Here is a 144,179-nt window from a genome sequence, read left to right on the forward strand (position 1 = left end):
AACAAAATACACAGAAACTCTAAGGGACTAAAAACAACTGTGTGCATGTGCGGTTGAGGCACATTATGGACAACAAGATACAAAAAGACCAAAAAAAAAAAAAAAATCAACTGCCACTTCTGAAGAGCCAGGAACAAAAGTAGGACACTGCGCATGCCCCCTGCACACAGCACCACCAAAGAAGTGGGTAAAACATCTAAGCCACTCCTCTGGCCAGACCCCTGGACACAGCCCTACCCTCGCCCCATAGAAGGAAGCAGCTCAGCCCCTGCCTCGGGGCTCAAGCCAGCGAAACTGTGGCTTGTTCTCGCTCCCCGCTGCTGCAGCAGGAACCCCAGTAAAACTTTGCCTGAATTTCTTGTCTGGCCTCTTATCAATTTCTACTGATTAAGGAGGCTGAGAATCCTGGTCGGTAACAGCAGCAAAAGGACTTAAACCACAAAAATGGACAAATTCTACAAATCAGGGCTTTATGTATTTATTTTTCTAAGAGCTGGTTGTTAAACGGTTTACCAGCAACCCCTGCAGCACTGTTGGAATTGGTTTGTCAACTATATAAATATTAGCTATTATTGTTTAAGATTTCCTGACCAAGAGGACAAAATGGAGAATGTTTAGGGGTGAAAACAGCTCCCACAAGAACACGGTTCTCCATCTCACAGAACACCTGTGCAGCACACACAGGTAAGGCCTTCCTCTGTGCCCAAGCCGGGATGGTGGGGTGCCAGGGAAACAGCAGTTTTTAGACAGCTGGTCCAGCACAAAGGGGCCGAGTTCCACGGCTTTATTACTGAGTGAGCAGGTGGTATCTTCACGTGTTACTTTCTAATCTGACCAGCATTGTGCTTTTCCTGAAACCCCAGTAAGTACCGGGAACCCTGTATTTGGTTGCCTGTGCCACTTCCTAACTGGGTGAGGGAGAATGCCCCTTCTTCTAATGGTTCACTGCACAGAACTCCCATCTCACTGAAGGTTTAGAACAATTAATTCAAGATTTTAAAATATGAAAGTATATATATTAAAATACACCAGACAATATGTGAAAGGCAATGAGGAAAATCTAGATGTATAATGATTCCTGTGATTTTTTTTCTCTAAACTGTGCAAGAATGTGGCTATCCTGAGAATTGCCTTGTGATAATTCTTATATTAGTAAAATATTAACTTGCTCAGAAAGTGAGATATCCTCAGCATAACAAACACCTGAATGTATTTTCCTAAGAATTTCAGTAGCTTCTCCCTTAGACATGTTTACAAGCCAGAGTTATTTGTACCAAACACAAATAACTGCGTTTCTCAGCATGTTCGAAATGAGAGGAAATAAGAATTGTAATGAAGTCAACACAGGCCACCTCAGCAAACACTACAATAAAAACACTTCCCTCACTATTCTGATCACCACGGGTTGAGATGATGGCTAATTAGAAAATCCTGAGTCAGAACATAAGCTCTTCAAATTCGAGGAAGAGAGTTGCCAGCATCATTTTCAGATTTACCTCCAAGTGTCCAGTTGCTAAGAGACATATGGACAAAATGTACTATAACGTGCAAATGGTTGTTCCTCCCAAAGAGCCAAGCTTACACAAAGCCTGTGTGGTTTGTATTTGCCTCCACGGCTACAGTGATGATTTGCATTATTGAATGTGTTTGCCATTGTACCAGAATTAAAGATGTCTCATCATGGCCCTATTTGTCATTAGCTGCCTGCCTCTCAGACCCGTCCCTTCCAGAATGTTCTCCCCACGCTATCACCAGAGTTCTCTTCCTAGAATGTTAGTCATTCATTTATCAACTTCACAGCTGCCTTCTGCACTTTTAGTTTACACTCTTAATTTAAATTGATTTGTACCCAAGCTTATTCTTGCCTTAAGCACTCCATATGATTTGCTGTCACACAATGGAAGAAAATATTCGTGAAACATCTGAAAAAGGACTTGTATCTAGATGTACAAAGAATGCTTCCAATTTAATAACAATAAGAAAAACAATCCAATTAAAAATGGGCAAGGGCTTCCCTGGTGGCGTAGTGGTTGAGAATCTGCCTGCCGATGCAAGGGACATGGGTTCGAGCCCTGGTCTGGGAAGATCTCACATGCCGCGGAGCAACTAGGCCTGTGAGCCACAACTACTGAGCCTGCGCGTCTGGAGCCTGTGCTCTGCAACAGGAGAGGCCACGATAGCAAGAGGCCCACACACCGCGATGAAGAGTGGCCCCCGCTTGCCCCAACTGGAGAAAGCCCTCGCACAGAAACGAAGACCCAACACAGTCAAAAATAAATAAATAAACAAACCAATGAACCAACATTAAAAAAAAAAGGCAAAAGATTAAAACCCTACAAAAGACAATATACCAGTGGCCAATAAGCATATGATAACAAGTTCAACGCCAACAGACATCAGACAAATGCAAATTAAAATCACAAGATACCACTACACACTAACTTTTAAAAGATTAATACTTCAAGGTTGTTGAGGATGTGGAAGGATTGAAATTCTGATACAGTGCTTGCTGGCAGGAGTGTAAAACGGTACAACCAATTTGGCAAAAAAAACAACCTGGCATTTTCTTAAAAGTTTGAAACTGTACATTCAAAAGCATGATTATCTAACTAGTATATGTCTCAGCACTAGATCTAGAAATATACACAGAATAAAATAGGTTTAAAAAAAAGTTAAATGTACAGTTACCACATGACTCAGCAATTTCATTTGCAGGTATCTATCCAAGAGAAATGAAAAAATACGTCCACAGAAAGACCTGGGCATGAATGTTCTGGGGACAATAGAAGCTTCTCTCGGGGTGACACCCTTCCTAAGAGCTAAGCACTTGCTGGAGGGCCGGGGGCGGTGGCCTGAAGTCCCCTCGGCTTGCTCTCCGGGTGTGGAACCCGTGCCGCATTACCAGGGCCCCGAGCTCAGTGTGCTGCCCCCCAGGATGGAGCCTCCATTCCATGAGTGCGGACCCGGCAGCAGAAGAGCACTTTAACCAGGAGAGAAAACATGTTTTTTGTATTTCAGATAGGTGACTCTGGCATTCTGGCAGACAGAGAGAACAGACTTGGGATTGCCAAGGGGGAGGGAGGGTGTGGGAGGGAAGGATAAACAACTGTAGAGCACAGGGAACTATATTCAATATCCTGTGATAAACCATAATGGAAAAGAATATGAAAAGGAATGTATATATAACTGAATCACTCTGCTGGACAGCAGAAATTAACACAACACTGTAAATCAACTATACTTCAATTAAAAACACACAAAAAACCCCCAAAAAACCAAAGCAGAAAGACACCAAGAGACTGGGGCTGGCTGAGGTTTCACTTTTCCTTTTTAACCAATTAGCCGCCATTCTAAATATCGTAGACCAAACAGAGACTGGGTCATCTGCCCAAAGGTGGGAGTCTGCAGCTATCAACAGACACAGCCCCAAGCTAGTTTAGGACAAGTTTATGTGGCAGAGAAGGTAGACCACAGAGGAAGCTGGAGTCAAGCCTTCACCAGGCGTGGAAAGCATCTCTCACTCCTCCATCACATTAAGGTGAAAATTGAGGGCCCATAGCGAGCTCTAGACAAAATACAATTATCTTACCTTGGACAAGTTTCTCTGTCCTCTTCAGACTGTGGTAGGCAGAACGGTCCCCCAGAGACGTCGACACCCTAACGCCTGAAGACTTTGAATATGCTCTATTAAATGGCAAAAGGGACTCTGCAGCTGTAACACTACAGGTTTTAAGATCAGGAGATTATCCAGGTAGTCCTGGGCGGGCCCCGTCTAATTGCATGAGCCCCTACAAGCAGTGAACTTTCTCCAGCAGGGGGAAGAAAGACTGTAGCAGAAGGGAAATACAGAGAGATCTAAAGCATGAGACGCGCTGGACCTACCAGTGCTGGGGAGAGCCACACAGACAGCATGAGAAGGGACGTGGGCAGCTATACAAGCAAAGACTGGCCCCCAGCTGACTGCTAGCAAGGAAATGGGGAACTCCAACCTCAAGGAACTGAATTCTACGAACAACCTGAAGGAGCCTGGAAGCTAAACATTCTCCAGCACCTCCTGAGAAGAGTCCAGCCCAGCTGACAACCCGATTTCAGCCTTAGGAGGTCTTCAGCAGAGGACCCAGCTGAGCCCTATTGGGCCCAGACCTCTGAGCCATGGAATACATGTGTGTTGTTTTAAGCCTCAAAGTTCACAGTCATTTGTCCTTGCAGAACTATAAAACTGATACAAAACTGACATAAACACATTTTTAAAAAGGAAGTAAGCAAGCAGAATTCTCAAGGAAAAGTGACTTTGAGTATAATTCCAATTTTCTTATTGCAAATACAGGACGTAGGAGCCTTGGAGCGCTTCGCTCAAGAATAATAGTTACAATCCATACTCCCTTCTGCGCTCCTCAGTATACGGCTGTATTAAATGGGAGACTGAGGCTCTATTTAGGGGAGTTTCTAAGGCCCTCTAGCAACACTGGAATAGAGAATGGATTTCAGTGAGGTCAAGACTGCAATAGGAATAAAAAAAAAAAACTTGCAATAGGAAGACCAGTTGTCGGGCTATTGTACTGAGGTGATTGAGGGACCACAGGGCAGGGCTAGCTGGTATGGAGGAATCAGATTGGAGAGGGAGACACTGATCCCGAATAGTTCTAGAAGGGCTGGCTAGGTGGAAGGTAGCACCAGTAAATCAGAGAATTCAAGAGGAGGAACAGACCTGGGACAGAGTGAAACCATGGGTTTGCTTAAATCCACTTCAGCTGCCTTCACTGATCAAGGTGGTTTTGCATGTCCTCCAAGCGGCATGTAGCCTGAACAATAAGGTATGTATCTGCCCGAGTTATTTTCCAGGAACTTGGAGTCAGCTGTGTCTAGTTGGAGCTCAGCTGGTTAACACTGGAGAGGACCACTGACCCTCCAAATGGGCACACATGAGTGGCCACGCAGGGACCTTCTGACGCCAGAGGGTCGAAAACTCCACCTCAGCTCGTGCTAAGCGCCTCCACTCTTGAACGTGCAGAAGCCTGTAGCCTCGTTACGCCTGCACAGAACAACAATCACCCCCACCTTTTCCCGGTCACCTTTCCCCACGCTCCCCACGCCTCAGACGGCCCTGCTTCTTCGTTCATTATCCCGTAATTCCCCTGAGCCCTTTGGCGGATCTGAGACTTGTTTTCCCTTCTTCTCACCCGGCTGCCTTTTAAATAAACCCTCTCTTTGCTGCAATCCTTGGCGTCTCAGCGTTTCGGCTTGCTGGACGTCAGCCAAACATTAACCTGGTTTGGTTACAAGATGGTCACGGCAAAAGCTTAGTTTGGCATCTATTGAATTTGAGGGGCTTGTGGAACACCCAGGTGGTAACTGGATATTGAAAACTGAAGCTCAGCTGATTCTCAAAGATGCCAATTTGGGAATTATTAACATACACGTTCAGAAGATGCTCATGGGTTTTCCTTTGCTTTAAAATACAGTAAGAAGACTGAGGAAGAGAGACAAACAGGGAGTAACCTGGAGGTAATTAGAAATGGGTTTGGAGGAGAGAGGAAAAAGGAGGGTAGAAAAGATGAGAGAGCTGGCTAAGGTAGAATTAACAGATATATTACTAATAAACTACAAAAAAAGGTGTGCCTGGAAAGTTCATGATCTTAGGGGAGAAAAAAAGAGGTGGTAGGAAGGCAGAGGTAGAAAATGTTCCTGTTAGCCACAGGGAGCTTTGCCACCTCCGGCCTGAGTGAATGACTATGCATGGAGGAGGGAGACGCAGGGAAAGAAGAAAGTGTTGATCCAGCCACTTGCACCTGGGGAGCTTCCTGGGCTGGGGGTTTGTAATTTGAGGAATGTTAATATTGTGTTCCTCCTGAGTACACCATTCATTCAGTGAAGACTTAGCTATTTACCAAATCGTTTACAGGGGAGTTGGAGACTCCCCACACCCCGATTTCTGTAAAAGCAAAAGCAATGCTGCCATCCTGAATACGGCTAAATCTTAAGTACGGCTAAATCTAAGTTGGCTTACACATAGCCACCTATGCATCCAACACAGTTTCCTCATGAAAAGCTCACAATGGCTTTTCTTTTTTTTTTTAACATCTTTATTGGAGTATAATTGCTTTACAATGGTGTGTCAGTTTCTGCTTTATAACAACGTGAATCAGTTATACATATACATATGTCCCCATATCTCTTCCCTCCTGCGTCTCCCTGCCTCCCACCCTCCCTATCCCACCCCTCTAGGTGGTCACAAAGCACTGAGCTGATCTCCCTGTGCCATGCGGCTGCTTCCCACTAGCTGTCTGTTTTACACTTGGTAGTATACACAATGGCTTTTCTTGATACCCTTTGCAGAATCCCAATCTGTGAAAGCCTTTGAAGGCTGCACACAGCAGCAGGGAGAGAGAATAAGATGCCCACACAGCAGAGCTTAGGAGGGCTCCCTGCTGAACCGCCAGCTGTGGGGCAAGCAGCCAGCCAGGGAAGGTACCATTTAGGATGGAGTGTCCCTCATTTGCCCAGCTGGTCTAGATGGGCTCAAAAAGAATTTAAATTTAACATATTCCAAAGCACCAAGTGATTATTTTAGACCATGAGACCAGATGCTATGCTTTCATTATCTTTCCTGATGCCTCTAGTTTTGGCTAAGAATCAGAATAGTTGTCAAGGTTGTCTTAAACTTTCTAAACACATATACTCCAAAGCTGCGTGTGTCAAGTGTCTCCAGAATCTTTTACTGCTGCTTTTAAAATTCCCCGCAGACACTCACCCACACTGTTGCACTCGAACACATTTCTACCACAAAGATTAAGAAGTACTTCAGAATGTTTTTTATTCTACTCTGTATCAAGGCCACAGACACACAAAATGTTTGGATCACTTAAGTTATAACATTCCATGTTTTCATAGTAAGAACAAGGACATAAATGATCATTTCCTGAGTTTACAGTGCAATGTAAAATTTAATCTGTATTGCTAATCAGACATCTTACAGCATAGAAATGTGATCAAAATGATCATTTGCTTTATCATGTCATAAAACACAAGAGCTTATTGTAGAACAGTGATACAGTTTAAATGGTAAGGAACTTTGTGATTCGTAACAAAGAATCCTCTATATACTTGTTGCCACGATTGACCTTCCAGGACAAATATCAGTAGTAAAATAAGTTATGGTACAAAATAAAGTCAACAAGGTATCTATAGTGAAGAAACATTTGATTTAATTTAAGAAACTAAAACCTGGATTCTAGTTAACCTATATACAAAAATGTTCTTTTAAAAAACCCTAAGTAATCACAAATTTAGCTAAAACAGTTGAACGACGGCGCTTCATTATGCTGTAAAACTATGGATCTCATCTTTGGAAAAGTTCAAATCATGCAGCAACCTGAAAAACAAATAAAAAGCACATGTTTCTTAGGGAAGATGTTTAAAAATAAACAAGATCAGAGTTTACCATCGTAACCATAGTATTTTTTCATTTTCCCCATTTAGCACGTGTTTTCTAAAAAACACAATTATCAATTCTAAAAAATTAACAATAATTCCTTAATATCATCTAGTATCTAGTAAGTGTTCACATTTTCAATTGTCTCATAAATGCCATAATTTTTTAAAGTTTGTTTGAATCAAGATCCAATTAAAGTCTACTCACTGTGATTGGTTTATATGTCTTTTGGGGTTTTTTTTGTTTTTTGTTTTTTGTTTTTTGCGGTACGCGAGCCTCTCACTGTTGTGGCCTCTCCCGTTGCGGAGCACAGGCTCCGGACGCGCAGGCTCAGCGGCCATGGCTCACAGGCCCAGTCGCTCCGCGGCATCTGGGACCTTCCCGGACCGGGGCACGAACCCGTGTCCCCTGCAACGGCAGGCGGACTCTCTACCACTGTGCCACCAGGGAAGCCCCTCTTTTTGGTATTTTTTGATCTATAACATCCCCTCCATCTCTCTCTCTCTCTCTCTGTCCTTCAATTTATTTGTTGACAAAATGAGATTTTTAAGTGTTGAGTCTCCCACAGTTCTCATTTTGCTGCATCCCTGTGGTTTACTTTAATAATGTTCCTTTTTCCTTTTATCTCCCAAAATTTAATAATTGGATCGAGAGGCTTAATCAGATACAGGTTCAATTCTTTTTGACAAGACTACTTCATAGTGCTCTTTCATCAGGAGGCACATAATACCGGGTTGCCTCTCTTTTTGGATGCTAACCACCACTGGTGATCTATGTGCATATCTACTAGTTTCATTAGGGACCGAAGTTGGTGATATTCTACTCCTATCATTCTTTATTCGTTTATCAGCCGAGGAATTCTATAAAGAATAACTTCTGCTCATCTAGTATGTGGTTATCCAGTAGTATAACTCATACAGAAAAGGCAGAATAAATGCTGGTTTTCTTCCTCTTTATTCACCAGTTTTTGAAGTAAGGACTTGATCCCCTAGCATTCTATCTTAATTTTCCCCCACTGAACAGCAGAAACAGAAATACTGCTTAAGTATAATTCAACTTGGAGAATACTGTAAATGGAGACTGAAATCTTAAAAGTAGCTCTGTTTAAAATAGTGCTGAAGGGGACTTCCCTGGCGGTCCAGTGGTTAGGACTCCACGTTTCCACTGCAGGGAGCATGGGTTCGACCCCTGGTTGGGGAACTAAGATCTCGCAAGCCATGTGGCATGGCCAAAAAAAGAAAAAAAAGGAGGTGAAAAAAAAATAAATAAAATGCTGCTGAAAATAATAAACATTTCCTTCGTACTCACTCTTTGTAGTCACTGTGCTAAGCATTTCACATGCATCAATATTATCCTTTATTCCCTCGGATAGGTGAGTGCACGAAAGCTGAGATGGTTTTGGCCCTAGGACACTTAGCTGATGATTGTAGCATGAGCCTAAGTGGTGGAGCTGGGATACCAACCCAAAGTGGCAGCTTCCAGAGCTGACACGCACATTCAGACAAAACGACAGGACGGCACAGGAGTTACGAGGGCCAACGTGGTGCGGCAGGCAAGCCTCTCACTATCTGAACCCAACCTACCTTTCCGGACATACCGCCTGTCTTTTTCATAATTAAAATTAAAAATAAAATAGCAAGAGAGAAAATTACCTAGCAAATGTTAGGTTCAGTCATATACCAAACAAGGAAATGCAGGGCATTTAAGGCCGTCATGTTTTAAAGTCATCTAGAAGCCCAGTAGTGGCTATATGTAACCAAATATTTTAAAGTGTCATTTTAGAGTTAAATAAGATCAAGGCGATTTTTAAATAAGATGGTCACTACCACTGGTTGTTCTCTGTGCGGAGTTCAACTCTTGGTCTTGGCTTATTTATGTTCTAGTCTCTGGTTTTTGTCTTGCTGTTTGGCTTTCTCTCACTGTGTTATCGATTAATGCTCACCCAGTTGCAGAGAATGATGGAAGATCAAAAGCTACAATGAGATGAACACTGCTTATTATGATATATTTTTAAAAAATTATTATATATTATGAAGCTTTGGTGGAAGAGGAGGTTGAATCTAGTGTCCCCAAAACTATCTGGCACCAATCTTGTGAAAGCGTCCACACTACCAGCCACTACCAGAGGCCATCAAGAGCTGGCTGTGTCTGACTTTTGTGTTCACGTCTAACTCTGTGCATAATCCGGGCCTCCGACGCTTCACCTGCATGCAGATTAAACACTTTGTTATTATTTTCTTATGCTGTGACAGACTACTGAAGTACGTGTTCATATGAATAGGAAGAAATGAGAGCCATGTCAACTGCTGTTCATAGGAGGTCGTCATTTCACGGTGCTGGGATTCTCTCTCCTACCACGTTGCTACTCACTTCATTCCTTGTTCTGTAAATGGCATTGGTCCACAAATGCAGATGAGGACTTTGGACGTGTCTAAACTTCTTTTCAAAAATTCAGAAAGCAGAGCTGGTGAAATGTATCCCCGTTTGCCATTCCATTCAGAAGTAGGTACTGAGAGAACAAATTCAAGGTCAAATCTGGAGAAAAGAAACATTTTTTTAAAGTCTATTACATTAAATACATTATGAACATGTTTCCAGTTCACTAACGCATCTTTTTCTCCCCTGGAGAACAAATGAATATATGAAGGTTGACACGCTTGCTAGCAAAGCACTAGAACAGAATGTAAACATTTTGCAAATACAGGTAAATCCACATTTACTAAAGATAAACTTTTGCTACAGATAAGAGAATAATTTGAAATTTTCTATTGAACTCATTAGAAAGAGAGCTCTGAAGGATCTCAGAGAACTCCACATTTTTATTAATAATTCACTTGTATAAAGCACAGTAAAGAGCAACGACCAGTGACATGTGCATTTTCATCTGACTCAAACCCCTCCAATGAGTCCTTGACCCCGATAACCAACGGCCTATCTGACTTCTTACTGTTACTGTCTTCGTGGCTTCAACCTTGACTTACAGTATCCCTGTGCCACACCCGATGTCACTGCTGTGAATGGCACCACAGTCCGTTTGGTTGCACAAACCAGAAACCCAGGACTGATCTGCCTCACCCTCCACGTCCAAATTCTCCCCAATCCTAGCTCCTAACTCTGTGCTCTGCTTCTCTCAGCCTTCACTGCCACACCCTGCCTGTTCTCTTTCTCCTTCTGTAATGTTTCTACCACACCCCACTGTTCAGTTTCTTAGCTCAAGCATCATTTCCAGGGAAGCACTGCAGCCCCACCAGTCTGGAGTCCTTTCGTAATTACATGTGTTGTAGAAATGTTTCCCTTTTCCTCTTCTTTATAGCCTTTCTATCAGGCTGTAAATATGTGGCCACCAAGGTGATTTTTCTAGTAATGTCTCCCTTCCCCATTAGACCAGAAACTCCGTGAGAGCAGGGACCATGTTTGCTTGGGTTATCACTGCACCCCTAGTGGCCATCACACAGGAGGCACTCAAACACTATGGAGTGAAACATTTCAAAGAAAAGAAAGGGTACAGAATTACGATCAGAAAGAAACACATCAAACCAAGCCTCACAAGGGAACAACAGACCACTTCTTCCCACAGCTCTGCAATCTGTTAAGTGAACTGCTGATGAACAGCCATAGCATATTCAAAATTCTAAGCTCTACCTGCTCCCTTTGCTCCATTTCTGCAAACACAGTTAGTTCTTATCATTTTCAGTAGCATCAGATCGAATGTGTTTCTACATTTTCCACTTGAGTAATATGTTAATCTCAATCTTAAGAAAACGCTGAAGCGAATAATTTCTCTCGTGAGGTGGCCCTGGGAGCCAAACATCAGAACAGAAGCAAGACATGGCTGGAGCTGTGGTCCTCGCCTGGCTGGGGTGCAGCTGGGTGAATGCTCCCAAGAGCGGACGGGCCAGCACAAGCATACAGACCAGCTCAGGGCGCCAGCCGGGGCTACAGAACCCGTCCCAGCTCTCACCAGACCCAGCCTCTAGGGCTTATAGGTCCATCTGTGGAACAAGGTGGGAAAACTATATGCTCTCTTACAATTCTAATATTCTGATTTTATATTTAAAATCCCAACAGAGACGTGTTTTATTTCTTGCCTTCAAGGTTCCCATTTCACTTTAGCAGCAATAGGAATCCACCCTATACAAAACAGTACCCCAAATACTCTCTTTTACTAGCATGTTTTCCTTCCCAGCACTTATCATTAAGATAGCGTTACGTAATTCTGGAACGTGATGTTTGTTTGCTGCTCCATGAGGCCAGAGTCCTGGCCTGTCTTGTTCATACTGTATCCAGACCTGGCTTGAGGCAAGTGTGCAAAAAATACTTGATGAATGAAAAAAGGAATTTATTTAACAAGAAGCCATACTGGTTAAAAATAAACACTATACTCAGAAGAACAAAGCCACATGCTGGCATCTATGAAATTACATATAAAAATGTACGTGAATTTGTAAGGGCATTTTTCTGGGAAGAAGGTCTATAACCTTTCATCAGATTATCAGAGGGGACCCAAAAGCAGCTGTGGAACCACTATCTTAAGACATTTCTAATTATACATAGACAACGCAATAAAATATAGCAACTGCCTTGTTAAATTACAAATAAAAGATAGTCTCCTCTGCCTCTATTTCCAATCAGCCTGTCACTGGAATAAAACTGCTAAGATATATAAATCAATACTGGCGTCCTTTGTCATCTGAATAAAAATCTTAATTTTCCTTTAGTGAGATGCTTTAAAAAGAAAAAAAAAAGCGTAATCAGTGGCATGCTTTCTGCAGGCATCTACTAAAGGGTGAAAAATAACTGTGATCCTTACATAAATGGTATAAATTCCTCATGTATTTTGTATTTATTCACATATTGGTCCCCCGGGTATACCTTTGGGTCTCTCAGTGGAAAACGTGACCAGGTGGCATGGATGCAATTTTCAGGGGATTGTAAGGAGGATGCTCTCCTGTTTCTCTTCTCCTTCACAGCCCTGGAAAAGAGCTTTCACTGGAGCGGGAGCAATCCCAAGGTAAGACTCAAGAATACATGAATGAAGGGCTTTTTATACCATATCAGGATACAGATGGTTACTGTGGATGGTTGCTTCTGAATTTTTCTGAAGGGCAACTTACTGTCTGAAGCATTTATAGCCTTGAGGCATGAGGGGACGCACTGGCAAATGTCCTGAAACTCCTTTCTGCCCTATGATTTCAGAAGTGCCAGAAAGGACTGGGACTCTTGAAAAGGTTACTTGAAAGTAAATTTCGAGAATCCATAAAGTGCAAAGCAACATGAGAGAGAGAGAGAGAGAGAGAGAGAGAGAGACCTGCTTCTGATGAATGCCTGTGAGGTCTAAATGTCAATGGAAGTAAACAAGCTTGTCCAAAACAAATTACTTTAAAGTAGGCTGATAAATGACCTGAGATTAAAAAATCTTGAAATATAAACGTATGCATTCAGTCTAAACCATATGCAGAGCCTGAAGTCATTCAACAGCGTACTCCCTCCTCCTCCAGGCAATCAGCTTCCCAGACCCACTCCTTCCTATTTCTTAAACAAACATACATAGCCCTGCCTTCCCAATTTTACTGCCACAACTCCAGGTCCGGCCCTTCTATCTCTTGTCTAAGATGCTGCTCTAATAAGCTTACCCTCATCTCTCTGGCATATCCTTGTTATACTAGTTCTCCTAAAAGCCCAGATCCAATCTCACAACTTCTTTGCTAAAGCTTCAGTGGCTTGTCACTGCCCACAAAGTAGTACTTCAGAGTATTTGGGGCCCCAGCTTTTCCTGGTTTCTCTAGCTAAAGAAAAATACTAGAATCTGCAGAAAAACTTGCTATTTGCTCATGGGAAAAACAGCCCACAAAATAAACAGCTAGGGGTTAAAAATATTTCTCAAAACGAATCTGATTAAACACGTGTGCTCCTCCAAATGTTAGTGGTTGTCCATGAAAACAAAAGGCTAACCTGGCAAATAAGTTTGGGACTACTGGGTTAAGAGAAGTTAAACAGATTTGTTTAGAATTTCTCAAAGCCTTGAATATGCTAAGTTCATATTAAACTTCAAGAAGATAACATAGTATACATTATTTCTCAAACTTATTTAATCATAGAGCCCTTTAGGGGGAACACATATATATTTCAAGGAACACATTCCAAGAAACACACCCCTGGGACTTCCCTGGTGGCACAGTGGTTAAGAATCCGCCTGCCAATGCAGGGGACATGGGTTCAATCCCTGGTCCGGGAAGATCCCACGTGCCGCGGAGCAACTAAGCCCGTGTGACACAACTACTGGGCCTGCGCTCTAGAGCCCGCGAGCCACAAGTGCTGAAGCCCACGTGCCCTAGGGCCTGTGTGCCGCAACTACTGAGCCTGCGTGCTACAACTACCGAAGCCCACGCGCCTACAGCCCATGTTCTGCAACAAGAGAAGCCACCGCAACGAGAAGCCCACGCACCACAATGAAGAGTAGCCTCTGCTCGCCGCAACTAGAGAAAGGTCACACGCAGCAACGAAGACCCAATGCAGCCAAAACATAAATAAATTTAAAAAAAAAACAAAAATCATTGGGAACTGTATTCAATACCTTGTAATAACCTATAATGGAAAATAATCTGAAAAATATATATCTCAATCAATTTGCTGTTCATCTGAAACACAATATTGTAAATCAACTATACTTCAGTAAAAAAGAAAATCCAAAAAAACACCACCCCTGGAGGAACATCTGGGAGGAACAGAGAGTGGTATAGGGTCCAGATTAGGGGCCCACATATCTGAGTTGCCTCACAGGCTGGGGAAAAAGAAAGGCATTCAAGCACCTTGTTTAACTTACTTGTGCTTCTGGAATCACTGGATTTTGCCGTCTTAAATGGGACTTACACATTGCTGGTCCCCAAACTGACACCAGAATATAGAAAAACCTTTACCTTCGAGAGGCTACTGTCAAAGTGGATCAATAGGCCTTGGTACACTTTGACTTAGTGATTCTTCTGGTGAACCTTTATCCTGCATAGCTAGAGAGGTACAGAAAAATTTGTACTCACTATGTCCAACAGTAGAGGGTTGGTTAAACAAATTATGGTATGAACTCAATGACCAAATACAATGCAGCTATTAAAAATCATGGTGTAGTGTGAGTTTTCCCAACTAGCGCTACTGGCAGTTTGGGCAGGATAATTCTTTGCTGTCCTGTGCTGTCTTGTGCACTGGAGGCTCTTAACAGCATTCTTGTAGGCTCTTAGCAGTCTCTACCCACTAGGTGCCAGGGGAACCCCTTCCATCAGTTGTTACGATCAAAAACGTTTCAAGACATAAATGTCCCCCTAGGGTGTCAGGGTGTCAGGCGGGGAGAAACAGAATCACTCCAGGTCGAGAGCCACAGGTTGAAAGTGTTCTATACATAGAATACACACAATTCACTAAAAATGTAGTTATAAAAAGTATAGTCAGTATGGCTACATTATTTAAAAATACAAAAAAATAATGTGCGCATTTAAGTGTATAAGTGCGTGCATGTGTGTATGTATGTGTGTGTCTGTGAGAGAGAGAGGGAGAGAAAGAGAGAGAAGGAGAATGGAAAGATACAAACCATAATGTTGTTCCTTGGGTGGTAAGATTATGGGTGATCTTTTCCCTTATATATTTTTCTATACAAATATGTATTAATTTTATAAACGGGAAAATCAGCAAATCATCAAATTCTACTATTTATAGAAAAGAATATGCTACTAACTTTACTAAAATAAGGTTATTATCTTCAAACATGACTGCTTTGAAAGGGAAGGAAAATACTTATTCTATTTATATATTACAAAATGCCATCCAGAAGTCAATCTCACTGTCAAACTGTCCTGCACCTCAAAAAGAATTCTGCAAAAGCAGAGAACTCAGAGCGGGCGCATTCTACTGGGGGAGGGGGGAGTACCAGCGTGTAAGACTGAGTCAACCAGGCCTCATAACACTGCTCAGTAGTCGAGACAGAGATAGTGAAATTTAATTTGGAGTTCCGTTTACATAGTAATTACCTACACCTGCTGCTGTACATATTCACCTTCTACTGGAGTTAACAGTCAAGTGTAATAAAATATTTGGATAAAATTCAGGCAAGCTAACTTTTTTTTTTCCCATTGAAATTTTATGCTTAATGACATGAAAACTGAATTGAAACAGAAACATCCTGAAAGAGTACAAATCGTCTACCTATTTTCGGCAATTCTAAGATTAAGTTTAGCAACATGGGAAAATGAAGAGATCCATTCCCCGGATTGCATGAGAAGATAAGCCAACACAATATCCTGTTCCCCGTTATACCCCCATACAGGCACCTGGGAGACGCTCACAGGAAATTGATGAGTAAATGAATGTTACAAATATGCTAATTCTGGGCGAGGCACCCACATCTGCTATCTCATGGCCCCCACTCCCAAACAACCCTATGATGGAAATATCGATGTCCCTGTTCTACAGATGGAAAAACTGAAGCTCCCTCAGATCAAGTGACTTGCCTGAGGTCATAGGTTAACAAGTTTCCATCATACAACAATATTTCGAAGAATTTCCTTTGCTAACTATATTATTTGGATAAACTCTGAGGACAAGCACAGCATGCTTGCTGAAAATGAAAATATTAGACAATACACCAGTCTCAGTATACATTTTTCCTATCCCTCCTTGTTCCCCAAAGGACTGAATGGAAAGCTGTGTCCTAATCCTACAGAGAGTAAGGTATTTCATTTGTTTTAACTATAGAACTTATTTTTTTAATAGTCACAATCCAATAATAATTTAACCAAGGAGATGTGTTCAAGTTTCACATTCTGCCATCAGAAAGTTTATTACTAAAACGAGCAGTGACATTGGAGAGTCAAGATGTAGGAAAGGGTGGTTTAACAGATTAAAAAAATTAAGCCTTAAATGTTAATTAAATGACAGATGTGACAAATTAAAACTACTTTATATTAATTTGAACTTTCACTTTCCTTCTGTGTATGGGACTCAACAATTATGCTCTGAATGAACAGTACTACCGAGAGCCATCAGTAAACCTTTAAGGCTAGGTTTCTCCTCTATCTGCATAAAACCTGAGAATATGGAAGGTTCCTGACAAATGTTCCAAAGCCACGTACATACACAAGGCCTCTGTGTTTCCCACTGAGGGTCTGACCCCAAGGCCTTTGTGTTTTCCAGTGAGGGTCTGACCCCAAGTCTCCAGGGGGGCACAGATCATTCGAGGCTGGAAGTCAGTGCCAGTAGAGGGCCCCCAGCAAGGAGAGTGTACCCCCAGAAAGTGGAAGGAAAGGGAGGGAGCAGAGAGCGCACAGTAGCGGGAGCAGGCAGGTGAGAGCAGGGAGAGCGCGAGCGAGCAGAAGAGAGAGGATGAAGGCAGGCCAGAGGCAAAACACTCACTCCTCCCAGCACACTGGAGCGTCTCACTCACTTAGAGCCAGTTATCCAGAAGTGAAAAAAAGGGGCCTTTCCTCATCCTCAGTCCTGCAGCCTACGCAATTCCACCAACCCAAATTATGTGGACCAAGCAAGACAAAACAAAACACACAGGGGACGTTGTTAAAGGGCACTTCATGTTCAGAAGCTGTAACACATGCCTTTCTACCAATTCTTTCTTTTTTTTTTTTGATTTTTTTAAACTTTTTATTTTATATTGGAGTGTAGTTGATTAACAACGTTGTATTAGTTTCAGGTGTAAAACAAAGTGATTCAGTTATACGTATACACGTTACTTCTTACGTCGAGTTTAACATCAATGGATAGACTAAGAGTACAATGTCTGCTGAAATAATAGTAAATGAATTCTTCTTGTACAAGCAAACTATCTTGAAGAATACCATGTCCCAAAACTGCCAGAAATAATTTTTTAAAAAAATCTAGCTAAAAAAGTGTAGCTACGTCTGCTTAAAGTCTTTTAAATGCTTGTTTAGGAAACAGGAGCTCAAACAGTCAATACAAGAACACATGTATACAGAGGTCCTTCATAACAGCAACCCAAATATCTGAGGCAGGGCTTCACAATTTCTAAGCATTTGCACTATCTTCTCTAGTCCTCACAACAGGCTTATGAAGTAAATAGGAAAGATGTCATTATTCTATTTTGAAAATAAAGGGACAGGCCCACAGAGCTACGTAATTTTTGAATACAGTTTCAAGCTAGTAAAGGGTAGACTGAAAACCAGAATTTAGGTCTTTAGGCTTTTTGATAAATGCTGCTTCCGATATTCCACTTTGAAAATTAGTGAAAAAGACACTTGAAAAACGCAGGACTTTCTATTTCTTTAAATTATGCTCTAAATTGCTGTGCAACTACTTAAGTATAGTACATATTCTTAGGTTTATGTTTTAAGTATGTGAGAAAACACTTCGGTGATTAAATTCAGGTCGTCCTTCATTTGTGCAAATTATTTACTAAAAGAGAAAGAGGGGGAGGATGGGAGACAACAGAGAGGAAAAGACTAGAAGGAACCACGGCATCACCTTAGTGAGGATATTCAGAAAATATTCAGAAGAACCTGGAGCCCCAGGGACAGCTGGATTTCTGAGGTCTTTAACTTTTAAAATGTCAAGAACTTTACCTCCACCATACTGTCATAAACATAAATACTTACGTCAGATATTTTGTATGACTTACGAAGTTCTGCAATTCTTAGAAATAGTTTTTAATGATTACAAAAATGCTTCAGAAATATGACAGCTTGTCCAATTCATTCTTCTTCTGAAAATTTTGTTTTGAATTTCCAACTGCTTTCATACCTCTTTAGGGGAGATGGGGCGTATGCGTGGTTAAATTATCTCACTTCCTTGGACTGTGCTAGGGCTCTTTTTTCAATGAAACAAATTGCCACCTTGCTGTCCTTGCTGCCTCATTTTACCACTGAATTCAGCCTGACTCAAGACTTTTTTCTATTACCTATACCAGCATTTCCCAAAGTGTGTACTGAGGACCAGTAATGATATTTAATACGCGTTAATGTGAACGAAAAAGAATGAAGAGAATCTTGCTAAACAATGCAGAAGGAATCCCCTTCTTGGAAAGTCACAATGGACGTTGGCATAGTAAACGCTCTAAGAAATCCTGTAGTAAAAAAACATGTTTATTTTTGCTTAACCTACCTCACAAGATTTATCTGATCTGTCCCCCTTATAACAAGAAAATCTTGAATTACCAAATTGGCTACACTGGATCATTTTCAATGAAACCTAACTCAGTATACACAACATAACATAAACATAAAGCCCAGTATATATTTTAGTGATACATCTCTGATGTCACATTGACTTTATCAAACTATTTCTTTGGGAGAGGTGTACTAACATTATTTACATTTAGTTTTTTGTTTTTTGTTTTTTTTTTAAGAGAATTAGTGATTATTTTTGTTTGAAGGAGTTTCCTGGTCAGTTAAAAACTCCAACCAAAGGAGGCAGGGTATCAACTGACTAAACCTGAATGAATATTTAAAAACAGAGCTAATACCACTTTTGTACCTTTTATCCTTAAATGCTAATTTCTCCAATTGGCTTCTCCAAATTATGTCATCCTCTGTTTTATTGAAGAACATCAGCTTCACTTTCCTTAAAAGAAAAAACAACAACAACTCAAAAGGTACCATTTCGATTATAGAATTAAAAAATATGCATGAATGGAAAGTCTAAAAGTGAACTAGCATGAATGTTTTTTTAGTGCCAATTAGGTAACCAAAAATATCAAAAATAAAGGAATCAAGTAAATAAAACAGCTTGGAGTGGAGGAAGAAGAGTGAGAAATGACGACTGAGGGATAACATGTCTGTTGAGGTCCACTAAGTATTTAATCGATTTAGAATACCTTCTACTAATCTAGCAGTCTTACAAGGGGTAGTAATTAAAGACAAAATGACATACCTGAGACTGGGTATATTAGTCAAAGCATAACTCAGTACTTTAACCATTGGTGTGAAGCCTGTTCCCGCTGCCAATAAAAAGAGATCTTCCAAGTCTTGGAACTGGGATATTTTAAAATTGCCCTCGGGATTGCTTACAGAAACATAATCTCCTAAACAATAAAATATACATAAAATCAGGAAAAAAAAATGAGACTGTTAACCTAGCTGAATTAAGAACACGAGGAGAAACAGGTTGCATAATTATCAGACTACATCTCAGTTTTTAAGGAATGTAAGGGGTTTTGAGAATACTCATTAGGCTCCCAAGTATGTCATTATACTCAAATTATCATTATAATCAAATTAATAATGAGATTTCATTATACTCATTTCCCAATATTATTTTCCCAAATCAACTGGAGTCTCTAACATACAAACTACTGCCAAATATTTAACTATAAATTATCAATAAAGGCTTGATTGCTAAACTAAAACTAGGCACTTCAAAAGCAGAGTCCGAGTATACCTGTCTTGCACAGTATAGGGCGGAAAATACACATTCACTACTTACATACTGATTTCTTAACCACAGTAATAAGCGTAGTAGGAGAGAGAATTGAAACGGAAATGTATTCTAATATCTTATGTTGTTAGTAAAAGTGCTAACTTTGCCTCCATCAAATCTCTGAAAATACCTATCAATTAAAACAAGAGCTGTTCTGCATTTAATTCCCATAAAGACAAAGCACGATCAGAAACCGTACTTGGGGCATGCTACTTCCAAATTTTCAATCAAAACAGTTGAATAAACCCTTTTCTGCTATGCAGTTGATATAATCGCTATGTACCACTCATATAAGAGAACTGTCTTTAGGACATTTCAGAAATTTTCAATGTAACTTTAAAAATACAAAATAAAGCTGACCATATTTTAAAAACAATTTCAAATGCTCTGGTTTATTTTTAAATGTTTGGATGCTCATAATTTTTCCCTTTTTTGTCCATGGCAGGAGAGTAAGAATGTTGTAGTAATTGATGAGTTAAACATTAGAAAGTAACAGAAGCTCCTTGTTATAGTTTGAAAGGGACCATAAGATCAGACATCCTCAGGAAAAAGTCAGCTGGTTGTTTACTAAAGCAGCCTCACAGAATGATATTAACTTGATAACTTCTGTCCACAGTCCAGTCCTTCCAATGTCATAAAATTGATTAGACTCAGGCAAGGACTCGATGCTAATGAAGTTCACAAGAGATTAAAGCACACATGCCAGAATGGCAATGGATTTTCAGCCTGACTACCTGCATCTAGTGACCTGAGCATTACATGCCCCATCCAGGGCATCTCATTCCCAGTTTTGGAAGACCAAACATTTGGAACATTTGGAAGGGCAAAATAATCGTTTAAAAGTTGCTTGATGAACATGGAATTGAAACAAAGAAGTGGATAATTTTATAGGGTAGCTCACATAGGCCATATTGAGACTTCATGAGTTACCACTGCCATGCCAGCGTACAACCCTCTAAGTGGCACCACTATCTGTGTCATGACTAGTTCCCCTAGATGAAGTTGAAAAAACACTGATCTTGCTATTTTGGCTTTCCTTTCCCATGCTCTATGCTGACTCTCCACCCTGCTCTCTGCTACACAATCTCTATGGATAGGTTATAATACCATCAGTTAAGTGTCCAGCTGCTATATTACAATCATGTCGTCAGTCCTTCGCAAGGTGATATCACCTTCACTAGATATGTAGGTATTCCAAAACTCGTTAGGTTCACATTTATGTCCAATATTTTGATTTATGTAACCAAAGATGACTCATCACATCTATTATATGTAGACTGCTGAGCTTAACTTTCAGAGAGCAGCAAATTTTCTCTATTTCCAAATTTTAGTGATCTACTTCACTCGATATTACTGCTAATACTGTCTTAAAAGGGGAAGAGCTCTTTTATTGTTACACAAAAGGCAGTCAAAAGTTGAAGACACAGAAAAAGGAGTAGAAACAGGAAGGGGGGCAGTCTCTAAATATTAGTAGATTTCCTTATAGTCCCTTTATTAATTCTCTCATAGTACTTTTATTGAGAGCCTGTTATGCGCTAACTGCCCTGCTGGGTATGGAAAATACAAAGATAAGACATATCTATCCTTAAACTCAAAATCCTGTAAAGAAGGAATGTTATTTATTCTTATCCTAGATCAATGAACAAAGTGTTAGTTACCGAGGGGTTCAGAAGAGGAGGGAGGCTTCATAAAGTAAGTGATATTTTTAAAAAATATTTTTAAAAAGGTACTTGACAGGTAGAGAGAGGCATTCTAAAAAACTCAAGCACCTAAGAATGAGGATGACAAACCTCTGGACTAACTGATTAAGTCCTCTTCGTGACCTGCAAAGACTTGGATGCTTTTTCCAGCTTCACCTCTCACCATACAAAATACTTGTGCTACTCAGGTTATGGAGACCCATCCAAGGCGTCAAAGCTGCAGAGCAACATGATTAAATCTATCATCAAGGCAGTATGGAAAAAGAACTGGAAAATGCAGATTAATAGAAAGATACCAGTTAGAGGCAACTGAGAGAGACCAATTACAGATTAAGAGAGAAATGATGAAGGCTTGATCTAAGAAGGTGGCAGAAGGGATAGAAAAGAAAGATTAAAAAGTCACTGAGAGGTAGACTCAATAAAACTTAGTGACTGACTGGATTAGGAGGGAGAAAATGGGAAGACGCAGCAATGACTCGAGTCTCCAGATTGGGTCGAGGATGAACAGTGATGCTGCAAATAACAGATGAGGAATATGGAAGCAAGGATAGGTTGGTGGGACTAAGAGAACACGACTTTGGCTGCAGACATGATGAGTTTAAGATATCTGACAGACTCCCACAGGGAAATAACTAAAAGAAACTGTAACATGTGATCCAATCCAGAATACAATCTAGGTTAAAAAATATATATACTAACCAATCTGAAGATGATCAAGCTCTGGTGTGAAGAGTCCAGCAGGGTAGATTTTGATCAAAAAGTAGATGTATTTATTGTTGGGAAGAATTGGTTCCTTGAACTCTGAGAATAAGGAATCAGATACGGGTGTATATGGCTTCACAATTTCAGTACCTGGAAAAAGTCACAACAAAGAAATTCAAATCTAAAAATCTAAATGAAGATGAAGCATACAAATTTTATGATGCTATCAGTATATATTTAAAACTGTACACTTAATGTGAACTGAATTCTATGTTCTATATGTATATAGTACATGTATATATACCCTAAACCTATGTGTGCTGAGATAATGTTAACAAATCAGTAATCTACCCATAATATAAATAATCTGTTTTTATTAAGCGTGGCATAAGGTGATGGGGGTTTTATGTTAATAAACCTAGACAACCATCTACACCATCAACATGTAAGCTTTGTAATAGGCTACAACAAAAATGGCATTAAAAGTTTACACAGAGATGCGAGAAGGTACTTACATAATAATTTTAATTATACACCAAATTTTTTAAAGATTTTATTTTATTTTATTTTATTTATTTATTTTTGGCCTCACCACACGGCATGTGGGATCTTAGTTCTCCGATCAGGGATCAAACCCATGCCCCCTGAAGTGGAAGCATGCAGTCTTAACCACTGGACCACCAGGGAAGTCCCCATATACCAAATTTTTAACAATGGATACCAATGGCCAGTGGGATCATTTGCGTTCCAGGAAGGGAAGAATTTCACTTTTTACTTTATATATTTCGAATTGTTTTAACAATTTAATATTTTATATATTACTTTGGTAACTGAGAGGAATGTTAATCCAACTACTTCTAAGAATATAATAATAAAAAACAGGGTAAAATTAATAAGAAGTCATACTTTAGCCAGCCAAATTCCAAAGAAAGAGGAGTCACCACATATTTGAAAGACCAAAATTTTATACATGGTTCCATCACATATACAAAAATTAATCTACATGTAAATCATAGTACATTGACAATAACCACACTGGGGAAGATACCAGCTATTGAATGATAACTTGGCATTAGTGATGATGAAGAGAAAAACTGAACAGTGCCATCATAATAAACCAGTCACCAAATCCTGGCTGGTAGTCCATGAGGCTGATTGTTGGAAAGGCTAGGAGTGTTATCTTCTGCAGTTTCAAAAGACTAAGAAGATGTCAGACATCGCTAAGAAAGGTATTTAAAACAAGTGAATGAGGTAATTTCAGGACGAAAATGAGGGAAAAAGAATTTACACAGTAAGGAGTATGTTTACAGAGCTTCTAATACTAGTGGCACATGTAAGGAAATCATTTATAATCATCCACTCGTTTTCAGTTTTATAAATTCAACTTCATAAATGACAGACCCGTAAGTAGTTAAATAAGAGACGTTAGTGTGTGTTCCTGGCAGTTGTCTTCACGGAAGACCATTTGTGTGCTCCCTCACCTCTTTCCTTTAAGGCTTTGTTAGTAATAAATTACAATGCTGGTGGCACTACCTCTGTGACTAGTGATAATTTCTTTGTTCATACAGTGATGCAGCACAGCTATAGTTCCCACATGTAGGATCACTGCATCCACAAACCTAGAATCTGGCTATCACTAAGTCTAGCTGCCCAGAAACATTTTATTTATAACCTAAATGGGCGCTTCCTTGAGAGATTAGTACTGATTCCGAACTGCTTATAAAAGAAGAAAATGTTTCCGCAAAGCCTCTGCTTGCCTTACCTGTGATAGTTAGCTTGAAGTAAACATGTAGCCCAGTTGGCACCTGAAGATGTGTGCTTGGTGGCAGCATCAAGCAGAAAAGCTTCGTATCATGAGTCACATCTTCCTTGGAAATTAACTGGCACTTTCTGTAGTACAAACCTAGAAAGTGATTCATTTTCTCTTAGTGAGGAATAAATTAAATAAGCAGTACTCTCAGACCTACCACGCAAAAACACAGGCTCAGCTTTTGCTCTTTAGTGAGCTTGAGTTTCACTAACAGGACTGTGACATTTAAAAAATTCGTCAGTATTTTGAAAATCTTATAGTGTTAGTTTTCTCCATTTTATTTCCTGTGATATCCATTTTCTAAAACCTGTAAGTACTTCTGTAATTTGAAAAATAAGCTCTATAAAATGAGTGTTATTTCCTCATGTCTGTTGTTATAGCATGTTAAAACCATTATAGCCTAAGAAATTAAAGTCTAGTTTATTTCTTCTTAAATTTACTTTTTAAAGTAATTCCATCCTCTAAGCCTATAACAGCTATATAATTAAACTGTAGATGTGAACGATATTTGATAATCAACAAAGCTCATTCTAAATTCTTTTCTTACAGAATGGAAAAGTCCTGAAACTCAAATATTTAAGGTTTAACAATACCAGCACTATTCAATAACTTAGAAATATTTCTTTGATAAAGGCAGGAAAAATACATTCTTGTGTCTCTGTATATGTGTATTATATATACACAAACAAAATTCATATGTATATGAATTATAGAACATTTCAATGGTCAAAAAATGATTAAAACAAACAATAAACTTAGGTTTAAGGGTGTAAGTTCTGATTATCTGGAAAATTAATTTAAGTGAAAAACTGAAGATGCCAAGTTTGTGGTACTAAAATACAAATAAACGAAAGGAATCAAGTATTTCTATAAATACGGGAAATATTTGAAATTAATACCCTAAGCTCAGGAAATATTATTTGTATACAGAGCAAAATAATACCACTTGGATTGGAAGATCTTGTTACAGAAGTTCTGAAAGCATGAATATTTTCACTTGTAAATTTTCTTTCGGATGTAAACAGCATGCCAGAGTAGACTTTGTTTCATAATTTCCTCTCTTTTATAAAATAGCATTTACAGAGATGTCAGGAATTAATCCTAATAAAGCATCTTATTATCCTAATTATGCTCTTTTTTTTTTTTTTTTGCCGTACACGGGCCTCTCACTGTTGTGGCCTCTCCCATTGCGGAGCACAGGCTCCAGATGCGCAGGCTCAGCGGCCATGGCTCACGGGCCCAGCCGCTCCGTGGCATGTGGGATCTTCCCGGACCAGGGCACAAACCCGTGTCCCCTGCATTGGCAGGCGGACTCTCAACCACTGCGCCACCAGGGAAGCCCCTATGCTCTTTTTTTTAACCTAAAAATATTTAAGTAGGTGCAGAAAGATTTACTCCAGACCTTAGGATGTGAAGGTCCTACATCAAATAATGAATGGTTAGTGGAAAACTAAAATTCACATAGAATCCTAAGAAATCATTTTGGCCACAGTTTCATCCAATTCTTTTCTTCCCTTGTCCCTTTTGCTCCCAAAGAACCTGGTCACTAAATCTTTCCATCTGTCACCATGGTAGCTCGGTATGCACATAAACTTTAGAGTGCATCGTTGCCAGGGCAAAGCTTAGACCAGATTACAGCTAAGGGTACCGTCCCAGAGTTATCCCGGAAGGCCTAATCCAGTACTGGACCGACGAAGGATCAGAGGACCTAGGCTCACCCCCAAGAAGAAATGAAGGTTCAAACGATCTCCTTAACCCTTCCTCTAGACCTTCCTGGGACCCGGAGTGGTAATACAATATGAGACCCCCATCTATATGTCTAAATATGTGAAAGTTATAAATCAGACAAATAACTGCTAAATAAAATATGTTCTACGCTACACCTTGAAATATACTTTCATAATGACCTAGAAGGCTAGGTTCGAATTCAGGATTCTTCAGCTCCTCAGAGTTCCACACAGGAAGATGGCGGAGGGGTGACAGCAGCACCCCCTTGACTGCCTATGGCCTGACGCCCCTCTTCTCAGCCCCACTGTCTGACCCTGAGTGGAGCCTTGTGCAGGTGTAGGTGCACCAGCCCATATGTTAAGGCTCATCTACTTGCTCTCTGCATAAACAGCCTTGGCCACTTCCTGGATAGAAGCGGATTTGGGGCCATTTGGGCAGGGAATTCTGGGGTTCCAGATACCTGGAGGGCAGTGGTGAAGGAAAGCGCCTGAACTCCAGGTGGATAATTCTTCACCTTGCACACTCCTCATCCTGTGGGAGCCATGCGGCTGGAAGAGAGGCTTGTGTTTTCCTCTAAGCACGGAGTCCAGGGCAGGTGCCCCTCCTGACAATTTCACCTCTAGCCTTCACCAGAAAGGATTTGCTAGAGTAAGTATGCACTTAAAACACAAGGAAACTCTGGGTTCCAGTGACTGACTGGCTTTCCTTGTTAGAGAATTAACACAGTATTCCTGCTATTTAACACCACTGAGATAATTTCAACATCTTACCGATAAAATAATAAAACTGCCATAATTTCACAAGGACGTGCTAACAATAGGTTCTAAAAGTCTTACGGAAAACTTAAGAATGTTTTCGTCTTTCAGTTGCACTGAGAAGTATCACAGGCATGGACCTGAAAAATGGGGGAAAAGGAGTATAAAGCAGATGCACTGATGACTTCAGTCTGGATAATGCCTGTATTGAAGTGTCAGGTTTTTGGTTTTATAAGCATAATTATACAAGAAAATGAGAAACTGAAAATAAATATGAGATGGTGAAACAAAAACATAAGACAGAAAACTGTCTGCCCAGAAACCTCACTTCTTTTTTTTTAATCTTTATTTTTTTATTGAAGTATAGTTGATCTTCAATGTTTCAGGTGTACAGCAAAGTGATTCAGTTATATATATATAGATATAGATATATATATATCTATATCTATAGATATAGATATAGATATAGATATAGATATACACACACACACACACACACACTCAAACACACATTCTTTTTCAGGTTCTTTTCCATTATAGATTATTACACGATATTGAATATATTTCCCTATGCTATGTAGTAGAGGTCCTTGATGTTTACCTATTTTATATACAGTGGTGTGTATCTGTTAATCCCACATTAACTTCTTTTAATAACATACATATAATATTGAGACATTCAGCATAACACTGAAATGCTGAGGATAATATGATAATTTGGGTATCCTTTTTTCTTCTTGTTGAAAAGAAACTATAGCTTTCCTTCTAAAGAGTAGACTTTCACAGGCTAAAATAAAGACAAAGCTCAGTGGGAGAGAGACGTGGAAGAGAGCACTGGACTCGGAGTCCATACTGCCTTCAACCTGTCCTTCAGCTCCTTCCTGCTCCTAGTACACTTTCTGTTTTTCTGGCCATGCTACACGGCATGCGGGACCTCGGTTCCCACACCAGGGATGGAATCTGTGCCCGCTGCAGTGGAAGTGCAGAGTCCTAACCACCGGAATTCCCCCTAGTACACTTTTAAAGCACCTATCCACTCTCATTTTCCCTGCTGGAAGCAGGGGCTTACAGAAGTTAAACGGCTTGCCCAAGATCACAGAGTCGCTTGAGAAGATGTGGATGGGGCAACAAGTTATGAGAGTTTCTCACCCCAACTCATAGGCCTTGTTCAAAGAGTTTGAGAATCATTGTTCTAGAATAGTACATCGTTCTTTAGCATCTTCCTCCTTATTTCGACTACATCGGTTCAAGCATAAATGTTTATAGATTATCCCTCCACCCTTTACAACTCCCTACTAACTATTTAATGTCCAAATTAGGGAACCAGTTCAGCAAGTCACCATCCATCCCAGGTACATCTCTTCTTCAACATCCCCAATTCCTACCGTTCTGATCAACCACAGGTTTTCTTAGCACTCTTTACTACTTTCAATTACCTAAATACAGGTCCCCCGCTTTTCGAAATTTCCCTTTACGCCACTTATCTTTTATGAAAAATCTACATTAGTACCTGTTTTTCCTAACTGAAAGAAATCCAAAGAGGATTTTCACTTTTATGAAAAACGGTGAAAAGGGAAAATAGCATTCAGCGTTTGTTTTGCAGTGAGCTGTTACGGAGGCAGCGTGCACCCCGAGCAGAGAGAGTAGCACCCCAAGCTCCTTCCCCGGGAACTACACTCAGCATCTCGGCATCAAGCCGCCATGACTTTGAACTGTGCCTGTGAGCATCTGCACTTTGTCTCAGTTTACCTTGTGCATCCGTGAGCTAGATGTGTCCTAGGGTAACTGCTTCTTCCCTTTACACCATTTCCACTTACAAAAGATTCCACAGGAAGGCTCTACTTTTGGATAGTGGGGAAACCTGTATGATTTATTCACCTCCTAATTTGCAATCTACCTTTACTCATGTCTTCCTCTAAGATCTTCCTGAACCAACATAGGGCAACCAGTTAGTGGAACTACACACTTAAAAAATGCTCCAATGGAAAATAAATAACCCCAAACATCAATACTAACATCTACAATATTTAAAAATATATTGATATACATACCTAGATATGTCCACGCAGAAAAACCTACAACCTACAGCCATTCAATTCAATAGACATTCCATTTAGAAACTGGGTTATGTAAGGAGGGAAATCCAATATTACATTAACACCTTGGAAGAGGCTCAGAGCAAGACATGGTATTGTCTCTTAACTCAATTTTATCAGATGCCTGAAAGGGTGAAGCCATATGTTGCTGAGACCACTCTGGTTTCTGGAACCTATTAAGGTTGAATAGAAAGTCTGCACACTTGAGGGGTCTTGCCCTGGGAGACATTTTTCATATGATGTGGTGATGGACTGGAGAGCTATTAATGACTGAATGAGATTCTAGTAAAGCGCCGGTTTCTTCTTAGCTGTGTATCATTTGATATAAATGGTTCACGGCGAGAGACCAGGGGCTGGGCTGTGAGATAAGAGAAAATCCATATATTGGCCTCTGCCCCCGGTTCCTGGCACAGAGTTCCTAAAACTCTTATAATATCCTAAGTGATAAGAACAGTAGGAGCATCTCTTGTCCTTTACACCGTAGTTCCCCCTTATCCATGGGGGATACATCCCAAGGCCCCCAGTGGACGCCTGAAACTTCTGGGTTTTTCCCATATATATGTACATATTATACAGTTGTAATTTATAAATTAGGCACAGTAAGAGATTAACAACAATAACTGATAATAAAATAGAACAATTATAACAATATGCCATAATAAAAGTTATGTGAATGTGGTCTGTCTCCCTCAAAATATCTTACTCTACAAACTTAATGCCGTTTTCACCTTAACTAAGTACTTATCATGAACTGTGGCAGTAACTTTTGCAGTTTAAAGTACAACAGCAAAACTAGCATGGATTCCTATTTCCTTCTTCACAATTTCACAGAGATTTGTTCTCATGGTAGAACATGATGTAGAACAACCTCATAATCTGATTTTTTTTTTTCCTTTCCTTGTTAAGACAAGAACTTTCACTTAAAGGAAGCACTTTACGGCTTCTCTTTGGCATACTGGAATTGCCAGCATCACCTCCCTTGCGCTTTGGGGCCATAACTAAGTAAAATAAGGGTGACCTGAACACAAGCACTGTGATCCTGCGAGAGCTGATCTGATAACCTGGAAGGCTACCAAGTGACTAATGGGTGGGATGTGCTGGACAAAGGGATGATTCACGTCCCCAGCGGGACGCCTTGAGATTTCATCACACTACTCAGAACGGTGCACAATTTAAAATTTATGAATTGTTTATTTCTGGTATTTTTCATTTAATATTTCTGGACCACGATTGACTGCGGTAAGTGAAACCTCAGAAAGCAACACCACAAATAAAGGGGGAACCACTGTATTTGTCTTTGACCCTCATCTCTAACACGGGATTCCTAATACCCTTGTAAATTCCTATGTAATAAGAGAACCAGGAACATTTTTGTTCTCATGAGGTGACTCTGGGTGGGCTCCTGGATGAGCGTCGGTCACCAGAAAGACGCAGCTATGATAGAAGTTTGGAATTTCCAGCCCCACGTCCCACCCTCTGGAGAGGGGAGAGGGGCTGGAACTGAAGTTAATAACTGATCATGCCTACGTGAGGAACCTCCATAAAATCCCAATAGCAGGGGATTTAAAGAGCTTCCAGGTGGGCAAACACATCAACACTGGGAGGGTGACAGACCTCAACTCCCCACGGACAGACGTTCCTGTGCTCAGGACCCTCCCAGACCTTCTCTCACCTTCTGCATGTCTTCCATCTGGATATTCATCTGTATCCTTTATCATATGTGATCTACTCTAGCAAATTGATCAAGCCCAGGGAAGGGGTCTTTGGAACCTCCCATCTATAGCCAGTTGGTCAGAAGGACAGGTGGTAACCTGGGCTTGCCACTGGCATCTGAAGTGTGTGTGTGTTGGGGGACGGGGGGAGGGATCACATGGGACTGAGCCCTTAACCTGTGGGATCCGATGGTGTCTCCAGGTAGACAGTGTCAGAACTGAGTTAACTTGTAAGACACCAGCTGGTACTGCAAAGAACTGCTTGCTGTGGAGGAAAATCTCCATGTATTTGGGACCAGAAGTGTCAGAAGTGAAGCGTTCTGTGTGAACAGTAAAGGAGACACATAGGAGAGAAAGACAATAGGGAGGGAGGGAGTTTTCTTCCTACACAGGAAAGAAAAATCTGAGTTTTTCCTTTACAGAATCTGTCACAGTTCATACAGCAGGGGTCAGCCTGATTTAGCCTTGCTGGCTGTCTGTTTCTGCCAAGACAGTGACCTTGATGAGCAATGAACTTGTGTGCAGGGATGATGTTCAGAACCCCTGAGAACAAGCGGAGACTTCCATAGCTCAGCTGGTAGAGCAGAGGTCTGCAGAACACTTGAGAACAAACTATTTTCAAGAACTGTACAAATATCTAACATTTCTGACTATGGATAAAATAACTCAAACCCATGAAGTCACTAGAATACCTTCCTATGCTGAAGAAACAACAAAGTTTTAGTTATTATATACTTTTAAAAGTATTATATAATTGCATTTATTTTACTGTTTTTAAAAATTATTCAGCCTTTTCACTAACTCTGGTAAGACTTCCACTTAACCTCTAGTAGTATAGTTTTATCATCCTCACCCAAACCACTCTTGAATATATGAATAAGAATATGTTCATAACACAGCTTCAAACACTAGGATGATAAACGTGTATGGGCACACATTTTTCCATATACTGGGATAAAACCTAATGAAGCAGTATTAGTAAATTGACAATAAAGCATAGATTCCTTTCTGTTTTAACTATTACTGTTAAAAATATACCTAAAGTGGGCTTCCCTGGTGGCACGGTGGTTAGTAATCTGCCTGCCAATGCAGGGGACACGGGTTTGAGCCCTGGTCCGGGAAGGTCCCACATGCCATGGAGCAGCTAAGCCCGTGTGCCACAACTACTGAGCCTGCACTCTAGAGCCCACGAGCCACAACTACTGAGCCCGTGTGCCACAACTACCGAAGCCTGCATGCCTAGAGCCCATGCACCGCAACAAGAGAAGCCACCGCAATGAGAAGCCTGTGCACCTCGACGAACAGTGGCCCCCACTCGCCGCAACTAGAGAAAGCCCACACGCAGCAACAAAGACCCAATGCAGCCAAAAATAAATAAATAAAATAATAAATTTATTTAAAAAGACATAAAAAATTATTTAAAAAAACATATATACCTAAAGTGTATTCAGGTCTTTTACTACCTCACCTAGACTGATGTGAGTTGAATCCTTCTTTCAAAGTGAGGATTTCATAGACTTAAATATTAGCATTAAGTTAGGAGAAAGGAAGCTCTTTCTCCAAGACTAGATTCAATGGGGCCCTTAGACAATGAGGTCCACATCATAGCAAGGTTGTCACTAGATTTGAACATTTCTGTGCTTATCACTTTTCCTCAGTTCCATAACTAATAATTCAGCCAACATTATACACTGAAGTGCCTGAACTGCCCGAATTCTAAGTTTTTAAACTTCTTCTAGTCTACCTTTTAATATAGTAAATAATTTCTTACTCATTTACAGCCTGCCCCATCTATTCTGTGTTTCTTCATATTCAGGCCATTCCGCTAGAAATAAGAAGACAGCAAAATGCCAAAGCATCTTATAGTTACTGTGCAAGCAACAACTTTACACCTGCTGGGCTGAGCAGACAATTTAAGAGAACAAAGCACAATGAAGTTTCTCTTTGCTATCTACAATATTTTCTTCTTTTCCAGTAATTCTGAATGCTTGTTTTAGGCAGCAAAGAAACACGGATGCGCAGGCAAGGAAGGGGAGGGGAGGGGTGAGGGCGGTTCTTTCTACCCCTGCAACAAGAGCTGTGGTTCACTGTGGCGGCGAACAGCTTGCCTGCAGAATCACAGGCTCCACAGAAAGCCTCCATTAAGTGACTGCTCACAGAGTGCTGACAAGCACGTTTACACCTACAGACAGTACTTCAGTGTGTGTGCACGCGCGCGTGTGTGGTGTGAGCAGTTAGGAAGCCCTGAGGAAAGTATAGTTCAAATAATGAGAAACTGCCATTTTTTTAGGTTAAAAGATAAATATCAGTGATTTCATACAGTTCAACTTGAATTGTAAAGACAGTTATAGATTCTATATATATTTAACCTAAAGGTTTATAAACAGCTGCTGACATACCACAATTATGACACAATTTTTCTAAATCTTGTTTATAATTTTGTATCCCAATATTCATTTACTGAGTTGTTTGTTGGCAAATCTGTATAACTGCCTTTGTCTGGTGATCTAAGTTCCCATATTAAAGGCAATCACAATTAAAATAAACTTTAGGTTGGATACAGAAATAGCAATCCAATTATCTATTGTTTTTGACTCTTAATAGACACAAGTTTGTTAGTCATCACACACACAGACACACACACACACAACTACTCACTCATAATCTTCATCTATTCATCTTTGGGAAGAAGAAAATAATTGGAAGCGCCCAAGTTACAAATGGTAGTTTGGTTCTAGTCATATAATTTAATTTACTAACTATTACAGCTGGATTAAATGTAAAAACGAAGTAGTTTCTCTTCTCTGATTATGTTCTTTGTTATATTTGAATCTTTTGTGTAAGTAAATTCTAGATGTGACATGAGAAGGTAGTGCACTAAGTCTTCAACTTACATGCTTATTTCTTAAACTACGAAATTTCAGTAAGAGGAAGCCAGCATGAAAACCTCCTTGAAAACCAAGGAGCCATGTGATAGACTGAACATTTGAAGCTACTGACAGCAAGTTAATCATAATACTCTGATCATGTAAGTATTCAGCTTTGCTAGTGTGGAAAATAACCTATAGTTTTTGTCATGATTTAAGGAAGAGAAAGGACGAAGAAGAAATTATCTATGCTAATTCTGTCAAACAAATTAAAAAAAAAAAATCCCCTGAACTCTGAGTCATTTTCCAAAGTGGAAAATCTAATTCACTGAAAAATACATGCATGGCTCTAATTTCAGACAAGAAAGCTAAAGCGAACTATGATGGTTCATGATTCAAGCCAAAATTTATGGCAGGGATGAAAGAGTTCATGGAAAACCTCAAATTATAGAAGAGAATACTTGAGCAATGTTCATTCTATTTCCAAATGGAGGTCAGCCTGCGTTCTCAGTCTCATTTATTTCTAGGACTTAGCTTTTACTTGGTTTGCTGTGATTTTCCAATCACTAGAGAGTCAGATAATTTCAGCGCAACAGATTTCACTTTAATGATATCTCTTTTCATTTTCACTGTCTTTTACCTATTCTCTTCTGATCTGCTACATCACTCAGTTATTCCTCTATGTTCTCTCTCCCTACCTTATACCACACAATTGAGACCTCCTGCTCTGGGAAAATGGCTCTATTTGAATTTTCCCACATATGGCTTACATTTCCTTTCTCTACCACCTGCAAAAGGTCTGGCACAGTAAGTACCCAGTAATGATACCTGGAAAGCCCTTCATAGTTTTTTGGGGATTTTTAAAGCCACTTTCAAAACATTGCTTGATATTCACCTCCTTCATTCATGGAGAGTCATTTAAGGTCAAATTCATCTGCATCTGTTAGTTCACTTAAGGTAAACTTACAATACATTCAAGTCTGCACTATGTAACTTGCTCTTACTGGCCTATTTCTTGGTACAAGTATTCTTCAGTCTCATGTTTGTGTATGTTCTTTCTTCCACCTGGGAAAATAATTTCTGATGCCTTTTATTTGTTTCGTACCATAATACCTAAAATAGCCTTCTACACACAGTATGTACTCAAAATATAGCTACGTGATACTTTTCTGAAAATTAAAATACTATCCACAAATATATTTTTATAATTTTAAATATTTAAAGATGCTAAACTGAATATATACAGTTAGTTTCTTCTAACCCCTCCCTAAAATAACAACAAAGATGGTTTTTTTTCTCTGTGTGTGTGTTTTGTTTTTTAAGGCCTAGCCTGCAAGGACAATAAGAACAGAAATAAAAAAGCAACAGAAGTTTGGGAGCTGACAAAGCAAAGAAACGACTGGTAACTGACTCAGTAGACTCCGTAAAGCTAAATCCTAAGCTAGACAAACAAAAAGCCAAGAATCAACCCATCTGTAACGTGAGCCTTTGAGGCTCAGAAATTGGCAGGACCAAGTATCTAGAATCAGAGTGAAGGCAGAGCTAAAACCACTTTCTGGAAGAAAGTTCATTGAAGAAGCCTAGATGCTGCCTCCCCTGCTTTCTGAAGTCCTCCCCTACTTCACACGGCCACATGACTGATTCTCTCCTATTCTAGCAAAATATCAGGATTTTGCTCTCTCCGTAGAGGGCAAAACAAAGGGTCTCTAGATTGGGTATATGTTATAGGCTGAACTGTGTCCCCCTCAATTTTCAACGTTAAAGTCATAACCCCCAGTACCCCAGAAAGTGACTATATTTGGCGACAGCGTATTTCAAAAAGTAAAATGAGGTCATTAGGGTGGTCCCTAATCCGATGTGACTGACGTCCTTATAAGAAGAGGCAATAGGGACACAGATGGAAGACCATGTGAACACAACCATCTGTAAGCCAAGGAGGGGCCTCAGGAGAAGTCAACCCTGGCAGCACCTTAGTCTCAGACTTTTGGCCTTCAGACTGTGAGAAAATAACTTTCTGTTGTTAGGCCACCAAGTCTGTGGTACTGTTTCACAGCAGCCTTAGTAGACTAATATAGTATACTAGGCAAAAAAAAAAAAAAGGAAATTAAGTTTACAGATATCCCAGCCTTCTTTTCCCACATAACTTCTGAAATGCTGGATGCGAGGTAGAAGACTGTTTACCCTAGAGACTCTGACAAAATACTGGCATCAGACTTTTCCCGAAGAAACCATCCAGCCACATAGTAAATATTACTGTCAACAAGCCACACCCACAGGCACAGAGTTTCCAATCAGCTTTTAGAGTTCCACTCTGAAGTATGAGCAGATGGTCAAGGATCAGCAGACATTCAAAGAAAGCATCTAATATGAAAGACGGACCAAAATAAACAAACTGTAGGAATAGAGGCTACACAGGGAGACAAAAACTCTCAAACACTATAATTCTTAAAAACAGAAGATAGAAAACAGGATGCTAAAACAAAGGAACAAAAATCTAAAGAGTTCTCCAAAGTTAAAAATATGAGAGTAGAAATGAGTAACACAACAGCAGAGCTAGAAGACACAGCTGAAGAAATCTCCCAAAAAGTAGAAGAAAAGGACAAAATTGAAAATGAGAGAGAAAAGACAAGATAATCAGAGAACTGGTTAAGAAGGCTTAAAGCAAGACTATTTCTAGAAAGTAAGCACAGACCATGGAGGGAAGAAATATCAGTATTCCCCAGGCCCGAGGGTCGTAAGTTTCTGTAATGGAAATATTAGCAAAGAGGATGAATATTCGGCACAGAAGTTGAAAGCAGACCCCCCATTAAGGTATATCAAACCGTGAAATTTCAAAACACTTGGAAGAGGCAAATCCCATCAGTTTTCAAAGAGAAAATATGGAGTGCATTCACTTTGTGAAAATTCATCAAGTAGAACACTTGTAATATGCACCTTTGCCTATAAATGTTATAGTTACATACAAAGCTTTAAAAAATAAAGAAAGGAAGGAAATGAATGGTGTCACCCTTTAGGAATAAACTCAGAAACTGGTTTAGGTAAGCAGAGAGACAGTAAATGAGCCTTCTCTAACAGAAAAAAACTAGATGTGCCTACAAGGCATAAACTTAACTTGTTTCTGTACCTTTTATAAAAAAAAAAAACCTCAAGGAGTGAATGGTTGGACAAGAGTTTGAGTGGGTTTCTACATTTAGGTATCATTACCTAATGACCTTTGTTATGTCTAAACATTAGATAGCAGAGTCATAAATTTAATTTCTGCTTTAAAAAAAAAAGAAGGATAACAGACACAATGTCCCTTTCAACTCCACAGAGAGAGATACAAGGACCCTTTGGCTCACTGCAAGTGGCCTTCCAAACTCAGATACAACGGAGCCACTGACACAACATTTTCATTAACCCAGGACTCAAAATAATAGCACAGCCTACCTGTATCTTTCTTTGGAATAAGTGAATTATGATTCTCCAGGGGATGACCAAGGCATTTCCAAGAAGTAATCTCTTTTTTCTTCAGGACAATCTCTATTTTTCCCACATTCTCAACAACTCGCACTGAAAAGAAGATAAATTGCATTTGTATTCATTGATACTAAATATAAGGTTTTACTTTTAAACCAATCTTTCTCAAACAACCCAAATGTCCCAATCAGATATGAATGACACTGAGCATTTGTGAGATAAATAAAATTTTGTGTACATGTTCATCAAAATTGTTTATGCCTTATATGGTGTTAAATCCAGTTTATGTTAGATTCAGATTAACTTCTTTCAAATTAATTTATCAAGGGCCAAACTAATACATAATGCTAGTTTTCATACAAGCTCAAATAGAGCCATGGCAACTAATTAACACATAGCTTAAAAAAAAAAACTTAAATATACAAATTAGCCATTGAATGGATCCACAAAAGCAAATTTAATTTATACTCTTTTAACATTTCTTGGGATCTGAGGGGTTCTTATGAGTGAATTCAGTAAACCAATATTGAGCCCAATAAACATAGAAAAAGCTTCAGGAGAATGAATCCCAACAAAGTGCATGTCAATCTTTGACAATTAAAAATCTTTTAGATTCTCTTTTTATTTTTGAATGTTTAAAATAGTTTAGAATACATGAGTACAATAATAAAATAAACTTTTAAAATTGATTAAATTTTATGAATTGAATGTGCTTTTAAAGATCTAAAGTATATTTCTTTTCATCTTTAGAAACAATCTGTCCTTCCTCACTGTAAACACATAATTCAGTAGCAATTTAACAACTTTTAAACACAGATTATTCAAATAAATTCAATTCAGTAAGCACTGATTTGAAGTTTAACAAACATAAGAAGTCCTTGACTTTAAAGAGCTTAATTTATACAATTTACAGAACTTACTATGGTATAAAGAAAAGGGAAGGTATAGAACCGGTGTAAGGTACTCTGACAGTACTTTAAAACAAGAAACCACATGTATATATGAATACAGAATGGAATATTATTCAGCCTTAAAAAATGAAGGAAATCCTACCACTTGCGACAACGTATGATAAATCTAGAGGGCATTATATTAAGTGAAATAAATAAGACAGAGAAGACAAATAGTGCATGGTATCACTTATATGTGGAATTAAAAAAAAATTCACACTCATAGAAACAGAGAGTAGCAAAATAGTGCCAGGAGTTGGGGCAGGGGGAGGGAGGAATAGAGAGAGCTTGATAAAAGGGTACCAACTTTTAGCTACAACATGAATAAGGTCTGAGGATCTAATGTATAACATGGTGACAACAGTTGATGACACTGTCTTGTATACCTGAAATTTGCTAAGACAACAGAACTTGTGTTCATATGCATAGACACACACACACAAAGGTAAATATGTGAGGTGATGGATGTGTTAATTAATTTGATTCTGTGAATCTTTTCACAGCATATACCTTTATCAAATCATAACATTGTACACTTTAAATCTTTAAATATATTCTAATTTTGTCAATTATATTTCAATAAAGCTAAAGAAAAACATGAAAAACAAGAAACCACCATTCTTTGATGAGTCTTCTATTGCTAAACAGCTGTGTAAAATCCACGTTGTGTATTTACATGCAGAAATAGTCATAATTAATGTGCTCTGTCAATATTAAATATTTGAATATATACACCTAAGAAAAATTTGTCTGGTGTGGTTAAGTATATTTCTACAAGCTGCATGTCAGGAGTAGGGCCGGAAGGAAGAATGGGGACAGGAATTTTTTTTCTAAGGAGAGGAAAAGGAAAGGGAAAAGAGATGAAAAAGGGGAAAGAAAAAAGGCGTGGGGGGAACTGAAACCAGAGGGAAAAGAGTACGTTTAAAAATTAATGTACTTGCTTATATAGAAAACATCATGTCCTTGTCTGCAACATGAAAATATACAAATGAATAATAAGACAAATGCTGTCCACGCCCCCGTGTGTGTGTATATGTACATAGATAAATTATTTTTGGTAGCTTACCAGAAAAATCTTCCTGAATCTCATGACTTAGGGCTGGAGAAAAAAAAATTTCAGTTAAGATCCAACTTCAGTTCCTATGGTCTACAAACACCATATAAGATCATTAAAATGGTTCTTTCATGCACCATTCCACATCTCTCAAACATATCCTGAGAAATCAAAAGAAAGAAACTGAACACAACCAAATTACTGTATACAATGTTTTGAGACAAATTACTTAAATATGTGTCTTCAATTTTTCCATTTCTCTCCCTATTAATTAAGGAGTAAATACTCAATTGCCCACAGGTGGATAACCCACACTGGTGCAAGGACAGTCCCAGATTGACAATGCTACAAACCAAGACAGGAGCAAGGCAGGGAGAGATAGCAAGTGAAACACACATACTCCAGGGTGTGCACGTGCGTGTGTTGAATACAGGCCGGGACTGGGTCTAGCTCAGCGTTTCCTTTCTTACTGTTCTCTAAGTTGAATATTCATTCAGTTATTGAAAAAGAAAATTATTGGGCATCTATGCGTGTTATGCACTTTCCAGGTGTTACAGTTATCACAGTTAGTAAAAGAGAAAAATCCCTGCTCTTATGGAACTTACATTCCAGGAGGGGGTGATGCAAGAAGTATTTTTACAAACAACTGCTCTAAAGTTCACTGTGTTAATAGTTATGTGGAACTTAAGACTCTGCATTATTTTAGTCCTTCTGATCTAATATTAGCAACCAGGAGTTTCACATTTTTGACTGTGGAATTTTTGTTTGTTGTTTATATGTGTGCAAGATACAGTTAGCTACAGTGTGAACAGAACTAGCCATAAAGTATTTGAAACATAGTAAATGCTGACACAGAGGTCTTCCTTAAAGAAAAATCATGATAGAGCTAATGAATAATGTATACTTTTCTAGACATCTGAGTTTTTGATTAAAACTCTCCCTAAGAGGCAATATATATTTGATCTTATGCTAGCAAAAAATAGGGTAGCATGTATTTCTAGAAGAAATGTTTAATATTTGAGGTTGATTAATGAGTGGGGGGAAAATAAGAAAGAAAAAACATTTATCAACTCCAATCAAATTCAGGACTAAAGGTCCTTCATTAATATGGTAAAGCCATGAGCTGAATCGCGAGTCATCTGAGGCCTGGAGAATTTCGGTCTCTGTTTTGCAAAAGTGAATGAAACGTTCTTTACATAAGAATGTGTGCTTAAAATACAGTTTTCTTCTTGCTGTTTTGGTTTGTTTCATTTCTAACTAGAATAACATTACCTTCTTTAAAGGAGAAAATGATGAACTCCTAGAGTCATTATGGGTGAGAAATGGATTAAGAATCTGCTACCTTGATTCTAGATTTTAGTCCTGATTTCTTTCCCCTGATAGATCTGTAACCTCTCAAAACAGAGAGAAGTGAACTGTATGGTAGGTCTTTGCCCACGAAGGGACAGGCAGCTGAAGGGTACAGTATAACCTTGCGGCTGGCAAGAGACAGGCCGATAGAACAGTGCCTGGTGATGTCTACTCAGCGGAAGCACATGACAGGCAGGCCTCCGGAGATTTATTTGTAGGTAAAGTTACAGAGTCTTACAAAGCTGGGCCAACAAGTATTTCATATGATTATTGATTTTGATCGCACCTAATTGTTGAAACTTGGGAAAAGTGAGGTTGTACTGCCATTTGCTAGCACTTTCCTTAGCATAAAGAAATAACAGAAAAAAAAGATCAAAAATGACAAACCAAAATGACAATGGCACATAAAATATTATAGGTACCGAGACTCTACACCAGTAACTACTACACCTAAAGGAAACAAAAGTTGTTTCCATTAATACAGAATAAGGTACTTACCAATATGTATAAGATATGAATAATCCTTGATAACTGTTTCTGCTCTAAAGGAATCATCCCGGTGATCAGCTATTACTGAGTCTAAATTGATATCCTTAAATGGAAATCAAAAAGAGAAAGATTAAAAAGTAAACTTTTCACCAAACTCCTATTACTATACTTTTAAGCTGATCGGTGAAAGTTCATAGGGTACTTATTTACAGAACCCACAAGCTAAATACACATTATTCCGGTTTTTTTCTCTCTCATACAACCCAGTTCTTCTCCTTCAAAGTATATATCACAGTTTTAACTATGCATTTGTCTATGCTTAATGTCTACCTTACACACTCGTCTTTAAGCTCTAAGTGTAAGGGGCAGAATACTGTCTTCAGAATATTGCTCAGCACCAAGTAGGTGCTCAAATATTTGTTGAATAAATAATTTGGAAAAAAGATTAGAATCAGACAAGAAGCCAAGATATCTGTGTTCATTTTTATCTTTCCACTATTATGTGACACTGTGCAAATAACACAACCTCTTAGGCTCAGCGTATCAAAAATAATAATAATAATAAATTCACTAACAAATTTTTAGATGTCTCTAATTTCTACATAGCTTTGGTGCAAGTTATTTTGGTGCCTATCGTTTACACCATACACTGAATACATTATTCCACGTAGAAACCTTCCCCCTTCCCTTAATCATCCATCCTCTGCGCTTCACTGATATCACCAATGAAAGCACACAGACCCCAACCTTGCCAGGCCCTGTCCTCTTGGTTCAGGACTGCTTGGTTAGGAGACAATACCAAGAGGGAGTGGAAGGCGGGACAAGCAGTGCCTCTCTGGGCCTCTTGGCTCTTTCAGGCAGAGGCTGGTCACTCCTGCGGAGCCATCAGATCCTGCTGCAGGAGTAGGAGGCACTCACCAGCTCAGATGTGGTTCTGCTACTACAGAAGTAGCATGAGTTCTCAGAAATTCCTAGCTGCCAGAACTTGTCTTTAAATCTCCACAGTTCCTCAAGTGTGGGAACCTTGCCAGTTGCTGGAGGATGTGTCTGGAGATGTTGTAAGTTGCCTGCTTATTTATCTGATTTCCCAGCTGGACTGTAAGCCTGGTGAGAGTTCAGTCTCTATGAAACTGGCCCATCATTAGATTCCTGAATTCTACGATGGTGTTGAAAATGAAGCAGGGATTCAATAAACACTTAGTGAATGAATTAACTCCTTAATTTTAGTTTTCAGAGGGCATTAACTGAACCCCGTTAGTGGCTTAAGCATACTAAGCTCCAGCAGTACAGCCTCTCCTGGCTCTTGAATTCCAATTTAAGTGCAGGAAATTAGTTCGTATGGTGAAGTTAAACGGGGACTCTCACTGCTGTTATCCATGCTTAAACACAAAAAAAATCACAGAAGAGCACATGAAATATGCTTCTTCCTCGTCTATTTTTTCCCTAAGGTGCTATGGCATGGTTGTTAAGGGCACATACTATGGAGCCAGCCTGCCTGGGTTCAAAGGGCTAGATCTGCCGCTTACCGTGTGACTTTGGGTAAACTACTTAATTTCTGTTTCCTCATCTGTAAGATAGGGGTAACGAAAGGATCTACCTCACAGAGTTGCTGTCAGTTAATACAAGAAGAGCTCTTAGAAAAGTACACCTGCGCATAGCTCACATTTATTATTTACTTTTTTGTTTTTTTCTGATCTTAAAAATGTGTTTACCTTCTGTTTAGTATATATGACAATGGTGACTAAAGCGTCTGTTTGGAACCAGTCGTAGCTGTAAAATATTTTAAAAAGAATAAATAATCATGTGCAGTAACATATATTAAATCATTAAATACATAATTTTAAAATATATACAATTAAAATATGACACAATAAATACATGATTTAAAACATAGTTCAAAATCTACAGTGAGAAATATATTTCTCTAGGTAAAGGTTTTTTTCTAAATAATCAGTGGTGTTACCATGAAATAAATAATAAAGCAATTATTTCTCAATTTCAAATACTTACACATCCATGTATTCTAACTTGGATAAAAACAAACAAGATCCTTGAGAAGGCACTTTTTATAAAGGTTACACATCTAAAATTCCTTTTATCAGAGCAGTAGCACAACATGTTTTCTGAAGGAGCATGACAAAATCTACATGCTTATTACCTTCACTCCTCCCTGTCACAAATATGTTATTACGCCTCAAGAAATTAACTCACCAAGGATGCTTAATGGTCAACAGTAAAAACTTAAGGAAAAACTAAGTCTTCGGTTTTGTAATAGCTATTGATCAAATTGATTCTGTTTTTGTACTTACTACCTGTATACAGGCCCCCAATGTGAATGCTAGGAGGTATCCTCAGGCCCTTAACTTAAAATTGAATATGAAATAATTTAACAGGTATAGCAAGTAGAGCCAGAAGCTGCTGTTATAGACTCATGATAGGGGGAAAGGGGGTAAGAGAAAGACTACAAGTAACACACATAACACTAAGGGCATCTGAAATATCATTAACAAAAATATACATGGATTGCTTAATTTACTAAGACAGGGTACAATACATTCTGAAGGATTTCCATTAAAAACTGATAAAGCAAACTAGACACACAAAAAATAGAATAGTTGAATAAATTATGGATATTATATGATCAATTTCCATCACATGATAGAATACAGACAAAAAATGCTTTTGAAGAATCTTTCATGACATAGGAAATTGATCATAGAATATACTGTAATACTGTATTATCAAAATAGAATAGTATGGAAATAGGTATCACATGAATAAACTGTGTGGAATAAACCAAATATTAAGAGTCTATATCCAGGGTTGGTGGGATTACAACTGATTCTATCACTTTCTTTTGTATTTCTATTTTCCAAGTTTTCTACCATGAATGTGTATTTTATAATCACAAAAAATAGTTCTTTTTTAAAGTTGTGGTGTTTAAAATGGGTTAAACTTCAGTTATGTTAAAAATTCATATTTACGGAACAGCTCATTCTCCAACAATGCCTGATAAATGAGGCACTACAGTTGTTGTGTCAAAGAAGCATAATTAATAAAATAAGCAATAAATCAAACTTAGAGCCATTTTTTTAACGTGTATATTTTGGTGTAGAACTGATTACGCTTTAAAAAAGTAAAACAAGGATGCATACCTTGGAGAACTAGGTCCTTCTTTGGCAAGTGGATCTGTCACTTGGCTCTTGGGAAGCATGCCTTCACAAAGAAAAACAAGCAAAATAGCTACAGTTCATCCATGTATAATTTTTCTTTTTTTTTTTCCCCATCTTTTCAGTAAACTTCTTATTGAAATATTATAAAAGGACACAAGTCATAAATGTACTACTCAATGGATTTTCATAAGTAAAACAAACTCTTGTAGCCAGCACCTCCCTGTGCCCCCTTCCACTCAGCACCCCTCCCCCAAGGGTAACCACTATTCTTTTAACATCATGATTAGTTTTTGCCTGCATTTGGCCTTTATAAAAAATGGAATAATAAAATATGTTCTCTTTTGGTCTGGCTTTTTTGGTCCAGCTCTATAGACATTTCAGTTAATGTCAAATCAGCATGATTAATAGTAAACAATAAATCAGGTCTGGAGCTTTCTGAGATTTTATCCAGGATGCTGAATACATCAGTAGTTTGTTCCTTTTTATTACTGAGTATTACTATACTGTATGAACATACCATATACCGGAACCTATTCATTCTCCTGTTGATGGACATTTGGGCAGTTTTTAGCTGTTACGTATAGTGCTGTTATAAATGTTCTTGTACATGTACATATACATTCTTAAAGAACATCCATCTACATTTCTGGTAGGTATATAGGACATGTATATGTTTAGCTTTAGTAAATACTGCTAAACAGTTTTCCAAAGTGGTAATACCAATTTACACTTTCTACCAGAAGTGTATGGGAGCCCTGTTGCTCCACCACCTTGTTGACACGTGGTATTCTGTCTTTTTTCATTTTAGACATTCTTGTGGATGTGCCCCAGCATCAAATTTTATTTTTTATTTTTATTTTTTTAAAGATTTAATTTTTAATTTATTTTTGGCTGCATCGGGTCTTCATTGCTACACGCGGGCTTTCTCTAGTTGTGGCGAGCTGGGGTTACTCTTCGTCGTTGTGGTGCATGGGCTTCTCATTGGGGTGGCTTCTCTTGTTGCGGAGCACGGGCTCTAGGCACACAGGCTTCAGTAGCTGTGGCTCATGAGTTCTAGAGCACAGGCTCAGTAGTTGTGGCTCACGGGCTTAGTTGCTCCGCGGCATGTGGGATCTTCCCGGACCAGGGCTCGAACCACTGTCCCCTGCATTGGCAGGCGGATTCTTAATCACTGAGCCACCAGGGAAGTCCTCAACATCACATTTTCAAGGCTCTGGTTTTCTCACTGTTTTTGAAAACTCTGAGAACACGCAAGAGCTCCAAAGATACTATCAGTGATACTGTCAGACAAACAACTTCAGGTGTTACATCACAAATTGCATAAAGTAGTCTACAATAAGACAATCTTTTCTAGTTAAAAAAGAAAAGGTAATTCATCTGGCAATCCAGCTTATTAGCTGAATTTCTATAACTTTCTTATGCAAATAGGGAGGGAAAAAAACCCAATTTTTAAACATACATTAGTAATACGGTTCAGTCAGAGTAGCCCCGTGCATTTCATAAGTGTCATACCAAACTTTTTGGGGGGGTTAGTGGCAGTGCCAGTCATAATTCCAAGTCATACTGAATGGCTGAGGAAGCCAGAACTGCCGAGCCCAGAGGAGGGGAGACTAATAGGCTGGCTGCTCAGCATCTGTGTAGACACTGGAAGAGCACCCCGTGCCTGAGGGAGGCACACATTCAGCCTGGCCTCTGAGGGTGGAACTCCTAGTCACCATGAGTATTCAAGCTAAGGGCAGATGAACACATGTTCAGGGATGTTATAGAAGGGATTATGGTAAGAGTCAGAGCTGTTCGATGCTTTGTGACCCCCTAGAGAGGTGGGAAAGGGAGGGTGGGAGGGAGGCTCAAGAGGGAGGGCATATGGGGAGATATATGTATGCATATGGCTGATTCACTTTGTTGTACAGCGGAAACTAACAACATTGTAAAGCAATTATACTCTGATAAAGATATGTATATGTAAAAGAATGTAAACAGTAATTACACTCCTGAAAAAAATCTATCCTATAAAATAAAAACATCAATATATAAAGATAAAAAAAAAAGGAGGGCTGCAATAAGGGATCTACAAAGTTCTCTGCCAAATCCTCTAAGCTTAGGCGAGTAAACACATCCTTTGTATAAAAAATATCTAAATACCCCAAATAATTCTGTGAGGCAATACTGTACACAGTCATGTGAATATGATTCATTTTTTACTATAAATGTATATGGCTTACCGTTTAAGAGTCTCTTTTCCTCATGATAGTCTGTACAGTGGTTTAGAAAAAAAGTTAGGTAAGAATATTGTAACATCAGAGAGAAGATCGGTTAATATTATTGAGTTAGAGGTAACAGCCCTCTTCTTGAAGGGCTTTCTTCCGAGGCCTGAGGAGAGAAATAAGGCTGATAAACAGATGGCCTACGCTTTACGTAAGAAATTTCATCTCTGGAGACAGCAGGCCATTTCTGCAGGCATTTGTCTCTAATTTCACTGGGCTTTTTCCTCCTTCTTTGGACATTTTTGCTCTAATACCTTGATTAATTTCTTTAGAAAGCACATAAAGACCCAAGTTTTGTCCTGGTCATCATATTCTAAATTAGTCAAAACTATCCAAAGTTTATTCGATTACACTTTATATATGAAACGTACATATTAACCCAAAGAAAGACACCTTATTATCTTTCCTATCTAAGTGAGCAGTTAAAATGATTATTATTACTCCAAATTTAAATGGCCAAAATGCTGAAAATATGTTAAGACTTTCACTTGCATATCAGTGCAATCAATCATTAGGGGTGCGAGCCAGAAAAAAATTTAATGGGTGTTTCCTTTCAGGATGGCAGCCAGCTCACAAATCTATATTATATTTTGATCACCACAAGTTTTATAACCATATGTCAAAATAAAACCCTCAGCAAGTTGCCAGAGTTTTAAAAAAAAAAAGAATGCCAAGCTAACACAAAATATTCAAGTAGTAAACTAAATTGACAGACATTACTTGTTAAGGTGACATCACCTTGTTTTGTAGAAAAATAAACCAAAGTACGTATATCAAAGCTTTCAAATTTTTTTATGTTCTGATTTTCAATCAGCCAGAGATCCCATAATTACTACCACTTCACTCACATGCCATAAAATACCCATGATTAAGGAGGTCAGATAACCATTCTTTTTATTTTCCCCTTTTTACTGAAATAAGTTCATAGCTGAAAGGGATCTTAACAACATACACCAAATTTATCATCTGCTCCCCTCATTAAAGGCTGAAAATCAGAGGTCAGGACTTGAATGAACCCCACAGCTCTTTAGCAGCAAAGCCAAGATTAAACTTCATCTCCCCTGAAACTAAGCGCCATTTTTCTTAACATGCCATTGTGAGAGATAATACTTTCTGAAAAGACACAGGACCTGAAAACCATTTAAATTATGCCTCAAAATGAGCTTTGTTTTTCAACTGCCAGATGAAAATCTAGTCATTAGTTTGCAAGGGATCACTGATGTCCCTGCTTGCTGACTTACTTTCATACAATTTCATCTGTTTTTGCTACTGCAGTTGTGATCATTTGTTTTATCAATATCTTAGAACAAATAGCAAACTCACAGTAACATAAGTAAATTAAACCCAGTTTCAGTGTACAACATAGTTGGCAGTTTGATGAATCTCATTTATCATGTAAAACAACTTGTTTCTATCTAAGAGGCTCAGATTTTGAAAACTTGTCCCCAGGGAATTTGTTTCTAGGGAAAAAATATGTCATCTCATATGATTACTTCCTGTCTGATGTGAATTGATTTGAACCTGTCAGAACTTTATGGATCCTGCTAAGTTATTCATTTTTTTCTGAGTCTTTTTTTTCTTTAATAAAAGAAGTATCAATAGGAAGAGAACATCTAGCTAAATGATCTAAAATATCTTTAAAACTCCACTAGTGGGCTTCCCTGGTGGCACAGTGGTTGGGAGTCCGCCTGCCGATGCAGGGGACATGGGTTCTTGCCCCGGTCCGGGAGGATCCCACGTGCCGCGGAGCAGCTGGGCCCGTGAGCCATGGCCACTGAGCCTGCGCGTCCGGAGCCTGTGCTCCGCAACGGGAGAGGCCCACGTACCACAAAAAAAAAAAAAAAAAAAACCCTCCACTAGTGTACTTTTGCAACTCTTTTTGAAAACTGAGTCACAGAAATACGAGAGGCTATTTGTTTTTACTGCTAAGCACATTTACATCAGAGTTACTCTAGGCACATGAGATACTTTCCTCTCTAACAAGAAATCTAACATTCTGTCTTGATACCTAATTCCATCATTTGGTTGGCTCCATGGCCAAGAAAATTTGCATCTTCTTATAATATTGGTTAGACTGCATTACTCTGATCAGAGCCTCTGCTTTCTGGAAAGGTCTGAGTCCTTTAGAAGACTGGAGCTGTGATCTATCAGCACTCAACTCTTCTTTGGTAAGAGGGCTGGCGACAATTTTTAATTGTGAACCCAATCTAGTTTACCTCTTCTAAGTGGAGCCACAGAAGGATCCCCTGGGATGGCGAAAGTTAAAAAACAAGCAAACAAACAAACCCTGTCTTACTAGTATACTGATTCATTTAACAAATACCTGTTGACCATCATCTTAATAGGGATAGTGACACAATATGAAACCCTTTGGATAAAAAGTTAGGAAAATACGACTGTATGTTCAGTTTGCTTATACATGCGTAAAGATGATTTGGAAGGATACACAATAACACAGTTACCTGCATCTGTGCACAGGAGGGAAAAGGGTAGGTGGGAGACAAAGGTATGACCATGGCACTTCTCATTCTGGAATAGTGAATGTATTACTGAAAAAATTAAATAAACTAAATTGGAAACTTCAATATGGTCTTTTCAATATGATATGATAAATGTTTTAAAAGAGAAATATAGAAGGTGGCATGGAAGCACAGGGATGAGGGAGGGCACTGCTACTTGAAATTTGAAAGGATTTCATTGAGGAAATAATATTTTAGCTACATTTTGAAAATATGTAAGCATTTTTCAGGAGGCCCTGAACAAAAAACATTCTAGGAAGACAAACGCCGCACTTTTACATCTGAATGTCATATTTATCCGTAGCTACATACCCCACCTTCCTTTCTCACTCCAAAAGGCTGATGTCACGTAACTATCAGATAGGAGCTCTGTCTTATTACCAGGGATCTTAGTCACAAAATCCAAAGTGTACCATTCCATGTTCCCTTTACTGCTTTGCCTGGCCAGAAGACTCCCTGGTTCTCTACAATGTGTTTAATAACCATTTTTCTCTAGAAATTCTTCCTCATCTCTAAAGAGAACTAACTCTTCATAACACAACTGAGGCCTAATTCTTGGTTTTGTTTCCGAAGTCATAAACTCATTTCTCAAATTCTATAAAATTTAATAATTTATGTATTTCTAAACTATCCTTCTCTTTTACTCTCCTTAATTTATCTTTGTAAATATCCTCTGAATCATCTTCAAATTTTGTACATCTCTCAAACTTCAAGGCCCAGAAGTTTACTCCTTATCCTAGAAGTAGTCTACTAGCAGAATTAAAATAAAGGTTCAATAGTTCAAACACATACTCTGAAAAATTCCAGGATTAAAAAGTTCTAAAAGTACCAGACTATATAGTTACTTATTCCTGGTCAGTTTTTCTCTCCACGATTCATTTAACTAATCACAGCAAATACTGCATTTTTAGAAGTTTGTATTTTCTGCTTTCAAGGCTATACTTGTCATTTTTTATTCAATTCTCCAATTTATTAGTTATTTTCTACTCTTGTCCTATCCTCAGAGGGATTAACCACTCCTTTCTTATTTGGTATTACCTATACACAAATATACATGTTCAAAAATCATTTTTCAGGACTTCCCTGGTGGTCCAGTGGCTAAGATTCCACGCTCCCAGTGCAGGGGGCCCGGGTTCGATCCCACATGCCGCAACTAAAGATCCCGCGTGCTGCAACTAAGACCCGACACGGCCAAATAAATAAATAAATATTTTTAAAAAAGCACGTTAAAAACAATCATTTCTCTCTGAAAACAAAACAAATACTAACTTAAACCAAACACTGGCCAGTCACAATCATACAGCAAAACCCACTTCCTGCTCAGGCCTGCATCTGCCCCCTGACCGGGGACTTCTCACCCCCCATTTTTAATTACCTGTCCCTTATATCTTTCTGGCAGGAATCACTGAGACAGTGGGACCTACAGCACAAAAGTAAATGAAGGTAGCCTGGCTGAGAAAGCAAATCTGCTCAGCCAGTAAAGTCCACTTCATCATGACACCCACCCCTTTCTCTCCACTAGTAACTGTCTTGCTTCCCCCGTACTGAGCCTCTGAGCTTGTGCTCTGTCCACCCACTTGAGCCCTGAACTGTCCCCATTTTATCAATGAGGAAACGGTAGCTCCTAGAAGAGGGAGCTTTGACTGACTATACAGAAGCTGACCTCCCAGCTGGCAGCCAGCCCACCCAATCAGTGATGCCACTCATACCATCATTTTTAAGAATAAAAAACTAATTCATATATGAGGGTTTCTCCACGTCAGCACTAGGAACAGCTGGGCCGGGCGATTCTTCGTCGTGGGAGTGTACCCTGTGCCTTGTAGGGGATTTAGCGGCACCCCGACCTCTCCTCTACCCACGGGAATGCCAGTAGCATCTAGTTCAGCTGTGACAACCAAACCATCTCCAGACACTGCCAAATGTCCACTGGGGGGCAAACTCAACCCAGGTTGAGCCACTGGCATATACCAAAGAGAAATAAATTAGTTGAAAGAGGATAACTTTAATGAGGTGATTTTCTGCCTCACAAAAGGAAGCACCCAGGACTTCTCTCAATGGTGGGCTTCTCCTATTAAATAACTGTAGCCTTTAAGGAAAGTACATATACCTACAAGCCTCAGGAGCTTCCCTTTTAAACTGACGGTGTTAGAACAGCTCTAAATCCCTCTTCCACCTCAAAAGTATTCTACTGATCTATGGTTCTAAGTGCTTTATAGTCAGCAAGCGCTTGTGAAAACTAAAAACATAAACTATTAGAAACCATGATAAAACAATGAGAAATTAAGAAGAAACATTCCTGACACTGGGCTATGCCATTGGAAAATGTGACTATTTTACAGAATGGCCATCATTAAAAACTCTACAAATAACGAATGCTGGAGAGGAGACGATGTGGAGAAAAGGGACCCCTCCTACACTGTGGGTAGGAATGTAAACTGGTGCAGCCACTATGGAAAACAGTATGGAGGTTCCTCAGAAAACTAACAGTAGAGCTACCATATGATCCAGCAATCCCACTCCTGGGCATATATGTGGAAAAAACTCTAATTCAAAAAGATACATGCACCCCTATGTTCACAGCAGCACTATTCACAATAGCCAAGACATGGAAACAACCTAGATATCCATCGAGAGATGAGTGGATAAAGAAGATGTGGTGTATATACAATGGAATATTACTCAGCCATAAAAATGAATGAAATAATGCCATTTGCAGCAACATGGATGGACCTAGAGATTACCATACTAAGTAAGCCAGAACAAGAAAGACAAATACCATATGATATCACTTATGTGTGGAATCTCAAATATGACGCAAATGAACCTATCTATGAAACAGAAAAAGACTCATAGAGAACGGACTGGTGGTTGCCAAGGGGGAGGGGGTGGGGGAGGGATGGAGTGGGAGGTTGGGTTTAGCAGATGGAAGCTTTTATATATAGAACTGGATAAACAACAAGCTCCTACTGTACAGCACAGAGAACTATATTCAATATCCTATGATAAATCATAATCGAAAAGAATATTAAAAAAAAGAATGTGTGTGTGTGTGTATATACATAACTAAATCACTTTTCTGTATAGCAGAAATTAACACAATATTGTAAATCAACTATATTTCAATAAAAAATATATATATAAAGAAAATGTGACTATTTAAAAAATTTAATATATTAAAATTTTAAGAGTGCATTTATGATCTGGTACAGTGCTGTCCAGAAGAAATATAATGCAAGCCACAAATATAATTTAAAATTTTCTAATAACCATATTAACTATGTACAAAGAAACAGGTCAAATTAATTTTAATAATATATTTTCTCTTAATGCAACATATCCAGAATCTTGTCATTTCAACATGTAGTCAATGTAAAGTTGTTAGATATTTTACATTCTTTTTTTCATCCTAAGTCTTGAAATGCGGTATTTTACGCTTGTAGCACATCTCAATTTGGAGAGCATTTCCATACTCAATAGCAACCACCTGTGGCCAGTGGCTATAATAATGACAGCAAAGGACTCAAAAAAGGGCAAAAAGAACACTTGTCATCTTTGCCAGAGAATGAAGTGTTCCACATAAATAATCAGTAACTGAAGCTCACCTTTTCAAGCGAAGTTTCTCCCTTTATTCATTATTGATATCTTTCTAAAGCACAATACAAACCACAATACTTTTTAAACAAAGGATTATAAAAAACCCACTGATTCTTCTCTTGATAAGGACCCACTAGTATTATGTGGTTTATATTCTGACACTGTTAGCTCTTCTGTGTTCTTCCCAGATATCACTCCTACCCCAGAAGCCAGCAGATAAATGGAAAACTGTCCTCCCGGGACTGCTCAGCTGTGGGGATGCCTACAAAATGCTACTTCTGGCTCCTCCCTGCACTGGGGTCTGGCAGGTCACCCCACCTAAAAGATGGTGTCAAGGATCTCGTATTGAAAGAAGCCCATATATAACATTTCTCTTCAGTATATCCATCCCCCCCCTCCAAACCCCTATAAATCCTCATGTCAGCAAGTCTCCACCTACTGTTTCCACTTCGTCTCTGTTTTCATCCTCTATTCCTACTTAATCTGTTTTCATCCTCTATTCCCACTTCATCTCTGTTTACACCTCTGTTCCCATTTCATCTAGAAGCTGTAGTTGTGGAGCGAACATAGTCTCTAGTTTGCTACAGTTACAGTTTACTGCCTGCCCCCTGTTGTCTCAGTATAACTACTAATAGAGGCTCCATTCATTCTCCAATCTGCCCCAGTTTGGACAATTACACGGTCACCCCATCTAATAGTCTCTATCCTTAAGTCTCACGCCAGCAGACTTCAAGGATCAATCTCTGCCTGTAGATGAAAGGCATAGGAGGTACTGTTAAAACAACATTCACTTTAATTATCATGAACATTCTTGACACATTAAACTTTTCTCTTTAGTTACTTTGTCCCTTTTATATGATCTACTAGTTCTGGTTAGCTTGGAGTTCAGACCGTTATCTTGCTGGATCTTAAGTCTCTACTGTTCCAAAAACCCGATCCATTTACTTGCAGTCAACAACTTTCCTGATTGTAAAGTTCTTGTCTTTGCTTCCTAGTCTTAACTACCTTTATTTCATCCTTGTTACTGAATGACTTTAGGTTGTCAGTTGTTTTCCCTCAGAACTTCCAAGATACTGATCTCTTTGTCTCCTATTGACGTTCTACTAAATTAGCAGTAACAGCTAGTAAATTACACTGGTAAATTAGCTGTCAATTTACTAATCACTGGTTTGTTAGTAAACCTATCTCTCTCTGGCTGTTGTCTTTGGTATTCTGCAGTTTTACCATGAATAGTCTATGTGTGGATTTCTTTTTATTTATCTTGATTGGGGATTTGCTGAACTTGCTAAATCTGAGATTTGTGATTTACCAATTCTGGAAAAGTCTCAGCCATTCAGATGTTGCCTCCTCCTCAATCTCACTACTACTTCCTTCTGGAAATCTGATGACAAGTGTTAGATCTTATTGCTCTATCCTCTGCGTCTCTTGCATATTTTTCTATCATTTTGTTTCTATGCACCATGTTCTGTTCAACGTCTGCTGCTCAGTCTGGCAGTTCACTCAACTCTTCTACTACGTCTAAACTCTAACTATTCATGCTATGCACTTTTTAATCTCACCAGCTCCATTTTTCATTTCTAGGAGTTTTATTTTTTTTCAATTTTACATGATTATTTTAGCAGTCTCTTGCTTTACTCATGTTACCAATTCATTCTTATTTTCCTAATCACTTCAAACATAATTATTTTTATTCATAATTATTTTTATAATTACTTGTATACAAATAATAAAGTCCAAGGGGTGAAATTCTGCTTTTGTTTCTGCTGACTTGCTTCCTCAAGTGTTGTTTAATTTTTCTACTGTACACTAATAACTGGTGATGTGTCCCTGTGGGCGTTTTAAGGGTTTTAGCTTGAAAGTTTGTTCCACCATTAAAAACGTGTACATAAGTCTGCCAAGCAGGCAGGGAAACCAGTAATGGGAGACCATTTTATTTCTCGGTTTGAGGTTTCTAAGACCACACAGGTGGTATATATATTTGAATTCCCAACTCTTACGTGTGCAAGACTGTGGTTACAAATTCTCAAAGGAGATTTCTCTTTCCTCTCCTCCATCACCTCATAAACAAGGTGAAGGCAGACTATCCTGACATCTCCTTTTGTTGTTGCACAGATTTCTTTTCAAGCCTTCCCATTTCACTGATCATATAGACTTCAAGAGTCAAGCTATAGGCAGGGATCTCAGCTCCAACTCCCTGCCTTTACAGACCCAAGATCCGGTCTCCCATTTCCTATGTGACCATTAAAATTCCCATGTGGCTCTACGTTCCAAGAATCTGATAAGTGCTTTGGGGAAATGGAGGCATCAGAACTAGCTTATCATCCTGGACTGCCGCTTCTAGCACCGCCCCCCCCCCCTTTTTTTTAAATTAAATATCTGGGGACTTCCTTGTGGAATCTGCTCATTTTAAACGGTGTTTGCCGTATCTGATGAAACATTCTGAAGATTATCTGTCTTTCATTTCCAGGGAGGAAGGAAGGAAACCAGAAAAATCCTTTTATTAATTTCATGTCTCCTATGACACAGAAGCCTAAGGAGCTGGCACACTTTCTGACCACACTGAATTACAGAGAAGCACATGACCTTTAGTACCGGACTGTGTAAACAAGATACGTAATGTCCAGGATGAGGTAAAATTAGTCAGTTAGAAGCTTGCCTTAAGAACATGGCCCCTGCTGGCAGTGAATAGGTGAACTCAGGAGCAATTAAGAGAAGAAAGGGATTTGTTTACAAGAGTAAACTGGTTTGGAAGAACTGCCAGACACTGAAGTTCAAACTAGTTTGCCCTTGGTATACACGCAGACCTCGTTTTTATTGTGCTTTGCTTTACTGCACTTCACGGATACTGCGTTTTTAAAAACTGATGGTTTGGGGCAACGCGGCATTGAGCAAGTCTATTGGTGCCATTTTTCCAACCGCATTTGCTCGCTTCATGATTCTAGGGCACGTTTTGGTAATTCTGGCAATATTTCAAACCTTTTCATCATTATTGTATTTGTTACGGTGATCTGTGAGCAGTGATCTGATGTTACCATTGTAATTATTTTGAGGCACCACAAACTGCACCCACATAAGACTGCAAGTTCAATCTATAAATATGTGTGATCTGACTGCTCCATCGACTGGCCATTTCTCCATCTCTCTTCCTCTCCTTGGGCCTTCCTATTCCCTGTGACACAACAATCTGAAATTAGGCCCATTAATATAACCCTACAATGGCCTCTAAGTGTTCAAGTGAATGGAAGAGTCCCATGACTCTCCCTTTAAATAAAAAACTAGAAATGATTAGGCTTAGTGAGGAAGGCATGTCAAAAGCCAAGACAGTCTGAAAGCTAGGCCTCTTATACCAGACAGTCGGCCAAAGTGTGAATGCAAAGGGAAAATTCTTGAAGGAAATCAAAAGTGCTACTCCAGGAAAGCAAAACAGGCTTACTGCTGACATGGAGGAAGTTTTAGTGACCTGGATAGAAGATTAAACCAGCCACGACATTCCCTTCAGCCAAAGCCTAACTCAGAGCAAGACCCTAATCTCTTCAATTCTATGAAGGTCGAGAGAGGAGAGGAAGATACAGAAGAAAAGTGTGAAGTTAGCAGAGGTTGGTTCATGAAGTTTAAGGAGAGAAGCCATCTCTATAACATAGAAGTTCACAGGGAAGCAGCAAGAGCTGATGTAGAAACCGTAGCATGTTATCCAGAAGATCTAGCTAAGATAATTAATGAAGGTGGCTACACTAAACAACAGATTTTCAGTGTAGATGAAACAGCCTTCTACTGGAAGAAGATGCCATCTAGGACCTTGATAGCTAGAGAGGAGAAGTCAATGCCTGGCTTCAATGCTTCAAAGGACAGGCTGACTCTCTTGTTAGGGTCTGATGCAGCTGCTGACTTGAAGTTGAAGCCAGGGCTCACTTAACCATCCTGAAAATCTTAGGGCCCTTAAGAACTATGCTAAATCTACCCGGCCTGTGCTCTATAAATGGAATAATAAAGCACATCTGTTTATAATATGGTTTACTGAATATTTTAACCCCACTGTTGAAAACTACTGCTCATAAAAGAAAGATTCCTTTCAAAATATTACTGCTCACTGACAATGCACCTGGTCACCCAGGATGTCTGATGGAGATGTTCAATGAGATTCATGTTGTTTTCACGCCTGCTGACATAACATCCATTCTGCGCCCTGTGGATCAAAAAGTCATTTAGACTTTCAAGTCTTATTATTTAAAAAATACATTTTGTAAGGCTATAGCTCCCACAGATAGTGACTCCTCTGATGGATCTGGGCAAAGTCAATTGAAAACCTTCTGGAAAGAGTCACTATTCTAGATGCCATCAAGAACATTCCTGATTCATGGGAACAGGTCAAAATATCAACATTAACAGGAGATTGGAAGAAGTTGATTCTAACCCTCCTGGATGACTTTGAGGGGTTCAAGACTTCAGTGGAGGAAATAATTGCAGTCATGGTAGAAACAGGAAGAGAACTGGAATTAGAGGTGGAGCCTGAAGATGTGACTGACTTGCTACAATTTCATGATAAAACTTGAACAGATGAGGGGTTGCTTCTTATGGATGAGAAAAGAAAGTGGTTCCTGAGATGGAATCTACTCCTGGTGCAGATGCTGTTAAGATTGTTGAAATGACAACAAAGAATTCAGAATAGTACAGAAACTTAGCTGATAAAGCAGCAGCAGCGTTTGAGAGGACTGACTGATTTTGAAAGAAATTCTACTGTGGGTAAAATGCTACCAAACAGGTCTGCATTCTACAGAAGAATCGCCATGAAAGGAAGAATCAATCAATGTGGCAAACTTCACTGCTGTCTTATCTTAAGAAGTTGCCACGGCTACCCCAATTTCAGCAGCCACCACCCTGCTCAGTCAGCAGCCATCAGCATCAAGGCAAGACCCTCCACCAGCAGAAAGACTGACTCTCTGAAGGCTCAGATGATGGTTAGCTTTTCTCAGTAACAAAGTGTCTTTAAATTAAGGTATGTATGTTGTTTTTTCAGACATACTGCTATTGCACATTTAATAGACTGGAATAGAGTGTAAACGTAACTTTTATGTGCACTGGGAAACCAAAAAATTCACGTGAGTTGCTTTATTGCAATATTTGCTTTATAGCAGTGGTCTGGAACTGAATCTGCAATACTTCCGAAGTATGCCTGTATGCGTGTACTGCTTATTTGTTTTATAGCAATAGAAAGAAAAAATCCTTTTTGAGCCTGTGTTAAATTCATGCTAATTTACTCACATTAATTCTTAGCCCTATGAGTAATGTGTACAGATGAAAAAACTGGAGGCTCAGAGACAGAAACTGCCATCTTTATGGCACAGCCAATAGGCCATGGAGCTAGGGTTCAAATCTAGGTACGCCTGTGCTATTTCTATACAGCTGACACAGGCCTCTAACAGTAAGGCCTTGAAGTACAAAACTCACTGAACTAAATAAATAGTAGCAGAGTCAGCTCAAACAAGCCAATGTATTCCTAATTTGGATGTCAAAATCAGGAGTTGTTCAAAAGAAACGACTCAGTTCCATCTACAGTAAAGGATTTAAGCAAAGTACTCCTGCTACTCCAATTGCCTGTCTAAACTTTTCAAAGGGCGCTCTTCCAAAAGAAGCTTAGGAGGAAAGAGATGATCTCCAACACCATGCCGATTGTTGAGTGGCAGTTTGGAAGGAAGGGAAAGAAATTGTTTTTTTGTTTGTTTGTTTGTTTTTTTAACATTTATTTATTTATTTGGCTGCATCAGGTCTTAGTTGCAGCACGTGGGATCTTCGTTCCAGTGTATGGGATCTTTAGTTGCGGCATGTGGGATCTCAGTTGCGGCATGCGTGTGGGATCTAGTTCCCTGACCAGGGATCAAACCCAGGCCCCCTGCATTGGGAGCACAGAGTCTTAACTGCTGGACCACCAGGGAAGTCCCAAGCAATTGGTTTCTTTAAAAGTACTTTAAAATCAGTTTTTATGGTAAAGAGTCAAGGAGTGGAAAAGTTCAAGGCAAATGGGAGACAAAGCTGAGAGGGGAAACTTTACTGTATAACTTTTTATATTTTCTGATTTTTGAGTCATGTGAATACAATTACATATTCAAAAAATTAAATTTTAGGAAACTAGTCTAAAAGTCACTTCCAACCAACTGTTCGAGCTACTCTATGTAACAAGAGAATAAAAGACTAATGAAAACTAAGTAAATAAAGTTCTTTCACTTCCATTATGCTTATTCTCCACACTATGAATGTTCTCTCAAAACATGCCAAATTTTTAAGGTAAAATCATTGTTTCATTCTAAAGAACTAAAGTAAAATCTTTACAGTGGCTAGAACAGGGCGCCAGTGAAATGAGAACAATTTAGTGATTTCTTTAAATCTATTTGCTGAAATCCACCTAAAAGACAGTCCATGTGTATCACACATCAATGCCAGTTTAGCCCTGGCTTCACGTACCTTTAGGAAAAGCAGGTTTAACGGCCATCCTGCCAACCAGGCATTCTTTCAGCATGGATTCATAGTTGACCCAACGATGAACCTGGTGTGGGAGAAAAATAGCAGAAAAGCAACATGACTCTAACTCCATGAGATGCCCTAATTTTTTTCTGATGAAAACTAAATATTCTTACACGGCTCTGAAAAACTAAGAAGCAGATTCAATTAGCCAACAAGGGAGTGACAAAATGGGAGCATATATAGGGACTTTAGAACAATGTTCTCAAAGTGTTGTGTACAGACCTCTGGAGGTTACTGACGCCCTTTCAGATACCCACGAGGTCTTGATTACTTTCATAATAATACTAAGATGTTATTTGCCTTTTTCTTGTATTGACATTTGCAGTGATGCTGAAATAGCAATGGTGGGTAAACCAGTTTGCATCTCAGCACAAATCAAGGCAGTGGTCTCAATCATTACACTGCTCACCACCACAGACCCACAGGGCTGGAGGGAGTTGCTTTCATTTAAGAATATCCTTCATGGGGGCTTCCCTGGTGGCGCAGTGGTTGGGAGTCCGCCTGCCGATGCAGGGGACACGGGTTCGTGCCCCGGTCTGGGAGGATCCCACATGCCGCGGAGCGGCTGGGCCCGTGAGCCATGGCTGCTGGGCCTGCACGTCCGGAGCCTGTGCTCCGCAATGGGAGAGACCACAACAGTGAGAGGCCCGCGTACCGCAAAAAAAAAAAAAAAAAAAAAAAGAATATCCTTCATGAAGTAGAAAAAACAATTTTCTTAAACCTCAACCCTTGGTTACAGGTCTTTTTTATATGCTGTGTGACAAAATGGGAAGTTCTCAAAAACACTTCTGCTGCTAAGTAAGATGGTTGCTGCGAGGAAAAACACTTAGGCAACTGTTGATTTGCCTATTAAACTGTGTTTTTTCTTGAAAGGCTATTTACCCATAAAAGAAAAAGAATGACCTATAAACTAGTTACTCAGACTTGGGTATCTGATAGACATTTTCTTCTAAATGAACAAAGTGAGACTGTCACTTCAAGGGAAACAACTGACAGTATTTGTTGCCAGAATTACTAGTGGGAATTAAATTTAAACAACCTTTCTGGAGGGCATCTTCTCAATATATATCAAGAGCCTTAAAATATGCAGCTCTTCCCTTCAGTAATTCAGGAATTTATCTGAGAAAATATTTGCATATACACAAAGATGCAGGCACCAGGATACTCATCATAGCACTAGTTATATTAGCAAAATATTGGGAACAACCTAAAAGTCCAATTGTAAAAGACCAGTAAAGGAAAATCATAATATATTATTCCATGCTATATAATCACTAAATAATCAGGTCAAATAATACTGATACCAGAATCTTTATGTACGTTCCTGAGTAAATAAATATACACTAAAGTAGAAAATATGTAAAAAATATATATGTACTTATAAATGCACACTAATTAATATACTTGAAATTTTATTTACCAAATAGTTATGGAGTCTCCAGTAATGTGTAAAGCACCATCTCTGGGGTTATGGGGTTGGGTAGAATTTTAACAGATAGATGAAGGAGAAGGATAGTCAAAGAGACAAAGGTATGGGGTTTGTCTATCATGGAACTGGTGATTTGCTCAAAGCACTTCAGTTCCAAAGCAAGTTGCATGTTGAGAATATTTACCTTGATACATTATTTTTAGGCCCTGAAGTGCCAGAATAATGACTTTGAATTTATTACACTGTCATTGGTGAGCCTCTGAAACTTGTAGAACAAGATGCTAAGACGATTGTCTTTAAGAATACTATTCTAGCTGTCAAGTTATCTAAATTGGTACTGAAGGTAAAGATACCGGGACAGTATTAAAATATTAGGGCTAGAGAGGGTGATGACGACTTGACCTAAGGCAGTGGGAAGACAGAAAAGGTGCAATGTTTAAAGACAGCATCATAGAAGTTCGCCAGTGATTAGATGTTGAGGCACATTTGTTACCAAGACTGTTGCCCCAGAACCATACTCCTGCCCCTCCCTCAGACGGAAACTAACTGCCCTTATCGAGTTTCAGGCCTAAATACAAAAGGAGGAAGCTGCTCCTAGAGAAATTTCTAAACAACTGGTTAGAACTAACTCGGCCCCAAATGGCAGAAGACCTAAACTCCAGTGGACCTTGAGCCTCATTACACACTCACTGTAACACATTAGCATGCTATAAGCGACACACCCACCAGCGCCACGACAGCTGGCAACGGCCATGACAACAACCAGAAGAGCCCAGAAGGGGACTGAAAAGGAGTGTTGCCTCAGCTCCTGGTCCAAACACACCCCCAGTTCTCGGATAAGTCACGAATATTCCTCCCACCCTCTACTCAATTCCCTCCATTTTACCTCAACCTTCCTATATATATGGTGTCTCAGCCTGAGTCAGGTTGAGAAGCTGATCTGCAAACTAGTTCTTGCTTCTCCATTCTTTGGCCACCGAAGAAAGCTTGTGCTGTTCCAGTCTCAGCACTGGTTTTGTTATTGGCTATACGAATCCAAGCAGAAAAAGAACCTCCCAGGCTGAGACAAGGGATCTCGACCTGGGCCAAGACCCTGGCACAGGTCCAGGTGACCACTTCAATAATACAATGAGAGAAGGTAAAGATTACTCAAGTGGTTTCCAGTTCCCATTTCCAGAAACAGGAAACAGTAGAAAAAACAAAGGGAAGAAGATGAGTTGATATTATCTGAGGGCACACTGAGTTCAATTGCCAACAGGTTTTCAAATCGCCCATCAGCCAACTGGAAATACGAAACGAGAAGTCAGAAGTGAGATCAAAACTAGAGACAGAAGTCTGACGATAAAGAGATTACTTAATATTCTTTGTACAACTCAAATACTAGATATTAGAGATATAAGACACTTCACCACTGTTTCTAGAATTTTATCAAGTTGTTTACTTCTGTGGTGAGTAAAAGTCATAAGTAAACATCTCTGGTCTTATTAAAGCCAAGGGGAATGCAGCAATCTGGTAACTAAGTGTGGACAAAGGGTGCAGCCTGACATTTCAGTAATCAAAGGATGTCGCAGCCATAAAGCCATCAAGCCACTGCAGCCGCCCCCAGTGGTGTGGCCTAAGAGGAATTCAGCATGGAGGAAAAGAGGATACTGGCCCTAGAGAGTTAAGGTGCATATTAAAGGAACAATTTCAACAAGCCCAGACTCTTGCATCTTCCCATACACAGAAAAGCACTAAAATAATTAACTGAGATGCCTGCTTTTTGTGATTAGTAGTAATGTTTCGATGTTCTACTACATGTTTTTTCCCAGCAAAAGCTCCTATATATCCTGGTTTCTCCCTTACCTCTTTGGAACAGTTTCTCAGAGCTATCTGAGAGGCTGTTTCCAGACTACAGTCCTCAGTAACGCCTCAAATAAAACATAATTCTCAACTTTTAGGTTGTGCATTTTTTTTTGGTCAACAAAAGTACTGTTGAAACTGCTAAAGAATTTAACAATATAGCAGTTCTTGTGACTTCCCCAAAACAAGCTTATTTCAAGAAGGTCCATATAATCGCACAACACTAAGAAATATGAACAGGGCTAGATGTTACCGGAAACTCGTCTTGTGGAAGAGTACATTCAGCATCAAGAGGTTACAGGTGCCAGCTAAAAACTGGTACTTGCCATCTTGCCTCTTCAAGGCCTAAGTCACTAGCCACTGCAGCTGCTGACCTTCAACACCCCCCGAAAGGAGTGCAGGGTGGAGAGCAGGAATGACGCACTCTGTACTCTGGGAAAAACTGGCAGAACAGGCCTTCGGAGAGTTAGATATTTTCAGGAGATGGTTTCATGAGCCCAAATTCCTGCATCTTCTCATGTCTAGAAAAGCACTAAGCTCATTTAAGGTGACATCTGCTCCTCGTAACTAGCCGTAAGCATCTGCCAAAATGTGTGCCTGACTCCATGCACCCCGCTTCACTAAAATCATACAATACCGACCTCTCCCTCTACCTCTTGGGAGCAGTTTCTCAGAGCTACCTGAAATGCTGTCTCCCAGGCTACAGTCCTCATTTCGCCCCAAATAAAACTTAACCCACAACTCTCACATTGTGAATTTTTTTTTCAGTTGACACAGGACAGATAAAAGTATGGTAGACAAGTTTTCCGGCAAATATTCCCAAACTTTCTATTTGGCTTGCACGGCTAGCCAATAACAAATATCAAATGACAACGGGAATTTAAATCAGCAATGAGGACCTCCCAAGGAAAATCCTATTATCACCAATGGGTAAAAATGACTTTTCTCCAACCCAGGAAAAACATTAACAGCAAATGAGATTCGGTTATTTAAGCAGATGCACGTAAGTACATTAAAATACAAAACAAATTGTATTTCTGGTATCCTGGTCAAAAAATAAATCCTACAACGGATGAGAAGGTAAGAGGAACAGAAATCAAATTTCATTTGTTCAGAACGCAACTCTAAAAATAAGCCAATCTGATTCAAGTATCTCAGATGGTAAAAATCCAGTACTACAACATGGTTAATCATCGCTAAAATACAAAATAAAGCATTTGTGAGACAAAGGCAAATTTCTATTCTTCTCAAGATAGTTGTTTCAAAATAGCAGTGCAGCCAATTGATAGTAATTAGCATATTCTACATGATTTTTAAACAGTATAAGAGCTAATCATTGTTTTTAATAAATATAAGGGGGAAAAGTGACTAATTTAAATATCTTTTGACACATACTACAGAATCTCTGCTATCTCTAGGAAAAATATGTTTTCTATTCATTAATGATCTTTCTACATAATATGCAGACTTAGTACAGCAAGACAGGCTGATTATGTAACAATCCCTAAATGAGCAAAGAAGCTAAGGGACTTGTTATTTCCTCTAATGGTCACTACCTCCTATAAGTCAGTCATCACCATTATCAAAACTGATCAAAACTGAGTAAACAGTTGCCAGCAGAGGAGCAGCAAACACTTAAGAGTAAACTCCCAGATACAGATCTGAGAGCAACTCTAAACTGTTAGTAAAATAATTCAAATTAAATGAACAGTTGTTACTTATGAGCATCTTCCCACACTTCAAAATTTAAGCCACACGTCTGAAATTTATGCCACTATTTTCTTTCTTTCTACCACTGTCGCACTGCTGAACCTAAGAGCACTCTTCCACTGTGAGGGAATGGTCACTTTCAGCACCTTACCTGGTCAAAAAGGTCAGTACCATCTGATCCCGCTGCACTCATAAGTTCCTCTTCTCCACCAGGGTGATACTCCATGTACGGGCTGACATTATAAACAAACCCTACATCAAATAAGGAGAAATAACACCCTAAATGAACTTCTAACAAACTGCACAAATTAGAAATCGATGTTTCAATAAATTTTTCCAAATACATTCCATTTAACAAACCATTATTTAGAAACATTAAGAATATGAGGGGTCTGAGATTTCACCATACTTGCAAGCTAACAAGTTAGCCTGCCAGTTTCATGGGTCCTGGCAGAAAACACGAGACTCCCAGGTTAGAAACAAAGGAGAGCTTAGTACTTACATCAGTAGAGGTAACTAGAATATCAGCATGTGCATGAGTTCCCTGAACCCCAATTCCCACAGAGCTATGTGAAGAGGGCCAGATAACACCTGTAAACTCAATGTGCTTCATGACGGAAGAGCAACCTTGAGCTTAGGAAGCTCGAACATTTTCTGAAGGGCAGTAAATACACCTGGCCCTTTGCTCTGGAGGGAGACATGATCTCTATTACACTGAACAGTAAGCAAAGCTGTCCTTTGCTCTAGAGGGAGACACTCGCTCTACCATCTAAGGTTGTGCACTACGCAAACATCCCTGAAAAGACTGCCTAGAACAATGACAGTCGGCGCGTCTGCTCGCAAGCTATGCAAGTGCGCAAAGACCTATAGAGAACTGCCTCCTAAGGCAAAGAAATAATGAAACACCATATATAATATTTAACAGTTCTCTCTGCCCCCACCTCTCTCTCTCATATTACCACTTCATCGTCCTCTACTGCCCTGGCAGGAGAATCTGATGAAAAAGAATGGAGCTGTCACCCATATGTTGATCATCTCAGCAAAGGCTGAGATGGTGACTGGGCCACTGAGGCACAGTCTGCGAAAGCAAGCACAATTCTTCTCTGCAGTTGCCCAAGGAACCAAGATTATTATTTAGATCTTAATAATCCTTTCATCTTCCCCAATATTTACTTTATCTGTTCATATATTTAACTATGTTTTTATTTTTTAAGAAGAAGGAATAGGGAACAAGAAATATAGAATAGCTCAATGAATAGTCTACCCAAGGAAGTGAATTCCTTTTTAATCCTTCACTTGTAGTAAACTAGAGAGCAGACAAATCCAGCCCTCAAGACTCCTCAAGAGTGCAAGGAGGACAACTGGTTTTCTTATATGCAGGACTATTCCTTATGTAATGACTTCCATGAATTTAAATAACCTCAGATAATTTAAAATGTTCATCCTATATAATAATCTTGGAAGGAAAGTAGTTGAATTTCAGACTCAAGAAAGGTACTGTAATTTTTCCACCAGTTTAATTTTGGAAAATAACCAAGCAGTCCAGGTTTCTTTATAAAATTGCTTAAAGGCAATTCACAAAAAGAAGTAAATTCACAAAATCTTCCAGCAGTCCTCCAAAAAAGTCAGGAAAAGAAAAAAAAAAAAAAAACAACTGGCAGAGTTCCCCTGTCTCTCCTTCCCCATTCACCTTTCCCCACCAAATTTAGAAGGAATTTTTGCTATTGTTTAATGCTCCAAATTCCACAGACCACAAATGTCTGAAGTAATGATTAGGATCAGAATTATTCCCAATAGGCTTTTAAAGATACAACGTCTAGTTTAAAACTGCTCGTTGAAAAGCTTAGTTCAAGGATCAATATCATTCCAGGTATAATCTGAAAACTAATGTTGCCATTTTACACACAAAGAACTCTTCCATCTTGGCAAACGCTGCCTCTGGTTTTTCACGTATATTTTTATTTGTTGTAATTTAAATCCCAACTGCTACTGATAAAGACTATGGGCACCTTACAGTAATACATTAACTTTAAGTTTGTGTAAGTTTGTGCGTACAAATTTTAAAAACACACACTGAAACGTGTAAAAGAAAAGAAAATATACCAGTTGCCTAGCCTAGCTAACAGTTTTACTATGATTGAGCAATTAAATGTGGTCCTGAACTTCCTAGCAGCTAAGGCCAAAGGAGATACTAGTTACAGTGGTCTCATTACCAGATCTTAAAAAGTACTAAAATGGAACAAACAAACAGAGACTCATTAGTTATTTAAAGGCAGAAGTCTCCCTTCGAGTTTTTGATATTGATATTGCAAAGATCTGAGTCCCTATACAGAGGCCATGGACCACATAACATATAGTACAATTTAACAACATGCAGAAACATTCTTCAGGTAGCATTCCTCCCATCCTCTCCAGCCTCAGGTAACCACAAAGGTACTTTCTGTCTCTTTAGATCTAAATATTTCGGGCATTTCACATAAACGGAATCACACAATTTGTGGTCTCTTGTGTTTGCCTTCTCTCACTTAGTATACTATTTTCAAGGTTCATCCACGGTGTTGCATGTATCAGTACTTCATTCCTTTTTCCAGCTGAATAATATTTCATGTATGGATGGGCTACATTTTAGTTATCCATCCATCAGCTCGGGGACATTCCGGTTGTTTCCACTTTTTAGCTTTTATGAATAATGCTGCTATGAACATTTGTGCACATGGCTTTGTGTGGGCATATATTTGTATTTCTGTTGAGTATATACCAAGGAGTGAACTTCCTGGGTCACACAGCAATCTATGTTTAACCTCTTGAGGAACTGTTTTCCATTCTCTGCAGCAATATGTGAAGGTTCCAATTCCAGACCGCTCTTTTTTTAGTCACTACTCCAACTCCCCTTAGAGAGGAAAAGCCTTTTGCCACCTGTGGAACCTGAATCACACCTCATATCTCAGATAACTGAACTGAGAACTGGATTGCAGCATGACTCAAACTATTCTCAACCCCCAGCTCTAGATGACACAGCACAATGGAAGACTCAAGTGGACCTTTTATATCTATAAATCTAGCTCCCAGATGGGGCTCCCACAATTTTTCAGGTTAGGTACCCACATATGTGAACCCTGACAGCCCACTAATAAGGAGGGAAGGGCATCCCCATGGCTCAGGCCACACACCCACTAACTAGTAATTTTTCACTTTTTCTTTGTTCTATGTTGTAAGTCAGAGAGTTTCAAAGTATGGTCCAGGGGCTCCTGCAAAGCTCAAGACTCTTTTGGTGGTCCAAGGCCAAAACTTTTTCATAGCAATACTAAGATCCTGCCTGCCTTTTTTAAAAAATTCTTTCACAAGTATACAAGATTAAATGCAGAAGGTGATATGAGAATATGGTTGTTATCTATTAAGCCACACATTAAAGATATTTGCCAACATGTAAAACAATGTCACTTTCTCACTATATTTTGTTTTGGAAAATATAGTTATTTTTCATGAAAATATTATTACTTATAATAACATACAGTGAGTTTATTTTTAAATCAATTTTTTAAATTCTTTCAATTTCTCAATTTTAATTTCTGAAGGGTAAACATCAATAGATATGACCATCATAAACAGAAGTTCTTTGGGGTCCTCAGTAATTTTTAAAGGAGTAAAGGGATCTTAAAACCAAAAAGTTTGAGAACTACTGCTATAAGTAAAAGTGGTAATTTTATAATTAGCTTTTAAAATAATTTGTTTTAAAATTCAAACACAAATGTAACTCCAAAGCCCCACATTACATTAATTCAACAAAAGTTTATTTAACGTCATCATGTATATACAAAGTATTATGCTACTATACTGCAGTATTCCTGTTTATTTCACTAATCACCACTGTTCATTTTGTTGGCTCTACAATAAATGAAGGAAAAGGGTGTGCTCACATAGTAAAATCATGGCATATTTCACTGTATTCAAATACACAGATCCATTTTTGCAAGTACTGTGACTACTTTGCCATCTTGTGTTTAGTAAAGAAACTGCATATTGTTTTCATTATTTTACGGCTGATGTTTATCTAGTTCTAACAACTGCTGAGAAGAGGGTGTTAAAATACACAACAATGGTAATGGATTTGAATTTTTTCTTTCAATTCTATTAATGTTTGCTTCATGTATTTTGAAGCTTTGTTATCAGGCATAAAGTCTTCCTAACGACCCTTTCAACATTATAAAATGTCTTTATCGCTAGTAAGAGTCTTTTCTTTGGTAATAGTTTTTTATCTGCTATTAATCTAGCCCCATCTTACTATATTTACCGTTGTTTTTTTTTTGGCCATGCCACACGCCTTGCGGGATCTTAGTTCCCCAACAAAGGATTGAACCCAGGCCCAGGGCAGGGAAAGCACCAAGTCCTAACCACTGGACCACCAGGGAATTCCCTATATTTACTTAGATAGTATACTTTTTCCTACATATTTAGTTTCAACCTGTGTCTTTATATTTAAAGTGTATCTCTCACAGATATCACGTAGTTAGGTCTTGATACATATACACACACAGAAAATCTCTTATCTTTCAATTAGAATAACTGGTCCATTTACACTTAAATTAGTTACTGATGTGATTGAATTCAGAGCTACCATCTTATTAGTCTCCCTCCTCAGCCCCAAGTTTTCTTCTTTCTTTTTTTTTCCTCCAAGTTTTCTGTTTTTGTCTCTATTCCTCTTTCCCTGACTTCTTTTGGGCTAACCAAATGTTTTTTGAGAATTTCATTTTATCTATTGGCTTTTTAGTATACCTATCTGCATTATATTTTAAGTGACTGTTCTAGGGGTTACAATTCATTATAATTGTACAATTCATTATATTACACATATGTGGGTACCTAACCTGAATTGTAACCCCTAGAACAGTCACTTAAAATATAATGCATTGAATTATAATGAATTAATGAATAATATATATCCCTAAGTTTAACCAGTTTGAGTTAATGTTGTACCCCTTCACATGTAAGAACAATTTACCACCCTCCATCCCTAATACTTTATGTAACCCCACAATACAATGTTATAGTTTTGCTTTAGAAAGTCATGTATTTTTTAAAAGATAAGAGGAAAAAAAGTAATCCTGTCTCTTTCCTCACAAATTTACTATTTCCTAAAGATCTGAGTTTCCATCTGGTATCATTACCCTTTAACCTGATGGATTTCCTTTAGAGCTCCTTGTAGTATAGGTCTGCTGATACTAAATTCGTAGTTTTTGTTTATCCAAAAAAGTCTTTATTTCATCTGCATCCTTAGAGTATCTTTAATGATATAGAATTCAGAGTTGATAGTGTTATTTTATTCTCTTCAGCAGTCCTTCTTATAGCGTCCAGGTATTTTTCTTCCGGCTGTTCTCAAGATTTTATCTTTGGCTTTCAGCAGTCTGAAAATCAAGTCCCTATGTGATTTTATTTGCATTGATCATGTGTGGTTTTGCTAAGCTTCTGAATTGACAATTTTATGTCTTTCACCAAATTTGGAAAAATTTTGGCCAATATTTCTTCAAATATTTTTCTGTTCCATTCTGCCATTCCTCTCCTTCTGGAATTCCAAATAAATATATATTAGACATTTCTATTTTATCCCAGAGGTCCCTGAGCCTCCATTCATTTTACTTTGGGTCATTTTCCTCTCTGTTCTACAGATAATTTCTATTAATCTATCTTCCAGTTCACTAAGCTTCCTTTTTGTTAGGTCCAGTTTGCTATTAGGCCCATTTGGTAAAATGTTTTACTTCATATATTGTATTTCTCAGTTCTACATTCCCATTTTTTATAGTCTCCTATTTGTTCATTCATCATATATCTGTGTTTCCCTACTTCCTTGAGTATTGCTGTAATAGGTGCTTTAAAATCCTTGTGAACTAAATTCAACATCCGGATCATCTCCGGGTCAGTCTCTAATAACTGCCTTTTCTCTTGAGCATGTCTAGAAACTTTGGATTATATTCTGGCCACTGTAAACAGTATGTTGTAGAAATTCTGGATTCTGTTACATTCCTCCAAAGAGTACTGACTGTTTTAGTAGGCAATTAACTTGACTGGACTCAAACTCTCAACCCTGTTTCCCCTTTGGGGAATGGAAACTAAAACCTCTGTTCAATCCTTTTAGCCTTAGTTAGGCTGCCTAGAGTTTGTCCGTATGCAAGATTTAGACAGTTTATATCCCTCTCTGGATCTCTTTTTCTGGATTTTCTTCCTCATTTTTCAGTTAGTACAAATGCCCCAAACTCTGTCATCTAGTTCTTCAGGCCAGCCAAATTCTTCAACTCAAGACTGGGAGTCTCCATCTGAATTTTAGCCACCCTTCACAGTACCAACTTGGGCATGACCTCAAGTCAAATGCCACAGGAAACGGCAATTCACCCAGTGACAGTTCCTTTTTCTAAATATAGATGACCCTTACCCTCTAGTTTCTGTCTGCTTTTGGTTGCTCACCAGTGTTTTTAGATAGTTGGTTTTTTTTTTTTTAAATATGTTGTCCTCAATTTATAGTCAGTATTTGCTGGAGTTTTAGTCCAAAAGGAGTTAATCAGTTACACCTAAGAGCAGAATTCTGCCTAATATTTTAGAAAACTAGGCAATTATCTTGCTAATTTCAATAGAGACAAATGGAAAAGATATTAATGAAAGATAAATGGATTTTATAATGATTGATTTAAAGTAAATGTGGCCTTGGTATTTGAGAATAATATAATAGAATGTAGGCTTGCAAGGTGTTGGATAATAGAGTATCTCAGGACTTCGCGATTAAAAGCACACATTTGCCTCTCACATTCCTGCAATCTTCCTAATGACTACAAAGAATAAATAAGACATAAAACCACAGAGACACAGAAATCAGAAGAGAACATGAGAGCAGTAAAGTTCTGGAAGACTGAAAGCCAAATGATAAGCAATAATTTACTTAGCAGAGTTAAGAAAGGTAAAATAGGGCCTATGTGTAAATCGGAGGGGAACCTATAAAAAAAGCCAATATGTGCAGCAGAACCCCGAAAAGGTACAGTAATCAGTAATCCAGGTAGTTCTGAAAGTGAGGGTGCAGAAGGCAACCAAGTAATAAGCCCCTTTCCCAACCCACAAGAAGTGTAGGTTTACTCTCTAGAGACAGGGAACCAGAGACACATTACACTCAGGGAAGCGGCAATTAGTGGAGGAGGGGCTTGAACTAAAAATGAGCAGTAAAACTCTACGTGTCAAAACACTAAGATCCACCTCCTACCACCCATCGCAGCAGAAGTTATTTGCAGATGATTAGAAGATTGTAGCCTAAAAGAAAAGATTTACATATAGTAGGGTGGGGATCCCTGCCACTGCCCCCAGTCAATTCATAAAAAAATGTTCTGCCCATACACGTGGAACTTCCATTCACCTTTCTGGGCCATCAACCTCACTATGAAGAGGCAGAACATTTGACAAAAGTCTCTAAAATTAAAATTAGTATCTTAAGTACTTATTAAGTGCCAAGCTCTGGTGCACAGTTTTTAAGAGGAAAAAAAAAAAGACTAGAAATGAGACCAGCGCTACCTCAGAGAAATGAGAACCAGACAGCAACTGTCCTGAATATAACTTAGAGCTTCAAACTGCACCAAACGACTTCAATGATGACCAGTCTAATTAACAAAAGAGCTAAAAGAATCTGGTCTGAATGCCTCATTTTGCCCAGGAAAATTTAAATGGAATGTAATAAAGGCCTCCAAGCACTTCAGAAGGTTGACTGGCCATAATTATCAAAGGTCATCTTATGTTACATTATTAGTATTAGGAAAAAGAGCCCTGACATTTAAGTTTCATTAAAAGTAAACTGACCTGTGAAAGCATGAAAAATTAACCAACAGCCTGAGCAGTCAGTTACACTCTGAGTATTTTGAAAAAAATCCACAAACTTCTCCTAGAAAGAATAATGACCAAACATTACTAGCACCGGACACGTTTACTATTCTTAAACTGGGTTTACAACTTACACCAGTAATAAACAAGACACCCTATCTTTAAAAGATCAGTTTTCCGACTACCCCACTCTTTCCTATTCCGTGGGATCATTTCCCTCTGTTTGCCTGTGCCTTAGGGCTACCAATGACAGCTACCAACACTGAACTGCCTTGCTATTAGTTACCCGGAAAAAAAACCCAAATATGTCCTTATGCTTTGAGTTATTTCCTATTTTCCGAAACAAGCCAGCTGCAAAGATTAATTAAGATGTAATGATGGGGAATTCCCTGGCAGTCCAGTGGTTAGGACTCCGCGATTTCACTGCTGAGGGCCCAGGTTCATTCTCTGGTCGGGGAACTAAGATCTGCAAGCTGAGCGGCATGGCTGGGAAAAGAAAAAAAAACAGGTATAATGATGAACTTAAGAAGTAGAAAGCCACAAGAAAAAATTGCTCCCACCCTTAACAAAAAGAAAAAAGCCAGATAATCCAAAAACACTGTAAGTTTTTTTGAGGATTTTTTTTTATATATAAATTTATTTATTTTATTTATTTATTTTTGGCTGTGTTGGGTCTTCCTTGCTGCGCGCAGACTTTCTCTAGTTGCCGCGAGCTGGGGCTACTCTTCTTTGTGGTGCGCGGGCTTCTCATCACGGTGGCTTCCCTTGTTGTGGAGCACGGGCTCTAGGCACGCGGGCTTCCGTAATTGCATGGCATGTGAGGTCTTCCCGGACCAGGGCTCGAACCTGTGTCCCCTGCATTGGCAGGCAGATTCTTAACCACTGCGCCACCAGTGAAGTCCCAAAATGCTGCAAGTTTCTGAGTCCATCAGTGAGGTGACATGGTAAGGCAACCAAATATCTAAATTCCAGAGTGACAAGCCCCTCTGAGGAAATGGGACATATGAACCACTTCACCTTTGACAGAGCACAAGCAAAAGAGATGTTGCTATAAAACAACGGAAATTTTAACAAACTCTTTTAGGGCCCAGTGTGCACTAGTGCCAATTTAGAACGCTGAGAGGCTCAGATACAAAGGGATTCTGCATGCAGTCAATTCTTTTTTCATAGTCTTGCACCTCATGAGATGCTCATGGGAAATAGCGTGAGCAGGGCAGACCTGAGAAAGGTCCATAGGTGGTCCAGGTGTGTAGTACCTGCTCCAAGACTTGAGGGTAGAGCAGGAGTACCGAGAAAAGGCCATCTATACTTTGGGCCTGCAGGAGTACAAGGTGGGGATCAGCTACTGCTGAGGAAGGAGCAAGAAATTCACCCATGTTGCAGATCAACCCTGACACGCGGCAAACGCAGTCTGTTGCTGGGAAGGGCTAGTAAAGCCTCCCACCCTCAAGTCCCTGCACTGATATCAGGCAAAGGTTAGCTGCTGCTGGATAGGGCAGGAAACACACATCCTCCTTCACTCTACATTGACATTAGGCAAATGTAAGCTAAACACTAGAGGAGGGACAGAAAACCCACTCAGGCCGAGATCCTACGCTGATATGAAAGATGACTTCTAGGACTGGAAGGCAGGCATAGAGTAATTGCTCACACCCCATGCCCTCTGCCCCGTCCTCCTCCTCCCCTCCTGATATAAGGTAAAGTTCAGCTGCCACGGGCAAGAAATCTGCCTGCATTCTAAACCCTGCACTGAGTAAGAGGCAGTGCGAAAGTGACAGGATCACTGAGAAAGCTCAGCCCATGGGGCTCAGGTAACAGGACCTGCCTAAGACTGAGGCTGAAACAGGAAAACTGCAAAACCCCTTCTACCACCACAAGTCTTACATCAAACAACAAGTAAGAGCAGTCTGCCACTGGGAGAGGGGCAAGAACATGGTGAGAGACCCTATGCAAGTATATAGGGCAAGCTGTCAGTTAAGAAGAGTAGAACAGGGACAATGAAAAAATCCTCCAACACTAAGGCCCCGCATCAAAAACAAGGTAGCAGTAACCTACTGCTGGAGGAATCTGAAGTCAGTGGTGCACCAATGATAACAATAACAACCACCCCAAACCCAGATCAACTACTAACTAAGCTGACTCAACCTAATTGCCAGAAAAAGTGTACCATTTCTTTTTTTTTTTCCTTCTGTTAAAGAAAGGCAGACTGCCACATGCAGCAGCTCATTTGGATGTGTGTGGAGTACTGGAAGCTTGACCACCCTACGTTCTCCTACAAATGACCCTGAGAGCTTGTTTGCAGGTTCTAGCAGGGGAGCGCAGCTACTCATATACCCTTGACGGAAGAACAGTCCCCCTCTATCGGGCAAGGTCATCCTCTTCAACCAAGCATGCAGCTTCAAGAGGGATGCACATGGAGTGGTGAGGGAGGAAGGGGAGACCCGCCTAGCCATCCAGGTCAGCCGAATCAACCCTGGTGATCAATGGGGTGACAGATGTCGCAGCCAGATCACCCTCACATCCAAAAGTGTACCATCTCTGAGTATAAACACCTCAAGTTCTACTGTTCATCTATACTCAATGTGTAACACACAATCAAAAAATTGAAAGACACATTTTTCAAAATGTTAAAACCCACTGTCAACAGAGAAAAACAGCAATACAACCAGACTTAGAGATGGTGCATATACTGGAACTTATAGGACAGATACATTAAAATAACTCTAATTAATATATTAAAAGATCTAGTAGAAAATAAGGTTGACACTTAATAAACGGGAAATTTCAGCACAGAGATGAAAGCTATACAAAGAAGCCTAATGAAAACACAAAAAATGAAAAACATGATATCAGAATGAAGAATTCCTCTGATGAGTTAATCAGCAGACTAGACACAATAGAGGAAAAAATAAGTAAACTTGTAGAAAAGTCAACAAAAATGATCAAACTGAAACACAAAGAAAAAAATGAGTGAAAAAACAGAATGGTGCATCTAAGAGCTGTGGAACAATACAGGCTAACGTATATGGAACTGGAATCCCAAAAGAAGAGTAGAAGTATTTGAAGAGATAATGGCCCAAAACTTCCTAAAGTTAATTTAGAGAACCCCAAGCAGAAAAAATAAAAGGAAAACCACATCATAGTCAAACTGCTGAAAAGCAAAGTAAAATTTTAAAGGCAGTCAGAGAAGAAAGAAGCCTTACATTCTACAGGAAAACAATTAAGAATGACAACAAGGGCTTCCCTGGTGGTGCAGCTGTTGAGAGTCCGCCTGCCAATGCAGGGGACACGGGTTCGTGCCCCGGTCCAGGAGGATCCCACATGCCGCGGAGCGGCTGGGCCCGTGAGCCATGGCTGCTGAGCCTGCGCATCCGGAGCCTGTGCTCCGCAACGGGAGAGGCCACAACAGTGAGAGGCCCGTGTACCTCAAAAAAAAAATGACAACAGAGTTCTCATCTATGCAAACTAGAAGATGGAGTGACATTTTTAAAGCACTGAGGAAAATAAACTGTCAACCTAGAATTTTATACCCAATTATAATGTATACTCAAAATGAAGGCAAAATAAAGATGTTTTCAGATGAACAAAAGCTGAGAATTCATTGCCAGCAAATCTGTAGTGCAAGAAATGTTCTTTAAGGGAAATCTGGATCAACACAAAAATATACCAAGCACTGAATATGGTAAAAATGTGGGTAATTTTTTTCATTTTCTTAATCTCTTTAAAAGATAAGTGACTGTCTAAAGCAAAAATAGTAACATGTCGCAGGATTTATAGCATATGCGGAATGAATAATAGCACAAGACGCTGGAGAAGGAAATGGAAGTATATTCTTACACTGTATGTAAAATGGTATAATATTATTTGAAGGTAGACTGTGATAAATTTAAATTGTGTATCATAAACCCTTACAGCAATGACTAAAACAAAGATAACAAAAAGGTATAAAGAATAAGTTAGTAGTGAAGATAAAATGGATTCATTAAAATATAATGATGACTATGTCAACAATAGGTGAATCTAGCCATGTGAAGGGTTTCTAGAGTTCACGGCATCACTTTTGCAACTTTTTTTGAAAGTCTGAAGCTTTTTCAAAATAAAAGGTTTAATTGAAAATATTAATGGCAAAAAATGGCCCTGAAGAAATCTCCAATATTTACTTAACCCCTACAGTGTGCAAAGTCTACAAAAGGAAATATGAAGCTGTACAAAGGAGAGAGAACATAGGATCCCCATCAGGCTGCAGCTCACATTCTATGAGCTCAAAAATGAATAACTGACCATGAGTATATATCAGAAAACTGTCCAGAAATAACAAACTTTTTGATTAAGGAATTGATATATTCCCTAACTCTAAGAGCAACTCTAAGAGCAATGTAACCTGGAAACAGCAAAAATGAAAGTCCCTCAACTGGTCACTGTTTTGTGAAAACATTAAAATATCCCTACCATATGTGGTTTAAAAGTCCTACATGTGATTCAAAGGATATTTACTGAACACTGCCCATGAGCCATGCCCTGTACTAGATGCTAGGGGTAGGGAGAGAAGCTGCATAGTAATACCCTGAAACTCAATTTAAATAAAAAGACAAAAATAGAAGAAATGGCCCAAAAACGTTATAGATGTTCTAACAGAGGACATACATCAAATACTGAGGAAGAAAGTCCAGGGGAAGAAGCAAAGTCCAAGAGGACCAGAAAAAATGAGAAGACTGAAAGGAAGAAGCTGTTGGAAGAAAGAAAGGAAAGAACTGAGGGTGTTTCAACAATGTAGGATTAACAACTACCTGAGGTCACAGAAGACGCTGGAGGAGGACTGATAAGAGCACATAAAGGGTCAAGCCTTAGAAAAGAGTGTGCCTTAGAAAGAATGATGTCTTTGACTTTCCAATACAAGAAACTGAGAAGAAAGAATACAGGTATCACTAACTTGAAGCTCCTCATATTCACAGCGAACACCTATGTGTTGCACTTGCGCTCTTTCTCTCACACAATCACACCACCTAGACTTCGCACGTGCTTTTTCCGGAACCTGTAATATAGTTCCCCTTCCTCTCTGCCTGGTTAATGCCCATTTACCTTTCATCTCTACTCAATCTCCTGGAATCTTCACTCTTAGCACAGCAGACCTCTCCTTCACAATACTCCTCAGACTTGAGTAACACTTTGTGTTCCCTGCCAGATTGTGAATCCATAAGCAGGGGCCAGCTCTGTTTTAAATTTCCATGTCACTCCCCAGAACCTGTTATCATGCATGAAACATAGTAGACCCCAAGAAATACTGATTAATAAATGAGTGAACCAATATAGAGAAAGTTAAAACCTATAGTCTCTATTTTTTATGAATGACAACTACACACAAAGTCACACAGAAAGCAAAAGCTATTATTTCATTAAATTACTAAAAATAAAAATTGCCTTGGAAGGCTATCCTGTATGACTGTTAATTAGCAATGCTATTTAGCACAAGGGAAGAGCTACAAGTAACAGGCACTCCATCGTAATTTCATAATAAATTAATTCACGAATGGCACTCAAAGTGAGTTACGCGTAAAGGCTAGGCCAGGATCCAATCTAGAGTTGAATATGATAAAACAGGAAGCAGTACAGTGTAGTTTAAGCATAACAGCTTAGAATCAGGTTGCCTAGGTTAAAATACTGGCTCTACTCTCATCAGCTATGGCTTTGGCAAGTTACTCTATGCTCTGTAGCGGGCATTAATGTTTTCCCTACCCAGTGTCCACTCCCCTTCCAGCAACAGCAGCAGTTTTTCTTCAAGGAGTCACATCCTCCTCCCTGACTCTTCACTGTGGCCCCTCTCTAGGCTACAGGATGAACTTGTGACCTAGGTTTAAGTGATTAAGTACACCATTTCCCCCTAAATAGAACAACAATTCCAGCAACGAGAACATGATCAAAACTGTGCCAATCGGAGCCAATTCCAAGGCTTTTCTTTTAGCTATTAGATAAAAGGAAGAGAACCTGAAAAGAACTGGGGTTACAGTTGCTGTGGTCATCTTGCTGCTATGAAGAGTTAGTCCTAAAATGGAGCAAGCCCAGAAGGGAAACTGACAGACAGTGTGAAAGCAGATCCTGAGGACACCACCTGAGCCCCTGTACCAATCCTCTCCTCAAGTCAGCTCCACCTGTAACTTTTTAGCCTTCTGCTTAATCCAAGTTAGGCTGGAGTTTCTAACACTTACATCCATGAGTCCCCACTAATACACTTTCTCAGCTGCAGTTTCATCATTTGGAAAATGAGGATTCGCTAAGCTTCCGTGCCTTCATCTGTGAAGCAGAATACCTACTTCATAGGTTTGTCGGGAAAAGTAAACACTTAGCACATAGCACAGATCTCACACATCATCAACCTGCTGTTTAAAAACAGAAAACACTTCTTATAAAGAATACTGAGCTATATATGTGATTTTAATTAAAAATCTGAGAATTATGTGACTGGATAATAAGTGAGCAAAAACCTCTGGTAAAAAGATAATGGCAACAGCTAAAATGTAAATTGGGATAAAAATCCCAACACTGAGTTTCCTGCTACCAGGTAATTCAGACATTAACTAAGACTATAACAAGAGTAATTGCAAGCAAATTATCACCACAGAAGTATAGATGCCAATGTTGAAGAAGAGAAATTAAAACAGTCACCTCCCCAGTAACAAGAGTAGAAATCAGTGAATAGAAAATGGACAAGGAACAGAGAAAATCAAAGCCAAAAGTTAAGACTGATAAACTTCTGGTAAGACTGATAAAGAAAAAAAACAAAAAAACCAAAGACTATCAATATTAGGAATGAAAAAGGGTCTATCACTATAGAACCTAAAGACATTAAAGAGATAATAAGAGCATGTTATAAACAACTTTATGCCAATATGGTAAATAACAGATGAAATTAACAAATATACTGAGAAATGTAACTTATAAAAACTGACACAAGAAAAAGAGAAAATTTGAATTGCCCTAAAAATTTCTTTAAAATTGAATTTGTAATCAAAAACTTTCTTATAAAGGAAATTTCTAAATGTTGGCTGAAGTCTGTAAACCACTGTGTCAATCAAGCAAAACACCTGAGGGTTAGATGAGGCCCTCCCCCACTCGCCCAGAACACCAGTTTTTTCCCCTCTAGTGGATTTTTAGTGAATGGAAAGGGTGGTACAGAGAGAGGAAGAGTCAAAAAAAAGAAAGAAGAGATTGAATAACAATTAAGGAGATAAAGACAGAGTAAAAGTAAAAGAAATGGAATGGTCTCATATGTCAGTAGGACAGAATAAAATCAACAGACTAGATTACCTGCATTAATGGTGTATAATAGGCAACCTGAGAACCTACAGATTAGATTAGAAATGGATGAATAAAGGGAAATAGACCTGAAAAAATGTTCGTTTGTATTTCCTAAACAAGCAAGTGATAGCAGAAGGGAGTTGTTCGAGAATCTGCAAACTGTCAAGAAGCAAGTAAGGAGGCTGCTACACAAAGCAGACGATGTACAGAACAGTTGAGCTGACTGGAATAACAATACAGTATTGTTTAGAGGCAGTCTACATTACTGTGATAATACCTTCTACTAGATATAAAAGCATTAGCTCCAAACTTGAAAAACTGCTTCTAGAAGAAAATTTTCAGACAGAAAAAGTTTCTCAGCTAGAGACAGAAATACTAGTTTCTCAAAACAGCATTGAAGCAGGGAGCTAAGGAAACCTGGAGAAAAGAACTTGGTGTTAAAAAAAGTCAGCTCTCTTCTTGGTGGGTTTGAATCTAACCTAAAAAGTATAAAACTTATTTTACTTTATTATTACTGAAGTATAAATAAAAGATAACCTAAAGAACCACAGTCAATTCTCATTACTCTAGGCAGTTACGTTCTACAAACTCACTTCAAACACTGAATTAGCCAACACTGAACCACTGCTCCTAAGGGAAAATATTAATACAAGGTGAGGTTCCTGCAAGCCCCTGGTCACATTTTTGTCAACCAATCAAAACATAACCTTGTTTAATGTATGTTCTGCTTGACATATTATTCAATACATACTGTAGATTCGTGAACGCTGAATTCACAGCCAACAGCACTATGACTCATGGCTGAACAAAGCTCATCTAACATATATTTTCTCCAGAAGGCACATGACCGCATTCTTGGGACAGCACTTCAGCACTCTCCTTGTGGGGCAGGGGGCATGTATACAGTGAAATCACCAACGAAAAGCACAGGATGTGAAAAATGTCGCACTAAAAAAACGGCAAAAGAGACACTTGTGAGAGAGCTGGAACAAGAAGGCAGAACATTGCCTTGTCTGACCTCAGCTAGGAACGTGTGCTCGGGCAGCAACAATTTTTCACTGCACTGTGCACATCTTCAAATTACTATGAAAGCACTATGAGTGCTGATTTGGGGGTTACAAATAAATTTTAGTGAGTAGGCAAATTTGAAACCCAGCAATAATGAGGATTGATGCACTCATAAAAATTTACACTACTGTCATACAAGTAAATTTTTTAAAAGTTTACTGTAAATGAACCTAGAAATCTAGGAAACGGTAATGGAAAAATACCATTTCTTGGAATCAATCTGCCAAGATTTTTTAGTTATTGAAACATGAAAAATACAAACCCACTAAAAGTCACTTTTACAATGGTCTCAAGCAGGCCTCTTCAATTTACTAGCATATGACAATCAGCATTAGGAGAAATCAAAGTATGTTCATTTCTAAGTTATAAATGAAATCCATTAAATCCCACTTGGGGAACTGCATTCACTAAATTTTTTTTTTTTTTTTTTTTGCCGTACGCGGGCCTCTCACTGTTGTGGCCTCTCCCGTTGCAGAGCACAGGCTCCGGACGCGCAGGCTCAGCGGCCATGGCTCATGGGCCTAGTCGCTCCACGGCATGTGGGATCTTCCCAGACCGGGACACGAACCCGTGTCCCCTGCATCGGCAGGCGGACTCTCAACTACTGCGCCACCAGGGAAGCCCTTCACTAAATTTTTAACAGCAGAATGGCCAATATATTTACTGTAATCAACTTTTTAGAAATATCATTTATTTAAACGGACTGTTATTGAGTATCAGGCCACACTTCCCCTCACCCTAAGATTAAAATGATGCCAAAAGATGATTTCATGACTTAATACATCATTACCCACACTGATTACATACTACAGTAAAATATACTACAGAAAAAACAAAGTCTGATCTAGGCTCTACAGAGCTCTCACAGATGAGTGATTTAGATTTTTACTCAAACACCTAAATGTTCATGTTCAAATCTTCACATATTTGTAAATCATCTTTAGTTCTTGACAGAGAGACAGAGAGAAATAGCAATAAAAGAGAAAACTACAATTGCATGAATTAACGGGAAATTCAACAAAATTTTTGAAAAAGCTCTCTCTCTCCCATCCAGTCCCTCAATGTCCCAATTAACTCCTATTGCATTATAGGAATTACATACTTTACACAGAAAGGTGAGAATTAAGTGAACAAATCAGAAACTCCATAAACCTGCCTTTGAGATCATTCCAGACCAATGCCCACATTTTACAGTCAGCTGCCAGCCAAGTGCTCTTTTTACACCATCATTTTTACGAACGTGACTAGATTTAGCACACCTGAACATTAAGCAGAACAGCTATGTACTCAAAAAAAAAAAAAGTCCCCCAAATATTAGCTATAAAAACCCATGCCAAAGTGTATATTTTCTAAAGAGACACTGTGTCTCCCTTGGTCTGATCAAGCTGAAATTTGAACTGATCTAAAAATGGGGCAATTGTTAGAAAAGGAAGAATCCAATACTTTAAAAAAAGAAAAAAATATATACCTTGATATCATGCTTCCCTGTGGTAGAGCTTTGATTAAAACTTGGGTCCAAACATTAGCACTGACCTTCAAAGCTAAATTGGCATACATTCCCTTTAAGAAGGTATCACTAACATTTTAAATTAGAACAGCTAAGAAGAAAAAGACAATTACATTCAGTCCTGTGCTTTCTTCTACTTTCATAGAGGATTGTGTCAGAAATTACCGGGAATTTGTCTGTCATCCTACTTTGTCTGTCATCCTCATTCATCCTACTTTGCTGCCTTTGTCAACATCCTGGTTCACCTATTACCACCTGAACTTCTGTAAGAGCTAAATGCTTTCCTAGTCTCATTTCAATTCACTATGCCCACCACCAGACTACCTTTTCCAAGGCCTTCTCTGTCCCCACATTCAAGCACCTCCAGCAGTTCACACTGCCATCAAAATTAAGAACACAGTTCTCAGCTTGGCTTTCAAGGTCCTCCATAATCTGCCCTAACATGCCTTCAGAGTTTTCCTTCTTATAATTCTCCAACAGGCAGCCTAAGCTCCAGAACATACCTCCAGCTTTTCTGTGTCTAGACCCTTGGTTAGCATTTCCCTCCGCTTGGGTGTACTTCCCCCTCCCTGCTGGTTGAAATCCTGTCCACCCTTTCAAGGCTTATCTCTATCACAAAAGCATCTCTGATGTTCCTAACCCACACGTCCCCCTCCCTGCAATCTGACATCACTTTCTTCATAGCCCTCGTAGGGCACTTCACTCAGACTTGTCTACCAGTTATTCATCTTCTCCTCCTAGAGTGGAGGGTGCCAGGGCAGGGCCTAAATCAAATGTTTCTTTATTAAAATTAAAAACCAAACTCTGTCAAAAGGGAAAAAAAAAAAGACACATCCTACTTTGCAATCCGGGGGGAAAAGCCCAATTATTAGTAGGGTAGAATACATTCTCCAACAGAAACTTTAAAAGAATTTATCCTTAAATCAACAACCTTACCGGAAGAGTGTCATCCATTCAAATCATTACGGGAGATATGTAACTGGGAGCAACATGTATTACTTTTTAAACATAGCAAACCCGTCCCTGACCTCCATCAGTACATCAAATGAATAAAAAAGTATGACTGCATTGTAACGATGCCTCATTTATCTAATAGCGCTAGGATGTGAAGGGTTCACATGAGAGAGTTTTCTGAAAAAGTGGCTTCCTACTGCAGAAACAGCTCAGACACCCCCATAGCCTGGACCAGCTGAGAAATCCTCGTGGGAAACTGACCTCCACTTCACCCAGGCCAGCAGAAGACACTTGGGCACAGTGGGGAGGTCATTTTGTGCCAGTTACCTGCACCTGGTAAACAGGTATGCAGCACGGAGAGAAAGCAAGGAGGGTATTAAAAACCCTATCAAATGGCAAAAGGAGCTTTTTGTGTCTGGCAGAATCCTCATTCCAAGTTACTGGTCTATCCACAGTGTATTTCCCTGAGAAACTTTGAAAAGTTGAGCATCTGTTCTTCTGCCTCAGAACAAGCTAAGTCGTCCCCTCCTGGAAGATTCCATACCCTCTGCCGCTGAAAAACATTCCACACTCTAATTATATCTGTTACGGATTGAATTGTGTACCCCCAAATTCATACATTGAAATCCTAACTTGCAATACTTCAGAACATGACCTTATGTGGATACAGGGTCAATGCAGATGTAATTAGATGAGGTCATATTAGAGTAGGGCAGGCCCCTCCTCCAATATGACCCATGTCCTTATAAAAACAGCAAGTTTGGACCCAGACAATCACACAGGAAGAATGCCATATAAAGATGAAGTCAGAGATCAGAGTGATGCCACCACAAGCCAAGCAACTCCAAGATTGCCAGCAAACCACCAGAAGAGAGGCGAGAGGCATGGGACAGCTTCCTCTTCAAGCCCAAAGAAGATACCCTGATCTTAAAGTTTAGCCTCCAGAACTGTGAGATAATAAATTTCTGTGGTTTACGTCACCCAGTTTGTTGAATTCTGTTTGGGCATCCCTAGCAAACTAACAGTGCTACTGGTGTCTTTCCATTTACTACACCACTGATCTACTGTGACAACCACCTCTTCAAGTAACCAAATTTCTTAAGAATGGTAAGTGTTGCACTAGTTCAACAAACACATACTGATGACCTCTATGTGCCAGGCACCAAGGACACAGCAGGGGACTGACATGGTCCCTGCCCTCATACAGGTGACAGTGTCATCAGGATAACTGACAACAAACCAAAATTATACAATGATAAAATTACAACTGCGATAACAGCAATAAATGACACACTTCCTTTCTTCTTTGAACTGAGGATAGTGGATATACTGAACCCCATCTAGATGACTCAAGGACATTGCTGTGGAGACCCAGTGCACAGCTGCAAGCCCTTAATTGTTTTTGCTTCTCTCCCAGATACCAGGCTGTAGGACACCATGAGATCTACTTCCATCAACTATCATTCTTTCTCTGCTCACTCTCTCCCAATCTATCCATTTCTAGCCTGGGGGTTCTAATTTGCTGTGGGCTAGAAAAATCAGGTAACTCATATTGCTAACAAGCGTGGATTAAGTAATAAAAAGTGCTGCAAGTGAGAACTAAGGATTTGGCTTTAATGTGGGTTTTCTGATTTACTTTAGATTCTCAGAGACATTTTTTCCTACAGAATTCTGTTACACGGCACAAAGGTGGAACATTATTCCATACAAACTAGGTGTTACTGAATAATTTTATTACTTTGGTATTAAATTGCCTGGTAAACACTTGTTTTCTTTCAAAGGGAATACAGTACAGGGATGCTATGTGAACAGAGACTTAGGGAAGAAATACTGCCCTAATTCAGACCCAAATTCCGAATTAGAGAATTTATTGCCCAGTGTAAGGCATATTTTTGTTATCTAATTGCAAATCATATCACCAAATAACAGGACCAAGGGGCTATACAGCATTACAACTGGAAACCCTAGCCAAAACGTTTTGCAGTACATAATAAATACCACCTACCTCTTATGCATATCCAACAATCATCTTTTTTGTTGTGTTTTTTAAGTTCTTCTTCAGTTACTTCAATTAATCTTCCTTTTAATCCTGTTAGGTCCTTTCCACTTTTGGTCAGTCGAATCCAATCCATAAGACTTCTGCCCTGTTTCAGAGGGACCTCAAAAAGGAACAAGGAAGAATTCAGTGTGGCTTTTTCGAGTCAGCTGCCTTCCCTTCCCCTTCCTGCTGCTGGTCCTCAGGCCACTTCATTATTGATTCCCACTCCAAAAGATAAGAAAACTCAAATATAACAATTCTAAAAGTCTTCTTCAGCTTTAGGACGTGGTATCAGAATTATAAATGGAACCCTATATAAAGTACCTGGGCCATGAGGTGTGGCTTAGAAATTCTGGCACACAAATGTCCATGCAAATGGTATCATAGTACAAAGATAGTACTGAACCCAGAGTCAGAAAACAAATTTTGGTCCTGGCTCTACTGCTAATATGTTCTAGTCGCTTACCAATTTGGACCAAAATTTCTTTGCCTTAAAAATCAAGGGATTTGATAGAAGAAAACAGAAACTGGCTGAAGTTGATTTTCTGGGTTTTCAACATACACAGAATATTAGAAATCACATGAGATGGTAATATGTTTTCTAAGAATCCACTGAGAAACAAAGGTTATCAAATAATGGAAAATATTAAAACGGTGGCTCCCCATATTCCTTATAATAATGTCTCTAAACTGTCACACTCTAGGGAAGGGGTTGGCAAACTGGCCTATGCCCGTTTCTGTATAGCCCTTGAGCTACGAGTAATTTCCACCCATGGTGGTGGTGCTGGTGGTGAAGAGACTGAATCCTTATGACGCCCTCAAAGCCTAAATTATTTATTACCTGGGCTTTGCACAAAACTTTGCTTTCTCCTGCCTAGAGGGTTTAATAACAGGATGTTTGGGATTTTGTGGGTTTTGGTTTTTTTTACAAAATACATTTTCAAAGCTTTTAGATAAGAGGTACAATTAGTGTTTTAACCAGTTGCGACACCCTAGTGGAAATTTTTCAAGACATCTAACCTGTATAACTAGTTTGTAACATAGTACCAGATAACTGTTTAACATAAAAGTAGTCATATTCAAGGAAGTTTATTGCTATTTGTGTCCCCCCAAAACAGATTGAAATCCTAATCCTCAATGTGATGGTGCTAGGAAATAGGGCCTGTGGTAGGTGATAAAGTTGTTGCGATTAGTGCCCTTATAAAACAGGCATTAGAGAGTTCCCTCACCCCTTCCGCCAAGTAAGGACACTAAAAAGATGGCTGCAAACCAGGAATCGGGGTCTCACCAGACACAGAACTGGCCAGTGCATTGATCTTGACTTCCCAGTCGCCAGAAGTGTGAGAAATAAGTTTCTGTTGTTTATAAGCCACCTATGATATTCGGTTAGAGCGGCCCGAAAGTACTAAAACACACATCTCACTTTCCTGAATCATATCTGTTTTAGATATTCAATTGCCCCCGAAATAACCAAGTTAATAGGTCTGTGGTGCCTTTCCAGCTTCACATTCCTTCTTACCAATCCACATCATCCCAATCTTACCATCGCTAAAACTCTCTAGGTCTCTTGGTCTTCATAAATGAAGTAAAGTGTGAGAATGCATATGATCTTTCCCATCCCAAACCACTTCTTTCGCCATTCTATCACCTGCAGGTAGTAATCTTTTGGAAATGCAAATCTAAGCTAGGACCCTCCCTCCTTCAGTGGCTCCTCATAATCCTTATAGTAATGTCTCTAAACGCCCTCGAGTGGTTTACTAGGCCCTTCATCATCTGGTCATAGTTTACCTCACTAGCTCCACGTCTTAACTTTTGCCCCTTCCCATTCTATGCTTTTAGGTAAATGGAAACTGATTCCGCTCTCTCCCCCGCAGACATTACTTCCTCCAGAAGCCTTTTCTGACCCCGACTCCTTCAAGGTCATAACAGACTGTTACAGTCCCTATGGTATTTATAACTGCCTCTTTACTAGTCTGTGAAGCTTGCTGGACTAAACTCTTTGACAACAGAGATGTTGGGGCCCAGGGCAAGCCATGCAAGAGGAACACTTTGACTGTCCTCTTTATCTCCCTGAAAGCAGGAAATAAATCTCCCATGTGAAAGGTGCCCTCCCTCTACTGGGAGGTAGAAACACATCCTTCTCACCAGAGATAGGAAATTCAGGGCCAAGAAGCCTGTAAACAAATCTTGTTATTTGTTTACTAATTTACCACGCAAGCCCAAACTTTGCTCAAATTCCTTACCAATTCAGTATCCAGACCTAAGTTTCTTTGTCCCATCAATTCCTCTCAAATGTACTGTCTGTCTGAAAAGTATAAAAGCTGCCAGTTTTGGTCACTCCTTAGTGTAATAGGGAAGAATCTATTACAAGTTAATCACTAAAGGGATGTCGCCTATAAGTTTAAATTACACATAATGGCCCATCTCTGGGAACCCGGCTATCCGGGCAATGAGCATTAAGCTAAAATACCTTTATTTAGCTCACAGGAAACATCCTGACCAGGCCCACCTGCGAATGACTGCAGGGACGAAGAAATTAACACATCCTCTCTGGAGGCTGATGGGAAACAGGGAATGTTTGACTTTACTCCCTCCCCTTCTAGTATAAAAGAAGCCTGAATTCTAACTCAGGCAAGATGGTTCTTTGGGGGATGAGCCCACCAGCTTCTCCGTTTGCCGGCTTTTCAAATAAAGTCATGATTCCTTACCCCAGCAATTTGTCTCCCCCTTATTGGCCTGTCGTGCTGCAAGCAGTACGAGCTTAGACTCATAACATTAGATCCCATTTCTACAAGACTTCTGTGCATGCCAATTAAGTTTGTTTCTTTTCCTCCTGCTAATCTGTCTTGTGTCACTTCTGCAGAAATTTCCCCCTCCCCAACAGAGATCACATCTCCAGCATATGGTAGGGTCTCAATAAATACGGTACTGAGACCCAAATATGGTAGGGTCTCCATGTCTCTGCTTCTTATTTGTAGAAAAAGCTTCAGTCTCCTAGGCCTTCCCAGAGTTCCAAAGAGCAGAATCAAACAGCTAATGACTATAGAAGTGAGAAATACAGAAACCAAGGAAAAGTAGTCAAGCAAGAAAACTACTAAGAGCTTGAACAATAGTCACAGGACTCCTAGTCCCTCCTGAAGAGATACACACAACAACATGATGCATATCCTTGAGTTCTTTTACAGCAACCAGGACCCCAAGGGATAGAAACTGCTGACCACAAACACAAAGGCCCCAGCCTGGCTGGAACAAGAAGGTTGTGGATTGAGATTTCTAAAATATCACCATGTTACCTCACCACCAACCAAACAGAAGAATGTCCGCAAGCTAATCATGCTCCCTGGACCCTCACCCCAAATGTTGCCTTTGATAACGCTTGCCTGAAAGCCATCGGGGAATCTGGGTGTTCTGAGCACTAGCTGCCCATTCTCCTTGCTTGGCGCCCTGCAAATAAACGCTGCACTTTCCTCCACCACAACCCAGTATCAGGAGATGGCCTTCGCTGAGCGTCAGGAAAACAAACTCAAGTTCAGTTCGGCAACAATTTCACAAAGGGGGAAAAAATCGTCTGAGTTTTCTCTTGAATTGCAGAATAATCGCATTTTATTCTCTTTCTGGACCCAAAGACTCACCTTTCCCATCACCACCTGAGAAAACGTTTGTCTTTGCCTCTAAGTTTTCTCCTTTAAATGATACTGAGAACATGGCTGGTAGTTTTAATGGAGAAGGGCAGCAACTCTCATATTCTAATCCAGAGATGCTTTCTTTGAAAAGGCTCTACTATTCAGCCAAGCACTTAGCTTAAGGAGAGAAGCAGGTCAAACACCAAGGAGACGAGGACACACGACTGGATGGCTGCATAATATATGCAGCAATAAGTGAAAAGTCACAGTCAGAGTCACATCACATCAAGCCTACTGGGTCCAAGGCAGCATTTCTTAACCAGTTTTCTCTTCTGTGAAATGGAGATAATGAAAGCACCCACTTCATAGGATCATTAGAAAGATTAAACAAGTTAATACATGTAAAGCACTGAGGTCTTCAGTAAGCACTAAATAAATCTCAGTTTTATTATTATTACAGTTGGGGCGATAGACTTCTGAAAATCTAATGAAAGCTACAGATCCCTGAACCCATAATTGTGATCTAGAGTCAAACTCCAGGTCCATGTGGAGAACATAGAGAAAGTTGGTGAAGTTCCCAAATGATGTCAATGCTAAGGCTCAAGAGTCCAGAAATGAAAAAGGAGTGGCCCGAGTAGGTGGAAGTCTTGCAAACAAAACATGAAGATGTGGTTATTGAATGAGGAACTAACAATCAACAGAAACAAGCAGCATTCATGTTGCAATGAACACAGGAGACAATTCTATTAAATTCTGCAAATATAAAACACATTTGTGTTCCACCTGTTGGTAACAGAAGCTACATGCAACAAAAAGTTAAAGAGTATCATATTAGCTTCAGAGTCAGCAAATGACATCAGTAGAAAAGGCAGTGATAAAACAATCAGGTACCAGAGGAAGACAGAAAGGCAGTGTGACTTGGAGAAGCGTCCGTAAACCTAACTGGAGGTTTGCAGACACCTGTTCTCGCTTCTCCAATCTTCCCTAGCTCCCGGAGTCCCCACCCTTGGCGGGATGATCACTGGTCTCTGTCGCTAGTGCTCAGCCTTTCCTCTCTTCTAGGGAACTCACATCGCTCACAACCCCTTCGGAAAGTGAACAAAAGAACGGAGAGGAGGTTATGTTTAAGGAAGGAAGCTAATACTGAATCCCTACAATATAGGACGCACAGAGCCTGGCCCTATCATACATCTGAATTTAATTAATGGGGAAAGAGTTGGAAGAAGGGAACTGACAGAACGGGATAATGGGATGGGAAAGAAAAGGGGCCAGTACGTAAGAGGGAGGGAGGTTAGTAGAGTTCGAGGACTGGAAACGGCATGGGATCTGAAAGAGATCGCCAGCAAGGGCGGGAGGGAACGAAAGCTAGAGGTGGGGACAGGAGGTGGGAGAGGGTACGGAAGGAGAGAAAGGACTGTGCCGGAGCATGAAACGCTGGCGAGAAGGAAGGGCTGCGGCACGAGACCGCCGGAGTCACCCGCTTACCTTGCTACGCCCCCCGGTGGAGACGCGCTGCTGCGAGCTGGGGCCCGGGAAAGACTGGGAAGGGACGTTCAGCATCCTGGACTCTTAGCCCGGGCCCTGCCCGGGGTACGCCGCCCGACGGAATAGCTCGGTGCGACCCCTCCAGGTAACACCTCCGGCTCCGGCTCCGAGGCCGGGCAGAGGCCAAGCCCCCGACCCACTTCCGGGGTCGCCCGGGGTGAGGCGCGCCATGACGCAGAACGTCGAGGACGCGAGGGGCGGAGCCAACGAGACCAACGGAGAGCCGGCGGGGGTGGAATCAGGGTAAAGTACGCATGCTCCGTTCGTCCCGCACCCTGAATTTCAGCACCGAAAAGAGGTGACAGCTGTTCCGTGGAAAGATTAAAGGGTGAAGCTGTTCCTAAGCCTTGGTGCTGACTGAATCTGAGAATAAATTCTTGGAGACGCCTGTTAACCCAGAACACAAGTGTCTGCCCGTTGTTGAAGCACTACCATCGCACTGCTTGAATATGGAATAAGGCATTTTGATTTCTCAGAAACTCTCCCTTCTAAGGCACCACGCTGTACAGGAAAGAGAACCTTTAAGAGTTAAGATGTCAAATGCAAACAGTCACTCCTGCTAGGTGAAGAGAACACTTCACCTTTAAGAACTCTCGCTAATGATTAACGAATGAGTCGCAGAGGTTAGTAAAGTCTCTTTCTGCTCCATTCACCCACTCACAAGTTCTTCCTCCTCATCTAACTTCCTCTCTTCCCTGAAAGATAAAGGGGACTGAGAACTGATGCAGCCTATGTCCAAATGTAGCGCTGAACAGCTAGCCACGTTCAAGAGTCAGATAGGTTTCGTTTGGATGCCACCTCTGCAGCTACTAAATGAGCATCCTTCTGCAGGTTACTTTAGTATCTCAATGCCTCATTTCCCATCTGCATAATGGATTTAGGTTTTAGTAAGAATTAAGTGAGACGTCAAGTGCAAATTACCTAGCACAGTGCCTGGCTAATAGTAGGCACTCAATAAATGTGGCTGTGGCTTTTCATACTATTCCACCCTATTAATGACAGCAGCACAAATACTGTGCAGGTAAACACCAGTCCCTAATACTCAAGGTCCAGATTGGTGACCTGGTGGTTTTTTTGCATATCTCTTGGGGAACACACATATCCTGAGAGCAGAACCCAGTAAAAGAAGAAGTTTTCAGGAAAAGAAATATAGTTCTAAGTAACTCTCCATCCTCCTGCCATTACTAACTTTTCCTGACTCTGAAACATGGTTTGAATTTGCTCTATTTCAATTCCTTTGTCCTTAAAGTGCCTGGAAATCAATGCTTATATTTCAATTGCTTGCCACTGCAAAGATTGTATTTGAGCTAAAAGAACTTCATGATCATAGTTTACTATGTTACCTCTCCCGTGCAAAGTGCTCCTGTTTTCTCTTTCATTAAAAGATGATGTATTCTTCTATAAGTCTATGTTTAACCAAAAAAAAAAAGCTAATCTCTAAGAATTTCTTATTTCACTTCCTATGTGAAAATCGTTACATGAGTATCAGGAGCAGGGAACCACAGCAGCGCTGGAAGGTGATGCAGTTAGAGAATGTCTCCTATCTGCCAAATTTCCTAGCTCCCTCGTGGACAGAAATGGAAAAAAAAGTACTATCAAATTCTGGCCTTTTGTCTCCCCTTTTTTAGACTCCATGTAAGTCACATCCATTTAAATGTTTTGTTTTAATTCTGGGGATCCCTCAATGTAGTGCCATAAGTACTAAACACCCATGCTATTTTACTACTGGATTTGAGGACAGCAGAAGGGTATTAAAGTAAGAATTACTTGACTCATCATTCATTAAAATCCCTACAATTTAATAGCCCTAACATTGATTCCCAATTTCAATTATAGACAATGATTTACAACATTTTCACCATCTACTAGCTAATACATAATAATAATGTGTGATTGGAAACATAAGAGGATTGTCCTCATTATCTAGTAAGATAATATTCATCTGTAACTACAACATCCAATGGGGCTCGGTAGGAAATACCAGATGTCACAAGATTCAGTCTTGAAAATTAAATATTGTCTTTCTTTGAAAAGTTTTATTTTCAAAATTATAACTGAAGATAAATTTGTAATTTGATGAAGAGAACCAAATTATCTTTTATAAGCCCCAAATGTTTATAATACAATCAAGGTTCCATTATAAATAAAACCTATTTTTAAATTCCAACATTGAATTATAGTGTAGGGATAAAAAAGGCCAAACTACCATAGTAATTACTAAATAGTTCATTTTATTAATAATTTATATACAAATAAGTTAATTTAAAAGGATTATGATACATTTGTACACTAATCTAATTTGTACCTACAAGCTTTGAATGTCATCAAAAGTAATCAGATTAATTTTCACAGATCAGCTCCTCAATTTCTTCTTCGCTATCAGAATCTTCATAAAATGAAATTGTGGCTTGAATTGGAAATTTTTTCAGAAGAACTTCTGCTTCTTTATATAAGTAATCGTAACACTTTGATTTTGGCCAAAATAGTCTGAAAGAAGCAGACAACATAATATGCTTTATTTTTTTCACATTCAGAATCCTTCTACTCATGAAACGTTCAAATTTCAAAATCTCCATATATTTAACAACTGATTTATGCATTTAGATAGTTTAAAATGCTACTATCACAGCTTTCATGGAGTCTGCTTGACAAAGTATCAGTAACTGGTTAATTACTTTAAATCTTTATCCAAGCTATAAATTGGACCAAATAAATTGACACTAAACCCTTCGTGAGCATAAGATCAATATTTAACTTACTTCAGGCATTATGGATATATTTATTCTTACAAAATACAGAAGAAGGTTTGTCTTCCAAATTCCTTTGGGAAAAAAAATGAATCCTACCATGACATTAAAAATTGTGATGATAGCCAACTTTATAAAGACATCAAAGTATTATGCACCTTACACATAGGCATAAATTACCTAGTATTTTGCTTGAAACGCAGACTTAGCTCTTAGTTACAGATGGAACCAAATCAAGTTTAGAAAAGTACAAAAAGCAACCTTTTCAAAAGGCTACCTCTGACCCCAACCTCGAGCCCATCTCTCTCCCCTTTCCCCATCCAACTAAATTTTGGAACACCATATTAAGATGTTGAGAATTAGACTGGTTTTATACAAATAATTTGTATGTAAACGTGATTACCTCAAAACTTCAAATTTCCAACAAATATTAATCTTGCCATCTGATCTTCTATTATTTTTCATCCAAGTAAATAAAAGGACAAGGCTGAATCCCCAGCTACAGTACACAGTATTTTAGTATACAATAAATAGCCCCACATACCCATATAATAGACTGATTCTAACAAAAAGAAAGTTACATATGTTCACTATACTCTATTTTAAAAGGCAAAAAAGTAGGCCGTGTAGTTTATAAACGTTTCTAGCCAAATAGTTTTTTTTTTTAAGCTTATCAACTGGGTGCCTAAATAAACAACCATCAGTAATTCAGTCATTCAATCAATATTTTAGTGATCTCTTGCGTCAAACATAATTCAAAGATGAATAAATCATGGTCCCTACCTTCATGAAGTTGACAACTGAGTAAAAAGAATCAGAAACACACATTACTACTCAAGATAGAACTTAATAAAAATACAATAAACTTAAGAGAAATACAAAGAAACTGCTACAGTAGTTCAAAAACGGAAGTGCTTATACAGGAAGCAGTTGATTTTCTAATGTGTAAAACTGCCAAACCCAAAGAACGTTGTTTAATTGTTATCACACTCTCTCTCCCCCGGAATCTCTCACTGGCCATTTTTCTTCCAGGGACTTCATACTTTACTGAATTCTCCCCTGTTCTGAGTGATTCTTCCCAGTCACCTTTGTGGACCTCTCTTTCTCTGTAGACAGGTTAGATGCTGGCCTTCCCCCACCATTTTATCAAGAGTGATCATTTCTCCTCTCTCACTCCTCCAGATGACCTGACCCACTGCCATGATTTCCCCAATTTACCAAAGGTTCCCAAGTCTGTCTGTATTTCCACTTAAGAACTTGACTTTGGACCACGAACCTGTATATGCTGCTCCCTACTGGAATATCTACTTGGAGGCACCATAGGCACATTAAATATGACAAATGGAAAATTCGACTCAGTATCTTGATCTACAGTTCCACCAACTTGCGCGTCATTCTGTCTTTTTACTTCTACTTTACCTACCATATCCAATACATCATAAGCCTAATCTACTGTGTCACCTAAGTATTCCCCAGATTCACCCAGTCCCATCCTCGCTTCCAATGCCTGAACTGCAATAACTTCCAATTTCACTTTTGGTGTTCTAACTAAAGCTATATACCATTTCCTTAGTGATTTTTCTGAAACATAAATCTGATCACATTACTCTTTTGGTTAAAATCCTTTGAGTAATCCCCAATACCATCTACAGAATAAAGTCCATGAGTTCCCAATGCCACATACAGGATCAGGACAAAACTCTTGTACCAAGGTGTACAAGACCTGGCCTCTGCCTTCCCTGGTGAAATGACCACAGCTTCACACACCCAAATGCCAGTTCCTTGATGCTCCCAGAAGGAACCATGCTGTTCTCTTTTTCTACGCTATTTCTTCTGCTCCCACGTTCCCGACCTACCATCCATCTGGTTAACTTCAAGACTCAACCAGGTAATCACACCTATGATACACACTTCCCTGACCCTTCTCCACCCCCTCTGACAGAGTTAGTTATAAAATTGACCAAGCTAAACTACTAAAACACTTCCAAAGGGCTGTGATTTTTTTTTCTCTGTCCTTCACAAGTTCTAGCAAAAGGTAGGAAATTAATCAACATGTATCGACTACTATGTGCTATTATAAACATATACACATTCTACAAACATTATATAGCTCTTCATCTAACAGCTCTCTAAGGCAGGCAAACTGCAGAATTAACTTTCCACCTGATTAAAAGCTACAAAGAATCTTGCAGGAAGGCTGACTTCCCAGTAGCTAGGAACAGTAAACTAGCTCCTAATTGTTAGGTCAAATAACTGTTGGTCCCTTTTGTGATCCTTAGTAGTCTTTAGGATTTTCATCATATTTCCTTTTTGTCTTACACATCAAGCTCGATTTGTTCAGTTTGGTGTAAACCATGATTGTGAATACCATTCTTCCTTCTGGTTTGCAAGAGAAAAAGAATATACACACTCTGCCTGGTGTGAAGTCAATTTCACTTGAACCCTTTGGCATTAAAAAGAAATTGTTTTGCAGGCACAAGATGTCACCTTTCTACTTTTACTAACACCGCCCGCTTTCCCTCTTCATAATATATTTTTTAAGTGTTTACTAAGTGTGCACTGATTAACAGTTCTTTCAGGGGAGAGCGTGAGCTCCTACATTTTCCAGTTCGATGAGTAAAGGACCTCTGGGACGAGGAAGATTAAAGAAACGTTAAAGATAGGTTTTCCAAAAGAGAAAAACTTCAGGACCAGCTGCTGAGCAGGGCCGGACGAGGCCCCCGGCTCTTCCCTGTGGCTGCAGACAGACCTTCGATGAGGCCTGTCACTCACCTGACTGGGTGTCTGTATCGGGAAAGCTTTTCTGAGGCGTCCGTTATTCCGGGGCCATCTGGCATCTGGGGGTGTAAGGAAATGGATCGAAGTTAGCACTCACCTTCTAAAAAAACTGCAAACCCTGGCGACCAGGCTTTCCTCTCGTCTGCGGGGAATGTGACCGCGGGGCTCTCAGTAGCCTCGCTCCCGGCCCGATCTGTTCGTGCCAGTAGCTCTGGAGGACGCACTCGTCGCTTCAGCACCGACAGGGCCACCGGTATGGCCACCAGCAGGCGCGATCTTAAGCGAGGGGAAGGCCTGGCGCGCGTCTCCCTGGGGCCCGGCGTAGCCTGCGTTGATCGATCAACAGCGCCCCCGGGATGCGCGGCTCACTCACCGCCTCCGCGGCGTGGTGCGGCGCCTCTTCCTCCTCGCCACTGTCTTCCACCCACGGTCTCCAGAAGCCTGCGGATCTGCGAGGTGGGCAGCGGAAGGCGCGCAGAGGAGCAGTGAGCCCCGACCCGGGAGAACCGACCGCATCTGAGCGAGGGCCTAGAGGGTGCGGGGGTGAGAGAGCGGAGGGGAGGAGCTGGGGAGGCGCAGGCGGGAGGGATGGAGCGGGGGAGGCGCAGGGCGGGACAGAGACGCGGTACCCGGGGTCCGCGCCCCCGCGCCGCGTCTGGCGTTCGGTAGCGGCTGGCAGCTGGAGGCGGCAGCGCGCGCGCTGGCCGCCTGGGGTCTCCGTGGTCTCCGCGATCTCCATGGGCAGGCTGGCCCCTGGCACCCACCCGGCCCGAGCCCGAAGCCTTATATAGCCCCCGCGGCCCGCTACATCTTTACACGTCCTCTCCCTCTCCTCCCCTCTCTCCGCGTAAACAAAAAGGCTGCGCGTCAAGGCGCAGCGGCCCGAACCCCGGGGGCGAACGCGTGCAACTCCCAAATGGCCCGGGGAGCGGGTTTGTCAAGCGAGTGTTAATCGCTCTTCCACACTTGTCTGCGGGGGGTGGATAACAACATTCGCCCGAGCGACCAGTTTCCTAGTGAAGAGGCTAGGACGGGTTAAACTTAAGCGATTCTACACGTTTTGTGTATTACTGCAAAAAAAAGGCCGAGTGGCGGGTCATTACTGCTCGACAGTCTCACGGCTTTTCGCCTTCAGCAAATGCCACTGGTTCTGCACTCCTTACGAAAGGAATATCGGTTTGGGGAGGATTTGTTTGTTTTTTAATGTATTGACAGACTAGGTTCCTCCATCTGCCTATTATTATTTGAAGATTAAAGATTCACAAGAGTTTAATTGTAAAAGACTGAATGTTCCAACCTAGAGGACCAGAGCCTGGAGTCATAGGATTTTGGCATAGAGTTCTACTCTGTCTTCTCGTCTTTGCCATTTTCCCCAACATCTTATCAGTGTCCTCCAAAGATAAGTCTTGAGTGTCATCTATACAATTATGTCACTCTTGGCATTTTGTCACTCAGTGATAATTAGCAAGTTCTTTTGTGGGTGTTGGGTATGTGTGGAATAATAATGAAATCCTGGAAAGTTATGATGTGGAATAACTTAGTCAACCTCTCTGCCTGTTTCTCTTATTTAAGTTACCCCTTACTTATCACAGAGGTCCATGAATCTTGGTTAAAAAAAAAAAAGTTATGCTTCCAAGAAAAGATGATATATAAATGTCATGATTTTTGTCCAAAATGTTTTAAATAATAGAGCTGAACTTCCTCTTCAAAGTTGTAGAGAAGAACCCCAAATGTAGGCTATAATGTCTCTGCTATCCATTCAATTACTGAGAAATCCATCTAATTAATACCCAAGGGCCTACAATGATCTACCTGTCAGGAAGGTGAGAAAGGGTTTGCTTCAGATAGTGAAATCAGTGAGGATAGGTATCTAATGCATGTCTCAGTGCCCTAGAAGTATTGTTAGGCTAAATAAAATAAAACTTATAGAATGTTTGCTACAGTGCCTGACACATAGTAAACTCTCAATAAATTTTGTTATATAAAAAAATCTAAACACTTAACAGATGCTAAGCTATCTGATGAAATGGTTTATCGTATCCATTTTGTAAACATCTTTTAGGGTATCTGTAATGTGCTAAGGTCTGCACTTTCCAGATATAATTGTGAATAAGATATCCCCCTATTGTCAAGAGGATCGCAGTCATTGCCATCTATGGCCATCACAGTGGCCACATGAGCAAAGATTTTTTTTAATTGCCACGTTCAATAACAAAAGCACATTTTAAGCAAAGAAATAGTACAAGGGAGGGAAGTGATAAGTCTGTTTGTTGCAACCAGGAAAGCCTTCTTAAAGCGAAAGAAACCAAAATTGGGATTTCTAGAAGAATCAGTCAAGAAATAGTGGAGTCTGTGTGTGTGTGTGTGTGTGTGTGGTGCAGGAGTGGGAGAAGGGGCAGTGCTTCTAGGGAGTAGGTGTTGCTGGAGCAGAGATGTGGCTGAGAAGGGAGAAAAGGCTTGGACTATTTAGAATCTAATATACCATGATAAAGCACTTAAGCTTTATTCTGTAAGCCCTGGTGAGAGATTTTAAGCAGGAGGGTGGAATAACCAAAGTTTTCTTTTTATAGAAATTACTCTGGCAGCCATATGGATTTAGGGAAGTCTGACACTAGAGACTAGGAAATCATTTACAAACTCATTGCAATAGTTCAGGCAACAGATAATGAGAAGATGTATACTAAGGATGGGAATGAAAGAATATATTTGACAGATACTTAGAAATAGAATCTGCAGAACTACCTGAATCATAAAATGTGGGTGGACATGAACATGAAGTTTAGATATGCTTCTAGGTTTCTAGGCTGCTTAAGTGGGTTGATGTTGATGGCTCAAAAAAGATGAGGAGAACGGAATATAGGAGGAAGAGCAAGTGAGATGCTTTTATGTTCTTTCATTCTGTTAATAGTGCTCAAGGAAGCAACAGTGAATTTGGTTTTAGAACTTGAATCAGTCAGGTCGGGCTGGGCTAGACCGCAATAACAAATAACTCCAAACTCTCATAGGCTTAAAATAATAGACATTTACTTCTCACTCAGGTCATATATTCACTTTTGTTTGGTGGGGGATCTACTGCACATCATCTTCACTTAAGGATAAAAGGTGATGGAGCCTCTTTCCTCTAGAACGTGGCTGGTTGTCATAACACAGAGAAGGGAATAAAATTAATAGATTTTAGAAGGCTTAGGAACACATATATTGAGAAGATATCCAGAGGACAACCAGAAATATGAGATCTGGAGTTTGCAGAGAGTTTACAGCTAAAGATTTAAATGTGGAAATCATAAAAAAAAAAAAAAAAGAAGAAGTAGAAATTAAAACGATAGGAGTTGATCATTTTCCCATAGAAATTTTGTAAGCTTGAGAACTGGAGCAAGGACAGAGCTCTGGAAAGCAACATTTGCTTGTAAAATGAGAGGGTATGCAAAAAATAAAATAAAACAAAAAACAAAACAAATGAAAAACCCTCACTTTAAAGGAATGGGGAAGGTGGTAGAAGGTGCATTTATAGAGCAGGGGTAGTGGAAACACAGGATGAAGGAATTCTAACAAGGAAGGAAAGGTCCAAGGTATTAAGTGCTACCAAGGGGTCAAACAAGATAAGGACATGTGTTAATTGAATTTGGCAGTTAAGTGGTTATAAGTGACTTTAAAACACCATCTTGAGTGAATGGGAGTGAAAGATTTTTTACAGTTAGTTGAGCTATAGAGGTAAAGAAATAAAAACAGTGAGATGATGCTACCATTTTATAGGAAAAGAGAGAGAAGGGGAAGCCTGGGTCAGTAGAGGGGTTTTGTTTTTAGTGTGCAAGAGACAGGAGAATTTTTTTTAAAGGGAAGTTAATGGTCTTCCAGAGCTCAAAATAGTTCTTTTAAATATGGCTGTGCCAGGTCTTAGTTGCAGCTGGCAGCCTCCTTAGTTGTGGCATGCGAACTCTTAGTTGCAGCATACATGTGGAATCTAGTTCCCTGGCCAGGGATCAAACCCGGGCCCGCTGCATTGGGAGCTCAGAGTCTTAACCACTGCACCATCAGGGAAGTCCTGAGACAGGAGAATGTTGATAAGATGAAGAGAGGAAGCAGGGGAGGGGAAGCGTCTAGAGAGAGGGCACCGGACCTGGACGATGGCTCATGGTCCTGTAGGGGGAAGGAAGCAATGATATCAATAGCCCTGGGGAGGATTCTCATGCGACTGGAGAGTGTGTCTCAGTGATGATAGTAATCCAAGTCTGGGAACACTCAAGAAACAAGTCTAATCAAGGGGACTAGAAATGGTGTGGGGAAGGATGGGTGTATTGTGATGATGACACGTAAATCCAAGAGAACATCAGTTGTCTTAAAATTGTGAAGGAAAAAAAAAAGAAGAATGAATTCCTAGAAGGAAAAAAGGGAGAACCAATGAATGAAAATAGGGCAAGATTTATACTTGATCGAACTCAGGCAAACTGAGAAATAGAAATATGGACTCTTAGAGATAGAAGATCCTAAATCTTCCATTTATACATTTATTCCACTTCTGCCACCTATTTATACAGATGTTGAAGCTGATTTCCAGTGTGGCAAAAGCCAATCAATATTCTTATTACATTTTAAGTTTATTTTAGAAGTCTGTATGAGATCACCGGTACATTTAAATTATGTGCTTTTTAAATTGAGATATAATTGACATATTATATTCATTTCAGGCGTATGTAATGATTCAATGTATGTATATATTGTGAAATGAGCATCACAATAAGTCTAGTTAACATCCATCATCACACGTAGTTACACATTTTTGTCTTGTGATAAGAACTTTTAAGATTTATTCTCTTAGAAACTTTCAAATATACAATACAGTGTTATTAACTGTAGTCACCAGGCTATACATTACATTCCCAGGACTTATTTATTTTATAACTGGAAACGTGTACCTTTCCACCACCTTCACCCATTTCAACCTCCCTCCCCAATCCCTACCTCTGGCAACCACCAATCTCTTCTCTGTATCTATGAGTTTGGTTTTTTTGTCTTTTGGGTTTTTTTTCAGATACCGCATATAAGTGAGATTATACAGTACTTTCATCTTTCTCTGTCTGACTTATTTCACTTAGCATAACATCCTCAAGGTCCATTCATGTTGTTGCAACTGGCAGGATTTCCTTTATTTTTATAGCTGTTCATTGGGAGGTTTTTGGATTACTGATTCATCCTCCTTACCAGTAGCTGGTCTGCTCAGATTTTCTATTTCTTCATGATTCAGTCTTGGTAGGTTGTATGTTTCTAGGAAATTATCCATTCCTAAAATATGTGCTGTATATAACATATCAATATGTTTCCCATAGCACAACAATGAGGATTAAAATTAGATTACAAATATAAAAACCTTAATTCCTTCAACAGGTACTTATTGAACACCCACTGTGTGCCAGGCACTGTTCTAGGAGCTTGGGATATATCAGTGAACAAAACAGACAGAACTCCCTACCTTCATGGAGCTTACATTCTAACAGACATTGAAGGCACCAGCTTTTGTATTTTACTAAAAAGAAAGGATTACAAATTCACCTTACACATGGTGCATGTGTACCCAACATGCTTTATTTTTAATCTTTGGATTTTTGAATGACTACAGGATGAAAGAAAGGGAGCATATCCTGGAGAGAGGGTGCTAGGTGAAAGTCCCTGAGGAGGAAGCATGGAAAAAATCAAGACCACATAAAAACAATGGAAAAGGGCTTCTATCTTATCCAGAAAATAATAACCAATGAAAAGAAAAATTAGAGCTTCAACTAGTTTCCCATTTTGAATGTGACCTGATGTTTCCCTGCTCTTTTCCACGGACAGGATGACCTCAGCTCGGGCATGACTTATTCTCCACTTAGAGACTGAGGTGAGAAGCAGCAGTGTGAAGGGATGCGGGGAAGACAGTGACTCACAGCTGCTGTTGCCACCATGTGCCTCCGGAATAAGGCCGGTTTTGCTCGTACAAAAGCAGGGCCAGTCTCAGTTCCTGTACATCCCCTCTTATCCGTGATCTTATGAATATTATTATTTTTAAATGATAATGGCTGCCTACCTAGCTAGACTCCTTTTTAAAAGATTGTACATATAAAATGTGTTCCTTTCTGAGAAAAGGATTCATTTGTGTCTGAATGCCAACAGAATCAAACTTATTAACATTTTGGGTATTTTATTTCAATGACGTAATTATGTTTTCACACAGAAAAGCTGTGAAAAAGGCAATATAAAACCCTGAACATAATACATATGAGGGATCTTTCTGAAGGGGTGTTAATGTTTTAAAACTGGATTGTAGTGATGGTTGCACAACTCTGTAATTTACTAATATTATTAACTTGCACAGTTAAAATGGGTGAATTTTATGGTGTACAAATACAATAGAAAATGGAAATGCCTATGTCATGGCATATTAGATCATTCTAAAGGTTAAACTAAAACTAAGATTTAAGGAAGGCAGTTACGTTTTCAGAACTTTGATTTTCGGTTGCTTAATTTATAATAAAAGTTGAACTTTTGGAATTGAAGCAGAGGGAAGTGTGTTTGATAGACTCTTCTTATTCTACCATTCCACAGTCATTTGTGCAGATTTTGATGGGTTTGCAGAGATGGGTTTGAAGCAACATATATTATGATGGAAATGCCATCATTATGGCATATGCTTAAACTTCTGCTGAGAAATAAATACTTTGAAATGCCTTAAAAAAAAAAACCCACTTTAAATATGACCTTAAAGGACGGATTCCTAACCATACTCAGTCTAGGCTTGAAAAACTAAATACCACGGTCAGAATGAAGCCTATTTTAGATGTTTCTGATTGGCTGGTTTTTAAAAACATGCATCTTTGGTAGAAAAAGTGATTGCTATAATGTCTATGATCACTTTAGAATTTGTTTTAAAGCAGACGTTGTATTTACACCGGTCTCTGGACAGTTCTAGGTAGTTTTATTGCAGTGCAGTCTCCCTGAGGTTCCATGTGGATGGATCCTCCATGGCAGCGGTCCCCAACCTTTTTGGCACCAGGGACCGGTTTCGTAGAAGACAATTTTTCCTCGAGGGGCGGGGATGATGGGTCAGGTGGTAATGCGATGGGGAGCGGCAGATGAAGCTCCGCTCGCTCACCAGCACCAGTCCGTGGCCCGGGGGTTGAGGACTCCTGCTCCATGGCGATCAGAGAAGTTTTTTAGAAAAGATTGTATTGGGTCTGCAGTAAGGACCTCAGCCTCCAAAGCATCGAGTGCAGTGACAAATTATCTGCCAGACCTTTGTCAGCAATGTCTCCACTACTGCTGATTTGCCAGAACCTAGGACCTCACACTGAGGCCATTAAAAAAGGAGCATTTGAATGCCCCTAACTTGAGATGGAACCAAAGAACAAGCCAGTGTACTCAAGTGACCAGGAATTTTATTTTGCATTATTAGGAAGTTAAACACATAAATGTGTTCTAAACCTAATAGTAAGCTAAAATTCTCTTTTCTTCCCCTTACAGTTGGACTGGCACTTCCGTGGTCATTTTATGCCATTTTATGCCAACATTTTATGCCAATAAAATCTCATTTGAGATAGTTGACTTTGATTGAGGTCTTTTTTCAGTCTGAGGGTCAGATTCTTAGTGAAAGGTGGTGTTTCCAAACTTCAGGCATTTGAGAATCTTCCCAGGTGTAAGATAAAGATAACAGTTGTGGCAAAAACTAAGAAGTGAGCAGAGCAAGTGTGTGTTGTTTTAAACCAAGAAGGTGCTCACAGATGGCTCAGAGAGAGATTTAGCAAGTCTGTGCTAATCACACTCATACATGGGAATATCTCCATTGAAAACAGCCAGATTCCATTGTACCCCTTCAGTAACTTGCTTACTTCATTAATAACGATAAAGTATAATATTTAACGGCCTAAAATATTCCATGCTTTGTATTATAGTTACAGCTGGATGTATATTATTAAAACCACAATGAGAGTTCATGAGAGGTGGTCCCCAAAGTATACTGAAGATACAAAATATTTGCTGAAGTTTAGATTTGGACAAATAGAGTATTGTGAGTTCATGATGGCCTCATTTCCTGACATTTCTAAACTTCTGTGTTAGCCCCAAATAGGTTAATTTCTCATACTTAAATAAATTTTTATTTAAATACTTAAATAAATTGTATGAAATAAAAATACAGTCTATAAAAAAAGTATCCATTTGACATAAAGAGATTGATTTGTCCCATTATATAACTATGTATTACAATGTTTCACCACATCTGACACCTTATGTTAAATATCCATTAACTATACAATTTTAATAACCTATGTTATTACATATCAATGGCCAAAATATGATAAGCACCAAGATTTAATTTTAAATTTTGCTTTCAGAATATAACATAAAATAGATGATTCAGGAAAGAAAACTAGATTCAATTAAATATCTATTGATCAGCCACTATGTGTCAGGAACTGTATTAAGCTTTGAGCATACAGTGTAAAATAAGGCTAACATGTTTTCCAGCTCTCATAGGGCTTATATTCTAGTTGGGAAACAGAAAATAAACAAATGCATGCACAAGATAATTACAGATATTTGCAAGAGTGCTATAGGTGGAATTAGAAGAGTGATTTAATACAAAGTAGTTGGATGAGGCCTCTTTTAAACAGGGTGGTCAGGGAAGGCCTCTGAAGAGATGACATATAAGCTGAGGCTTGAAGGAGAAATGACAGAGGACTATTTCCTAAATGATCTATAAGTCATTCCTGCTATGGCCATACCGTACAGAATCATAGCAGAAAATATCTACCTGCTCTTGTTGGTTCATACTATTAGTGAGAGACCAGACAGCTGGTGTGTGGGTTGCTCTAGAAAAGGAAGGACATGTTGAATAGTATTTTCTCTGTATTTGTTTCTGAATTTTACTAATTACTTAGAGAATTACTTGGCTTATGGAATGAAATTTACATTCTTTAAATATATAAATGTTCTCGGCTTAATGGGGAGCCAAATTTTAACTGAAAACATTAAGTGTAAAAGATATGATACTATAATGTTATCAGCAGCGACACATGCATAATAATTTAAGTAAGGAAACAAAAATGTTGTAGTATTAAATTGAGTAGAATTGACTTTTTGTTATTATTGAATAAATTATAGACTACAAGCTAAGAATGAACTATCAATAAAAATTTATGAAACTGAGACTCTATCTTTAATGCTGCTAGGCATTCATTAAGCTCCAATGACAACTGATTAATTAAAAGAAGGAAAACAGGCAACTATGATCTTTATAAAACGTCTCTGAATTTATCTATTATCTCATAACAGTCTTGGTTACCACAATGAGACATTTCAGTTGTCATGATTTTGCAGGAACCTACTGGTTCCCTAGTCCATAGCTATTCTCCATCCCCACCCTCACTCTTGCTAAAAGAACTCCAATTTTGTGCAGATATCAAGAAGTCAAATGATTTTGGAAAAGCTAAGCCCTTCTTCACCCACAAAGGGAGAATCATGATTGGTCTAAGTTAATCATGGTAACCTCCATCCCACTTGCCAGGGATTGGTTTGAGCAGTCATGTGATCCAATTCTGACCAATGATATGAGAAAAGGAGTCAGTGTTGCGGTGGCAGGGTGCTTCCAGGAAAAGTCTTTCTTCCTGCCTAAAAGAAAAGCATGGGAATAAGCATGCCACTCCTCCATTTTCTACCTCTTGATCTTGTATAATATTTACCTTTGATGTTAGGATTTGGGGCTCATAAGAACTGATATGAACCAGGATCCTGAAACTAGCAGGTTGGAAGGATGTAAAGATCCTGGGAACATTTTAATGCTGTTGAGGTTATCAAATAATCATCTGTGGAAATATCCAACATCTGGACTTCTTATATGAAAATAGGAATTTTCTTATGTTAATTTTAGCCTCTTTTAGATGAGTTTTAGTTATTTGCAGCGCTGTGTGTCTTCATTCAGTGACTAGTTCTAGTCTCAGGTCATATTTAGTAGATTAACAGAATATACTCTTTTGTAATCCAGATATACAGTTGACTTGGTATTTCAATACAGACAGGTCAAACTATGCTTCGCAGCAATGGGATGAGTATTCACCATGCAATTGCTCCTTTTGTAGGTAAATTCAAATTGTTGCTATTATCTCATTGATCCTTAAAATCTTCACTGTAGAGAAAATGCTGTTTAGTAGTTCTCTCTTTTGAAAGATTAAACCGAAATTTTCCAAGCAGGGTATTTTCTAAGGCAGTGGTTCTTAAGTCTTTTAGTCTCAGGACCCCTTTAAACTCTTAAAAATTATTGAGGATAATTATTTCAAAATAAAAAGTTAAAACAAAAATTATCGAGGGCCCCAAAGACCTTTAGTTTGTGTGGATTATATCTATCAACATTCACTATATTAAAAATCAAAAGTGAGAAAATTTTAAACTATATATATATTTATTAATTCCTTTAGAATAACCATTACCTGTTGCATATTAATGTAAAAATATGTATTTTTATAAAAATAACTATATTTTCCAGAACTAATTTCTTTGGCAAATCTCTTTAATGTCTGACTTAATGAAAAATGATTGGATTCTCATGTCTGCTCTGTATTCAATCTGTTGCAATATGTTGTCTTGGTCAAAGTACATGAAGAAAATCTGGTCCCAAACAGATATGCTTGGAAAAGAAGGCATTTTTTGAACGCTTAACTGCATTCTAGAGATTCCACAGAAGTCCTGCACACTTCATGACCCACTGATCTATCATGGTCAGACTATACTGACAAGACTTTGAGAATCCGTGTTGTTTTGTTTTCCATCATCAGGTAGTCACAAGCAAACACGGTAGATTAGAATTAGATCCAATCCTCTGTCTTTTCAGGAAAATTTCACTCTCCATAATCATGATAAATGCTCATTCTATTAACCAACAAAATCTGTCTTAACTTTAAAAATTATTGAAAGAAAATTCAGGAGAAGACTGAGATGAGAACCTAACCCTCCCACCCCGGGGTTAGGACTTCATCATATGAATTATCAGAGGACATAAACATTCACTTCATAACATAAAAGTCTTGAAATTCTGTCTTTGAGCTCAGAATCAATTGTGAAATGCTTTATCTGGTAGTCATTTGTGTCCTCCAGTAATTCTGGGATGCTCACCCTAGGTACATGGCAAGGTGCCCTTTCTGCCTATCCCCTGAAGTCAGGTGTGGCCTTGTGATATACAGGTGGAAGTGATATGTCTCATTTCTGAATGGAAGCCTCAGGAACCAGTAGGCACTTTGTCATGTTCCTTTCCCCCTTGTCTGGATGGAGGAGATTCCATTGGTCTGAATAAGGAAGATATGGAGCAGGACCTCCCACTGACCAGAAGTAAACCTTTGTGGTTTTAAACTAGTAAGATTTTGGAGTTGTTTGTTCCTGTGATGTAACACAGCCTGTGCTGCCCGATTCACTTTACTTTTTGATCCATTAATGAAGAATGCCAAGGAAGCAAACAGTATAATCATAACAGTCTCTCTAGTTTTAAGAAGCTGCAAGACCAGATAAGAACTGTATTGCTTTTGACCAAAGGTTTGCCGGGAAAGAAATATATTTAATGTGACCTTTGAAGCAAATTATAATAACCAAAACAATACCAAATTGAGATGAATTTCTAATGTTGTAGACAACATTTTGGAGTTGATTTCATTAAAAAAACTCTTCATTCATTCTAAAAATATTCATATGCTAGGCTCTAGAGAGATACATCAATGGAATCCACCCTCATGCAGTAAATTATTCCTGAAAACTTCATAGAAATTATGAGTCTAAGTCAGAATTCTGTTTGATATTTAAGTCTATAGGCATGGAAAAGAACAAAGCAATTTATGGTTTTGTAAATGAAGTATCTTAGTTTAGGCTTCTATAGCAAATTGCCACAGACTGAGTGGCTTGGAAAAGATAAGAATTTATTTCTCACAGTTCTGGAGATTAGAAGACCAAGATCAGGGTGCCAGCATGGTCAGTTTCTAATGAGGGCTCTCTTCCTAGCATGTGTACAACTGTCTTCTTGCTGTGTTCTCACATGGAGGAGAGAGCTAGGGATCTCTCTGGGGTCTTTTTTATAAGGACACTAATCCCATTCATGAGAGCCCCACCCTCATGACCTATTCACCTCCCAAAGCCCCACTTCCCATAAAGATCACACCGGGATTAGGACTTCAACATATGAATTTTCAGAGGACATAAACATTCACTTCATAACATGAAAGTCTTGAAGTTCTGTCTTTGAGCACAATGTAATTTTGATGGATGGTTTTTTATGGGTGAACAAGGTAAGTTGTAGGCGTATTATAACTATCATTATATAACTAAAAATGTATTTTAGATAAAGAAACTGAGGCACTGGGAAGTGACTTGTCTAAAGTCGCCTAGCAGGTAACTAACAGAGCTAAAGTTTGAACCCAAGCAACACAACTCCAGAGATTGTGCTTTATAACCCCTGTGTTATAAAGAATCAAAGATCAGAGCTTACCACTGGAAGTACTCACTAGAAGAATGCACAGGCTGGGTGGCTGGTCTATGAAGAGTAGGTTTCCTTTCCTGGGCTGGGGTCTATGGTCATGGACTCATCATGTTTGCAGAGCAGAGGATTATCAGGAACAAGGCAGGTCTCAGTCCTAGGAGGGCCTGAAGTTTTATTTCTACATGATAGCTAAGAAAGGTTACATTAAAATAGACACCTAGCTTACCCTTCCCCCTCCCCGTGTCCTCAAGTCCATTCTCTACATCTGCGTCTTTATTCCTGTCCTGCCTTTAGGTTCTTCATAACCTTCTCTTTTTTTAGATTCCATATATATGTGTTAGCATATGGTATTTGTTTTTCTCTTTCTGACTTACTTCACTCTGTATGACAGACTCTAGGTCCATCCACCTCACTACAAATAACTCAATTTCGTTTCTTTTTATGGCTGAGTAATATTCCATTGTATATATGTGCCACATCTTCTTTATCCATTCATCTGTCGATGGACACTAAGGTTGCTTCCATGTCCTGGCTATAAGCTGGGACGAAGTGAGAGAGTGGCATGGACATATATACACTACCAAATGTAAAATAGATAGCTAGTGGGAAGCAGCTGCATAGCACAGGGAGATCAGCTCAGTGCTTTGTGACCACCTAGAGGAGTGGGATAAGGAGGGTGGGAGGGAGGGAGACGCAAGAGGGAGGGGATATGGGGATATATGTATATGTATAGCAGATTCACTTTGTTATAAAGCAGAAACTAACAGAATATTGTAAAGCAATTATACTCCAATAAAGATGTAAAAAAATAAAATAGACACCTTGGTATTAAAACTTTGGGAACTTATATGGCAATGGATTATTTACAGTCTATCTAAAGTTTTTGGAGTGTCAGGCATTTCTTTGTAACAGGTCCATTTAATCCCCCGTCGTTTCAGTATAGTGCCTCCTCACTCATGCTTCAGCTGTGTCTGTTGTCCTCAGATCCAACACTTGTCGGGGTTGACCTTTCCAGTCTTCAGCTGTGGCAGGGCAGAGGTGTTTGCCTGGTGCATGTGCTGGGGAAGGGGGTGTCTGGCTGCTGCGAATCCAGACTTTCAACTAATTCTTCTGTGTTCAGCATCTCTTTACATTCCCATCTTCACAGGGACCTGGTACCTCCAATGCTCGATGCCTCTGGGGTTCGGTAGCGTGAATCAGCTTTTTGGTTGTCAGGTTGTTGCTCTCTCCCACTGCTGGTTTAGGTGTCAGCTTTCTTTTGACTGATGAGTCAGTTACTAATCCTCCTTTCACTCCCCTTCTCTTTGCCCTTGAGCACGGATGCCTTCTTTTTGGTTCCTTTACCATCATTTTGAGTAGGGTTTTAGGAGAGAACTGAGATAAATGTGTATATTCAATCCACATTTCCAGATATCTCTTTAATTATGTCATTAAAGGTAAGTGGGATTGAAACAGAACCAAGAACAATCTCTAGGTCAGTATAAATTCAGAAGGATATGCTCTTATTCTGATAAGACTGTTACTGACAAGCTGCTGTATGCATGTTAATTTCTGACTGAATGTTAATTTCCTACTGAATGTGAATTCTAATGAGATTGTTCCAGAGCTGGTTTCTATAAACAATTTAAGTCTATTTAAAAATGTGCCATGATGCATACTCGATGTTGAATCCAGTAGTTTATTACACAAATTAGTGGAGGGTCCCACGATGAGTTCACATTGACTGCGTTTTTTTGGGGGGGGATGGTACTACTTCCGCAGCCCACCCACTCCCCACCTTGTCTTCTGTCTCATTCAGTGATCGTTCTGACTGTGGCTAACTTAAGGAAAAGGGAATTTACTGGAAGATTACTAGGGATTCATAGACGCAAAAGGAGGCTGAAATTCAAGAGAGGGAATGACAGGGACAAGGAAACTCAGAGGAACTATCACCCACAGAGAACAGTCAGGTCAGAATGTTGCTGTTGAGGCTGCCACTGTATAAGAATGATCGTCAAAGAGCCCCATCCTTGCTACACCCTCTCAGGATTCAAGGTCTGGGAACGGCCTCTGTCCAACCCCAGCCACTACAAGGGGATGATATCAAGTTGCTCGCAGCCATGGGAAACTGAACTTGATCCCGCTAGGACCTTCCAGGGCATGTACAGCCTGCCTCCCAGAGCTGTCCACTCACCCATGAGTGGAACTGAATATCTAGCTCTCTCTGGTCTTTTAGCCTAGTAACGCTATTAGAATAGTATTGCTGTCATGTTGGACTCTGATAAGGGCCACTCCTAAGGATGACAGAATGGGGAACTGGAAGGAAGCTGGTTCCCAACGACTTTGTGGAACTGCCATTCCTGCCCTGGGCTGCCTATTGCCAGATTTCTTTTAACTGAGAGAGAAATAAACTTTTTGGTTTAAAGAAAAAAGCGGGGAAGCGGGTGTTACTCTAATGGATGGAAGTGATCCTAAAACCAAGAATTCAAGCCTCGAGAGAATGAAGCAGGCCAAACTACACAGTATTTTTTTTTCCAAACAAATTTAATTTTGTTCCAGCCCTAAAGAAGGGGAAGGACCTAAACTTTAAAAATAAAAATTGCTCAAAAACTAAGTCATTAAAAAAGTGAAGCCCCCTCCCTTAGCAATAAATACTGAAATGATATACACACATGAGGCTCAGGAAGGAGGCAAGAACAGGAACCTTGGGGACTCTGTCCCATGACAAGGTCCCAACACTTCTCCCAACTCTATGCTCTTTGCCTAAAACATAGAAGAGCAATGAAAGAGGCAGAAGATATACAAGGGACGTGTGTGGCCCCAGAGAGAGCTGGAACATAACAGGAGAGAAAGAAGACACAAAGTGTCTTACAGGGCAGAGGAAAGGAAAGTCGTCATCTAAAACATCCCTCCAATTCCAGTTGCGTCGCTGGATCTGCTGGTGCAGTTGCCAGGTGCCCTTGAGCTTTTCTCCTCGCTTCCACTCCCTCTTTAGCATGCCATCCAAGGAAGGTCATTCACACTTAGGGCAGGCAGAGGACAGATCAGTACTCTTGGCTTTCAGCTTCTAGGAAACGGGAGGTGAGAGCCAGGAGTTCCTGCCCCCAAGAATTCCCCATAAGAGATCACGGTGGTGGCAGGAAGGGGGTTGTGTATCAGACACCCACTGGGCCCTGCATCACAGCCCCTGAGCCTCAGCACTGTTCACAGCCGTGACTTTGGCAAATTACTGTGTGGCTTCACACTGAGAGCCCCTTGCCTCCAGCACACTCTGAGCGTCCTTTGCTGCCTGCCCCCCGGGGCCACTATTCCAGGACCAGGGCAGACGGCTCAGCCCTGAAGACAGGAGGGTCGTTTCCTCCTGGGGCCAACCTCAACCAATGGGTGATGGAGAAATATTTCTCCTGGTCAAATTGTTCAGTAGACAGTTCTGACACTATCTATGTACTCCTCAGCCGGCCCTGATGGGATCAAGCCCCAGTTGCCCACCGGGGTGAATAACTTGATAAAATAGCCTTGTAGTAGTTTTTCCTTCTTCCCTGTTTTACACTTTCTGGTTCCTTCCTCTGGCCCCTCAAGATCACATGCTAAATAAACAGCCTGCACACAAGCCTTTGTTTCAGTCTCTGCTCTCAGGGGAGCCAGGCTGAGACACAGCAAGTGCTAAGGAGCCAAAACAAAGCTGGCTTCAGGGATTATATCCATGAAAACAGCAAGCAGCATTTGTGTGGGTCCTAGTCACTCTAATTTTAAATATTAGAAAAATAACTGTACGGTGTATCCAAGGTGTCGGTAACTGTGGTCCCATCTCAGAGGTCCCTGGTGTGGACAGACCTTGCATGTACAGTTCAGTACCCCTAGTACAAGCCAGACCTTTTCACCACCGCTCTTATTAGGTGTCCAGGATATGACACCTCTTGGACTCACAGGCATCCTGAGGTGCTGTGGGGAGGTAGGTAACCAGGGAACAATCAGAGGGAACCCCAGAAAAGTCTTTCTTTCTAATATATCCCTCCTACTATACATTCCCTGGGTCTGGTGCCAGTGCTCCCTAAGTGATGTTCTCTTGGGGACTAAAAGCAAAATCAATTGGTGTTTTAGTCGTGACAGTGCTGCATTGACACACATACCCCAGATTTCAGTGGCTCGGCACAATGAAAGTTTATTTCTTACTTTTGCAAAGTCCAACGCACATACTCCAGCAGCTTTCCAGGATGGGTGCCTGTCGATTCACAGGGTGTAGTGAAAGGGAAAGCAGGATCCAGCGTAGATGATGTCTTACATCCCAGGCCTGGAAGTGGTACGTGCTGCTTCCATCCAGTCCCATTGGCCAGAACCAGTCACATGGTCCCACCCAGATGCTGTGGGCTGGAGAGTGGAGACTCCTGTGTGCCCAGGAGGGAAACAAAATGACTTGGTGAGCGAAGGAGTGTCTCTGTCTCCTGTGGCTGGAGGGTCTTGTGATTGCTGGGCCATCATGGAAGAGGACTCAGATCCCTCCTCAGGCCCATTCTCATGGCACCGGGCTTTTCCCCTTCTTGGGCCACTTGCCCCAGTTTAACTCCCAGACTTCTGGGGTCCCAGCTGGTATTGCTCATCTCTTGCCCCTCTCTTCCGTTTCCCCATCCCCACAACCTCTATTCCTCTCCATACCCCATGTTCTTTTACAACAGACTTCAAAGACTTTTTAAATCTAGAGCCTAAATCAAAAGTAGTCAAATCTGTTTCTCCAAGAGAACAGAAGCCTCAGTCTTTGAACCCTCCCAGGGGTAAGAAATAATTACATTCCATCTCTCTCATTCAGCAAAGGAAAGGCTGAAAAAGAACAAAGCAGTCAAATTTTCACCTTCAGCGTGACTGAATATTTGTATTCCGCTATGACTCTTTCATGTCCCCTTTTCTCCGTCCGCATCATCCCCTTCCCCATTCAGGCCTCACCATCTCCCACCTGGACCTGTCCTGAGTCTTGGCATCTACGCTACACCGTCACTGATATCTTCTAACATGAAAATCTGTCCAAGTCATTCTACAGAGTAGAAACTTACAATAGTCCTCAATATCTCATAGATATGCTTGCACTCAACAGCATGATACCCATGGTAGGAAGAGTAATGCATCCTCCCACCCTGTAAAGGTGTCCACATCCTAATTCCCAGGACCTGTGAATCTGTTTTGGTAAAATGGACTTTGCAGATGTGATGAAGGATCTTGAGATGGGAGATTATCCTGGATTATTCGGGTGGGCCCGGGATCATCGCAAGCATTTTTGTAAGAGGAAAGCAGAAGGATAGCAGTAGTAGGAGACGTGGTGATGGAAGCAAGAGGTTGGAGTGCTATAAAGAAGGGGCCATGAGACAAGGAAAGCAGGAGGCCTCTAGGAGTGGAAGAGCCAACGAATGGATTCTCTCCTGGAGCCTCTAAAAGGAGCCAGCCCTGAGACACCTTGATTTTAGCCCCACAAGACTTATTTTGGGCTTCTGGCCTTCGGAAGTGTAAGAAAATAGATGTGTTGTTTCGAGCCACTAAGCATGTGGTAATTTATTACAGCAGCAATAGGAAACTGTTACAGTTCCCAAAGCTCTTTCCGTCTTCAGCTTCAACCCGTTCCTCTTCTATCCCCTCCAGCCACAGTGTAAGAATCACTGTGGAAGGTCTGACCACAAGTTCTAGGGGCTCCAGGCCCCTCAGGAATGTCTCTCTTCCTCCAGTGCTGACGTTACGATGGGAGGTTTGTGTCCCCAGATGAATGAGTGGTGTGTGGGTGTGCTCTTTCTGTGAGAAATTATACACACCACACTCTGCTCTCTGCACTCCATAATATTAGATTCAATTATTTAAAGTTAATTTGTTAATAGATTGAGGTTTCATTTTCTTTCTTTATTTTTTATCCATGTTTCATGGCTTGAGGGATCTTAGTTCCCCGACCAGGGATCGAACCCATGCCCCCTGCAGTGGAAGCACAGAGTTCTAACCACTGGACCGCCAGGGAAGTACCTGAAGTTTAATTTTAAACACAGGATGAATTTTATTAGTGAGCACCCAACTTCTTTAAATTCTTAATAACTGTAGTTTCCTCATAAAATGAAACAGTAAAATACTACCTCTGAGAAATTCCTCAACTTCACTGGGTTCTTGTCCTAAACCACTTTGCTGGTTCTCTCTTTACTATTAGCCTTGACAGTGGTACCCAGGCCTTTTGAATCCACAGCTGGGTATGGATCCTGATCTCCCCACTTGTACCCCTGACCCGGGAGGAACTGGAGGTAATGATGTCACAAAATTATATACAAGAAATCTGCTTTTCATCCTGCCTTTGCAGAAAATTCAGCTTTGTCTCAGGGTCTTCTTATGGGAAATGTAAACAAAGACAAAGGTCAAAGGAATCTCCACTGTGGGTTCAATCCATGGCCTTTCTGAGCGTCTGGTCTTCAACCCTAAGACGTCACACTATGTTCCTAGGCTTGCCTCGTTGTCTCGTGGTTAAGAAGCCTTCTGCAGAGGCTGGAGGCCTACCCGCAATCCTGGGTACTAGGCTGGCCATGCTCAGCTCTTGGACACGAGCTGTGACTGCTAGGACCTGCTCTGGAGTCAGACAGAGCTCCAGGGATGCAAAGGAAGTCAGTGTTTGGAAAGACCAGCAGACTTGGCTCCAACAGCACGTGCTCCATGAAGACTTCCCTAGTCCCCTCACCCTCCAAGTAGGAATAACCCACCTCCTCCGTCATGCCAGTCCCACTCTGGACACACTTCTGGTCTGGCACCTAACATAGTGAAATGTTACCATAATCACTTGCTCACATCTGTGTCTTTATAATAAACAGCGAGCTCCCTGAGGGAGAAGACCATGTTTTCTTCATCACTGTGTCCCTCCTCCCCAACAAGATGCCACAAACCAGTATTATGGAGGCACTTAATAAACGTCTGATTGATGAATGAATGAATGGATTTTCTAGGATCCCCTCCCGGGATCTCCGGGAGTAAGAGATTGTGAACAATGGGTCTGCATAACAGCATCCCTCTGTTGTGCTCATCTGAGATGGGTCAGGCAGATGGCTGTGCGGTGCTACCGGCAGTCCAGGCAGAACGCTCTGAGCCAGGAGGTGAAATCAGGCTGAGCCTGGCAGCTTCTCCCTCCTCCGGCCTCTTGAGGTATTTGGCCCCTTGGGCTATTTCCTGGAAGAAGGAACCAAGAGCCTACTGGCTGCACAGGCTTTGGGGGCTGTCCTTGGAGTTCTCTATCCTAGGTACCTAGGGGTCAGCCTGGCCTCTAGGTGTGGCCAGTGGCAACCTGCTCAACAGCTCCAAGCATGAAGCCACCAGTTCAGCGGAGGACAGGCTGCAACATGGTGACTCACCCCTCTCCTCCCTGCTGGAGCCATGAATAGCTGCGCTCCTGCTCTCTGATTTTGGAATAGGGATTTGAAAATTCTGTCAGACATCTTCTGCAGTTTTTTCAGGAATCCTGTGCTGTCATTTCTGAGCACAAAGAAGGGCCTATCAGAGCACTTTATTTTGCCCTTGTCTCTTCTGACTAGTTGATGAGAACTATGTTCTCAGCTGTTGGACGGAAGCCTCTTCCCTGAGAAAAAGACATATGGAAAATCAAATCCCTATTTTGCATTCATTTAGAGGGAAGATGCATAGAAAAGGCCAGAGCCTCATTCACAGTAAGCATAAAAATATATGCACAAGGGTGTACAGAAATAATGAAATGATGAGATAAATTATGCGATACAGCCCCCAAATTTCAGAATACTATAGAATTTTTTAAAATGGGTATCTATTAACACTGATAAATAACTCTATAATATACTTTTAAGTGAAAAAGCAAATGATCTAATTTATGTTTTAAAAAAAACACCCTATAGATGTATATGTATGCCTGTGTATTTTGTAAAAGCAAATTTCTATAAGAAATATATAAATATACTGGTGAGAGGTGGGTAGAAGGTAATTTTCATATTTTTATTCATAATTCTATTTTGTTTAAATTTTTATAACCAGCATCTACTTTTTATTTAAAGACCAAAACTGAAGAGGAAATTAAATTAATAGAAAAAGGAAAATGGGCAAAGAAAATGAACAGTTTTTAAAAGAAAACATACAAATTACAACTTACCAAAATGTTTAAATGTCTATTTTAACTAGCTTGAAAGAAAAGCAAATTAAAGCAACATAGAGGTGCTATTTTGGGCACATCAAACTAGAAACTATTCTTTTTTAATACTAGTAAGTAGTCTGGATGAGAATATGGTGAGATAGATAATCACATTCTTTGCGACTGGTGGTGGGAGTTTATAAAATTTACATTGGTATATTAATTCGGAAGAATACAGGCAAAATATATTTGAACCTTAAGAAAGTTTTACTTTTATATTTTTCTCACCAATTCCAATTCTAGAAACTATATAAAGGAAATAATCAGAGATATGATAAAAAATTTGTATATCAAAATACTCATTACTGTGTCATTCATAAAAAACAAAAAAGTAAAAACAACCTACACATTCAACAGTAATGAAATTGTTAAAGGATAATATTATGCAGCAGTTTAGAATCTTGTGCTCAGAGAATATTTAAAGGCATGTTAAAATCTCATTGTATAATTCAGTGAAATCAGGGACAAAACTTATTTAAGGTATGAATTCAATTTGGTAAGCAAACAGAAATCTAGATATGCATACGTATTCACACAATCATAGATAAAAGACTAGAAAAAATAGACGAAAATATTAAAATTTGTTAGAGCTGGGGGTTGCAATCACAGGTGATTTTTATTTCTTTATAATGTTCTACATTTTCCATTTTTTCAGCAATGTTCTTTCTTTCCACTAATAATCAAGAAAAATAGTAAATTTAAACTAAAATAATATCAAAAGTAGAAGGGGAAAACTTCCTAGAGTTCTTTTTGACTAGCATCAAACAAATAAACCATTGGCTATCCGTATGTGATGTACTCTAAGTGAAATATATTTTAAGACAGAGAAAATTTAAAAAGCCGGTAATGTCTACTTGTAATTTTCCATAAGCTTTTAATGTTGAATATATTGGCTTTTTGAATTTGGAATCACATAGTTCAAATAAACATACAGCTGCTTTGAAAAGTCCATAAGTATTTTTACACCAACCAGGGAATTCACATAGATTCAGCTGGGTTGCACCCACTCAGTACAGCCAGTCATATACATAAAGACCTTGTTACAAAGGATCTGTGGTTTCACGGTCCAACTCCAGCTCTGATTCAGCTCCGCACTGAAACAGGATTTAAGGCATCTGTATTTTGGATGCAGAGGATAAAAGAGCTCACTTTATCTCACCACCCTCCCCAGGAAACAAATGCTCCAGATAGCAGCCTGGCACCAGCAAATGCTCCCCGGTTGCTTCACTAATGCCTCATCTTTACATACATGTTATTTTTGCTGAGAGGTTTTCTTTTTTTCAAATGAGCGTAGAGAATTCTTGGGGAAAAAAATTTTTTTTTAATGACTACCCTTAAAAAGTATTTCTTAAAAAAATAACTCTATATACTTTATATGGGTGATATTACACAGTCACCATCCTTGATAAGAAAATTCCTGCCAATTTCTTCATCTTTCCTTGGGAAGTCCAGATCATAAGAGAAAAAGTATTCGAGTGAATCTCATTATTTTCTGTCCAAAATTGCTCTCTTCCATATTCAAACACATTTAAGAAACCACAATCAAACTCTCTGGAGACTAGGCAGTCTAGTCCAGATTTGATAAACATTTATACTTTGCACTTCGTTTAAAGTAAACAGAAAGGGCTGATGTTGGCTGGAGATCGGTCTGTATGTGCTAATGAAAACACTCCACATGGTCCAGGTGGTATGTGACAGGCAAGTGTTACTCACACAAATACCTGGGAAAAGACAGTGCTCCCACATAGCAGGGGCAGCAAGCTTTGTCCCGTTCAAGTGATTTGTCAATACTTTAAAGGTACCAATATTCAAACTTGGGTTTCTCTAACTAGTCCCAGTGTCTATTTGACTCTCTTTGCTTCTGACTTACCAAGTCATGCCATACTGTAATACCCTCTCACGGAGAATGAAAGATTATCCAGTATTTGGGATAAAATAGACTGTAACTTGAAATTCTCCCTCATTTGGCTCAATTTCCAGGTACACTGGCTTTTTCTTTTTTTTTTTCTTTTTGTTTTTTACCATGGAGTGTTCTTCCTAGAAACTACTATATCAAAGGGACTTTGTAGGAACTCTCATCCCTATTTGTGCATTATTTATCTTAATTTCCAAATTATGTAATCAATTCCAGAATAATCTAAGGAGGAGGCAGGGTAGCTAACCAAGATGTGTATAAAGTCTAACCAGTTGCCAGTGGCCTGTGGCACATCCACATATGTGGCCTGTGTGACACGTCAGCATAGACACTCTTCTCTGGGGCTGTCGAGTCAGTCCGAGGGTCAGCAGAGCACAGGTTCCTTACTCCCCTGGCCTATTCCAAAGCTCTTTGAATATCCTGGGTGCTCTTTGAAATACAGTCTGTCTTCTGTTGCTATTGCGTTATGTAAGTCTAACTTCTTCATCTTGCACCTTCTGACCGCAATGTTGTAGTGAATCAAATAAAATGGCATTTTGTGAAAGAAGTTAGATTTTGGTGCAGTTATGACAGGCCACTTCTTTTTTCTCTAATAATGAGAAACAAGATGGAAATAAAACTTTCCAATGACCTTCAGAGGTCCCCCAGAACTTCCATTGTGAACGCTGATTGCCTTGGGCCCCACGTGCAGCCACTGGCTCAGTGACCCACTGCGTGTGGTTATTCTCTAGAACTGACCTGCCTTGCAGGTCAGCGTTACTTGATTCTTAACTGCGCTGTCCTTGGAAGGTTTTTGTAACCTGGGAGGTCCAGATGCTCTTCAGTTACCCAAGACCATTATTTGCCAGGTTCGTTACCCCTAGTTCCAGACTGCCAAAATCGATTTAAACCTGATTCTGCCATGACTTTGGACAATATATTAAATTCACTTACAAAGCCTCAGTTTACAGTTTACCTGCAAAATAGCTGTCAGGTCTAGGGTAAGAGTTAACTGAGATAACGTGTTTAAAATGCTATCACAGAGACATACAAATGGCCAACAAGCACAGGAAAAGATGCTCTGTATCATTAGTCATTAGGGAGATGCAAATCAAAAACCACAGCAAGACATCACTTCACACCACCTAGGATGGCTAGAATCAAAAAAAAAGAAAAACAGCAAGTGTTGGTGATGATGTGGAAAAATTAGAACCCTTGCATATTGCTGGTGGTAATGGAAAATAGAAACTGAAAAACAGTCTGGCCATTCCTCAATAAGTTAAACTTAGAATTACCATATGACCCAGTAATTCAACACCTGAGTATATGCCCAAAAGAACTGAAAACAGGTGCCCAAATAAAGACTTGAACATAAATATGTAAAGTAGTACTATTCCCAATAGGCAAAACGGAACAGCCCAAATGTCCATCGCCTGATGAATGGATAAACAAAATGTGGCATATCCAAAAAGTGGAATATTACTCAGCCACAAAAAAGGAACGAAGTGCTGATACATGCTACAAGATGGATGAAATCTTGAAAATATTATGCTAAGAAAAAGAGGCTAGATCCAAAAGGTTACATGTTAAATGAATCAATTTATATGAACTATTGAGAACAGGCAAATCCATAGAGACAGAAAGCCCATTAGTTGCCAGGGACTGGTGGGAGGGGAGATTGGGGAGTATAATGGGTGTGGGGTTCCATTGTGGGTGAGGAAAATGTTCTGAAACTAGATAATGGTGATGGTTGCACAACACTGTGAATATCGAAATGTTACTGATGATAAATTTTACATTACATGTATTTTACCACATGAAACTTTGTTATCACATAGTAAGCATTCCACAAACATTAGTTATTATTACTAAATAACTTTTGGCATTGTTATGTATTCTCAGAACAATATTACTTGACGGTTATTATCTAGCAATATTATGCATTGGGTTTTATTCTATTGTTGTCTAACCGATAAATTTTTTCTCTCTCCAGCTAAACTGCTTACACCATCAGATCGGAATAGGACCTCATTATCTCTCACTAAGCCATCCCTGTACATAGACAGAACTTCCTGTGTAAACTGATCTGGGAGATGCTGAGTAGCTTATCTGCCCCAAGGTCTTTACCCCACGGGCCCACTCTGAGCTCTGAAATTCCATTTGAGAAGGACTCCGATGCGTAAGGCACTGTGTCTCTACCGTTGAACTGCAGGGTTATTATCTGGAAGAGGTAATCCAATGTACCACCAGACCAGAAAATTTAACATCGTAGCGTGAATTAAGTCGGTCACCAAAGAAAACATCTGAGGAAATGAGACTTCAGTGGGGGATGACTGAGGTGACCGTTTGGCCTATTAAGGTGATCTTCAGTGAGTGGTTCTGAACCACCAGGGCCTTGGGAGAAAATAGTACTGTGGAGGAGGGCAGCTGAAAGGGAGGAAAGAAATTTCAGAAGCAATTTTCACCTAGTTGAGAGTTTACCAAGATCTTGTGTTGTATCCAATGCCATTACTTCTACCCCGATAGAGTGAGCACCCAATATGACAACCAAGGGGCTTCTTTTGAATGAAGAAATGAGTGAATGAATGATGTCTGGAATAGGTTTTAAAAGACCTCCTTCCTCTACCCCTCTCTTTTATCACCAATATAACTAAAGTAATAATCATAGGAGTTAACCTTTATAGGGCTTATCATGGGCTAAACCATTTATATGATTATTTCATTCAATCTGCCCATAATCTTATGAGATAGTTACTCTTATTATCTCCAATTCACACACACACACAAAAGGACACTGAAACTCAGAAAGGTTAAGCAGTTTGCCCAAGTTATAGCGTCGTAGAGTTGGGTCTCTATCCATCCAGAACCTCCACTCTAACCACTCTGCTGACTATTCTAGTCAGTCTTTCGCTCTTAGTGGGAACATCAATCAGCATGAGCTAAATGGGTGTCAGAGTATGAGTCAGAGACAACAGAAGCAAAAAGCAATCACGGACACTGTGGGTCGGAGGGCCGTTTTGGTCATTTCCCTCTCTGCCCTTGCCAGTCACCCATACCTCCCACCCAAGCCTGGGAGCTGGAATTGTTAATATCAAGGCAAGATCACTGTAGCCCCTGTGAGGAGAGCATATCAAGCGCTAATTCCAGGTGCGCTGGCATTCTCCCTTTGTAGAAAACAAAATTAAACAAAAAAGCGTACTGAAATAATGGATGCAACTTACAACTCTTATTGGCCGTTCATTAGGTGATGTTCATTGCAAGTGTTATGTTTAGCTTGTTGGAATATCCACAGCCCATTTTGTTTCTTTTATTTTGTCTCAGCATATTTACCAAATGGCCATTCATGAGTTTTAGTAACACATCTGCTACGTCAGCTATATTTATTCAGTGACTTCTCAGGATAGCCCCTGACCAGCAACTTCAGACAATTCAGATCCCTGGGTTGGATATTTCTTATCATTGGCACTAACCATTGTATAAATTGGGCCAGTTCTCCTTAGAGTTGTGCAGATTTGTTTATCGCATTTATGTGCTTCAAAGTCAAGCAAGACTTCGGATCTAAAACATCTGGGTGTGGAGTGTCATATAACCAAATCATCTGGTGATATTTGGAATTTTTCACTCTCCGAGTCTATTTAACAATCACTTTTCTTTTTCTATATCTCATTCTCTCCAAGGGGTCAAAATCTCAGCGTGGCTTTTATCTAGAATTGCCATTGTTTCCTTGACCTGTAGAATTTTCCTTTCACAGCTAAGGAATTGCTAGGCTCTAGCGTTTCATCCAGGTAATTGTAAAACCTTTATCTCTTCCATGCCGTGATGCTCTCCAGAGGCAGTGAGCAGGCAATGTTTTAGGATTTAAGTGCAAGAGTGGTGTGACCAGGAGCAGCTGTCCCTTTCTGACTTGAGCAGAGGCACACAGTGACTGGGGACACGTTACAACCCTGTCTATGCACATGTGGTAACGTGTTACTCCAAACACCCGACAATCCTCTGCTCCCCCCTCACTACACACACAAACCCACATGCTGGCAAATGGCTAAATCGATGCAACCAGATGGGTAAGTGGCCTGAGAGTTGCTGAGACCATATGATGCAATTAGAGATTTGATTTGATGGAGATGTTAATTACTTTGCGTTCAGATAAACACTATAATGTGTCTGGGAGGGAACTGTTATTTGGAGTTGACTCCTGTTTTAGAGCACAGAATGGCAGGAGGCTACTCTGGTTGGTTGCTTTAGGATCTACCCTCTCAACAAGGCTTCCTGAAAAGATAATTAAAGGACTCCCAGCTCAGCTAAGCACATAATGTTTACATCAAGCAGACAGTACCGACAACAACAAAAAAATACTTCTCAATATTTGTAGTTTTGTTTCTGAGCTTCTGCAGGAATCATATAAAGCATCTTAAACGTATGTGTCTGTTAGCTCACAGTGTGCGTGTTGAACCTCTCTTCCTTACAAAGTAGGTAGCTATCTGGATAATGATTCAACAATGTTACTTACTGAATGGCTGCTACGTTTTCAAGACTGTGCTGTGTGCTCTGGCAATAAAGATGTTATTTCTCCCTTCAAGGAAACTACATTCAAGAGTGAAAATGCAAGAGAGGGAGGGTCAGACTCTAACCAAGAGGCCAACTCAAGAGTCATTTCTTTCTTTTTTCCCAGCAGAATTCCAATTTTGTTTGGGTAGCAATGTGCCCTGCCCCAAGTGATGAATTATCTAAGCCAATCATGGCATCCCTTTTCTCCTTTCCCAGACACTCCTTTTGCTAGCCTCTCCAACTAGGGTTGACATATTTGCCATTGATACTTTCTTCCACTTGGGACACTGAAGTGAGGATGTAATGACTGGAGCTATAGCAGCCATCTTGTGATGGTGAGGTAAAAAGCACAGAGATGAACATCCAACAGGCTGAGAATGGTGAAACCAAAGGGTAGAAAGACATTATAGGTTGTTGATGAAACTTTGGAAGCAGACAATAAATATCCCTAGGGTTTAACCTTCCATTAATGTGGTCTTCTATGACATGTAACTGAAGGCTTTCTAAACTGTTATAACATATATCCATAAACTATTAATCAAGCAATAGATAGTTCTAAAATCTGTGATGTTGACTACTAGAGAAAGGATAATTAAAACAGAAATATTTATCAAACACTTACTATGTGTCAGACATTCTGCTTGATGTCATTAGACATACACATTAAAAAAGCACAACAGACACTACCTCTGCTGCAGTGGAAGAGATAGAATGTGAGCTGGGCCCTGAAGAGTGGTTAGAATTGAGACAGGTAGAAGATAAGAAAGGGGATCTTTCCAGGGAAGAAAAGCAACCCAAACAAAGGTAAGGTGGTATGAAAAGTCTTGACTTCCTCCGGAGACAGTAAGTAGGTCTCTGAAAGGAGAGGTGAAGCATTGGAGAGCAAAGAGAAGTCAAGTTGGGTGGGTAGGGCTTGATTACTGAAGGTCATGATAGTCAGAGAGAGGAGTTTGGGTCTGATCATCAGGTAATTGGGGAATCACTGAAGGCCAAAGAAGGACCATGAAGAAAATGATTGCAAAATTAAATGCAGAATGGAATGGAGGGGATAGAGTCTGGGAATAGATGGGCCAGTTAAAAAACTGTTACATAAATAATAATATTAATATAACACTACAAGAACATCAGCTAATGTTTATAGAGCATTTGTTATGTGCCACACTCTCTTCTAAGTGCTCTCCATACAGTAACACATCTAATCCTCAAATGACTCTATGAGATAGGTATGAACAATTTTACTAATGAGGATCTGAGGCCCTGAGAGTTTGCCTAACTTGCCAAAAGTAATAATTAAGGCAGAGCAGTAGTCCAGTAATTAAGTAGTAATATAGATATGAGGGCTTAGACTAGGGTGATGTACCAGGGAAAAGAAAAAAGCCAGTCTAGTAAGCTCTGTAATCTTAGCAGCGCCCTTCCTGCCCCCAGAGTCATCAACAGATGCTCATAAAAGTTCCTTTGCCCTACATCCATACTTCTAGAACCCTTTGTAGACTTTGCTTCTCAGACTTGCTTGTTCCATCTTGCAGGTTATATGCTATAAAACCTTCCCCATATTTCTCACTGTTGTTCTCAGTCCTCTCCAATGGACTTTCTGCTTTGACCTCTCACTGATTCATGGATCATGAACCCCAAGTGCCCGGGGCTCTGATCACACAGTGCATGGCCAACCCCCTTCCCATTCCCAGGCCCAAGCTGCCTTCATTCTTAGAGCCCCAGGCCTCCAGCTTGCCCTGCAGGAAGAGCAGGCAGGATGAATATGAGGGACATTTATTGAGGAAGAATTGGTCTTCTGAAGGTTGGGTTGTTGACTAATTGAATGAAAGGATAATGTTCTAGACACCAATATCTCCAGTCTCAAGAGGAGAAGAATAGTGTTACCACCCACAGAAGATAAGACGTGAAAGAGGTCCATGATAAGATCAATCTGGATATAAAATGATAGACCTGTAGCCTAATAGTGTCAGAAGGTATCGATATTAGAGGGTTACTGAGCCAAATCCTCTGATGTTGGGTTTGTGTGGAACATTCAGGCAGAAGGGTCCTGGGGAGTTAGTAGCTAGGATGAAGCAGTCCAATATGAAGTCTGAAGCTCAAGATGCTGGTTTGGGAGTCAAAACATAGTCATGGGAGTGACAAGTGAACAGAGACTGGGTAGAGCAAGCAGATATCAAGAGAAGAGTCTTAAGGGCTCAGGGGACAAAAGCCCAAATAGGAGGCATGAAAGTAAATAGGAACCAAAGGACCAAAAATGGACACTGAGAAGGAACAGAAGAGTAGAGGGAGAAGCTGGACACCAGGGCCAAAGAATTCAAGAAGAGAAGAGAGTTTCTAGGAGTTTTTTTACCTGATTCAAAGTCTCAGAGGACTCAAAGTGCAACTGAAAAACGTATTTTCTTAGAAGGGTCTCCAAACCTTTAGAGTTAGATCCTGCTTTAAAATCGATATAGTTTCAGATTATGCCCATTGATTTTTATCCATTTGCTTTCTAAAGGACATCTTGGTTGCTTCCAAGTTTTGGCAATTACAAATAAAGCTGCTATAAATATCAATGTGAGATTTTTGCGTGGACATAAGTTTTCAACTCCTTTGGGTAAATACCAAGGAGCACAGTTGCTGGACCATATGGTAAGAGTACGTTTAGTTTTGTAAGAAACCACTAATCTGTCTTCCAAAACGACTGTACCATTTTGCAATCTCATGAGCAATAAATGAGCGTTCCTGTTGCTCCACATCCTCACCAGCATTTGGTGTTATCAGTGTTCTGGGTTTTGGACCATTCTAATAGATGTGTAGTGGCATCCCATTATTGTTTTGATTTGCGTTTCCCTCATGATATATGATGTAGAGTATCTTTTCATATGCTTACTTGGATATATACATCTTTATATTTTATTTGGTGGGGTATCAATTAAGATCTTCGGACTTTTTTAGTCTGTGTGTTCTTTTGTTGAGTTTTAAGAGTTCTTCATATACTTTGGATAACAGTTCCTTATCAGGTACATCTTTTACAAATATTTTCTCCATGTCCCGTTGTTCAGAATCTCCAATTTTATCTCATCCCTGCCATACTCTATTATAATTTTTCTTTGACGATCAAAAATGATTTTTTCCCTAGAACTATGTTATGCAATATAGTAGCCACTAGCCACCTGTAGGTATTTTAATTTAAATTAAATAAAATTTTAAATTAAGTTCCTCCATTGCACCAGCTATACTTCAAATGCCATGTGTAGCTAGTGGCTACTGCATTGGGCAGAGCAGATATAGAACATTTCCATCATCACAGATAGTTCCATTGGACAGTTATGTTCTGTAGATTCAAGGGATTATAGTTTTACAGGATAAGAACATGCTACATTTTCTATCTGCAGATCATAAAGTCTCTACATAATGCCAGAACAATCTGATACTTTTGTTCTTTTGCTCCTGTCATTAATTAAAATTTCTGCCTAAATGGATCATTGTTAGACATAGTTAAGGTAATTTGCCACTATTCCCAGATGCTTCCAGCAATTACGAATGTCTATCAAGTTGCTATTACCTTTCAGAATTTTTAATTCATATTTAAGGATCTGGATTTCCTATGTATTCCTTGAGTCTCAAGGTCCAGTTGAGGATGTAAAAGGAGAACCTGAGTTCACTAGGAAATCAAGACTTGGTGCTCATCCTTTTGTCTGACTTGGATATCAGAGCATTTCATAGGGACAGTATGCCTGAGTATAAATAGTCTACAGTCTCTGTGTTAAGTACATACCTAAGAGCCTTTGTCTACTAGACCATAGCCTAAGACATGTGGAGCAGATCAAATTAACAAGAGCATTACATAAATAATTGATGTAGCTTCAACTAAATAACCAAGCATAGTAAATAAATAAACCCTAAATTGGCAGGATGTTCTTGTCTATTCTAAATCCAATCAATGTTGGCTGAATACCAGTCTTCTTGATGCAATTAAAACACAGTAGTGGGGCTTCCCTGGTGGTGCAGTGGTTGAGAGTCCGCCTGCCAATGCAGGGGACACGGGTTCGTGCCCCGGTCTGAACACAGTAGTGTGCATATGTTGTCCTCTAAGTAATATTTTTTTTTACAGGAATGCATGCTATTCCGCCAAGGATGAGTCAATGTCATGCTTGAATTGTGCAGGGTTGTAACTGCAACTTTGATAACTTTGCTGTATTTTGCTTTTCCATCGTAATCGTAATCTATATGTTTAACTACTTCAGACCTTTATGATGTTTTCTCCAAAGATATAGAAGAGACATGCATAGGAAGCCTAGGGATAAATATTTACAAGTTTCATTTTCCTGGTCCTATGCTCATGCCTTTCTCTTTTACACGCACACGCGCGCGCACACACACACACACACATCCACAGGTGCACTCACACCCTGGAGTTTTAGCTGGGAAGAAAACCTTACAATAAATCCACTTCCAATGTAACAGCAGCTTTTCATACTTCCCATTGCATAGACCAGAGAAAAATCTCAGTGTTTCTGCTCTCTTCTGAACTTGGTGAGGATTACTGAGCCATGAGTGTAGGAAGACATTTTCCATCCTTCTCTTATCCACCTGTCTTCCAGAATGCTCAGAAAAGGAGTGTTATGCTTATTTTTCTGTTTAAAAATCATCCAGTGTTTCCTGTGAGTCATCAGCCGGAGGAGTAATATGACTCCACCTTATGGCTGAGTAAACACACAGAGATCTGATTTCAGGCTAGGGACAAATTTCAAAAGCAAATATAAATCACATAGCTGATCCGTTTTTTTCCTCTTCTAAGCAATCCTACCAGGCATCCAACAAGAGAGTGAAAATCACACTTCTTACTTGAGTACATGATTCCCCACTTTTCATCACCTTTTTTTTTTGTTAAAAGCATTTCTTTCTTGAATGTTTTTTCTCCCAACTTGGGTCATCTTTATAATTGATTTTTCAAGGTTAAGTAATTTTGATTATTACTGTTTGGGTAATGAACGAGGGAGTTTCAGGACAAACCATCAAGGAACAGTTCTAAGAAACAGTTTAACACGGGAAGAACTGGGGGCAAACCAGAAGACATGCAAAAAAATCCATATTTCTAACTATGTGGGCATATGGCTCAGAGGTAGGTGACTAGAAACAGGATACAAGGGCAGGAAGAAATGGTCATAATGTTCTTTTCACCATCTAATCCCATGAGGGTTTATTTCATTACCTAGTATTTTTCATTCCTGAGAAAGGGGTACAGGTCATAACCTATGGCCACAATGCAGCAAGAACACTAGAAAAGAGAAACACCTATCTACTCATTTGGCCATTTGGCCAAGTTAGGAACTTTTATGTGAAAGGAAGGAAAGAATGAGACAATTAGAAGGTGGGTAAGAATGGAAACACATACAACTTAGAGGAGAGTGGGTGACCTGGAACAGACTTCTTATTCCAAATCCTGCCATCTCCTCAACGATGTGGAATCAGTGCTGCCCCTTGTTGAACAACTGACTCAGTTTATGACCAAGGATAAGCCACTTGATCTCTCTCTGGACTGCAAATCTCCTTGCCTCATAAATTAAGGATTTGGAGACCCACAGAACTTCAGGGTTTTGTGAAGATAGAGTAAGAAGAATGACCATTAGGTCCAATAATAACAACAATTTTACTTCGAGGGCTGAAAGAGAGACTTCCCAGAAGGCATCTTGATATCCTGGATCAATGATATATACTCAGTGCACTTGGCTTCTTGCACACACTCTTTCCCACTAACTCATAATCCACTACTCTGTGCAAGACCTTGTGATGACCCTGATCATCAGAGCAGCTTGAAACAGGGAGCCTGGATTCTCTTCCTGGGCATTTGCTGCTGTGGAACCCTCATAATAACCAATGTGATGAAGTCTATTTGTAGGATAATTTGATCTTTCCTTTTATTATTATCAAGAGGAAATGATGTTTGGATGTAAAGATTTAGAGACAAACTAATGTCCTTTAGAGTGAAAGGTAGGATGGGGGAGAGGTGTAGCAGATGCCGGTGCCCACACACTGGCTGGGCTTCCAGCTGCCAGCGACTGCACCAAGGACTTTCTCTTGCTACTGGAGCCCACTCTGCCTCACAGAGGGCAGGCTTGACCCACGGCAGAATAGTTGCCCCTCCCCAAAGCAGCCCTCATTTGATGACTAAAGCAACAACTGATGGGAGTTGATGTGTCAATGTCCCAACTCCCTCACCCTTCTTGGATGCATGGTCTCCACTGGCTTTCAGGGTTTCCCCAGAGAAATTAGACTCCACTCATACGAGGTGATAACTGGCTTCTTAATGTGCCCTTTATTGGTTGCCTCCTTCCTGTCTCTCTTCCCCACTCTCTTCTGGTCACATCCTTCTCCTCCCAAACAAACTATTTGCTTTTCAAGTCTTATCTCAGTGCCTGCTTCTATGGGACGCCAAAGTAAGATACAAGGTCACTGGAAATTTGACTTATTATATATTAGTTTTATCTTAAAGGAAGCATTTTAAAAATACCTGTGCTGGGTGTTCTTAAGTACTTCACAGGTTTAAATCTCATCAACCCTTTCAAAACTTTCCGAGTTGAGATACTCAATAAAATTTGTGTATTTGAATTTTCTGCAAGAGTAGAAGATAAATGCTTTCAATCTTTTCTTTCCTTTTTATTTTAAATGAGTTAAACTTTAAAGTGGATAAATCCCTAACAATATTTAGGTTTTTAACTTAGTTGTAAAACTCTATATAATCTGAGATCACCAGGGAGACAAAAATGATATATAATTATCTCATTATTTCACATTGATTCTCAGTTCTAATTCATTTATGCATGGGTTTCTCTTATTAAAACTTAAGTACTGGTAATAGCTACCACCTACTTCTATGGAATTTTCAGCTTTATTGATATTTTCATAATACAACTCATCTCTATTATTCTGTTTTTATGATAACAAAATGACCTAAAATATATTAAAATGCACCGTGATATAACAGCATAGGATAAAAACGAAGTTTCTTCATGAAGACATGAAATTTAAAATCAGATTGCCTGGGTTTAGATCCTGGTTAATGATACTTTCAAACTGTGCAATCTTGAGCTATTTACTTAACCTTTCTGTGCCTTGGTTTCTTTATCTGCGAAATCAGGGTCATAACTGTTCCAAATATATAAGGTTTCTGTGTGGATCGATGAAATTGTAATTTCAGAGCACTTCCGGATGCCTGGCACGTGGTAAGAACTCAATACGTGGCAGCGATTTACTCTCATTGTTATCACTCCTCCGTCTGGATCATGTGAGGTCAGTCTCCAGCTCCTTTCAAGAGCATTTTTCTTATTCAGAGCTGGGTTATCCCCTGAGAAAATGTGAACAACTGTGGATCAAAATGCTTCTGTTAGAGTGTAACTGTGTTTTTGTGAGTAAATTGGAGGTTCTCTATCCTTTCCCTTCTTCCCCCACCACTGATCACAGATTTGACCAAGAAATGAAAGACAATCACATGATTAAAGGACAAGACATCTTCCTGAAATTAAAGACATCTTTCCTGAGTCTCTGCAGGAATGGTGCGGGATGAGAATAGTTAATTTAGTTAGTCATCTTCCCCCCACTACATATTCTTTTCTTGTAGCTCAGCAGTGACATGGCAACTGGATAATCACCGTCAGACCTCCCCCTCCTCCTCCCCTCCCCCCCCCACTGCTTTGCCATTGTTTTAGACTTTATTGCTCATTATGTAATGTGTTGCCTTTCAAATGGGTACCCCTTTTGTGAGTCATCTATTGACTTGATTTGCCTGTGTTTTTTCATCTTTTGATTCTTTGGATGGCAGATGGTAGTGTTTGACAGATTTTCTCATTTTAATGAAGGACCACACAATTTGAGTGTTGTACATATGTCATTACCTTATACATCTTAGTGGTTTCCCCCTTATTTCCCCATGTTTCAAGATTTCCTGGAAATGTCATAGTTATTAGGCTTGTAAACTCAATTTAGGCAAACAAGGTTGAACTTGAGAAACATGTATAGAATTTTCCTCAATGTTCTAAAAATAATCCTTTAATTTTTTCATCTGCACATATTAAATAAGTAGCCATTATGTAACCAGCGCTGTCTGAGAATTCAAAGGAGAAGGAGAAAGAGAAGAAGGAGGAGGAAAAGCAGGAGAAGAAGAAGAAGAGCAGACGTTTCTAACCCTCCATAAATTTATAGTCTTTGGGGGGAGATGATACCTAATTAGAGGTCAATAAATAATTATATAGCACAAGTGCATAGTACACTAACAATCCCTGCCCCCCACGGAGGCTTGGACTCAACTCGTAACAGAGTTTCTCCCTTCTCTCAGTCTGTGGGCTGATGTGTGAGACCTCCATAAAGAAATCATTTCTAAAAATTCTGATTCTGGTACTGAATCTCTGGGAAATATGAGGAGTCATTATTTCTCCCACATTCCCTTCTCCCTCTTCCCCAAGATACAGACTAGTAGTGAAGGAGAAATCCAGAAAAGAGTGACAGAACTGCATTCTGGAGGATCCGTGCTCAAATTCTCCTGCGTGGGCCTGTAACCTTGTCAATCACACAAGCGACAATTTTTCCTCACTGCTGGGAAATGAATGGGATTAGCCAATGTGATTGTTCTTTATGGCAATGAGGAATGGTGAGTGCCTTTTCAGGAAGATAAATTTCACAGACTGTAACAAGTGGAACAAGCTGTTTCTCTTTGCTGTTTTTTTTTTTTTTTTGGTCACTTTTAGAAACCAGATTGGGGCCTACCGACTGAACTGTCCTCAAATGAAGACATGGAGCTAGTGTGTAGCACAGTGACCTGCCATTTTTGTCACAAAAGAGGCAAAAAACATAGTCAGAACGCCACCTCTCCCTGTGAGGCAATAGCCTGTATGTGCAGAGAACTCTGGGTCCTCATCTCCCAAAACAGAGGTTCAGATTTGCTTGGGCATTTGGGGGGAAAAAAAATCTCACCAACAGAGGACCAAAAACCTGTATGGGTAATGCCAAAATGTTGTATACTATTGTTCTCAGTAGAGAATAAACAAAGGAGTGGTAGAGAAATTAACTGGCCTCAAAGTGTCTTGGAGTCCTCAAACTTCTGTCTCCATTGCTTAACTTAGAAGAACCAAAATTAGGCCCAGTTCAGAGAAGGGAGTGGTTGCTGATTTGGCCAAGTGATTAAAATAAATGTTGATTGGCCTATTTAGGGACACTTTAAAGGAAGATATGTTTATGAACTGAACTCTGAAAGATGGGTAAGATTTGAATACTCAAAATACACTATTGGGGTTAAGTTCAAAGCTTATAAACAGATGGAAATGGGAATTTATACTGAGAGAGAGTTAAGGAAGCCTTTTCAATGAACTGCCTTGGTGATAGCCTGAGGTCTAAAATGTGACAAAGAGGATCTCATCAAAATCACTCCAAAATTTATATCCTTGAGACCAACGTGGAGTCAGTTGAGAAGGGTGAGGATGAAGTAGGTTTTGAACATCTCATTTTAAGGTGCTGATGTGACTTTGAAGCAGCCTGTCCTTCAGATGGGTGGAAAAATGAAATTGGAGCAAACTGAAAGGGTAAGATGGGAATCAGAGATTAAGAGATCTCCCCTGTGGAGGTACCAGCTGCAACCGTAAGAGATGAGGGTTCTCTTTGGAGTTCACAGAGCAATGAGTACGGAGGGCAGATAAAAGGATGGTAGGGATCCACATGATGTGGGAGGTGAAGGAAGAGACAAGCCAGAACAGGGCAGAAAAAGAAGACTGCAAGGCTGAAGGACAAATGGGGAACCAAGGAGTCACCAAAAACTAAAAGGGAAGGGGGAGTTTCAAGGAGCATGTGATAATAGCCTAAAGGGTTATAAGATCAAGTCGAATGGAAACCAAGGAAAAGCTACTGAATGTTATCACATTGGTGGGAGCAATTTCAGTACTGATAGAGCAAAAAGTCAGAACATGGGGAACTGAAGCAATGAGAGGATATACAGAAAGAGGTGACCAGATGTTGGGCAGGAAAGGAAGGGAAAAGATGAAAAGAAAAGGTGAATTTTAGGTGAAGCTAATACAGCTTGAGCTTCACTGCCCCTTACAAGGATCCCTTCCAGGGCCCTGGGAGGAACGCTAGCAATGGACCCATATGGTTGTATGTTTTGTAAATCTTGCAAGACCAAGATATTTTTACTGCAATGTGTTGTAAGACCATTTTCTTTCCTCTTTAACTTCTCCTCCTCAGTACGGGATGCAAATTAAGGGGAAGTTGAATTGGAGATCCATTTAGTTTGGATTTATTGGAATTTATTACAAAGTCACAACTGAGTATAGTTAAATTACTGCTGGTTGACCAGATATAAGAATAGCTTTCGGAAATAGCTTCTGCCCACACTATGCAACATCATGACACGAGGACATCAACACAAAAATAGGTCAAGTGTTGCCAGTATCCTTTCAAAGTGATATTTAAAATTTGTCACTTAGAGAAAACTTGAAATTCCCCCAAATCTTGTAACTCACGTAGGAAAGAAACTTGATAAATACTCCTCCAAAATTGGCAACAATTCTACAATTTAACATGCCCTTCCCAAGAACAAGTTATGACCCCCCCAAAAAAGTTTTCCCAGACTAAACAGAATTATAAACCAAAGTTCCATCAACGTACTAGAAGAAAATCTGAATTATTTTCTTTTTCTCAATATAGAAAAATGCTATTACAAAATTTGTTGTCATATGAGGAGGCTAACAAAAAGTATGTTGTTTCACCTGGATTTTTAAATCAGCTTTTTAAAAAATGTGTAACTTGTTATGATTTATTTTCTCCTTCCAAATATATATTTACTTTTAAAACTAATTTTGTATTCTTAAGCTTTGTACCACCCCAAACCACAATACCCTCATGATGTACCCAGGTTTTATTGTTTTGTTGTTTTGAGGGTAGAGGGTGGATTTGAAGTGAAATAATAGCCTACTTACTGTGACAAGCAGTATTTCCTGATTTCATTTTTGTAACAACCATTCAAATTAAATATTATTACACCTGTTGTATAAGTGATGGAACTGAGCTTTAGGTTCCAAGGTCATTCTGCTAGTAAGTGGGAGAGCTGGATTTAAAGGCAGATCAGTCCAATTTAAGAGCTTATGCCCTTTCCATTATAACTACGAGGTAAACTGGAAATGTGGATAACTAGAACAAAAATAGGGATTTTAAGCACCATGATTCACTAATAAAATGTAGTGTTGACTATTTGCAGAAAACTCTTTTGTTTCTTTTTTTCTTTTTTTTCCCTACTAATTGGTAATTCCCATGCAAATACACAGGCTCCTCATGCCATCTCAAAACAACAGTGTATTCCTCTAATATTTAAATATTCTACGATTCTGGCCACATACCATATTGCAGTACACTTATCGGTCTATAATAAATACAACACCATCACACTGATAAAAGCAAATATAGGAATTGCTATTAAGAAACCTCAGAGAAGGAGGCAATAAATGTGCTAATAAAGTCAAAAACTGGAAAACTCGTTGAAAATCTTTCATTATAGCAAATGTTTTGTTCATAGTCAATATGAAGTATGCTAATTTGGATTCCCTGGCTTGTTTCCATCTTAGTCAGTAGGCATCTGTCAATTCTCCGAGGCAAGATGTCCACTGGCTGACTCCCAGGTGCTTATGTAACAGGAAGAAAACAGCTCAAGCATATACATGCCCTTCCCGAATGAGAATTTCTATTGTATGCAATATATTCCCTCCAAGATCTTCCATTATATTAAATGCTTCCACCTTACAATGGTACTTTTAGTACTTCATGAGTTTGATATTAGAATATTTCATGAAAGTGGATGTGATTATTCTTTGGGGGTTGTTTAGCATCTATAGAAAGGACAGGTTAAAAAATCTGTGATTAAATTTTATTGGTTTATTCAAATGGCAACCAGGACACCATAGTGTGATATTTTTAATCATGGTTTTATTTGTAGAGTCTGAACACACCTAGATGATGGGAAATGGCCTATGACAGACAGGCAAGAACTTTGTAGGAGGTAATTGTTACTGGATTACAATCAATTCTTTCCTGAGATGGACTACATGTGAATTTCTGGGGAACTGAATCATCTTACAGTATTTTATGTTTCCTGTGCTAATCTATATAATATCCATTTTTAGCATGAATTTGTCATTAGGGTGTTTCTGAAAGCTTATCGGCTTTTAAAATAATTCATTTCCACTAATACCTTTTACAAGATAGAGATATTACCAAAGTGCTGCTCTGAGAAATGATCTAAACGCAGTGTCTATTTGTAGCTGATTAAATGCAGAAACTTGATCTGGGTGTCTATATGGCAAATTCGTCAACTGCTCCTGGCTTATACCTTAATATAGAATCGTGACGCAGATGATTAAAGCTTTTGTAGTAAGCGGAATGCTATATGTCTTGATTTTGATATATTTCATTAGCATAAGGGAGAGGTACCTTACTAATATTATTTTGATGATTTTTAAAAATTTGTTTTCTGTGTATACAAGAAACTAATAAAACTTAGATTATGCTATAGCAGTGTACTTGGTTTGGTGTGAATCCAAATATAGTTTTGACAGTGTTGTTTCCTTTTTTCTCAACTGACTTTGTTCTTGAGTTGAATTTTATTTAAATTGTGATTACATGTTGTCAGGCACTATTCTGACCAAATCAACTGTTTAGCTTGGTATCAACTAGGTACCCACACAGCTCATTTTGTGACGTTAGGGACTTTAATAAAACCAAAAAAGGGCAAGCTTAAAATATTCACTAGGCTGTAACCCTAGCATTTACATATTGCCCAGAGCCTACTAGGTACTAATAACTATTATTTAAACAAATGACTTAAGGGTGAAGTTATAATTCAACTACATCTACTTGATAATCATGGTGAGGTAAAAGCAAACCCAGAGAACCAATGGAAATATGTGTGTATGGAATGGAGATTAATTTGTAGAATAACGTATGAACCCTGTTTCTTAATTTTTCATCCTTCAATAGTGTTTTTTAATATTGCATCCTGGAGAGCAGGATGGGGTCTGAAGACACAGTTGAACACAGAAATGTGAGCATTACTAGGAGGACTGAGGAACCTACCAGAAAGCGGAATTTTAAAATAGATCAATATTTTCTTTCTGCCCAGGTAATGTAGCACATAGGTTTAGCTGTGGTCAAAGAGATGGACTTAATCATCTTTCAAGGAAGCTTTCATGTCACTGATTCTTACGCTAGCTTTTCTTCACTTAGCAGAGTATGTCTCTTGTATTAATTTTAAGGAAGAACTGGAAATAGTTACTCAGAATCCACAACCATTTTAGTATAGCTTAATAAAAAAAAACCTTAGGCATATAGAGATATTTAAATCCATATATAAATATTATACTTTTATATTATATAATATAAATTTAATATTAACAATGAGAAAAATGTGAATCATGACTTCCTGTGCCAAACTGAAGGATATAGCAAAGATTCTGATAGAGTCTATCTGTAACTGCATTGTCTTAACAGAAACAAGAAGTACCTATCTTGCAATTAGGCATTCCTTCCTGTTTTGAGGACCAGAAACCTGCTATCACGTACTGAGTTCCAGTAAGCCAAGAGAATGTAAACATCATAAACAAAAGGTAATGTTTGAAGAGCATTCTGCTATGGCCCTTATTTGTCTGAATTATGTGAACAAGTATCTAGTGCTCGGAGTTTTTTGTTTTTTGAAGTATAGTTGATTTAAAATGCCATGTTAGTTTCAGGTGTACAGATTCAGTTGTACATACATATATATATATTCTTGTTCAGATTCTTTTCTCTTATAGGTTATAACAAAATATTGAGTATAGTTCCCTGCGCTATACAGTAGGTCCTTGCTGGCTATCTATTTTATATATAGTAGTGCTTATGTGTTAATCCCAACTCCTAATTTATTCACCCTGCCCTTTCCCCTTTGGTAACCATAAGTTTGTTTTCTTTGTCTGTGGGTCCATTTTTTTTGTAAATAAGCTCATTTGTATCTTTTCTTTTAGATTCCACATAAAAGTGGTATCATATGATATTTGCCTTTGTCTGGTTTACTTCTTTTAGTGTGATAATCTCTAGGTCTACCCATGTCGTTGCAAATGGCATTATTTCATTTTTTTTTTAGGGCTGAGTATTACATCTTCTTTATCCATTCATCTGTCAATGGACATTTAGGTTGCTTCCATGTGTTGGCTATTGTAAATAGTGCTGCTATGAACATAGGGGTGCATGTATCTCCTCAAATTAGAGTTTTCTCTGAATCTATGCCCAGGAGTAGGATTGCTCGGTCATATGGTAACTCTATTTTTAGCTTTTTAAGGAACCTCCGTACTGTTTTCCATAGTGGCTACACCAATTTACATTCCCACCAACAGTGTAGGAGGGTTCCTTTCTAGTGCTCAGTTTTAACAGGCTTAAAATGATCTACTGAGATGAGGACAGAACTTTAACATAAATAATAAATGTTATTATTTAAAATAACATAAATGTTAAAGTACCCTAAGTTTGTCACAGATTTTCAAGAACCTTGAAAAATAGTTTTTCTACTTGTGAACAATACAATTTCATAAATAACATCAACTCATGAACCAACCAACGAAGAAATATTTGGCCAACCTCCCAAGTTGACAGGTGAACAAGTGACCTTTCTGGAGGTCCAGACTGTCATTGGCTTGCCCAGTCTCTCAGCTGGCTGGTGAAAGAGCACAGACTAGATTCAGACCTCTCACCTTTCAGTCCTCTCTGCTTTGCAAAATTGTATAACTCATACCTGCACTGGTGTTTCCTTTCTTAAAAAACGGACAGAAATAAATATGTGCTATCTTAAAGGTGAACGGACTAGAAATTTCCCATGCTGGCCTGTCTCTGACCCCTGAACATTATTGGCAGAACATGGGTATTTCCCACAATGGCGGGATATTGCCCCCTCCTAGAAGAGATCTATTTAGGTTTCTAATTAAATGATTTGACCTGTAAAGGAACAGTTGTGTGTAGCGGCTTGTTAGCATTCATAATGTGCATAGTGGCTCAGGAAAAACTAATCATAACATCTAGTACAAGTTCAGGTACACAGGCCATGCTCTGTAAATATTTGACTATAAGGGTGTTTAACATCTATTTGAAACGTTCTCAAAGTGAACACAAACACGGTTATGCTACATGATTCACACCTTCTCTCCTTCAGACAAACGCTTACTGTAGAAATCTATCTTCTGGGTTGTCTTGGGTGAAGTGCTCATTAGAAGCAATGGCATGAGTTGTACATCTCCTTGCCCTTTCCAGACCTAAGCTTCTTTTACTCAAAAACTTATCCAGCTTTTTTTTTTTAATCGTGACTATTGTGTCATAGTATATTTTAAACTAATTTCTGCCTCTCCTTGTCATGCCCCACCCTCCCCAAAATGGTGGGAGAGTTGGAAACAGGACTGTTTGTAATTCAAGTAGACCCCACTAGAGTGCACCAAATGATCCAAAAAGCTAATTTAACAAGTCTTTAAAGTCTCAGAATGGAATCAGAACTCTAATCATCCAGGAACAATTTCTGAACACTTAAGTAAATATGTGCTTTGAAAAATAGTAGCTTGGAAAACTATTAAGAACAAGACCATAGAATTTATATTTACTACATGTATAACTTCTGCACCACGTGAGTTGGCTCCAGGGAATGCTAATGTTACATTTTTCAAAGGTAAAAATCATTTTAACATTTCTGTGTCAATAATAAACAAGCACAGACTACTTTCTTGAATGTGGCACATGACAGAATCTTACACTAAGAGTTTGACGGGCATCTACTTTATGTTCTGGTAAAGTGATGAGAAGAGGTTACCCGTTTTAAAACAAAGAGAAAACAAAAGCAAGTGCCAGAAAACCTGGGCGTTGGAAGAGAAATGGAAGGAGAAAGCATCCGATGGAACACAGCATTAAAACTTGGTCTGTGGATATGGATGGTCTTGAATGAGAAGACAAATGCTCCTAGAGCCCTTGAGGGAAAAGGTAATGAAAATGAAAAACCCAGCTGTGTGGACAATAGAGGGTTGTGAGCGATGGGCGGGGCCCAGGAGGAGCAGAGGCTGGGACCACCCTGGAACACAGGATCATCGCGTGGGCTCCTGGAAACCTGGGGTCACTCTAATTGTCAACAACGACAAGTTGATATTGGGGAATACATCAGGACAGGAAAAAGGAGAGAGCCATTTGACATTTGAACTTATAATGCAAGACAAGGACTGGCTGCTATAAAGCCCAACCCAAGAGGGCTTTACATTGCTGGCACTTCCATCAAATCACTGAAAGGCTGCCCAGGAGGCCAGTCACATGCCTGGAAGCTGCTGCCGGGGAACAGGCAGAGTGTGGTCAAGACACGAAAGGAAATGAAATTAAGTTGGGAAGAACAGCTCCGTGGTCATGTAATTCTGAGAAGTGTTATTGAACACCCCCGATGACTCCGTAAAAAATGCTTCTCCAGTTACATGGATTCCACAGGTAAATATTTCAGGTGTGGAGAAAAATAACAAGAATTTACAAAGAGACTCCAAGAAATTGGAAGGATGAACATCAAAAGCATAGGCCAATTTATGGTTACCAAAGGGGAAAGGTGGGCAGAGATAAATTATGAGTTTGGAATTAATAGATACACATTAGTGTATATAAAATAGATAAACAACAAGGATCTACTGTATAGCACAGGGAACTCTATTCAATATCTTGTAATAACCTAGAAAAGAATATATACATATGTGTGTGTATATTACTCTAACACAACATTGTAAATCAACTATACTTTAATTAAAAAATATTTTTAAAATGAAGCATTAAAAAAAAAAAGCATAGGCCATTCAAGAGGAAGTTGTGCAAAGGCAGCAGCCATAAACTCTCCCACAAGTTTTAGGGTTATTGTTGTTTAAAAAAATTCTCTTTGAATGGCTAAGCCACAGAATCCACATGTCCAAAAGTAATGACTGATCATCAAATCTCTGTGTTTATTTTTAAGCACCATACAGTACTTCACTGCAAGGGGCTTCAGATCAGCCATGTACACAACTCTTGTAAAGGCAGGAAAGTGGTACAGCACAGCTGCTGAACATGGTAAAATGGCCAGATGAGTATGGAAATATTGAAACCAAGATTATAGTATGGAAGGAAAACATTTATGATCTGATAATTGAAGAATACCTCCCTGGATGAGAAGAAAAAGATAATTTAGACAAGAATTTAAATGTTCCAGCAAGATTTAGGAAGGTGCTAATGGAACTGACTGAGAGACCATTGACACCTGCCTGAGCTTTGTGGTCTATTGAGAAAAGCAATGATTCCACAATGGATGGTGGGAAGTGGCATGGTCAGGGCAGACATCTCCAGGTAATGGACAAAAAACAAACAAACTAACAAAACAACTCAAGAGGCCTTCTGTGTGGGCACATCTGCAGAGAAATCTAGCAGTAGTGCATGCAACAGACTGGCACTGACCACATTCAGTGGGCTTCCCTGCCCTGGAAAAAACATGAAATTTAGAATTACCATTGATTCTGAGAATCATTCTGGGTTCCATTCCTTGGGCCTCTATTTTCACAGAATAATTGCCTTTTCGATATTTACTGCATGTTTCACCCAAAGGAGTCCAATTACAATAGCAATTTATGAATAATTGAAGTTGAAATATAAGTCACAAGAACTCTGAGACAAGTTGGAAATTGGAGTGATTTGTTTCTATTTAAAAATCAGGAAAAATTTTTCAAAAACTATTATTTTTGTTTCTAGTTAACACTTCTCTAGTCTTAGTCATTTTGCTTGTGCTTTCTTTGACTGCTTTGACACTTTCTCAGTTAAAATTCTTCATAAACCAACTGAACTTAGTATGAGGCTGTTCAAAAAGACACTTTTTAAAAAACCATATCAGATCATTCAAAATAAATAAATGTAAAGTATTCAAGAGCTATCATATTATTCTATGAAAGGGAAAGGGGGAAAAGAACAGAACTACCTGAAAGTAATTCTGTTGAAGATATCTATGACATACTGTTGGATGAAGAAAAGAAAACCGCCAGCAGTATGTATAGTCTGACCTCCTCATTTAAAAAGAGATAGAGAGACATAGATGGACCTAGAGACTGTCATACAGAGTGAAGTAAATCAGAATGGGGAAAACAAATACTGTATATTAACACACACATGTGGAATCTAGAAAAATGGTACAGATGAACCGGTTTGCAAGGCAGAAATAGAGACACAGATGTAGAGAAAAAACGTATGGACACCACGGGGGGAAATCGGTGGGGTGTGGTGGTGGGATGAACTGGGAGATTGGGATTGACATATATACACTAATATGTATAAAATAGATAAGTAATAAAAAATAATAAAGTAAAAATTAAATTAAAAGAGAGACGCTAGATAGACAGGTAGGTAGATAGATTACACATGTACACAGTTTAAAGTATAAAAGGACACACCAAAATTATTTTATATTAAAAAAACATATATAAGTGGTATATTTGTAGCCGATTCTTGTTTCTTCCTTTTACTTATTTGCATTTTCCTAATTTTCTGCAATTACTGTATGTTCCTTTGAAATAAGAAAATAATTTAAAAACTTATTTAAAACTAAATCGACTCATTTTCATATAAATGCCCCTGGTATGGTTAAGAATGCCAGAACTGGTGACTCAGTGGACTACTGCTGGATCTGACTGCTGTATTTTGGGAATTTTTTTTTTCTCCTTTTAATGAGTCATGCATGGCAGTTTACTCAGAGTGAAGTAAGTCAGAAGGCGAAGGGCAGGCATGAGTGGAGCTCATCACTTTAAGCTCTTTCCTCACCCTATCCAGATCCTTAGAATTACACCAAATCTGGTTAAAAGAGGCCTATCGGCCTGAGTGTTCCATCAGCATGATGTATTGTGTACAGACCCTGCTTGGCGGCCAGGCCTTGCTCCACCTCTGCCTAATTTGTCTTGACAGCTCCCAACCCTCACTTTGCCTATTTTGTTTCTTCAGTCTTAGCTCTAGCCTTGACACCTGCACCTTTGCCTCAACACCTGCACCTTCGCCTCTGAGGTCACAACTGGTATCTTTCCGGCTGCCTCGGTTGTGTTCCAACTGTACGTTGCATTTGACATCTCTCTCTTTCTGGAAATTTCTTGAGGGGTCTCTTTCATGTAGCAAAGGATTAGCGGGTACAGCTCCTGGCCTGGTTGACCTGTTTAAACAGCTCAATTCAGGATTCAGGCACACAGTCAGCACAAGGTTAGAGGAAGTCCCAGCTGTAATGAGATTTCTCAGCAGGACGATGAATCTGGCATGGTGATGGGAAAGTGCAGGGGTGTAATACCAGGTGTGGGCAGTGGTTCCTGGGCAGATCTGTCCACAGGATCAAAGCTCCACCTTCTAGATTGGGTTTATAGGACAATTGCCAATCTTGAGGAAGAACCAAACAAGAGAGAAGCAGAGCCCTGGTACTTATTTTATAGAACTGGTGAACTGAGCAGGTTAATGCAAGAACGTCTCAGAATTGAGATCAAGGCAGATAAGTGCTCAGGGCTAAGAAGCAGAGCCACAGGAGAGCGCAAATACTGGAGCCCCACTCTCAGAATGCAGATACTACAAGAGGCAAGTTACAACTCTAAGATGAGGACAAGAGCTTAGGGCTTGAGTACCAAATCTCACCAGAGGGGGAATGAGACAGAGAGTATTGGCTTAGGAGCTGGGAGAGCTCAAAGAAGCTTGGAGAAACAGTAGGGAGCCCACATTGAGACTCCAAAGGGAAAATGGACAAAGGAAAATTAAAGCGGACCAAAATCAGAGAATTCTGGATGACACTGGAAGTTATTCAACCATATGAACTCATTTGAAAATAATTTTTAAGTACCCAAGTAAATTATAAATATGTATTCGTTGTAAAAATTCTAAGTTATTACAGGTAAGGTTAAAATTCTTTTTTGAAACCATCCCAACCTGGTCCACTCCCCTCTCCTCTCCAGTGATATCCCAAATGTATCACTTTTACTATCCTTCCTGGCTTTGTATGCATTTATGTGCAGATTTTAAGGATAATTATCCCCAAAGAAGAGCTTTCCAAATATGTAGCAATTGGAAAAATGACTAAGAAGAAGTAAGCATTTTGCACCCATGATGAATGGCCTTTGATGAGGCTGTCTTGCTGTTACTTTTCCCGGAAAGCTAGCTTCTCATCTTAGCCACGCAGGCTGTGCTGGATCTCCAAAGGCAGCACTAAGTATCTGGGCTATGGCTTCAGACATGAGCAGCGGCCCAAAGATAATGACAAAACAAAGATGTTTGAAAGTATTTCATACTGATGTTAAAACCAATTCAAGTACACATTATTAGAAAAGCCAAAACTTTGTTGAACTCCTTGTATTTATGTCATATTTTAATATTGGTTTGCTTTTAAATTACAAATGGAGAAAGGGCAGTATAATCTCATTGTTTAGTGTCTTGGAGATTCAAATGCACCCACATTAAACAGGTCATGGAGTGTGATGCTGTGATATCGTATGATCACTTGCCCCTCCTTTTTGTATGTGCGAGGGTGCACATGCATGTGCACACCCACACACGCCTCCCCCACACCCAGCCAAACTGTTAACAGTAACAATTCTTCATTTACTAGAATGAGGCTTTCTGTAGATGCCTAGAGTTGCGGACTCCATCTCCCTGTGTGTCATGAGTCTTCCATCTTCTCCATCCAACTGGACACAGTGGGGGATACTTAACCACATCACTTCTGCTTTCTTCTGTTTTTCTCTCTCCTTTTCTCTTCACTTCAATGCCCTTCACACTTTCAACCCTTTTTACTTCATGAACAAGAATCATATATAGGAGAAAATGTAACGATTGAGATAGTGATTTCAACGCTTAAAGCTCTCTCTGAATCTTTATTACAATCTCACCACGTGAACCAGGGTGGGCAGAAAAGCCATTCTGGCATTATGCTGTTTCTTTAAATTGACATAAGGGCTTCCCTGGTGGCGCAGTGGTTAAGAATCCTCCTGCCAGTGCAGGCGACACGGGTTCGAGCCCTGGTCCAGGAAGATCCCACATGCTGCTGAGCAACTAAGCCCGTGTGCCACAAATACTGAACCTGTGCTCTAGAGCCCACGAGCCACAACTACTAAGTCTGCGTGCCACAACTACTGAAGCCCGTGTGCCTAGAGCGCATGCTCAACAGGAGAAGCCACCACAATGAGAAGCCCACGCACCACAATGAAGAGTAGCCCCTGCTCACCACAACTAGAGAAAGCCCACGTGCAGCAACAAAGACCCAATGCAGCCAAAAATAAATAAATAAATTTATTATTATTATTTTTTAAAGACATAAAACAGGTTGTTACCCTAGCCCCTCTCACTTTTTTCAAAGCGTGCTTCATAACTGGGTCAGTTTTCAGAAGACAAGGCTACTTCCTTCCTGTGGTCGGTTTTGCCAGCCACCCAGCTGGACTCTGCATCTGTAGCAGACACACCTCCTCTGCCCACACCTGCTGGCCCACAAAGGTCAGCCACTGTCATCCAGTGGTGGGCATGCCCATCCTCTCAGGCCTTCCTCCCTTGTTCCCATCTGCTCCTCTTCTGACTCAGTCTGGTTTCTGGCCCTGGCCTCCATCAGTTGTGTGTGATTGTACTCCTGACCTTGACATTTGTGAGCTTCTGGTCCACACCTTGATCTCCCTCCAAGACTCTGGCCGGCATCTGTATTAACAGCCCCCTTCGGTTGGTGTTTTCTCAGTAGCAAAATTCACACCATGTGGGCCTTCATTCACTCCATCTAATGTGTGTCAAGCTAATATGGCACAGCTGATATCAGCTAATATGTGTCAAGGTTCCTTATTCCCCCAAACAGAGACTTAGCTCTTTTCCCAGCCCCTTCCATAAGTAGTTTCAATGATGGCTTCCACCTGTCATTAGGTGGAAGTTCACACCCAGCTCTTGAGCCAACACTGACAGTTACGAGACACAGCACTAATGGGGGACTGAATCTGTGGTCTTTCTGTTGTGGACCCAGAACGAACCCACCACATTGCAGCTATCTCTTACTTCCAGCTGTACAGACCAATACATACAGGAAAGTCTATGCCTGAGTTTTCTCAGCTAGCAATCTAGTTTCCTTCCCAGGTCTGGGTCATGG

The 144,179-nt window shown here is 39.7% G+C and overlaps 2 protein-coding genes across 3 annotated transcripts; both read right to left on the bottom strand.

Annotated features, from left to right (window-relative positions):
• Positions 1 to 6,789: 6,789 nt before the first annotated feature.
• On the bottom strand, positions 6,790 to 89,616 carry CYB5R4 (cytochrome b5 reductase 4). The gene is made up of 16 exons (XM_067702659.1): positions 89,394 to 89,616; positions 84,253 to 84,406; positions 63,729 to 63,829; positions 58,537 to 58,618; positions 45,926 to 45,955; positions 43,686 to 43,746; positions 42,243 to 42,300; positions 40,540 to 40,633; positions 38,704 to 38,736; positions 36,658 to 36,780; positions 24,023 to 24,163; positions 22,258 to 22,410; positions 19,313 to 19,463; positions 18,917 to 19,003; positions 9,803 to 9,967; positions 6,790 to 7,372 (listed from the first exon to the last, which is right to left on the bottom strand). Exons 1-16 carry the CDS (start codon positions 89,466 to 89,468, stop codon positions 7,318 to 7,320), a joined length of 1,563 nt encoding a protein of 520 aa, XP_067558760.1. The 5' UTR covers positions 89,469 to 89,616; the 3' UTR covers positions 6,790 to 7,317.
• RIPPLY2 (ripply transcriptional repressor 2) lies at positions 67,347 to 95,892 on the bottom strand. Of its 2 annotated transcripts, none has more exons than XM_067702661.1 (5): positions 95,352 to 95,892; positions 94,973 to 95,037; positions 91,763 to 91,940; positions 84,253 to 84,406; positions 67,347 to 69,137 (listed from the first exon to the last, which is right to left on the bottom strand). In XM_067702661.1, exons 1-3 carry the CDS (start codon positions 95,715 to 95,717, stop codon positions 91,793 to 91,795), a joined length of 579 nt encoding a protein of 192 aa, XP_067558762.1. In that variant the 5' UTR covers positions 95,718 to 95,892; the 3' UTR covers positions 67,347 to 69,137; positions 84,253 to 84,406; positions 91,763 to 91,792. The 2 variants fall into 2 exon arrangements, with proteins under 2 accessions (XP_067558762.1, XP_067558761.1); XM_067702660.1 differs by lacking the exon at positions 67,347 to 69,137 and adding an exon at positions 71,510 to 71,911.
• Positions 95,893 to 144,179: the final 48,287 nt, after the last annotated feature.

The sequence above is a fragment of the Pseudorca crassidens genome, chromosome 13 (assembly GCF_039906515.1).
Source record: "Pseudorca crassidens isolate mPseCra1 chromosome 13, mPseCra1.hap1, whole genome shotgun sequence".
Classification (NCBI taxonomy): Eukaryota; Metazoa; Chordata; class Mammalia; order Artiodactyla; family Delphinidae; genus Pseudorca; species Pseudorca crassidens.

Excerpts from the sequence above, each read along its gene's own strand:
- RIPPLY2 (XM_067702661.1), bottom strand. The coding sequence starts at position 95,717 with ATGGAGATCGCGGAGACCACGGAGACCCCAGGCGGCCAGCGCGCGCGC. Across the intron at positions 95,038-95,351 it reads CGCACCACGCCGCGGAGGCG|ATGCCAGATGGCCCCGGAAT; the intron begins GTGAGTGAGCCG and ends TTACACCCCCAG. Across the intron at positions 91,941-94,972 it reads CGATACAGACACCCAGTCAG|ACTATTTTGGCCAAAATCAA; the intron begins GTGAGTGACAGG and ends TGCTTCTTTCAG.
- CYB5R4 (XM_067702659.1), bottom strand. The coding sequence starts at position 89,468 with ATGCTGAACGTCCCTTCCCAGTCTTTCCCGGGCCCCAGCTCGCAGCAG. Across the intron at positions 42,301-43,685 it reads GAAGGACCTAGTTCTCCAAG|CTACGACTGGTTCCAAACAG; the intron begins GTATGCATCCTT and ends AATATTTTACAG. Across the intron at positions 19,004-19,312 it reads ACTAATATACCCAGTCTCAG|GAAAGTGAAGCTGATGTTCT; the intron begins GTATGTCATTTT and ends TTTTCTTTTAAG.